We start from the raw sequence: 144,179 nt of genomic DNA, 5'->3' as shown, positions 1-144,179 counted from the left end.
AGATGACCAGTCCTCTCTGAGCCTCCATTTCTACATCAGCAAAAGAGCTTCACCTCAAGAGGTTATTGTGGGAATTGCAAGAGATAATACGTGAAAAGTACCTTGCTCACTATCTAACATCCAACAGACAATTCTAAATAGAACTAGTTTTACCTTCTTTGGTCTATGGCCAGCATTGTCCCCCAGCAATTCTATGAATAACTTTGGAGCTTTTTGCTAGTTTTCAGGCAAGTATTCTCTTTCTAGAAAACTCCATCCACATGATGATGTTACAGACCCTGCTCCCATTTTTCAGGAAGTAATGTTTATCCTGCTCTTTTCCTGGCTCTTCCATGTATGTATGGTGTCTTACATTTTGTTGTTGTTGTGTTCACTTTGGTCATGTATGCCCTTTAACTCAATTCCACCACCACCACTGTCACATGTCTCACCTTCCCAACCATGCTCCTGCTTTTCAGTGTTCCCCAAGTCAGCAATGAGCATCATTGTCTATTCAATTGCTCACCAGAACTTGATCATTTTCTTAATTATCCTTGACTTCTTTCTCTTGCCATCTTGTCCCAGAGTCTATCAGTCACCAGGTCCGTGGATTCTGCTTCCCCAACATGTCTGGATTGACCATTTCTTTTCACATCTACAACCAGCACCCAATCCACCCAACCAGTAGCCACTTCTTTGCTGCACTTCTGTAGAAGCTTTTGAATTAATCTCCTTATGTCTACCCCAATTAGCCTTCCATCTTTTCTTTACATGGCAGCCAGACTTACTCTTCTAAACAGCAAACTGTCCATGTTTTCCCCCTGCTTGGGACTCTCCTGAGTTGAAAACAAAACAAAACAACCACAAAACCTTCTCCTGCATTTTTCCTTTACTCACTCATAATAGTTCTGATGCCAGATGTGTGGGGAATTTCCCCACATCAAGCAAATCTATGTGACACCAGCTGAATGTTCTACAATTCAATTCCATCCCAACGTTAATCATGGTTGGCACAGACTCCACAGGTTAAGCACTCTGTCACACAAGATTATCTCCCACTTTGGACCCCAATCACAAGTAACAGGTCCCTGTTAACCATAACTTTTGTCTAACTTGGCTACAAATTGAAGGTTCCTACAACCACTTCTTGGATTAGATTATTTACTAAAATAGTTCACAGAACTCAGGGAAACATTAACTTGTATTTACCAGTTTGTTATCTAATAAAGTATATGATAATGTATACAGATAAACAATCAGATGAAGAAATTTATTGAATGAGGTCTGGAAGGCTCCCCATCAACAGGAGACTCATCCCCATGGAGTTGGTAAGGGATATATTTACCAAACCTTGTACTTTGATGATTTTTATGGAGGTGTCATCATATAGGCATGATCCATTATTAACTCAATCATCAGCCCTTCTATCCTCCCTGAAGGGAGGGAATGAGGCTGAAAGTTCCAAGCTACTAATCATGGCTTTGTCTTTCTGATGACTAGCCCCCAAACCATAGCCTACCAGGAGTCACTTCATTAGAACAAAATACACTCTATCCCCTAGAAAACTCTGAGGGATTTAGGAGCTCAGGGTCAGATGTGCCTTTCATTCAAAAAACTACAAAGGCCTCAGGAACTTTGTGTTGGAAACTAGGATCAAAGACCAAAGGTTGGAACAAAAGATTGTCCCAGCACCCCTGTTTACAAGAGTTTTAGCAGCACTGTCTGTGTCAGGAAATGAGACAGACATATATTTCTTATTATTTCACACCATCCACTGGCTTTCCTATACACTAAGGATCAAAACCAATGTCCTTAACATGGGCAACCAGGCTGTACATGTTCTGGATCCTCTGTGTACTTTGGTGGCTTCACCTAGTATCTTTTCCTGAAAATCACAAAGTTGCAGCCAGGTTGCTTCTCTTATTGCCTCAAAAGTGCCCCTTTTGAGGGGTTACCCACCCTTCCCAATTCAGAGACTTTATGCTTACCATTGTTTCTGCTTGACTGTTCATTCTCCAGCTAACTATGGCTTACCCTTCAGCTTCCAGCTTAGATGTGTGTTTCTCAAGAAAGCCCTTCCTCATCCTCCTGTCCAAATTAGGTTTCACTGTGAAATACATCCATGGAACTCTACTTCACCTTTGCACTCATTTTGATTCTCAATATAATTTATGTAATTTTTTTGGTCTTGCCTATTGTTTTTCACATCTCCTAGGCAATAGATTTTATATAGCAGGAGCTAGCTCTGTCACAAGTTGGTGCTCAAAAATATTTAGCAAATTAATGACTGTATGAATGAATGATTTCAATGAGGCACATACATGGCAATACACTTGTGAACATGTGTGAATAATGTAAATATAAATATTCTTTGTATTCATCAGAGGCTTATATAAAACTGTGTCACTTTTCCGTTGCACTTTATTTTCTGTTGACCTCAAATAATACTATAGGATTGCTTCACTTTTCTCCTTCCTTTTTTGCTTTTTTTTTTTTAATTGTTCCTTTTTGCTTTAAGATTTGGTATAGGACTACCATCAAAAATATAAAATGGCTTTATTTATAAAACAAGTAAACATTTCGGAAACTCTTCAATGCATATAATTATTTTTATTAATTTTATGAACAGCTATTATTTATTGAGAGCTTACTCTATACCAATCAGCATGTCAAACATTTTGCAGGCATTTATTCCACCCAGCCCCCATCCCACAAGTGAGGAACTATAATCATCACCCCCATTTTACAGAAAAGAGATGTAAGGAATTTCCGAAGTTGTTAAAGATAACATGGCTACTTTTCAGAACTGGCCCTTGAACTCAGCCCTTTTCAAATTTAGCTTAAGCTCTAATCACTCTGCTAAGCTTAAAATGGAACTGAATATATTCAGCTCATTATGAACTTGTTCTCTCCAGTACCTTCCTTCTAAGATAGTTCTGGGCATCGTTAGAGCCTATAAATAGGGGCGATCGTACAGGGTAGATCCAGCCCTAAAAGGCAAGGATAATTAGTATTAATTGTGGTGACTCTTTATGGAAGTCTTTATGTGACCTGTGTACTGTCTTGAATATTTCACATATTTATTTTATTTAATCCTCATAAAACAAATCTTTATCTCATTATCCCATTTTAAGGATGAGAGAGAGAAAGTTTGTCAAGGTCAACTAAATTTTTAGAAGTCCTACTCTATTTAAAGGCATAAACTGAAATTAGGATCCATGTCCTGACTTCCAGCCTTAAGGTCAAACTCCTAACTGGCCTGGAACATCCCTCCTCCTTCTTCCCCATCTGGATGCCAACCCTGCATGGCACCCTGCTGGTCCTGGCCTGTCCTGACTTCTTCTAAGACCTCAAGTCGAGCTCAAGGTCCCATTGGTAATCTCAGGAGCACTAAGTAAATTCTCTTCCTATAGACATATGGGGGCCAGATATTCCACACCAGTGAAACACTTCACAAGATTCCCTTCACAGATTTCTTTAAGCTACACATCTGCCCAAGGTATAGCAACAAACTAAATTATTCAAACATGCCTGAGGTTTTGGTTATTCCTCCGGAAAAGTGATACTTGTTTAAAAACTGCTATTCTCCTTACTTGGTAACATTTTCCACTGAAGTGTGGGAAAAATCCAAATTTCTAAAGTTTTGATGCTCAAGTAGTCAAAGGATATCACTGTATGTTATGATTCTAGAATGTAATTGTAGACCTACAATTTTTTAATAATACATACTTCTTTTCATCTTAAGATAAAAAATATATGGATAGAGATATAGATATACTATTCTTTCAGAGGCATTATCATATATCTACACGTGGTATATGTGTGTATGAGTGTGTATGTATTTTTTTCCCAAAGAGATTCCCTTTATTAGCTATTATGTTTTATCAAAATTTGTTTAGCGGTTCATGTTTAAAATTTTTCTTTACTGCTGTCTATTACTCAGTTCTCATTTGTCTCTGTTATGCATGATGCTAGGTCACTAAAACCAAAGGTAGCTAGTGAGTTCATGGAGGTGGTTTGAGTTGAGGGAGATGAGAGAAAAGGCATTATTGTTACTTAAAAGAAGCCATAATCTATCTGCCCCCCTTTGGAAATCAATGCAAGGTGGAACTCCTCCAACTTCCCACCCCTGTCATTTCAGGACCTTCCAGTGACAGCCCTCTGGTTTGGTTGTAAAAACCATATGAAATGCCCAGTATGCCTCACTTAATATAAGAAACTTCATTCCCTAATGCAGAAATTTCCCGACATTTCCACTGTCTGTGACCCACATTATAATAATCACACTATACTTTATTTACCACTCAGCTTGCTTGTGTGGATGACTATATAACATAAATCCTCTTTCAACTTTTATTGTGTTTCTTTCTGCAGCTTTGAACTGACTTTAAAAGGACCCTAGATTCTAGTATTTATTCTAGTATTTATTCCAGTATTTGGGTTTAAGTAACAGAGAGAGTTTATTTTCCCCTCTCTAAAAATGCCCCTGCTTCATTTCTATCCAGACTGTTCAGAAACCATATTTCCCAGTGGGACCTCAAAAAGAGTTGACTGATATCTATGTTCCTAAGGAAAATTTTGCAAAAATGTTCCCATTCATCCTAGGACTTTGAAGAGAGGTCTCACCTCCCTGTGCTCTAAAGACTGCCTTGTAGAAATCCAAGTGTGTTATAGCTCCGTCTGGTGTCTTGTCCGTGTCTGATACCCCAGTCCCCTTGCATCTTCCTGAGAGATTATGGACTCCTTTTCTCTGCCATAACTGAGGTAGGTTGACTGCCATCAACACTGAGAATCCCTTAGGTTTTCTGGCTACCCTCTGCCCCTGAAGATCAGTTAACCCTTTTTATAGAAACCTCAGGGAAGAGCAGTTGGGGGTAACCGTACTCACAGCAGGCTCCTCTCTCTAGGGATGGGAATATAGACAGTAATACCAACAGACAACATGAGTTGATTGTCTGACTAGCCAGTCCTTGTGTTAAGAACGTCCACCTACCACCTCATTTAATACTCTCAACAACCATGATAGCTAGATACTATTATTACTATTATCCTTCTGCTAAAGTCTTCTTAGTGATAAACTCCTCTGGTTCTCACAAAGCAATGTGAAGTGTGTATTATAATTATTCACATTTTTACATATGGGGAATTTGACCATCAGGGAAACTTAGTACATTTCTGAGGTCACATGGTGTGTGAAGTCTGATTCAGATCCAACTGGTTGGGGCGCCTGGGTGGCTCATTCATTAAGCATCTGCCTCTGGGTCCAGTCATGATCTCAGGGTCCTGGGATTGAGCCCCGCATCGGGCTCCTTGCTTGGCAGGAAGCCCGCTTTTCGCTCTCCCACTCCCCCTGCTTGTGTTCCCTTTTTCGCTATGTCTCTGTCAAATAAATAAATAAAATATTTTTTTAAAAAATCGAACTGGTCTGCTCCAGAGCCCACACTCTGGACTACAACAGTATAGCTCCATAAAGTGACTTGTTTAAATTGAACAGCTTGGTAGAGGTAGGTCAAAATCTTCAATCTGTCAGTGTTGTGTTTTCTGAATTTGCCCTGTGGTTGACATTTTGTAACATGGTTCCCAGTAATACCCAACTCCTGGTGTGCTCATCCTTGTCCAGTGTTGGCTGGACATGGAGCTTTTCTTTTACTGAATAAAATGTTAACAGTGATGAAATGTCACTCCTGAGATTAGCGGAGAGAAAACTGTGAGTCCTGTCTTGCTTGCACCCTTTCTCACTGGCAGTCTTGCTTGCTTGCTTCAATGAAGGAAGCTGTCATGCTGTGAACGCCCTAAGGAGAGGTCCACATGGTGAGGAAAAGAAGGCAGCCTCCAGTCAATAGTCAGTGAGGGACTTAGGCCTCATGGAACCACCCAGAAAGGAATTGAATCCTGCCAACAACTACGTGAGTGAGCCTAGATGTAGATTTTTTCCCCATTTGGGCCTTGAGATGTGTTATGGACAGAATATATGTGTCTTCTCAGAATTTATAGATTAAAATCCTAATCCCTAATGATGGTATTAAAAAGGAGGTAGTTTGGGAGGTAATTAAGTTTTGAGCATGATTCTATCATAAATAGGATTAGTGCCCTTACAAGTAGAGACCACAGAAAGCTCCCTTGCTTTTCCTGTCATATGAGACTACAATGAGAAATCAGTCATCTATAACCCAGAAGAGGACTTCACGCCAGAACTTGACCATGCTGGCCCATGAGCTTGAACTTCCAGTCTCCAGAACTGTGAGGAATAAATCTGTGTTGCTTATAAACCTCTAGTCTGTAACACTTTGTCAGAACAGCCCAAACTAAGACAAGATGACTGCAGCCCACACCAACTTGGTGATTCTAGCCTTGTGTGAGAAACCTGAGCCAGAAAGCCCAGTTGAGCTGAGTTTGGATTCCTGATTTACGAAAACTATGAGATAATAGACATCATTGTTCTAAGCCACTGTTTTGGGGTAATTTGTTATGTTGCAAAAGATAACTAATACACAGCATCTTGGTTTACCCAAATAAAATAACTCCTATTAAATCCATATTTTTTTAAGCAGCCAAAGTGTCTGTCAAGAATCATTGAATTTCTACATTGAAAAAGATAATATTTATCATTAACTGGGTAGTTCCCAAGTGCCGAGCGCTACGCGTACTCCTTCCCTTAGTCAGTAGTAAATACTAATGTTTAATCCTCACAACTTTGTGATGCCACTTTTAGTCACAATTCATCAAATTATATTTAACAGTGGTGTTCTGATGTTAATTTTCACTTGTCTCACCAATCATTTGTTGAAGCTTTTCCTAGAGATCTCTTTAATCAGATCTTGACTGGGTTCTCAATCTCCCTGTATTACCCGAGCTTATGAAAGGCTCCTGGGTGCTCCCACAACTGTTCTTATGATTTGAGATTTCTGTTATTTTGACCTGGACCAATAAATATCACATCAAGCACACGATAAGTCTTTACTTTTCTGAATGTACACTGTGCCTTCGATAGAGCATCTATAAGTGACTTTTGTAGTATCTGCTGTACAAATACCTGTTGCTTCAGATCACGAATTTTGGGAGACCAAGTTCTTCTTATTGTTTTTATGACCCTGCAAGGTCTTGACTACTCCTGTTCTGAATCTTCTGTGCTTTGTCTATGATGAAACAACAGGGTTGGGTGTATACTTCATCTTTTTGATTAGTCAGCAGATTAAAATCCCATCCCAATAATGGACATGTCCTCATTCATTGTATAAACTCCTAACATACACATGCACATACAAACATATACTCCCATTACAATAGATTGGGGTGTTCCTGTTTGAATGCTTGAGGCTCACTCTAAACCCAAGGTGAATTAGTTGAACTGAGCATGTTAGTTCCAATAGGTACTTCCTCAAGTTTTTCATATGTAAAGAGAGGCACCTGTTTTGAAGAAGGTTGTATCAATGTCAAGAACTGCATACGTTCAGCTTCATGAATTCTTCAAGGCTATACACACTGTACCAAGAGTAGATTTGAATAAACCACATGGCAGTTTCATTATTTGGGGAAAATCAATGTATATTCAACACATATGCATTTCATTTGCCTAGTGCAATCCAGAGATAAACTTTCAGTCCCTTTATATTTTATAATAAAAAAGGATCTAAAAATTGATGTTTAGTTTTTTTCTCCTTAGATAAACATTTCTAACATAATTGCTGAGCTCCTTAGATTCCATTCCATTTATTTTTTCTGTATGACTTTTATTGAAGTTCTGTTTAAGTTCAGGCACCAGGCCACTGAAACGTGTGGAACATTTAGGCATTAACAGTTTCTTCAAGAGTTCAATGCCAGATAACTGTTCGTGTGTTTTACCTTTTAAATACCCTTTCTTCCCCTTAACCCTTGCATTGAAAAACTTGAATTTTGAAAGAATCAGTTAGTTGTTGGACACAGAAGATGGAAAATCATTCTTTCTTGGGATTCTCTGGAAATCCCTTTTCTTTTTTTTTTTTTTTTTTTTTTTTTTATTCTTATAAACATATATTTTTATCCCCAGGGGTACAGGTCTGTGAATCACCAGGTTTACACACTTCACAGCACTCACCAAATCACATACCCTCCCCAATGTCCATAATCCCACCCCCTTCTCCCAAACCCCCTCCCCCCGGCAACCCTCAGTTTGTTGTGAGATTAAGAGTCACTTATGGTTTGTCTCCCTCCCAATCCCATCTTGTTTCATTTATTCTTCTACCCACTTAAGCCTCCATGTTGCATCACCACTTCCTCATATCAGGGAGATCATATGATAGTTGTCTTTCTCTGCTTGACTTATTTCGCTAAGCATGATACGCTCTAGTTCCATCCATGTTGTTGCAAATGGCAAGATTTCATTTCTTTTGATGGCTGCATAGTATTCCATTGTGTATATATACCACATCTTCTTGATCCATTCATCTGTTGATGGACATCTAGGTTCTTTCCATAGTTTGGCTATTGTGGACATTGCTGCTATAAACATTCGGGTGCATGTGTCCCTTTGGATCACTACATTTGTATCTTTAGGGTAAATACCCAATAGTGCAATTGCTGGGTCATAGGGCAGTTCTATTTTCAACATTTTGAGGAACCTCCATGCTGTTTTCCAGAGTGGCTGCACCAGCTTGCATTCCCACCAACAGTGTAGGAGGGTTCCCCTTTCTCCGCATCCTCGCCAGCATCTGTCATTTCCTGACTTGTTGATTTTAGCCATTCTGACTGGTGTGAGGTGATATCTCATTGTGGTTTTGATTTGTATTTCCCTGATGCCGAGTGATATGGAGCACTTTTTCATGTGTCTGTTGGCCATCTGGATGTCTTCTTTGCAGAAATGTCTGTTCATGTCTTCTGCCCATTTCTTGATTGGATTATTTGTTCTTTGGGTGTTGAGTTTTTGCTAAGTTCTTTATAGATTCTGGACACTAGTCCTTTATCTGATATGTCGTTTGCAAATATCTTCTCCCATTCTGTCAGTTGTCTTTTGATTTTGTTAACTGTTTCCTTTGCTGTGCAAAAGCTTTTGATCTTGATGAAATCCCAATAGTTCATTTTTTGCCCTTGCTTCCCTTGCCTTTTGCGTTGTTCCTAGGAAGATGTTGCTGCGGCAGAGGTCGAAGAGGTTGCTGCCCGTGTTCTCCTCAAGGATTTTGATGGATTCCTTTCGTACATTGAGGTCCTTCGTCCATTTTGAGTCTATTTTTGTGTGTGGTGTAAGGAAATGGTCCAATTTCATTTTTTCTGCATGTGGCTGTCCAATTTTCCCAGCACCATTTATTGAAAAGGCTGTCTTTTTTTCCATTGGACATTCTTTCCTGCTTTGTCGAAGATTAGTTGACCATAGATTTGAGGGTCTATTTCTGGGCTCTCTATTCTGTTCCATTGATCTATGTGTCTGTTTTTGTGCCAGTACCATGCTGTCTTGATGATGACAGCTTTGTAATAGAGCCTGAAGTCCGGAATTGTGATGCCACCAACGTTGGCTTTCTTTTTCAATATCCCTTTGGCTATTCGAGGTCTTTTCTGGTTCCATATAAATTTTAGAATTATTTGTTCCATTTCTTTGAAAAAGATGGATGGTACTTTGATAGGAATTGCATTAAATGTGTAGATTGCTTTAGGTAGCATAGACATTTTCACAATATTTATTCTTCCAATCCAGGAGCATGGAACATTTTTCCATTTCTTTGTGTCATCCTCAATTTCTTTCATGAGTACTTTATAGTTTTCTGAGTATAGATTCTGTGTCTCTTTGGTTAGGTTTATTCCTAGGTATCTTATGGTTTTGGATGCAATTGTAAATGGGATTGACTCCTTAATATCTCTTTCTTCTGTCTTGCTGTTGGTGTAGAGAAATGCAACTGATTTCTGTGCATTGCTTTTATATCCTGACACTTTACTGAATTCCTGTATAAGTTCTAGCAGTTTTGGAGTGCAGTCTTTTGGGTTTTCCACATATAGTATCATATCATCTGCGAAGAGTGATAATTTGACTTCTTCTTTGCCGATTTGGATGCCTTTAATTTCCTTTTGTTGTCTGATTGCTGAGGCTAGGACCTCTAGTACGATGTTGAATAGCAGTGGTGATAATGGACATCCCTGCCGTGTTCCTGACCTTAGCGGAAAAGCTTTCAGTTTTTCTCCATTGAGAATGATATTTGCGGTGGGTTTTTCATAGATGGCTTTGATGATATTGAGGTATGTGCCCTCTATCCCTACACTTTGAAGAGTTTTGATCAGGAAGGGATGTTGTACTTTGTCAAATGCTTTTTCAGCATCTATTGAGAGTATCATATGGTTCTTGTTCTTACTTTTATTGATGTGTTGTATCACATTGACTGATTTGCGGATGTTGAACCAACCTTGCAGCCCTGGAATAAATCCCACTTGGTCGTGGTGAATAATCTTTTTAATGTACTGTTGAATCCTATTGGCTAGTATTTTGTTGAGTATTTTCGCATCTGTGTTCATCAAGGATATCGGTCTATAGCTCTCTTTTTTGGTGGGATCCTTGTCTGGTTTTGGGATCAAGGTGATGCTGGCCTCATAAAATGAGTTTGGAAGTTTTCCTTCCATTTCTATTTTTGGGAACAGTTTCAGGAGAATAGGAATTAGTTCTTCTTTAAATGTTTGGTAGAATTCCCCCGGGAAGCCGTCTGGCCCTGGGCTTTTGTTTGTTTGGAGATTTTTAATGACTGTTTCAATCTCCTTACTGGTTATGGGTCTGTTCAGGCTTTCTATTTCTTCCTGGTTCAGTTGTGGTAGTTTATATGTTTCTAGGAATGCATCCATTTCTTCCAGATTGTCAAATTTATTGCCGTAGAGTTGCTCATAGTATGTTCTTATAATAGTTTGTATTTCTTTGGTGTTAGTTGTGATCTCTCCTCTTTCATTCATGATTTTATTTATTTGGGTCCTTTCTCTTTTCTTTTTGATAAGTCGGGCCAGGGGTTTATCAATTTTATTAATTCTTTCAAAGAACCAGCTCCTAGTTTCGTTGATTTGTTCTATTGTTTTTTTGGTTTCTATTTCATTGATTTCTGCTCTGATCTTTATGATTTCTCTTCTCCTGCTGGGCTTAGGGTTTCTTTCTTGTTCTTTCTCCAGCTCCTTTAGGTGTAGGGTTAGGTTGTGTACCTGAGACCTTTCTTGTTTCTTGAGAAAGGCTTGTACCGCTATATATTTTCCTCTCAGGACTGCCTTTGTTGTGTCCCACAGATTTTGAACCGTTGTGTTTTCATTATCATTTGTTTCCATGATTTTTTTCAATTCTTCTTTAATTTCCCGGTTGACCCATTCATTCTTTAGAAGGATACTGTTTAGTCTCCATGTATTTGGGTTCTTTCCAAACTTCCTTTTGTGGTTGAGTTCTAGCTTTAGAGCATTGTGGTCTGAAAATATGCAGGGAATGATCCCAATCTTTTGATACCGGTTGAGTCCTGATTTAGGACCGAGGATGTGATCTATTCTGGAGAATGTTCCATGTGCACTAGAGAAGAATGTGTATTCTGTTGCTTTGGGATGAAATATTCTGAATATATCTGTGATGTCCATCTGGTCCAGTGTGTCATTTAAGGCCTTTATATCCTTGCTGACCTTTTGCTTGGATGACCTGTCCATTTCAGTGAGGGGAGTGTTAAAGTCCCCTACTATCATTGTATTATTGTTGATGTGTTTCTTTGATTTTGTTATTAATTGGTTTATATAGTTGGCTGCTCCCACATTGGGGGCATAGATATTTAAAATTGTTAAATCTTCTTGTTGGACAGACCCTTTGAGTATGATATAGTGTCCTTCCTCATCTCTTATTATAGTCTTTGGCTTAAAATCTAATTGATCTGATATAAGGATTGCCACTCCTGCTTTCTTCTGATGTCCATTAGCATGGTAAATTCTTTTCCACCCCCTCACTTTAAATCTGGAGGTGTCTTCGGGCTTAAAATGTGTTTCTTGGAGGCAACATATAGATGGGTTTTGTTTTTTTATCCATTCTGATACCCTGTGTCTTTTGACAGGGGCATTTAGCCCATTCACATTCAGGGTAACTATTGAGAGATATGAATTTAGTGCCATTGTATTGCCTGTAAGGTGACTGTTACTGTATATGGTCTCTGTTCCTTTCTGATCTACCACTTGTAGGCTCTCTCTTTGCTTAGAGGACCCCTTTCAAGATTTCCTGTAGAGCTGGTTTGGTATTTGCAAATTCTTTCAGTTGTTGTTTGTCCTGGAAGCTTTTAATCTCTCCTTCTATTTTCAATGATAGCCTAGCTGGATATAGTATTCTTGGCTGCATGTTTTTTCTCGTTTAGTGCTCTGAAAATATCATGCCAGCTCTTTCTGGCCTGCCAGGTCTCTGTGGATAAGTCAGCTGCCAATCTAATATTTTTACCATTGTATGTTACAGACTTCTTTTCCCGGGCTGCTTTCAGGATTTTCTCTTTGTCATTGAGACTTGTAAATTTTACTATTAGGTGACGGGGTGTGGGCCTATTCTTATTGATTTTGAGGGGCATTCTCTGAACCTCCTGAATTTTGATGCTCGTTCCCTTTGCCATATTGGGGAAATTCTCTCCCCAATAATTCTCTCCAGTATACCTTCTGCTCCCCTCTCACTTTCTTCTTCTTCTGGAATCCCAATTATTCTAATGTTGTTTCGTCTTATGGTGTCACTTATCTCTCGAATTCTCCCCTCGTGGTCCAGTAGCTGTTTGTCCCTCTTTTGATCAGCTTCTTTATTCTCTGTCATTTGGTCTTCTATATCACTAATTCTTTCTTCTGCCTCATTTATCCTAGCAGTGAGAGCCTCCATTTTTGATTGCACCTCATTAATAGCTTTTTTGATTTCAACTTGGTTAGATTTTAGTTCTTTTATTTCTCCAGAAAGGGGCTTTTAGATCTCTCGAGAGGGTTTCTCTAATATCTTCCATGCCTTTTTCGAGCCCGGCTAGAACCTTGAGAATTGTCATTCTGAACTCTAGATCTGACATATTACCGATGTCTGTATTGATTAGGTCCCTAGCCTTCGGTACTGCCTCTTGTTCTTTTTTTTGTGTTGAATTTTTACGTCTTGTCATTTTGTCCAGATAAGAGTAAATGAAGGGGCAAGTAAAATACTAAAAGGGTGGCAACAACCCCAGGAAAATATGCTTTAACCAAATTAGAAGAGATCCAAAATCGTGAGTGGGGAGAAAGGGGATAAAAAGAGGTTCAAAAAGGAAGAGAGAAAAAAAAAAAAAAAAAAAAAAAAAAAAAAAAAAAAAAAGAAAAGAAAGAAAAAGAATTTTAAAAAAGAAAACACCTAAGAAAAATGTAAAAAAAAAAAAAAATATATATATATATATATATATATATTAGATAAAACTAGTAAAAAAATCGTTAAAAAAGAAAAAGGTAACAGTTAAAAAAAAAAAAAAAAAAAAATTTTACCCGAAGGCGAGAAAAAAAAAAAAAAAAAAAAAAAGAAAAAAAAAAAAATGAAAACGAAAAAATTAAATTAACTGCAAGACTAAAAAAAAATCACAGGAAAAAAGCCATGAGTTCCGTGCTTGGCTTTCTCCTCCTCTGGAATTCTGCTGCTCTCCTTGGTATTGAAACCGCACTCCTTGGTAGGTGAACTTGGTCTCGGCTGGATTTCTTGTTGATCTTCTGGGGGAGGGGCCTGTTGTAGTGATTCTCAAGTGTCTTTGCCCCAGGCGGAATTACACCGCCCTTACCCGGGGCCGGGGTGAGTAATCCGCTCGGGTTTGCTTTCAGGAGCTTTTGTTCCCTGAGCGCTTTCCGTAGAGTTCCGGAGGACGGGAATACAAATGGCGGCCTCCTGGTCTCCGGCCCGGAGGAGCCGAGAGCCCAGGGCCCCACTCCTCAGTGCGCCCTCAGAGAACAGCGCCCAGTCACTCCGTCTGCCTGACCTCCGGCCGCGCTCCGAGCTCACCGAGCCTGCGACCGGTTCAAGGTAACACGGAGCTGCGAGCTTACTGTCAGCTCTGTCTCTGTAGCCGGCTTTCCCGTTCCAATACCCGCAAGCTCTGCGACACTCAGACACCCCCGATCCTTCTGTGACCCTGCGGGACCTGAGGCCACGCTGACCCCGCGTGGGCTTCGCCCCGGTTTAGCCTCTGGAGCGATGTCCCTCAGCGGAACAGACTTTTAAAAGTCCTGATTTTGTGCGCGGTTGCTCCGCCGCTTGCCGGGAGCCGGCCCCTCCCCCCGGGGTCTATCTTCCCGTCGCTTTGGATTCACTTCTCCGCCGGTCCTACCTTTCAGAAAGTGGTTGATTTTCTGTTTCCAGAATTGCTGTTCTTCTTCTCTTCGATCTGCCGATGGATTTTCAGGTGTTTGCAATCTTTAGATAAGCTATCTAGCTGATCTCCGGCTAGCTGAAGCAGTCTCAGCTTGCTACTTCTCCGCCATCTTGACTCCTCCCCTCTGGAAATCCCTTTTCAAAATGCTCCATGTATGTAGAAATGCAAAACCAAACAACACGCATATCATGGAGCAGAGTAGAGAGAAACAGAAAGAATCCCACACATATGTGGTCAATTAATTCATAACAAAGGAGCTAAGAATATACAATAAGGAAAGGACAGTCTCTTTAATAAATGATGTTAGAAAAAGTAGACAGTAACCTATAAAAGACAAAATACAAAACAAAAACACTTGACCAGTGCTTTCCACCATACCCAAAATTTGACTCAAAATGGATTAAAAATAGGCATGTAAGACCTAAAACCATAAAACTTTTAGAAGAAAACATAGGTGGTAAGTTCCTCGACCTAAGTTTTGTCAATAACTTTTTAAATCTGACACTGAAAGCAAGAGCAAGAATAGCAAAAGCAAACTTGTGGGATGGTATCATACTAAAAAAGCCTCTGCAAGGCAAAGGAAACCACCAACAAAATGAAAAAGCAATTCATTGGGTGAAAATATTTGTAATCACATATATGATAAGGGGTTAATATTCAAAATATATAAAGGAAACGTTCACCTCAATAGCAAAAGAAAAAAAAAAGAAGAAGAAGAAGAAGAACCAGTCTGATTTTTAAAAAAATGACAGAAGATCTGAATAGACACTTCTGAAGAAGAGATAGTCAACAAATACATAAAAAGAGACCCTATATAACTAATCGTCAGGGAAATACAAACCCAAACCAGTGGGATAACCACAGTGATATATTTCATACCTATTAGAATGGCTATGATTAAAGAGACTGGAAGTAACAAGTGTTCGCAAAGTTATGGAGAAAAGGGAACCCTTGTGGACTGGGGTAGAAATGTAAATTGGTGCAGCCATTATGGAAAATAGTATGGCTATTTTTTGAAATATGAAAAATAGAAGTACCTCATGATCCAGCAACTCCACTTCTGGATATTTATCAAAAACAAAAACTAAAACAACAACAACAACAACAAAAAACTTACCCCAAAAGATACCTGCAATTCCGTATTTGTTGTAGCATTATTTACAATGACTGAGATATGAAAACAATCTAAGTATCCATCAATGGGTGATAGATAAAGAAATACTTGTATATAAGTATATATGTATGTATATATATATATGTATGTACACACATAGTGGAATATTATTTAGCTATAAAGATAATGTAAAATGTAATCTTGCCATTTGTAACAATATGGCCTTATGTTAAGTGAAATAAGTCAGACAAAGACAAATACCATATGATCTCTTTTATATGTGGAATCAATCAATAAATCAATTAGGCAATAAAACCTAGCTTACACATACAGAGAACAGATTGCATGTTGCCAGAAGTGGAGAGTAGGTCAGGAGAAGTGGGTAAACTGTCTTAATGTAAGTATTTAAAAAAAATAATAATTATCAAAGAGTACTATGCTGAATTCTTTTAAGTATAAAACAAGTTTGATGTATTGAGGCTGTATGTTGTATACTTGAATTTGTCTCCAATAAATGTGAATTCTAATGTAGAAAAAAAAAACAGTTTTGGCATTATTGTTCAAATATAAGGCCTCCGTTTTTCTGCTCTGGAGCTGTGTTGTCATCTCCACCCAATTACTGTGAAAAATTAATGGCTTTGATATTTTTGTGATCAATATGGATTACCGAAATACAAATAGCTAGGCTCCTGCAAGCCAAGGAAATTGTGAAGAATAGTTTTGGGGAGTGTGTAGACCTTAGTCCTGATAAGGTTTGGGGGAGGGGAGCTGAGGGAAAAGGAAGCATGAAGAATGACTCTCAAGTTTTGGCTTGGTGATGGGTGAAGCCGGTCAGAGAGACAGGAAATCCAACTGTCAGTTTTCTGTGAAAAATAGTGGCTTTCTCTTTGCATATGTCAAATAAGAGGTGCCTCACAGACCTCCAGTTGGAAATGTCTAGCAAGCAGTTGGATATATTTGTCTGGAGTTGGGGCAAGCCGTCAGGATTTGGAGCTTGTGGGGAAGGGAGGGATTTAAAGTAATGAGAGAATGTGAACATTTATGGATCGATCTGCTGCTATTTTTAGAAAAAAAAAAAAAGACTTATAGCTACAAAAGCCGTGTGAAAGAAAAATGTCTCTGGCATCAGTGTCTGTTCAAGAGTTCCATGTCCATAAGCTTAACTATATGTGACTTAATCCTTTGAAAATATTTATTTAGCTTTTACACAAAGGCTCGTCTTACTACCTTGAGATTATCTGGGCACTGGGGAGCGTCTTGCTCAGGTTCCAGCTGTAGATATTTAAACTTGCACATCCAATGGATGGTCACCTCAGGAGTCACCCTTTCATACTCCTATTGAAGCAATGATATATTAAAATCTGGTATTATACTTATTTTATAAGCTTTTGTAAAAGTAAAATAAAACCACAGCAGACATGTAATAGATTACTTTGGGATATGTGCTGAGGTTACCACACGGCCTTTTCTTCTTCTCCTTCCCCTTCCCCTCCCTTCCTCCTCCTCCTTCCCCCCTTCTCCTCTCTTTCTCCTTCTCCTTCTTTTTCTTCTCCTTCTCCTCCTCCTCCTCCTCCTTCCTCTTAAGATTTATTTATTTATTTTATTTTTTTTTCTTTAATTATATTTATTTATTTATTTTCTTTCAATATGATTTTTTATTTTTTATAAACATATATTTTTATCCCCAGGGGTACAGGTCTGTGAATCACCAGGTTTACACACTTCACAGCACTCACCAAAGCACATACCCTCCCCAATGTCCATAATCCCACCCCCTTCTCCCAAACCCCCTCCCCCCAACAACTCTAAAAACAGACCCATAGATCAATGGAACAGAATAGAGAGCCCAGAAATAGACTCTCAACTCTATGGTCAACTAATCTTCGACAAAGCAGGAAAGAATGTCCAATGGAAAAAAGACAGCCTCTTCAATAAATGGTGCTGGGAAAATTGGACAGTCACATGCAGAAAAATGAAATTGGACCATTCCTTACACCACACACAAAAATAGACTCAAAATGGATGAAGGACCTCAATGTGCGAAAGGAATCCATCAAAATCCTTGAGGAGAACACAGGCAGCAACCTCTTCGACCTCAGCCGCAGCAACATCCTCCTAGGAACAACGCCAAAGGCAAGGGAAGCAAGGGCAAAAATGAACTATTGGGATTTCATCAAGATCAAAAGCTTTTGCACAGCAAAGGAAACAGTTCACAAAATCAAAAGACAACTGACAGAATGGGAGAAGATATTTGCAAACGACATATCAGATAAAGGACTAGTGTCCAGAATCTATAAAGAACTTAGCAAACTCAACACCCAAAGAACAAATAATCCAATCAAGAAATGGGCAGAGGACATGAGCAGACATTTCTGCAAAGAAGACATCCAGATGGCCAACAGACACATGAAAAAGTGCTCCATATCACTCGTCATCAGGGAAATACAAATCAAAACCACAATGCGATATTTATTTATTTTAGAACTGGGGGAGGGGCAGAAGGAGAGCAAAAGAGAGTCTTAAGCAGACTCCGCACTGAACTCAGAACTGGAGGTGAGCCTCGATCCCATGACCCTGAGATCACCAACCCTGTGAAAGCAAGAGTTGGAAGCTTAACCAACCGCACCACACAGGCACCCCCCTTTTAATTCTTTTTAAAGTATTTTTTAAGGACAGCTGTTATAGTTAGCTACTGCCATAACCAGGTTTTATGCATATGCATAAAACGACCACAAAACACGAGTGTTATACAACAATTAATTTGTGTTCAGATGTCTGGGAAAGCTGAAGGTTGGATAGAGCACTGCACTGATCTGGCTGGGCTTTCTCAGATGTCTGGGTGTCAGGTGGCTGTTAGCTGGGGAAGTGAGGTTACTCTGCCCAAAGTGTCTGTCTCCTAGGATGAGGCAAGCTAGCCCTAACATGTTTTCATGACCATGTCCGAAGCATGAAAGAGCAAGCCTGAAGGCAATCTTATTTTAAGCCTCTGCTTTGTCCTGTCTGTTATGTCCCTTTGACCAAAGCAACTCATGTGGCTGACTTTGGCGACAAAGGGTGGCACAGGATCTCCCCCACAGGGAGAAAATACTGCAAATTTCCCTGGCATGTGGTGCACGGTTGGAGGGAAGGGAGGGAAAGTGAAGTACCATTGTAGTCTATCACCACAGCGTACGTCCCTGCCATGAGAATGGGATCCTGGAAGCACTACATTAAACTATGTCTCTTCTACAGTTTACTCATGGTTAGTTGTATTAGAGGTGGTCACTGCCGAAAGCTGAGAATCTAAGACTATAGAGATACAACAAAGTGTCTTCATTTGAAGTCAACATTCATACTATAGTTCCCTTATAAGCTCAAGGTTTTACCATAATTTAAGAATTATTTCTACCATATTGTTCTGAATAAAATGTTACAAAGATAAATCTTCTAATAAATATATAACTAAATACCTTCATACCTTTATTTGTTCAATAGGGTTTATTATCTTTATTATGTTATATAGGAAAAGATACATTGGAACATGACCTATGCCTTCTGCTCTCAACATGTTCAAAAAGAAATGGGAAATAAGTTACATATATTGCAAGATGGTATCTGACTATGATCAAATTCAATCCAATTTCTCCAAGATTTCCTGAAATCAATGAAAAAAAAAGTAAATACACATTTTCAACTTGTTTCCCTTGCTCTATGTTTTCCATCTCTTGGAATCCTGAACAAATATATAAAGTAGATACTTTTATCTCCATTTGGGAAGGAAGGATCTGAAGTTTAGAGCCTTGAAGAAACTTGTTTAAAGTTCACTCACCTATCAGACATCTGATCTAGATTTGAACCTAGCTCTTGCTAACCTCACAACTGAGGTACTTCTTCCATTAAATAAAATTACCTACTTCTGAATGAATCCTTTCTCCATGTTAATATGATAATGATGCATCTTGAAATCTGAATCTAAGATTATCTTTTTAAGAGAGAAAAAGGAAGAAAGCTATTTGGTATTGTATCAATTTAGTGTCATTCAACTTTTGAACTGATATTACATTTCATTCACTATTTGTTATGGAAAATATTTTTGACTCATCATTTTATTGTGTTATAGAAAATTCTGTTTCAAGTGCCGGTCTATATTAAACATTTTTAGCAACATAAACAAGATGTTGGTTACATCTTTAATATTTTGCTGATGAAATGAAAGTCTTCCAAGCAGCTATAATAAATTCTATGGTCTCTATCCTGTGAGACTAATTAATTGATACTATGGAGCATTTAAGGAAATGAAGCACCATTGCCCAGCATCAACTCTTCCACAAAAAGCTTCCAAATACCTTAGAAACAGACTTCAGTAATTTAGCCAGACAAGACATATATTAAAATAATGTGAATATCACTATTACTTGTTCAATGAATTTATAAAGAAGAAACTTGCTTGGATGTACAATTTAGTATATGAATTATTAATCATGGTCATTAACTCATTGTTAACATAGTTATTAAAAATTAATACTGATAGCTATTATAATTTTTGAACATTTAACCTCAAGGCAGGATCCTAAACAATCATATAAAATATTTTTGCCTTAAAATAATAAATATCTGTCTTTAAATTGAGTGTGGAGTACATAAAGTATATTAAAATGACATATTTAAATAAAAATTAAATAAATATTTAAATAAATAAATAAATGATTTTATTTCTTTTAGTTTCTAAATTTGTCAAAATTTTGATTTTTTAATTCTGGAGAGAAAAGTACAATGAAAATTCTTAATCACTTTTATATCTGATGCATAACTAAAGTTTGAATACTAGATTTATCTTTTCATCAAGCTTAGAGATAAATTGATATTTTCTTGAAAGATTTGTAATAACAAGAAACTTTTAAGTCTGCACTACTACAGACAGGGGAAAATATCTTAAGATGCAAAATCTCAGGCAAATATAAGAAGCTTTACATTTTAAGACTTGTGTATTTACATAATATATCCCTTGTGGGAGGTGCAATAAAATTAACATAGGAATTTAAGTCAGAAAATCAAAATTTTGCTCCTTTACTTCCGATCCTGGCTGCACATTCAAAACTTCTGAGACACTTTTAAGGTATATCAATTATTTTGTTCCCCTCCCAAGATGCTAAATTAATTGGTAAGGCCTATACTGCCTTGCCAATGTACCCTTAGGAGATTACTTCTGGGTGCACACTTAGGTTGGGAAACATAACCCTAGGTCAAGTTGAGGAGCCTGAACCCTCATCTGTAAAATGGGAAGATACTGATTTTGGCCTAGTCAATTTCTCAGGGCTTTTAGGAGACTAAAAGGGGATGTATACATGTGTTTTGTCAGCTTTGGACACTAGGCCTGAACTCTGTTAAATTGTTTTAGTGGACCAAGTTGTATTCTATAATGGTATTGTGACAAGTGTGTGTGTGTGTGTGTGTGTGTGTGTGTGTGTGTTTATGAGAGAGAGGCAGAGACAGAAACAGGAAAAACAGGCAGACACAATCTGAGGGTTTTGAAGGGCCGGGGGGGTGAGAGGTTGGGGTAACAGGTGGTGGGTATTATAGAGGGCACGGATTGCATGGAGCACTGGGTGTGGTGCAAAAATAATGAATACTGTTATGCTGAAAATAAATAAAAAATAAATTAAAAAACAAAACAAAACAAAACAAAAAAAAAAAAACAGGCAAGACACAAAGAGACAAAGAGAAACACAGTGATTTATCAATTTGGATGTCATTTCTTTTCTGTAGATTCACCTTATTTTTCAAACAGAAAAAAAAATCATTAAAGGATATTTTAAAAACCATACTTGATAAATTTAATATATGATTCATGTTACTACAGGTGAACTAATTTTATCTCTGTATGAGCACCTTGTCTTATAAATCTTGTTGCTGTGAGTCTCTATTTACAAGCTAATTTATATTTCTACTCTCTTTTAAAAATAATGTTTATTGACGTTTTTAAAAATAGAATATATTGGAGAAGTACTTTTTTCAGAATTTAGAAATAATACATGCTAATAGGTACTAAACTGGAAAATATGGAAATGCAGCAATGGAAAAATAAAGCAGCTATGATCCAGAGAAAAATCATTGTCAACATATTGATTTGCTCATTTCTCCATTTATTTAGTACTTTTAAAATTGTATGTATGAGTTTATTCTATTAGAAGATACATTTTGTGTGTTATATTTTGGGAGTATATATATACATATACACATATATACACACACATATATGTATATATGCACACATAGTTGTGTACGCATATATGTATGTATAAATGTGTACCCCAGAGGGTTTAAGAACTCCTGGGACTTTTGTTTCTTTTGCCTTTGTAGACAAAAGCCCTAGGAGTTCTTGAACCTACTGGGGCATGGGAATCCTTTAGGCAACTTTCATTCCAGGGCCTGGTTCCTTTCGATGAGTTTGATGTTGGTGAGATCCAGAGGAAGGGGAATCCTCTTACACTGTCGATGAAAATGCAAACTGGTGCAGCCACTCTGGAAAACAGTATGGAGGTTCCTTAAAAAGTTAAAAATAGAACTACCCTATGACCCAGTAATTGCATTACTAGGTATTTACCCAAATACAAACATAGTGATTCAAAGGGGCACCTGCCCCCCAGTGTTTATAGCAGCAATGTCCACAATAGCTAAGCTATGGAAAGAGTACAGATATCCATTGACAAATGGATGGATAGGATGTGGTATATTCATGCAATGAAATATTACTCAGCCATCAAAAATAATGAAATCTTGGCATTTGTAACAACATGTATATAACTAGAGGGTATTATGCCAAGTGAAATGAGTCAGTAGGAGAAACACAGATACCATAGCCTTTCACTCACGTGTGGAATTTAAGAAACAAAACAGATGAACATAGGGGAAGGGAAGGAAAAATAAAATAAGGTGAGAATAGAGAGGGAGGCAAACTCTTTAAGAGATGCTGAACTCTAGGAAACAAACTGATTTGTTGGAGGGGAGGTGAATGGGGGACAATGGGGTAACTGGGTGATGGGCATTAAGGAAAGCACCTGATGGAATGGGCAGTGGGTATTGTATGCAACTGATGAATCACTAAATTCTACCTCTGAAACTAATAAAAAACAAAAAAACAAAACCCAAAAAAACTCCTGGGGCTCCCTAGGAAAGTACTGACGGATGTCAGACACTCTGCAAATTCTTGGCAAATTAGCCCATGTTCCCAGCTCCTGCACTTTTTTGTCAGATATAGTCCTGGGGAAATAGAAATAAATCAGCAAATATTTGTTAAGTGAATAAATGAATAAATGAACAAGTACATAACGAAATGAGTTAATACAGAAGATTAACTTTTTATCCTCTAATGAGTTTTTAACCTTGAGATCATTTCAACTAGTATCCAAAAAGAGGGCCTTTAAAACTTCACAGAGTGATTTTGGATTTCATTTGAAAGAATAAGTAGCCAAAATAACCAAGAGAATAATTTAAAAAGCAAAATAATGTGAGAAGTCTCTTACCATTAGGTAGTAAAAAATATTATAAGACAACTATGAGCAGGGAAAAGGTAGATCCAGAATTATCATTGTGATTAATGGGAAAGAATAGATGCCCACAAAAATAAATTCATTTGTGTAGAAAGAAGTACTGCATACATGAAAAAATATGGCATATTTGGGGGAAAATATGGAGAAATAATTTTTTAAGTGAATGATGCTGGCATCACAATCCATAAAAAAATATTTAAAAAGAGAGAAAAATTGTACTTGTATACCAAGATACAGTCTAGACATTATATGTACATCAAAATGAAATCATATGATAAAAGAAAATGAAGATAAATATTTAATAATATCAGAATAGGTAAAACCTTTCTAAATATAAAAACAAACACATTCAGATAAAAGAATGAAAAGAATGTATGCCCCAAAGGCAAACACAACAAATAAATATGTACAGAAGGAGGAAAATGATAGAGATGGAAAAAAATTCCTTATCCCCTTCACTGAATATCATGCCAATAAAAAGAAACCATTTCAACAACCAAATAAGCAAATATTGAAATTTTGAAAATATTGTCAGTGAGATCAGGAATTAGGAAGTGTCAGGCACTGTTTCTCAGAGTGTAAATTTTCATATTACTTATGGGGAAAAAGTGGGCAAATTTTTCCCAAAGTTTTAAAAATGCACAAACTCTTTCACCAGTAACTTCCTTTGTAGGACAGTAGCTTAAGGAAGTTATCTTAACTATATCAAGATTTTGATAACATATTTGAAAGAAATAATAAACAACTAAAATAACCAACAAAAGGAAATTGGCTAAGGGAATTAGAGCACATTTTTGAGATGAAACACTATAAAATATATATGATCATAAATTATGCCAGGAGAATATGTTTTGTCAAAGAAAGCATTCACAATTTATATTTTATAATCTATGTCGGTGAAAACATATTGTACATTTTATAAAAAGGAAAATGATACAATATTCAAAGGACATGCACTAAAGCCTAAGCAGTGGTAGATTTTTATTTTTATAATTATTAACAAATACTACATCATTTTTATATAAATATTGTTAAAAGATAGTAGCTTTTATATTCATTGATGACAATCTTCATTCATCCGTAAGAGATATAGGCTGACAAAACTAAACTGACACTACTGGTCTCCTTTAATTTAGTTCAATAAATGAAAGGATACTAATCTTTTGATTGAGTCTAAAGCTTAAAAGGAAATTTTAGATATGATAAGTAATATCTTCCCTGGAATACAGATAGAGAAGATTTGTCCATCTCTACAGGATACAATTTCAGATTTGATAGTGTGGTGTCTTAGAATCAAAATAACTAGCCTTAAATCCTGGTTTGGTCTTGAACAAATCACATAATCCCATGAAGCTTTAGTTTCCTCATCTACAAAATAGGGGAAAAAACCTTGCCTTGTCTCTAGGAGTGTTGTAAGGATTCAATATTCAATTAGATCATGTGTGTGTGTGTGGGGGGGTGTTTAACCATTTAAAATGCACATTTTTAAGTCAAAAATAAAATGTTAGCTCGAAAGGAATCTCAAAATTACTTTAAACCACCGGCAATCAAGAAGACACTATTAGTCTAATGAAGGCATACATATACCCTGATGTGGGTCTGAGTTTTGGCACCTATACCAAAGTTATCAGCAAACTCAATTCCAAAGGAACTTGACCTGTTATTAAAAAACCTGTATCACTCAACAATTAAAGCATTGTATGAAGATAAATCAAGGAGTCATGTTTCTTCTCTAAGAAGCACACAATGTAAAAGAAATAATAAAACCTAGTGATTTAAATCCCTATAAAATTAATGCATTGTATATGAAGAATTAGCATAAAACACACTGACATTTATGGAATTCTTTCCAAAACACATTGAAGGAATTCCTTGTTAGAGAAAACAGTGGTTTGGAATTGTTTCCTCATGTGAGCCATAAAATGTCTTATACTTCAGTACTTTTATTTAGTTGCTTTAAACCACAATTGAGTTCATGTAAATTGGAGCTTAGCTCTCCAATATTTTTAATCTCTCCATTTCCACAATGGAACCAGCTACTGAATTTTAACCCTTGGAAAAGGACATGTCAGTGATATGACTAATTTTGCTAACAATGAAAATTGATAGAGAGGTACAGATTATGAAGAATAGCTATCTTTTAAAACTAAATCTCTAAGTGGAAAATGTGCATGTGAACTTTTTTAGAGGTTGCACAAATTTGCAAATATTTTAAACTAGGTCAACAGGACTGTTCTTGAGTTTATGTCAGTTTAATTGGCACTTTGTTCAGCGGACCTGCCTATTCCACTTAAAACAAATGATCCCAATTTTCAATTTTTAAGACAAATACTAGATATAATTGTGTCTTACATCTGAGGTGAAGGGACTCTTTTTTTTTTCCCCAAGTTGTGATAAAAGACGCATAACAAAAAAATTACCATTTTAATGATTTCAACATGTACCAAAAGTTGTACAAACATCCCTGGAACTACTACCTAGTTCCATAACTCTTGTATTACCCTGAAAGGAAATTTCATTAAATTCTCTATCCATCACCACCTCCCACAGCCTCCGACAATTACTAGTCTGCTTTCAGAATCTCTATGGATTTGTCTATTGTGAATAGGAACTTCTACTTTTTTCAAGTTGAAATATATTTGACATATAACCTTCATTAGTTTCAAGCCTTCAACATAATGATTTGATATTTGTAAATATTATAAAATGACCACCTTAAAAAGTCTAAGTAACATCCATCACCACACAACATTACAATTTATTTTTTTCCTTGTGATGAGAATGTTTAAGAACTACTTGCTTAGGGGGTACCTGGGTGACTCAGTCGGTTAAGCATCCGACTCGATTTTGGCTCAGTCACAACCTCAGAGTTGTGAGATCCAGCGATGGGCTCCATGAGCTCTTCGCTGGGCATGCAACCTGCTTAAGATTCTCTCTCTCCCTTTCCATCTGCCTCTCAACTGCCTCCCCTCAAAAAAAGAAAAACAAAACAAAATAACAAAAAAACTACTTGCTTAGCAATTTTCAAATGTACAATCCAGTATTATTAACTCTGAGTCCCCATACTGTCCATTACAGCCCCAGGACTTATTTATTTGGTATTATTATTTGTAATCTAACTGTGCTGCATAGTTGTTGCCCTCCAGTTCCATTCTTTACTCTTCCAGTAGGCTCTGGACCTCCGAAAACTAATGTCCATGAACTGCATTAATAGGGCACCCCTGCCTTCTGACTGCTGGTTGACTTTGGCTTTCAGAAAACACTGCAGGCACATCAGAGAGTGGAGGAGGCATTTACCTTCTCAGTTTCTTCCCTTCCTGGCATGGGTCAGCTGGTGATGGCTGTGTTCTTCTGTCTAAGGCCAAGACTTCTATCAGGAGTCCCTCCTCCAGGACATGGAAGCCCTGGCCATACCCTGTTCTGTCTCTCACTTTCTTCTGTAGGTCCCCACCAGGTGTTGGTGGCATCTGGCTGTTGGTTTCATCTTCCTTTCAGTGTCTTTGGACCCAGCCCACACTTAAATCAATAGTTCCTACTTTAAGCTCTCTTCAATTGGCCTACTAGAGTAGGCCATTTCCCTGTGGAGTACTGGCTGATCTACTGAATTGACTGATACATTGACTCAGTTCATCAAAGAATTTTCTTAATTGTTTTTGTTTACCATTGAGAAGTCCTATTACTCAAAAATGAAATCTTAAAAAAAAAAAAAATACAAGAATTCAATGGGGTGCCTGGGTGGTTCTGTCAGCATTTGCCTTTCGTTCAGGTCATGATCCCAGGGTCCTGGTATCAAGTCCCACATCAGGCTCCCTGCTCAGTGTGGTATCTGTTTCTCCCTCTCCTTCTGTCTGCTTCTCCCCCTGCTTGTGCCCTCTGTCTCTCTCTCATGTAAAGATAAATAAGATCTATTAAAAAAATACCAGGATTCGAGAAACGTATCATTTCTTCAGGGAATGCAACTAGTGAAGAAAATTGAAGGTGAAGGGAAAGTAAATATGAAGAGTTTTAGTGTAGATATATTCAGAAATTAAATCTGAATACAGTTGCTTTTAGGTTAAGTCATTTGCTTCCTATTTGTATTTTTCATTTAACCCTTTCTAATTCACAGCAAATCCTAACTGGGCACTTTTTCTTCACACTGAGCCTGAATAGTGTCCAGCATGCACAAATTTAAAATTAATGTGGTACAGATATTATAAATAAATGCATTTATATGGCTATAGATAGATATAGCTCATAAACAATAAATATGCACTGAACAAAAGAAAAAATGAACACCTAATTGTGAAATATAAAAATCACGAGAAAAGGATATTCTGTGACTATTATCTAAGAAGGAAATTGATGTCTTAAAAAAGACATACCCAGAAAAATATTTTTTTAAGTAAATGCAACATGTTGTATATACATGTTATTGTGCTATGTGCCTGGCCCATATCATAGAATATCTTAAATTGCTAGAGAAATTATTAATGCTGGTTATTCAGAACTCTTTCTCCAGTTTGAAGACCATGCTCTTAGAAACTTGGTCTTTGAGATGAGCTCAAGTCTTGATTTTGTAGTTATTGAAATCCCAGAAAGTATTTCACAGTAGATAGTATATAATCCTTTATGTTTTGACTGAATTTTAACTTGGGTGAATTCAAACTGTTTGGTGGATTTGGGATTTCAGTTGAGACAGACTAGGAATCCTGCCCATTTTAAGAGAATTTAGTCGACTTTGGTATTAAGAAAACGCAGCAACTTTTATTTCAAGTATATTATTAGCTTGGAAATGTTCTTGTGTTTCTTTTCTTTTCTCTTATTTTGATCTTCTGAATTTTGAAAAAAAAAAATAAAGATGCCAAATACTTTACGTATTGGCCAATGAATAGAGAAATCCTGTAAGAGAATTTTGTGTAAGGCATAGCACCCTATAATCACCCTATAAAAATGAGAAATATTTACAAATGCCAGGTTTTCAGTGGTGCAATAAATATGGCAGTGACTTAAATAAGTTATTCAGCACAACTTCTAGGAAAATATACAGGCAAGGGTCTTAACAAGCTTTGTTACTCAAGTCTGAATATGAATATGGGCTTTATGAAATGATTGAGAGACAGAACCAACAAAGCTACAGTAGCTCTCAACTGAGGTCAGTTGTAAATCATCCTTGTTTTGGTTTAGACTCAAGAATCACAGGCAAAGCTTTATTGTTTTCCAAAGACTTTTCAATTCGTTTATTTGTAAGACACATTTAATAAACTCTAATGTCACAAATATCTATAAATGACAGCTGTTTATCTTCAGATAGAGATGGAAAAGGTGAAGTAAAAAGAGGCACTTGTTTCTCCCAGTAGAAAGAGAAATTGCCACAAGATTTGTTTGAGAAAGAACATCAGTGGTTTCTGATACTAATAAGTTTCTAAATATAACCTGTACCATATAAAAATGAACATGTTGAAAAGATTAAATGAAAACCAAGTTAATGATGATGTCATTAAGCAGTTCATACTGAGGAACTATCTCAGTAGGTAAAACGAGGCTACATTAATGACCCAGTGAAGAAATAAAATCAATTCTTAGGACATAAACTTGTTTTAACACCTTGAGAATGGAGACCTAGTCCTTTTATAATTTGTTTTACGCCCTTAGAAGGTAAGGGTTTATAGCTCTGAGGTCATACCTTTACCAAGAAGTAAGTTTCCTTATGGATATCTAACTTGTGAATTATTTAAAGGTTTGTTTGTTTTAATTTTTTAGGACATTTGAAGTGCCCATGCCATTCTGCTTCTCTATTTATGTCAAACACCCCAGAGATGTCAAAAGTCTGAGTAAACTTAGAGCTGAGTTTTGTCCTAATTTCAAAAGAAAGACTTAAAATTCTGTTAAGGCCAATGCTCACTTTTAGTAGTGAACTAAAGAAATTACATACATATAACACATTAGTCCTTCATTAAACCATTGACAGAATTAAGGAGAGAAGTAATAAAGCCTGAGATTAAGCAAATATAAACTCTGGTCCCCAGATACATGAACAGCAAAGAGTTTTTAGCCAACATAAATATATCAGGAGCACATTATTTGTACTGTGGGATACTGTCTTTGTGTGTGTGTTTTGGTAAACTACAGTGAATCTACCAGCAAAAAAATATAAATAAATAAAAATAAAAATCTGTATCTATATCCATATCTTTGTCAATATCTATCTATATCTATATCTATCATTGGCCTCATTTCCCAGAAGTGTTCTACAAACACAAACACAAAAAGCACACTGAATTTTTAATGCTCAAGATAATAAGGTTAATTGATAGCATTTGATGCTTCTATCAGTTATCACCTTTATGTCAATGTCTCTTAAATGCTATTACAATTTATTTTTCTACAATGGGACTGCTGGGAAGGTTCCATTGTAAAGTAATCCCAAGCTGACTTCATGTCCCATAGCAGAGTTGTTCCTGACACGAAAGGGATGACGGAAGAGTATCTGTATTTGATAACAAGAGAGAAGGAAGGAGTGTGAGGGGGCAAGGGACTCCAGAGGATAGTCAAAGTTAAGGCGGGAATTGGCTGTTTGTGTTAGCAGAGTCAATGAGAGAAAAGCAGCTAAAGACACACAACATTTATGTTTAAAATACCCTCCTGTGAGTAATATTACTTTTGGATTGAAGGAAACTAACAAACCTTACTCTTCGTTCTCTGTTGAAACCCATAGTCATCCTGCAGCTTTGGCATTTGAGCAGGTTTTTACTTTTAAACAGAACTCACATGGATAACGGTAAGAACCCCGTACTTGAATGACCATTGCAGGATAACAAGGGAAACACACTCGTAGGTTTTTTTTGTTTTTGTTTTTTTTTTTTAACCTTATCTTAATATATAACTACACCTAACATTCTAATAAAGATGATAATGAAATTAAAAAGTAAAGTCACCACACCTTCTAATTATATACATATACAGCAGTTGTTGTCAGTACAGTTTTCTTCAGTTTTGTTGGCCTAGTGTTAAGTACTCAGGGTTCCAAAACAAATTGTTTACATCTTATCTCTGCTGTCCCTCTGGCCTCACCCTGAAAGCCCATTGCCCCCCGCCCCAATAGTTTCTTAATCAATTTGGGTCAACTTTGGCATTGTTTTATCCTGACTTAAAGTTCTCACAAGATTTTTACAAAATAGAGAAGAAATAGCATTTTATATAAAGAATATCATTTTAGATTTTTCTCACTTTATATTACATTCCTTTTAAAATAGCCTTTGGGATGAGCTTCAGTTCACATGTGTGTGGGATCCTTTCCTTATGTCAGATTCCATGCTAGGTTCTCTGAGAGATGCCTGGAGGAAGAGGATGGATTCCTAACCTCAAGCAGTATACAGTCTAGAAAAAAGGTAGAAATGTGTACACAAACTCAACTTAAAAATGCCCTAACAGTGGGAAGGAAAGATTGACCCCATCTAAAATGACCAGGAGCTTTATGAAAAAGATCGTAAAGTCATCTTGGGTCGGGGCACCTTGGTGGCTCAGTGAGTTAAAGCCTCTGCCTTCGGCTCAGGTCATGATCCCAGGGTCCTGGGATCGAGCCCCACATCAGGCTCTCTGCCTGGCGGGGAGCCTGCTTCCTCCTCTCTCTCTGCCTGCCTCTCTGCCTACTTGTGATCTCTGTCTGTCAAATAAATAAATAAAATCTTAAAAAAAGTCATCTTGGGTCTAGATCATTAAGTTGCCATTGGAACATATGAAGAAAGTCTTGGGTCTTATGCCACTTCTTGCTGATGAGTAAGGCCATATTTATCACTAATCCTTAGAAGTGCTGAGGGTGTCTGGCACCCTTCCTATTCTTTGTTACAAAAGTTAAAACACATTTGGCTAATTCAGCAACTTAATCAGTTTTTGAAACTATTTGGTTTTTGAAAATTGTGTTTAGTTGTTCAAAATGAAGGGATTGAGTAAACACATTGGAATACATTTAGAGGGTGACTGGGATAAGTAATCATGATTAAATTGTATTTTTCAAATGTAGAGTTTAACTTTTATATTGCCTGAAGTGAATAAAAATGGATCAAATTTCAAAATATACAAAAAATCATTGGAATGTTGACCTAATTCCCCTCCTGATATTTGGTCTGATCTGGCAAAGGCGAAGTTGACCAAAAAAAAAGAGTTTGGAGGTGCCTTTAGGTTATAATATCTGTATTGGTGTTTAGAAGGGAGTAAAAATTTAAGCAAGTGGCACTCGAAACCTGCTGGAGATGGTGTTTTTTATATCATTCATTTTCAGTTGAGAACTTTTGAAGCCGTGAGCTATGATGATAAATGAAAGGGAAGGATTGAATTCAAAGGTCCTCATTTCATTCAATTACCCTCAATAAGATTCTTTCTACTTGAGAAGAGTGAACTTTGCTACTTTTAGTACCAACTCAAAACAACTATTTGAAAATTCAATCTACTGTTCCAGGATTGGCTCACAAATATGTAGCCCTGACAACTGTAGCAACTCAGTTGTGGTTATAACATCCTGGGGCTTGATGCTCCAATGCAGTGGTCAGCCAGCAGCAGCAGACCACCTGGGAGCTTGTGTGTAATTCAGATCTCCGGCCCTAGTCCTGGCCTCTTGAATCCGAATCTGAGTTTCATCACAATCCCTAGGTGGTTAGTATGCACACTGAACTTTGAGAAACACGGTGCTAGAATTTGGACTCAAAGGGAAAAATAAAGCGAAGTACTACTTCCTGCAGAAGTTTAGAGCTGGCATTGAAAAGAAACAGTACCGCCCATGACTAAGGTTCCATAGCAGTTTCTCCGTCTACGTTGTTTTGCCTTGGTATTTAAACATGGTGATTTGATCAACCATCATTTCCATAAAGAAAAGAAGCAACATTTTTCTTTCCTCTGCGGAGCTCTTCATGGATCCACGTCACAGTTTTTGATAAGCCTGGGGCCTGCAGTTTGTCTCTGAGACAGAGACAAAGAGGAATCGCTTGCCGCTGACACAAACAAGAGAGTACAGCTCAATAATTCAACTGCCACCTGCCAGTTCATCCTCTGAACACTCGGCCTTCAAGATTTCACATATCCTGGCTATCTCCCACCTGGCCCCTTGTGAATATCCGAAGGATTCAGATGAAAGTTGCTGATAGGGGCAGCCGGGACAGTGGTGAGTATCTTGGGCCAGCAATTTCTGGCAGCTTCTCTCTGCTCACTATTAAGGGCTCTTCTAATCCGTCAGTGGTTTTTTGAACTTTGGCTCACAGAGGAATCCCATACAAGTGTAGTTAGTGTCTCTAGATCTCAGTGGTCTCCGATGCTTGGAGCAATGGGGTTGACTTGTTCGCTCATTCGCTATTATTTGAGAGAGATCAATGTTCTACACAGCTGTGAGTTAGGGAAGAAGAAAGAATCTTACCCATGGTCTGTGCTTCTCAAACTGTCATAAGCTCCAGGGAAAGAAAATGAGATGCCGGGTCCACTTGAAGATACCCAGGGGAACTCAGCCAATGAACCAGATGTTAGGATAATATTTATTAAAGGCAGGGTCTAAGCACATGAGTTTCGGTCTTTTATCTTCTATTGCACTCATCTTACCAGTGAATACAGCCATGTGTCTTTGTGTGTGACTGGATAGGATGTTACTGAAAGGTTCGTGTTTTGACAATTGCCATGATCATTCATGTGGCCTGCGGCCCATAAGTTCCCAGATAAACTGCTTCTCATGAGGAAATCTCAGTACATCAAACAAGGATATGAGCAGATCACAAGCCATGAGGTCACCTGTGTACAGGTGGTATACCCATATGCAAATTGAAAGGCTGGATTTCTAGGGCTGCTCTCTATCTATGACATCTCGAAAAGTGGTGTTTTATTTCTCTGAATTGTGTTCCATTATTCTTAAAGTGATGAGTTTCAAATTAGTGTCCCACAGAACACTATTCCTAGGAAACTAAGTGTTAATACAGTGAAGTGTAAGGGTTCATGCTATGGAATGTGAGCATCCAAGGGGAGACCCAGCATGTTAGATCTTCCCTGATCTTTGACCCAGGTTCCTCTCACTGTGCTGGATCTGTCTACATGTCCTGGAACACTCTGGGAAAATGCTATTGCAGATTGTCTCCAAGATTTGAGAGAGGGATGAATTTTGTGGCTCTGTGATCTTGGAGGCAGCTCCATGTTGCTCTTCATTTCTTCCTTGTAGGACTATCAGAAAGACCTTCCATAGTATGGAAGTCATTTATATTTTGGACCATCACACAGCAGGTCTCCCATGCCTCTCTAAATGTATATTTAGGGAAGAGCAATTAGCTTTTAGTTAAAAGCCAACCTTGAATATAGACTAGGTTGAAGTATAAATTGACCAAATGAAAGAAAGCTCCTTTTTTATTATGATTCACTTTAAATAAAATTTGTATAAAATTTACACCCATGGTTTAAAAGAAAAATCATTTACTTGAAAGGGAAAAAATTGCCTCTCCATCTATTATCAGACAGTTTCAAATGTTTCTGAGTCATAGCTTCTAAGAACTCAGTCTTGTATCCCTTTTCTCTAAATAAATAATAGAGTTGTGACAGCCATTAAGGAGGTTGGTTTTATTGGGAAAATATTAAAATCAGAGAATTGTGTGTCTATGGTGTTTGCACTAAAATCTTGTAACTGAGTGTTAACACACAGGAAAAAAATGCGCCTGTTCACAAAAAATGTGTTCTGCTTAGATGAATCTTTATGGTATAGTTTTTTTAGATTTTAAAGAATTCTGGGATCAAAAGAATTCTAGGTTCAAAAAGACAGCAGACTAAGTTCTAATTTTTTATGGCTTCTAAGAACTGGAGTAGAATTAAAGAGAAATAATAAACTTCCACTCTGGTTTTAACAGAAAATGACGCACATCTACTTCGATTGTCATTTGCACAGGCTTTCAAATTGCAAACCTATTGGCATAATTTTTTCTCCTTTTCTAAACCATCAGTAAACTTTTTTTCTTTTTTTCAAATGACACATCTAGCTCATGCCTAGTTTTGGAGAAAACTGTTAAGTTATTTAACTTCAAAATGAGCTGTATCCCAGCCTTCATAAGGGCGGTTCCTGGAATCAGTCTAATTTTGAGTGCTCGTTCCTGGCTAGAGCTTATTATTACTAGAAGAATACGTGCTGACAGGCAGAGACAAAAAGGTCATGGAGAAGGTCACTTTTAAACAGAAATGTGATTTATATACTATAAAGCACTCTATTATTATTAGATAGGAATGAAAGTTCAGGGAAAGAATATGGGAGTTGAAAAGTCTCTTATTTCTGAAAGTTCAGACAGATTTTAGGAGGAAATTGTGCCATGAATTTCTATTTCACCAAGAATGAGGCTTCATGGTGAGCAGTATGGACAAAATTAGAGACAGATACATAAACCCAAGTAATTTTATTACGTTTTAGGTTAAACTAGCTAAAATATTTGATTTTGTCTCTGTGGAGAGAAATTGCATTTATACACACAAGAAGTGAATGTTTGCTTAAATGACTAATCACTGGTTTTGAAATGTAAAATCTGTCAAACACAGGGTTTTGTGCTGCTGGGAGGCACTGTCTTTACAGTGGTTAGTGTTTTGTACATTTTCTGTATTTTTTAATTTTTCTGTTCCTTTGGGAGGGGATAGGAGGAGAGTTGGGGAGGGATAGGGAGACAGAGTGGAAAGTGGTAGGAGAAATGAGCCTTTACTGAAGTCTTGAGTCCGTGCTAGAGTATTAGACATTTTCAAGAGTCGAAACCAGCTTTAGACATATATTCCACACTAAAAAACAAAAGGATGCTAATAAGTTAAGATGACATCACAAACCACAAAATGGACCCTGTTCTTTTACTAAAGTTAAAGATGTCTTATTGGCCCAAGCAAGAGTGTTTTCTTGCCTGGAGCACTATCCCAAATTCTCCCGTTTTTCCATCTGCAACCGGTTGACTATGTTTCACATTGGTGATGAATTATACTCCATTTCCTCAGCCTAATCCTTTTCATTTATTTATATTTTATGGAGGAAACATAAAAGCCTTCTTAGAAAAATCCAACTGTTTTTGATAAACCTTGTCATGTGCGAATAATGGAGCCTTGGCAAGGCCAAGCTTTTCTGGAAATTTATACCTTCTAATAATAATTAAAAGAAAAAAAAAGAGAAAAATCAGAAACAAATAAGAAATATATTGAATTGGGTTCAAAACACGTTTGTGGCTTGGAATCAGTGGCAATAAAGCATTTTCTATCAAAAGATGTTTAAACATGGCGGTGTAACTAACATCCATGTTCAGCTTGAATTTTGGATTTTTCAAATAGTGAAACCATGACTTCAATTTTGAAGCCTAGAAAAGAAAGAAAACATTTAATTCTCAGTGAAGCATTATATTAATAGGCGGGATCAGAGGCAGTGATAAAGAGAATAGACTATAGCTCAACAGACTGTAAAAAATCCCCAACAAGAGGCTTTCAGTTATTTCTGAAGAAGTAAAATTTATATGAACACACTCATATATGTTAACTATTCCTGGAACACAGGCATCTGGGTTTTTATTTTCTAAGCATTTTTTTTCCCAGTGTTAGACCATGTGGTATCTCAATAAACAATGTTTGACAAAAATTGGTGACAAGAATGAGTATTGTCTACAAATTGAATATTCTGAGAAAAAAATGACCAGTCGTAAGTTGATCTCTTTTACTTCCTTGTGTATTTCTATTTAATCAGCAGACTCTGCTCAGCTAATTATAAAAATTCTGTTTAATAGGTTTCATTTGCTTTGAATACTAATGGGATATATTCCCTATTCTTACCCCTCTGTCCCTCCAATTAGTGTAGAGCTTTTGTTTCCGGTAGTAGTGCTCAATACTGGGTATTTGTTAGACTATTTGAGGGAACTTCTAAACATGCTGATGCCTGCTCCCTTTAGCTCAGTTGAAACCCAGTCTCTAGGGGTGTGATCCTTGGTATCTGTATTTGTAGAGGTTCCTCAGGTGATTCCACTGCACAGGAAGTCCAAGCCCCATTGCTCTCGAGGATTTCATTAGAATCTTGTTAGAGTAAAATAGTACCATAAAATCAACAAACCTACGGGGGGGGGGCGCCTGGGTGGCTCAGTGGGTTAAGCCGCTGCCTTCCGCTCGGGTCATGATCTCAGGGTCCTGGAATCGAGTCCCACATCCGGCTCTCTGCTCAGCGGGGAGCCTGCTTCCTCCTCTCTCTCTGCCTGTTTCTCTGCCTACGTGTAATCTCTGTCTGTCAAATAAATAAATAAAAAGAAAAGAAACCTACGTTTATTCAAATGGCCAGAATTCGACCCACTTTTTCAGCCTTCTAGGGGATTGAGGCAGTATAAGGGTTGGGAATTCATAGAGTTCTGACTTCAAATCCAGGCTCAGCTGTTTACTTAAAATATGCTCTTGATCTTACCTATAAAAGAGACCAGATATTAACGTTTTTGAGGCCTGTGGGTAAGATTAAATAAGACAATTTAAGATTGCCAAGAATGCTAGGGACGGCTGAGACTGCCCTGTTACTACACATGGATTTGCCGGGAGGGCGTCCGGTTCATGCAGGCAACGAAGGACATTACCTGCCTTCTTTGTTGAAATGGACTTTGGGACAAAGAAAACAGTAGGTGGAGCAGCCACTCTGTGGCCAAAGGAACACATTATCATTTAATTATTGAAAAAGGAGAGCACCTCTGAGATACTGCCCATATACCATAAGAGACAAATGAGCCTTTTAGACATGCCAGCCACTTGGGATACACCTCTGTAGAGAAATTATGAGGCCTGGGGGCCAAATACAGGTCAGCCCTTCACTCCCCACTCTAGCGAGTCTCTCCTACTCAAGGAAATGAAGGAGATTTGAACAAGGATTCCTGTTCACAGCAATTTGTAGGATTCTCTCACATTCCCTGGTGGGTGTGCTCTACCCCCAAGTTACTCCTGTCAAACTTGCCTTCTGTACCTATTCCACAAACGCCCCTTCCCTTTCATCCCTCACCACACCACCATTTTCTCTTTCATTACCTCATTTTTGTTTATCAGTGTCAGGTATCCCCATCTCTTGAAGTATGCTTTGCTTTCCTTCTATAACTGAGAATAGTATACTTTGTGCATAACTGATTGCCCAGGGCATTGTCACAGATTGCATTAAGTGAATTAAATTTATTTTCTCCCAGTTCTGGGTGTTAGAAGTGTGAGATCAGAGTGTGAGCAGGGTTGGTTCCTTCTGTGGCTGAGTGGCAGAATCTGGTCTGGGTCTCTCTGCTTGGGTTGGAGATGGCCATTTTGCCTCCTGTGTCTCTCCATGTTTGTCTTTCCTCTATGCACATCTCTGACCACATTTCCTCTTATTAGGACACCAGCCATATTGAAATAAGGCCCACCCTGATGACCTTATTTTAACTTAATTACCTCTGTAAAGACTCTGTTTCCACATATGGCCACATTCTGAGGCAATGAAGGAAAGGATTTTGAAATAGACTTTTCATTAGGAGGGAGGGGGGTGAACACAGTTCAGCCCATAACATCAACTGCATCATAGATGAATGAATAAGTGTTTGGCAGATAGATAAAGAAAGAATAAATAAATATATAAAACTACTTAAAAGGTCAGCCAAACTAGAGACCTTTTTGGAATTTTTTAAAATATTTTATTTATTTATTTGACAGAGAGAGAGATCACAAGTAAGCAGAGAGGCAGGCAGAGAGCGAAGGGGAGGCAGGCTCCCTGTCAAGCAGAGAGCCCAGTGTGGGGCTCAATCCCAGGACCCTGAAATCATGACCTGAGCCAAAAGCAGAGGCTTTAACCCACTGAGCCACCCAGGTGCCCCGACTTTTTAAAATTTTTATATGCAAAAATAAATTCTCCTAAATAAACAAAAAAACTTAAATTAACCTTTGGTTTCAGAAGAGACTTGTTTATTTTTGTTTTTTTAGAACTTTTGGAAATATCTTTATGAGACAAGGATATACAGAAACACTGAATTTTATACCTAGATTTTTTAAAAAATACAATTCTATTTTTTTTTCCTGGAATAAGAAAAAACAGTATTAAAGGCTCAAATATAAATACTGTGGATTGCTTTCCTCTTTGCTTAAATATTTTCCAACTAGAGAAGATAATGTTTCTTTGCCATTTTTTTTTTTATCTCAGACATCTCCTTCTTAATCTTCGTTTACAAGTGACTTCACATTATTATTATTTTTTAAATTTTGAGTCTCAATGTGAGCACTATAGGTCCCTGTCTGCAGGGAGCATACACCCAGAAGTGGCTAAAGTGGGAAAAGGCAAAAATGACCTTACATATATGTTCATTTGAGGGAAGCATTATGCAAAGAGCCAGATCAAAATGAGCATACTAGATCACACCTATTTTTTTCCAAAATTCCTAAGGAAAGGAGCAAACCCTCCCAGTGTATGAAAAGGGAGTTTACTCACTGATGCTTTCTGCAGAAGTGGATGTTGAGGACAAATACAAAATAATCACATCATGAAAAACACTTTTTCTAGACTCAGAACTATTAATGAAGACAGTAGCTTCAAACAGGGTACCCAGGTTTGAAACCAATAGAATTTTATATCTAAATCCTTATGATTAATATTGTAAGTAGAAAATGTTTTCAAGGGGTGCCTGGGTGGCTCAGTGGGTCAGAGCCTCTGCCTTCCGCTCAGGTCATGATCCCGAGGTCCTGGGATCAAGCCTCACATCGGGCTCTCTGCTCAGCAGGGAGCCTGCTTCCCTCTGCCTGCCTCTCTGCCTACTTGTGATTTCTGTCTGTCAAATAAATAAATAAAATCTTAAAAATAAGAAAAAGAAAATGTTTTCCAGTTTCCTGGAGAAGATAAAAATAAGCAAAATGATGAAATTTCTAGAAAGCATCTGTACCTGCATTTGGACTATTTACCTGCATTGTGTAAAATTTTCAAATGTATATGGGTAGCAGTTTTGTTTCATAAGCACATCTAGAAAAATCTAAATAGTTACTATGTGCCAGGAAAAATAAAATAATATATTATCCATATATTGTTACCTTGCATTCTTTTTTTTCTTTTTTTCCCTCATTTTCTTTATATAATTATTATTAGACTGTGGGATTTATAGTAATGAGAACTACATTGGAGTTTTTAGTGACAATAAAACGAGACTTTTATCACCATCAAAATTGAATTTTACTAGAGATCCATCAATATGATCTTCTATTTTTAAAAATATTTATTTATTTATTTGAGGGGGGAGGGAGAGAGAGTAGGTAGGAGATAAGGGAGAGAATATTCAAGCAGACTCCCCAGTGAGCATGAACTCCAATGTGGGGCTTGATCGCACCATCCGTGAGATCATGGCCTGAGCCAAAACCAAGAGCCAGATGCTCAACTGACTGAGCCACCTAGGTGCCCCACGATCTCTTAAAATGTTAGCCATCATCATTTCAAACTAATTTTAAATCCTAATTATAGTTTTCATTTTAGCTGTATGCGTAACTCTGGATATAGATAAGCAGTAGCTGATCCGTAGTATTCCAAAAGTTATTACAAGTGAAGAATAGGTTTTAAAATAATGATGACAATGTCTCCAAATTGGATGTAAATCATTCTGAGGTATCCGAGTTTAAGCTGGATTTAGCAAGGCTTGGCAGAGGATAGAGGGGAAGGAAAAATGAAATTAACTACTGTTCCTAAAATTTATTTCAAAAGACAAATTCTTTTAAAATCATATTACATCTTCTGAAATTTTGGAATTCAACTTTTTCCATATGACACACCACTTTACTAGCAAGTGCTCTGCATATTCCTCCAAAATTCAAAAATGTATTCCATTCTCTATTCTTCTTTTAATCATAAAACTGTATTCATTCTCTCGTGCTGCCACACAACTGCTTCTGCCTACTCTATTGTCTCCACACACGGTATAGTCTCTAATTGATTTTGAAATCAGGACATTTTCAAGTTCATTCACATAGCCTAAATTTTAATTCACATAAGTCAATTGGAAAACAATTCCCCAATGAAACTGGGAACTTTTAATGAAAAAGGAGACAGTAACAGGGGCACATGCTATAGATGGGAAGGGTTTGATAAGTGAAGGTTTTTCCTATTCATTGGGGGGAAAATTTAAACAGCATTTGAGATTTGGAGACATGTACTCTCCTTTTAGATACCTTAACACTTCAAAAAAAAAAAAAAAAAGCAACCTTTAGTCTTGAACTTGAGTAGCAAGCAAGTGCCTCCAGATGAGAGAATTTCCAAACAGGTAAAATTCTCACCTGGCAATTTGGAAATTGGAGTTCTGAAACAGCTAAATAATCAAATAGATCTGCCAACCTCTCAGTGAACCCTAGCCAACTCTTAGATGAGTTTTTAGCAAACCTGGGCTGAGTTTGGAGAAATTCAAAGCAATTTTATGGTCACAGATGGAAACCAGGCCCAACTCAGCAGTTTAAATGAACCTGAAACTCAAGGGCCATCTCAAGGGATCTGAACCCAAGCAAACCAAAACACAGTAATGATTCCCAGGGAACCCTGGAAGCCCTCCATGCATTGTCTTGGCAATAGGGGAGCACAGATTTGTTTTATATTATTCAAAAGTGGTAAGTGGGAAAATTAAAAAGATTTCCTAGATGGAGTCTGTGGAAGGTCTGTATTATGCAGAAGCCAAATGAAGGAAATTTTAGGCATTCCTTCCTTAGCACTTTTTTTTTTTTTCAGAAAATTATCATTGATAATTTTAAACTACTAGGACAACTATATAAAGAGATTAACAGATGTAGGCCAACATGACTCTTTCTAAACTCAAAATAGCACAGGTATCGGGCTATAGGACTTGAAGGTAGTATTTGTTCATAAGTCATTGTCCCAGGAATAGAGTATTAACACTGAATCATTTTGCTACTAATGTCTGAACATCTTGATTCGAACTCATTCCAAGTGTTCTGGTTGATCACCAAGTTCCACATAATACTGGTCAATGCCTTGCATGCTTGATATTGCTGAATATCCTTCTTATTCTGAGAACACTTGGAATCCAGGCAACTCAGAAAAAGAGCTCTTTGACTTCTGGAAGGTGCTTTCAGTTTCTTCCTAAGGACAATAACAATGTCAACAGTTTACAAGAGAGGACTTTGTGTGTGTATCTGTCTGTCTGTCTTTCAGTCATGTCTTCTGATCATCAAAAAACTGTAGTCTAGAAAATAATTTTTAAAATTGGACCAACTTTGAATTCCCAAGTCCATTAATTTTTCATCTTGATGACTCCAGGTTTCAAAAATTATTAAAGATCAAAGTATCCCAAATTATTTATAGGAGTGAGTGGAAAGGAGTTCCAATGAACTTGAAACTGGTTACTTACTTGATACATATTTCCTAAAATTTTTTTGGGAATTTAATGAGAATAAAACAGTTCCTACTATATAGTGACGGCTCGATTAACAATTAATTCTCATTATATTCATCATCATTGCCATCCTTTCTCTTCTATCAGGGACCATTGTCATGACTCCTCATGCCCTCAACTGCCTTTGACAAAAAAAAAAAAAAAAAAGGTACAAGCAAAGTAGGTTTTCCATGCTGCTACCTTCCATTTCCTATTCTTGGTCCCATTTCTAGAAGTGCTATTCCCTACCTACCCACGAGCTTTCTGTAGGTATTCTCATGCTCTTTTTACCAATCTGTCGGTTAAAATTCTTCCAGATAATCTCTAATACACATGGTCAATCTTTTTTGTTAAAAAAAAATATTCTGTGAAACATGGCATAAGCAAGGTTATTTTATATATTCATAACAAAGGGAATGAGAATATCTGGGGTTGGGACCCTGGGGTTACTTTTTAAAGCTTTCACCCATCTTCTTGTCCCTGTAATTCTAAAATGTAGACAGGGTTAAAAAATCACTGCCTCACACAAATTAACATGATTCTACTTACATTACAGGCATCTAGAGATTCTTAATTACTGAGTACACACACGTTTATTAAAAGATAGTTTTGTCACAGTACATTTTCCTAGAGTGGACTTTCCACTTTCATGTCAAGTTCCTGTGGGCAGCATCATTTTAATAATCTGGTTTGCTACTGGACCTATCTAGTCCTCACCAAGCAATGAATTGAACATGGATTGCTTGTGGTCCATAAATCATGATTTGTGAGTCATTGACCTAGGAGTTGTAGTTTTATTACTCTAAAAAGTAAATTGAATAGGAAATTTGTCTCCCATTACCCAGATTGCTTAAAGAGATAGTTCAGTTAGTATTTATTTAATGTTTACAATAGTCAAGGCATTATGTCCAGTGCTAGAAATGCAGAGAGGAATAAACATTATTCTTTTTCTTATGTTCTCAGTAGAGAGGAAAACTTCAGACTGGTAGGATCTCAGTCTTGCTCAAACTATAATCCCTAAGCTAGAAATCAGAATGATAAGTTCTCTAGAAGAGAAATATATATTAATAAATACTATCAGAAGATAATATCAATTAATGAAGATTATTATGAGGCTTTCTCTTTCTTACTAACTTCTCAGACTCCCCAAAATATGGTCATATCTATGGAGTTCAAATTATAGCAGAAAGTATATTCATCCTTTTTGATATGGAATCTAAGTTAACTTATATTCCTTAAAAACAAAGCCTGAGGCAAAACTTCTGTGCCACCCTAATGCAGGAGGAGTGAGTGAAAAAGGTGAGTGAGGTGGGGGAACAGTGGAAAGGAAATATAAGATGGTGTGTTTTTGAGATGATCACAGCTTCAAGAGTATACAAGCCAGTTTCTAAAGAGCCTATATGGAATCGCTGTTCCTTGGCTTCATAGTGCTTCATGGTGGAAGGCAGACTGAGGAACTTAGCTGATATCTTCTCATGCCTTGTCTCTCATTGGTCATTATTCACCTTACTGTTTTCAATTGCAATTTTCAGGTTTTATTTCTGGGGATCCTTCTGACAGTCACTAGGGAAGCCAGATCTCATGTCCTGCAGTGTGGCACTTCCTCTAGGTCTAGAAATAGTGGAAAGATTCAGAGCTTTCAATGGCCAAAATAGAGGGTGGAGCTACTGAAACTTTGCCTCACTGAGCATGATGGAACTCATACCAGTGTTGTAGTACTTCACTAAAGAGGCTCAAATGGTGAAGGTGATGCCAGGTCTTTCCTTGAGCAAACAACTGAGGGCTGGATGAAAAGCAAACCTGGGGAGACACATCATTGATTCTGATACAGATTTCAAACCTCCCAGACAGGGATAATTATTGCTATCCAATGAGCCTGATGGATGGATGAGTTGCCTTTATCTACCAAGGGACTCCTCCAACAGGGTCAAGTTATGTATGGTCAGTGGTATAGACTATGGCACTATTGATTTCTGGACACATTTCTGGATTTCTGGACAAACCCATTTGTCTCTTGGGACTTAAAACTTGGTCGCCTGAGGTCACTGGGTTTTGAAACAGAACCAGACAAGGAGTAGAGGTTCACCAGTTCAAACTGTAATTCTTCCATTTCTCCAATCACTTCTCAGTCTCTGACTTTTCCCCCTCTGCCTACCTCCAAGTACTAATATAGTCTAGTGCAGACTTTCTTAAATTTCGTCCTGAAGAATACTCTTTCATGGATATATATTTCTTAACCTCCCACCTCCAATCATTCTAGGTCAAGTCAGTTCACAAAATGCTATTTTCCTTCTTGTTTGTTTGTTTTTAAGCTTCCTTTATTGAGCACTTGCCCAGTGCCAAGCATTGCCCTCAGCCTTTTCATTCACTATCTCATTTAATTCTCCAGACAACTCTAGGAGGCAGGAGTGATTATTACCTGCTTTCTACATACGAGGAAACCGAAGAACAAAGAGGATCAATATCCTTATAAGTAGCACAACTAGCTTCTGAGCCTCTACACTCCTCCACATTCTGTGTTCTTAAGCATTGCACTATGACTTTTGTGCACATTATCCAAGGAGAGACTCTAAGGAGTTAAGCAGTAAAGAAAATTGGTTAACACTGTTCAAGTCCCTATTTTCCAAACATCTTTGACCACTTTATTTTATTGCATTTGCTACTGAGACTAACTTACTGACCCCGTGAATGGTTATGTTTCTTAAAACAGTTTGGAGATTTCTCCTTAATGCATGGTACTTGGTTCTCTGTTCTTTCATATCCTCATCCTCTGTGATCCCTTGTATGGACTTCGGTAGTTTTAAATGGGATTCAAAACTCTGAGAAATTTCATGGTGACACACTTGGGGTTTCTGAGTGTTCAGAAAGCTGCAGTCAAAAACTGGCAGGACCATATAGTGATGGAATGAATTTCACAATGTTTGCTCAGATCTCAAGTGGACAGCAGCCTGCTTGCTCCTGGTGGTGATCCCATCTATGGGTCTCTCTGCCATCCAGCTGCCTCAGTGCCTTCTCTGCATATCCCAGTTGCTTGTGTTCATGCACACGACGGTCCAATAAAGTGGCAGAAGCATGACCAAAAGTGTGACCAAACTGATTCCACATCCCCATTCTACAGAAGTGCTGACTCCATTGGATGCAGGTATCGTAAGCCCAATCAGCAAGCAAAGGAGCCAAGGGGAATTTGTGGGGAGATTCCCAGTAGTGATGGTCCCACACACATTCACCTTACTGATAAGCTACATATACCAAAAAGAGACTGGTTATTCAAAGTGTGCCAAATTTAGAATTTCTGTATTACTTAGTAATTTTCTTTATCCTGGACAAAAGAAACTGTACAGAAGCTCTGTTCCTGAGAAGTAAAAGGAAGAACCTATTTTAGGACCAAAAGACACAGACACGAATGGGGTAAGACAAACTTCACCCCTAGTAGTACACTGTTTATTACAGTTCCAAGTTTAGAAAAGCCCTTTCTTAAAGTAAATTTTATAAGGGCCAAAGAAATAGAACTTTGGTTTTGCAGAATGCCTGAAAAGAAAGGAATCTGATTTTAGAATTTAGGATATGAACGTTCTAGCTTACTGGAATGTCACTTTATTTATGCTCATACATAACTCCACTGAAACTTCTGGGTATTTCTTATGTCACTAAATACCAGTGGTGCTGCCAGGAGAATAGAAAGTGAGATGCTGCTTTGTTTACTTTTGTGCCATTCAGCATTTCATCTGGCAGCCCACAGGGGACCTCTGGCTGTATTCACAATGATGGTGACAGAAGTTTAAATAAATGCAGGAGGATCCCACTGGTTTGTAGTGTAGTAAATTTGAACGCATGAATGAAAAGTCTCTTGGAGGATTCTTTTTCACGGATGTGAAAAGAAATCATTGATATTTTATTTTAGTTTTGTGGTGGGAGCAAAGCTAGGGAAAGAACTACAGCCAAAGATGCAAAGATTCTTTCACTAGAACTTTAGCTAAATTCCTATCACATTCATCCATCTCTTTAGAAGTTGGAAAACACAAAATCTTAAACACAGCAAAAGACTAACTCTTTTTGGATAAAATCCATTGGCAGTTAGAGCTGGAAGGGGCCTTACTGACTGAATCTAATTTGTTCATTTTGTGAATCACCTGACCTAGAGGAGTAAGTATCTTTCTCAAGGTCACAAAGCTAGCTGGTGGCATCTGTGGGTCTAACTCCTTGCCCAAATGACTTTTACACCATGCTCATGCCCTTCCCTCCACCTCCATAGCTGAATTCTGTCCTGGAGTCTGGAAAGATTTACAGCAATGCTGGAAAGCGAGTGTTTGCTAGAAAGTATGCATGCATAACACAAAAAGACATGTACCAATGGATCATGAGTTCAAAGAGAATAATGTTTCCAGGAGAACTCAATTTGGTCTTGCAGATTGGATCTGCAGGAATATATACACTCCCTCTTTTCAGATAAATTGAGAGCTGCAGTGTTGAACTCAGGACCAGAAGCATCAGGAGCCTATATCGAACACTGAGGCAGGGGTCACTGGTATCTGGAATTTAATGACCAGAATTAAAGAAGGTGAGTAGATCTAGAGGTTAAAAGGAATTTATTGAATTAAAGAAGCAAGACCATAAATTGTCAATCTGAAGCCAGGCTCAGCAGGAGCATCCAGATTACAGAAGCAATGAGATGGAAATGCAATGACAGAGAATGTTTAAGTGTTAATTATTCATGGAGTTAAAGACCTACAAAGATGAAAGGACACCACTGCGCCTTTTTAATCTAGCTCCTCCAGGCTTAGGCAAGGGCACAGGGATACCTCCTCCACACTGTCAGACTGAGACAACCATTCAGAGATTCTCTCTGCTTCAGCTCAGAGGGGATACAATTCCTAGTCTCTCCTATACCCCATGCTAAACGTTATGGGCTTCTTTCTTCGTGTTTATTTTTCCTGTTGGCCAAATGCCATGGTAGGAATGAAAGGATTTCCATCGTTATCCATGACTTTACAAGGATCACTGTGAAAGGACAGTTGATTCAGCATTATTAGCTTTGTCAAGTGAGTTCACATGAAGCCAGGTTATTTTTCTCTTCTTTATGATCTGATGTTCTCCTATAAAAGTAAATTGAAGTAGTTTTAAATGTCCTATTTTTTTTTTATTTTTATAGCCCCATTCAATGTCACATTTCTTCCCTCTACCTTCCCAAGAAACATCGTGAATTGATGGTTTAAAATCTTTCATATAACTGAAATCATGTCATTTTAAGGTCATGGTTTCCATAAAACAAATACCAATCTATCTTTTGTGAAACTCATCCTTTAATTTCTTACCTGAGATGTCATATCTCTAAAAGCTTTCCTACATTGTTAACTTATTTAATTATTGATTTATATATTTTCAAATACAGTGGGGAAGCAATTCTGATTAGATGTCAGTTCCAGGCATAATAAGGACAGCTCTGTGTCCTTCTTTTCTCTTGGTGGCCACTTATTCAGCTATGTAACCTTAGGGATGACTAATCTATCTCAGCCTGCATTATATCAGTGCTGAGATACAGCCTGAGTGTTGCTAATTAATCCAATATTTTAGGTCTGATTGACAGAAGGGCTCCTTACTCCATGACTACTTCCCCTTATAGAACCAACTTGGGAACATGCACTGTGAGTCATAAGAAGCATGGTCACACAAATCCCAAAACTTCATTATTTTGAGGAAAGTGATTTAGCCTCTTAGACCCTGTTGATTGGTGACCAGGACCATCATATTTTCAGGAAAGACCTGAACAGTACTCTGGATAGCTATGGTTCAATATTAATTCATTGTTGATGATTTCCATTTCTAGTTTATGTTCATTTTCTTCATTGCTATATTATACTCAATTTCACCCTTTATTTCCCACATTGCTATTGTTAATGGAGTAATTGATGAAGTATGCTCTGCTAAAGTGATGTGCATTTTTTTATAGCTGTCTTCTCTAGGCACAGTACAAACCTTAAACAGCCTTGAAATTAAATGTAATATATTTGCATTGGTATAGGTTTTATTTTAGCATCTGGAAACCATTTAGACAGTTATTTATTTGAAAACTGGTCTTAGCACAGTAAAAGACCATGTACTGAAGCTTGTCTATACTGAGCTACTGAATCAAACACAGCTAGCGACTGTGATTGAATCCAGCCAGGCTGCTGACCCAGCAGAGAAGACCTGTTCCAACACAAACGGGAACCTTCACCAATTCATGAAAGATAAGAACCACAATCTCCATTGCCTGAATTTCAGTTCTAGCTCCAACCAGCGTTCGCATGCAATTCTGCAACCAGTAAATTCCTTGTTGGTTTTCATGATTACATTTGAATCCCAGTCACCATGGGAATCCTGGGAGGGAGTGTTTCCTCCTACTTAGGGAAACAAAAATATGAACAAGTTGAGTTTGCTGTCAAAAGAATATATGATGTGTTTTCTACAAAATCAATCTCAAAGGATTGAGAAGAGTTGGATGACTTGATGTGATAATTGAAATTGTGGAGACAATGCTAGAAACGCAGAGGGTCAGGGCTTTTAAAAGACAAGAAATACATATGGAATATATGAGAACCTTTGAAAAAGTAGTTGCTCACATTTCAAAATAAAATCATAGGGTCAAATATCTCTTAGCATCCTGCTTATACACAATGTTGTTCAGTAAATATCAGTTGCTTCCCCTGCTACCTCTTACCTCTTCTCTCTCACTTCTTTTTTTCTTATACCCCCCCCTTTTTTTTTTTTTACTTTTTTTTGGGTGGGGGTAGGCTTATTTTCATTATGGAAGAATCATTTGGTTTACAAACACGTGGCTTGTACTCTGCTTTTCAGAAATGCCTTGGCTGTATGTGCTGAGGTACATTTTGTAGACTATAGTAATCTTTTATGACCCCATTATACTCAAACAGACCTTTTATAGAAAAGTGAATACAGTATCAGTTTCTACAGTTAAAAAAGAATCTGGACAAATGAGAAAGGCTTCAATGACAGACTTATAGAAACTCCTGAAGGGATGAAGCCAAAGAACTAGATGGGCCATTAATCCAAGGCCCTGTCTTCCCATGGAAGTTCACGGGAACTGAAGTCAAGATAGGGGACAATTTTTCTCCAGCTACAGCATTATCCTTCCTGATTCCATGCCTCTAAACACAGTTTAATTGCTGAACCTCTAAGTAAATGAATAGTATATATTACAACTGCTAGTGCTGTACCTTGTCATAGTAGATAATCAATAAAATGTTAGTGATCTGTAATGAACAGACTTTAAGATGATCCTCAATTATCCCCATTTTCTGGTATTCATGACTCATGCAATCCCCTACCTCTTTCAGTGTAGACTGGACCTGTGATTGCTTCTAAAAAACAGAATTCTGTAAAAAGTGATGCAATTTTTCTCCCCATTTGTCAATTATATATAAATTTAATGTATATCCTGCTAGTAGACACTCTTCTCTTCTGGTTTTGAGGAAGCAAGCCCTCCATGTTCTGAACTATATGGAAAGGCACTCATGACAAGGAATTGAGGGTAATCTCCCTTTCCATAGTCAGCAAGGAACAGAGACCCTTAATCCAACAGCTTTCTAGAAATTGAAACCTGACAACCACAGAGTTCAATAGCAGGTTTTTATCATTTGAGAATTCAGATGAGATCCCAGCTCTGAACAACATTCTGATTGCAGACTTGTGAGAGACTATTAATCAGAGGATCCCTTTGCCTATAGTCTTGACCCACTGACACTATGAAATAATAAATTCATATTCTTGTAAGATGGTAAATTTTGTGATAATCTGTTACTCAGCAATGGATAACAAATAGACACCACCATTACTTCATTCTCCCTCAATCTATGTGACCAGTTTTTCTTCTGGACCTCTGTGAAGGTTTCTTGATTCCCCCCCCCTCAATCTCTACCCTTTGCCACGATTCTGTTTCTGGATGACATCTTCTCTGTTCTCCACACTTCATGGTTCCATGTTGTTTTGCTTGTGTCTTCTTCCTTGAACTCTATCCACCAAGCTGGGGTCCTGGAATTATTTCTTCTGCTCCTGGACCATCCTTAAGAAGATTGGACTTTCACTGAATTTCTGTGCCTTTATTTGCTAGAATATATGCCCAACTTGGCTTGACTAAAAACCTCAGATCTTGGACCCTATATGACAAATGTGACTTAGATCTTCCCTGCCCACATTCTTCCCTGCCCACATTAGCTTGCTCTATTATTTCAGGTCCCTGTCTGTGGCGAGATCCATTTGTGGGTATGTTTCAAAACCTATAACCCCAGACTGCACTTGCATTTATTTTTCAGGTGCATCCAAACTCCTGATCTGATCCACAGTGTTTTTTCATTGAATGAAAGAGTTATCAGCAGGACCTGTGATATCACTCAATCAAAGCCTTGGAGGCAAAGCTAAAACCAGACTTCAGATTTTCTTACCCCCTGCTAAGTAATCTTTCAACAATCTTTTGCTGCTTCCCTCAAAAGGAAAAAGACCACAGACCATCAGTCTCAGACAATGTAGAGATAATCAATGATAATTTTCAAGTATATTCACAGAGGTTGATGCATTTTTATTTCCACTGGGGATGGAAGAAGAGGAAATGTGCTTAAGTTGTATGCCACATACTGAAAATTATTTATTATGGCAGTGTCTTCTTGGGTATGGCTATGGCTATTCTTGGGATGGCTATGAACATTCATTCTAGAGCAAATTCCCTTCACCTACAATATATTTGGTATTGTATGTGAAGGAGGAAATGGCCCAAGTGAACTCAAGCATCCATCACAATGCTTCTTACCTAGTAGGAATTTAACAATAGTTTAAAGCCAAAAAGTAAATTTAAGCTTGCATTCTAAGACAAATGAGCCATTAACAGAAATGGAAACTACATAAATAAAATTCAAGAGACAGAACCATTGTATTTGGGTATATAATAAAATCTATTATCTCTGTAGTTGGAAAATAATATTTGAAATCCTACCTTACATTGTCTTACTTAATGGTTTGTGTTGATGTATCTGCTTAACTCAAACCACAGGGCAACTTCCCAAGATAAGTTAAACATGTGAAAATACAATGTTAAAGAGTGACAAGATCAGGGTAAAGTTACATCTACTTCTTAATGGAAAATGATTAGTTTTGACAAGTTTGCCTTGGACAAGATCACAAACATTTTACAATAATCACACATATGTGTGAAGTTTGATTTTGTCAACCATACTATGGTCACTTTAGATGTTGGACAATATTAATGGCCATTTCTCAAGTGACCAGGAATATTAATGGCTAATAGGTTTTGTGCATTTCATAAATGTTAGGCATTATGGTAATTGTTTTCCATGAAGTAGCTCACTTAATTCTTAAGACACAATTATATCTATGTAACAGCTAAGATACGCAAAAGTAAGCAAGGTTAAGAAACTTGCCCAAAGTTACATAGTTAATTAAGAACAGAGCCAAGCTACAATCAACAGTCTGATTCCAGACTATTTACTCCTCAACACTACAACATCCAATCGCATAACTAATTTGAATGTAGTTTAAGTGAAGTATTTCAGATCATTGATTATAAAACCACTGTTAAATATTTGTTGAGCACTTACAATGAGATCTTTGGAGGGTACAATAGTAAACAAAATATGAATTGTATTGTCAGAAGGTGTACAACTACCATTATAACTTGCTTACAGTTTTATTAGTGAAATTATGAGGAGGTACAAAAATTCCATGATTCTATAAGACTTGAGATTCCCTTTTGAAGTTAACTGTCCTATGGTTCATTTAGTGGACACACTCCGTACCCTGCGCATATATCCTTGCTACAAAAAAATCCAACACATGGCAAAACTGTCCTATTTCAAGTGTCTGTGATTTGTCACCTGAGGTCTTTATCATGGTCCTCACATGTGTGAAAAACAGGCAGGAAATACTAGGGAGTCTGTGCTCCTTGGAGATGCCCTCAGCCAATGAGTATGTAGCTTCCTCACTCTTCAGATAGACTATCTCTGAAGTATAATCCACAGTGTTTTTTAGAGTTCCCCAGGAAGATGGAATCTCATTTCCTAAATTGATTACCTCCTTGATAATATATAGTTTATTGACTTGTGCCCCTCCCAATCGTCTCCTACAACTTCCTGGAATCATCTCTCTAATAAACTACTTCTATTTAAATCTTTGATTCAGACTACTTCTGGAGGAACCCAACGTAGGATAATTTGTGAAGTAATATAATTTCAATAGTATGAAAATTCAGCATCTTATTCTACTTCTTAGTGCTCTCTGTTGAAAAACAGTGTTTTGCTTTAAGACTGGCAGGTTTAAAAACTTCAGGTTTACATAAAGTTTGTTGAATTATTTTATGACAAAGAAAGTGAAATGCAATGGGGAATTCTTGATAGAAGAGAAGATTGAAATATCTTTGGTGTGTTTCTCAAGCCTTATAAACCTATTCTGAGGCAGCCTACAGTAGCTGTCAGAACTGAAGGCTCTGTGTCTTAACAGATCAAGTAGTGACTCCAGCCTACAGAGAAGAAATTCTCCCTCAAATACTTCTAAAAGGAATACTTTTTTAAAGGAATTGTTAACAAAACAAAACAAAACCAAAAAAACCACGATCAGGACAGTAGGTCAAAGAGTAGAGAAAGCCTGGTATAGTGAAAAGGTTCTCAAAATGCAGGTCAAAACAATTGGATTCTAATATCCTTTTGTCCTTAAAAAAGTTTTATCACTCTATGAAGGCCGATTAATTTCTTATGACCTTATTTTCCTGCAAAATGATGTTTGATTAGGATAACTTATTTTTTTTTTAATTATTTTTGTTTTTGAACAGAGTAACCTTACCAAGTTAGTGGTTGCCAGGGGAATGTGGGAAGGAAGGCCTGAATTCTAAAGGATGACAAGGATTTCCCTGATTTGGTCATCAGGACCGTGGTAATAGTGAAAAACTATCAAATTGTGCATTTTAAGTAACATGAAGCTGTAAAAAGAAAAGCACATTCTCACTTGAAATTGTTTAAACAACTATTCAAGGACAAATCCCCTTTGTCTTCATATCCTACTATCCCCAAATCCACTTCCAAGAGATTTACTAATTTTATATATTTCTAAATTTTGAGTTGTTCAAGGTTGGGTTCAGGTTTCCCTTTCCTCTCACCACAATTTTGAGTTCTCTATAGGCAAATGACTCCCAAGTACACAAACCCAGGCTAGAACTAACTACTACTACTACTACTATTACTACTACTACTACTCCTTCTTCTCCTCCTCCTCCTCCTCCTCCTTCTTCTTCTTCTTTTTCTTCTTCTTCTTCTTCTTCTTCTTCTTCTTCTTCTTCTTTCTTAAAGATTTTATTTATTTATCTGACAGACAGAGATCACAAGTAGGCAGAGAGGCAGGCAGAGAGAGAGGAGAAAGCAGGCTCCCTGCCGGGCAGAGCGCCCAATGTGAGGCTTGATCCCACAACCCACTGAGCCACCCAGGTGCCCCCAGAACTGACTTCTAAGCTCCAGACCTACAAGTAAAATTTCCTGCTAAGGTCTTCCATCAGATTTCTCCTAGACAATGCAAACATGTAATATCTCAAACTACTTTTAATATTTCTTTATTCACATCCTCCTACAGTCTTCTCCACCTCTTTGTACATGGCACCATCAAAACACTTTCTCAATGAAGAAACTTCTCTATAATCTTTTAAAAATGCAAATCAAATCATATCTCTCCCTAGCTAAAATCCCATGAAGAGCTGCTCATTGTAACTGAAATAAAACCTTACTCTTTCTTATAGTTTGAGACTCTATGTCAGCAATTCTCAAGTAATGATCTCACATAATGATCTGTGGATCCCCCTGCCCCATAGAGGTCACTTTGGTCTAAACTCTTTTCATAATACTACTAAAATGTCATTTGCCCTTTTCACTCTAACACTTATAATGAATGGTGCAGAACCGATATTGAGTAAAACTGTTGGCACCTATGTGTGTCAGCACTGTGGCATCAACCTATACTGATAGTCATTGTATTTTTTTTTATTGTGCTATGTTAGTCACCATAAGATACATCATTAGTTTTTCCCTGCCATATATTAACAGCTAAAGAAAAAAAAAGTCAATTTCATATAAGAATATAGTTGATGAAGTACTTAAAATTATACTTATTAATTTTGTTAAATCACAACTTGTGACCATGTCTTCATTTTTTTAAGTTTTTATTTAAATCCAGTTAGATTTTAATATACAGCGTAATATTGTTTCAGGTGTAAAATATAGTGATCCAACACTTCCATATAATGCCTGGTGCTCTTTATAAGTGCACCCCCTCATCCCCATCATCTATTTAACCCATCTGCCCACCCACCTCCTTTCTGGTAACCATCAGTTTGATCTCTACAGTTAAGAGTCTGTTTCTTGGTTTGCTTCTCTCTCTTATTTTCCCTTTGCCCATTTGTTTTGTTTCTTAAATTCCACATATGAGGGAAATCACATGATTTTTGTCTTTCATTGATTGGTTTATTTCACTTAGTATAATATTCTCTAGCTCCATCCATGTCATTACAAATGTCAAGATTTTGTTTTTTATGGCTGAGTGATATTCCACTGTGTGTGTGTGTGTGTGTGTGTGTGTGTACATACCACATCTCCTTTCCCCATTCATTGACTATGTTTTCTTAATATCTATTAAGGAGATGGGAGGTACACATAAAACACCTGTACAATTGAGTTGTGAACTGAACTAGCCACATTTTTCATGGAATACGATTTTTATTTTAAAGAATCACTAATAAATAGATTATGCTTATTCTGATTTATAGGAATTTGTTACTTCAAGGAAAACAATTGATAATAGTTGTTGCCAATGTTGAACTCAAACTTTCCAACAAACATCAAAATTTTGGAAAACTCTTCTCCACTACTGTGAGTTTGACAGCTTTCCAATACTTAAAAACTCTTCTGGTGATGTTAAAATGGCTTTAATGAATGTAGTTTTCTGTGATAACATATAATGAAATGTGTCAACATTTGAGAAGTCTGCATTAATTCGGTGAACCAGTATTTTCCAAATGACCAACACATGACATTAAAAAAAAAAAAATCATGCTGAGTAAAGGATCTATTTAAAGTGCAAGGCAGGGGCACCTGTGTGGCTCAGTGGGTTAAGTCTCTGTCGTCAACTCAGGTCATGATCTCAGGGTCATGGGATCAAGCCCCGCATCGGGCTCTCTGCTCAGCAAGGAGCCTGCTTCCCACCACAGTCTCTGCCTTCCTCTCTGCCTACTTGTGATCTCTCTCTCACTCTCTCTCTCTCTTTCTGTCAAATAAATAAAATCTTTCAAAAAAGAAAAATAAAGTGCAAGGCGGACCAATGTGTTTAATGTAAGAGTATGGTAACTGCATTCATATGATAAAACAGTTATTCCACTTTGCAACTAACCCTTAAGAAAGTAGCACTTGTCAAGTTTTGGTATAGTATCAAAGAAGACTCTCCATGATTTAATGAAAATCTATTACAATAGTTCTTTATTTTCCAACTGCAGATGTGTTTGAAGCTGGGTTTTCTTCACATACTTTAACCAAAACAAACCTATTTCAACAACTTGAATGAAGGAACAAATAAAAATATAACCATTTTCTATTAGCAAAACATTTAAAGAGATTTTCAGAAATATAGAACAATACCATCATTTTTCATTTATTTTACCAAATTCATTATTTTTCATAGAATGAATGCTTTTATGTTGAAATGTGTATTATTCTTACTTATAGAATCACCAAGACAATTTGTGAGTCTTTTGAAAACACAAATGAGTTAAAAAATCTAAAATTTCACTGAAGAGAAACAGGTCATTGGTAGTCCTAGAGGGGAGCCCTGGAGGAACAAGAACTAGAATAGACCTCATGTGTTGTTCAGCTTGAGATAGTTGGACATGACCACATTGAGAAAAAGAGACTCTCAGATGTCAGAAAGCCCGAATATAAAAATATTGAGGATAATCATCAATGAGGAAAAGTTATAGCCTATATAGTTGTGTTCCACTCTCTGCCCAGCCATTGACCATCTCATGACTGTAAAAGAGCCAGTAGTCCTCTTTGGGCCTTTCTATTACCACTAGTCTGACAGTTCCCAAAGCCTTTTCTAATCTAGAACTAAATTATACTGTAGTAACTGATCAGGGGCGTCAGTTTCTCTTCATGTGAGCCTTTCCATGGACTGCTTGGCTTTCTTCATTCAATGGTGGGTAAGTCTCAAAAGCAAAAGGTGTAAGAAAACCTATCAGAGGTTTTACCGTCCTAAGTAATCTAAACTCATGAGTCATAACATTCTATTTCTGCCATAATTACAAGGTCACTCTTATGCAAGGAAGGGAATGTGGTCTCCACATCTCTTTAAGAGGAGTGATAGAGTACAGTGTGAGAAAAACATGAGGGATGGGGATAATGTTGTAGCTATCTTTTGAAAATAAAATTTGCTGTGAGAGAACTCTAGAATCTTAATTCAAACTTTTTTTTTTAATAGCAGTAGAAACAGAAACTATAAAACCCACTAGCAATTCAAAGAGGTTTGCCTCATCTACTCTTGAGCCAGCATATTGGAGGACTAGGTGTGTCTTTGGATCCAAAAATGTTTCTTTTGTCATAAAATTGCCCAATGGAAACTTAACAAATTCTCATGCAGTTAATCAGAACTGACATCAAATATCCTCTACTCAAAGAAAATTGTGTTTATATTTCCTTCTGTTTAACTATATTGCATTCTTTTCTCCCTGGTAAATGTCTTACTATATAAATTATAGGATAAATAAGTGCAGAAGCTTTTATGTGCAACTCCAGACTCATAACATCACTGGTTGTGTCAAAACACGTAAGTGGCCAATAAAAAATTCAATCTGTCATCTAGATATTATGTCTATCAACATGCCAGACATCTGGATTTGGGGACATACTTGGTGAGGAAAGGGATTTTTATTTCACAAGATGTTTAACCTTGGTTATGCACAGCTATTGAGTGGATTAGGGAACTGGAATAATTTCCAGGTCTCAGCAAATCCATCTTTTCAGTCTTAAACCTGTTTTACCTGATTACTTTTAGTCAGTAGGTATTCATTTGTAATTCATCAAAATTAGGTTTTCTCCTCTTTTAATTTCCTTCTACATCTGTGAAGGAAAAGCAAATGACTCTCTGCTCTTCTCCCCATCCTATAGAAGATTGGACTGCATTGGGCAGCCCTGCTTTTTCTTTACAGTACCTTAAGATATCCATTCTTCCTAACTTCCTTCTTGATTTCCCTACTTCTTTCCTTCTTTCTTCCCCTCCACATATGTTACTGAGCACTTACCATGTAGAGGTTTGTTTGTCCACACCAAATAGCATGTTGGAAATGGCACCTGTCCTCAAGTTGTTCATATTATAGTGGAGAAATTGTGGAATGGAGATTGAGAGAGACAGTGTTCCAGAGCACTGTAGACAGGAGAGTGGTTGATTTCCTTACAATAGGAGACGAAGGTCAAAGAAGTCTTTGCAGAGAAAGTGATGTCTCAAATGGATCTCAAAGGAATTAATAGGGAGGAGTGGGGGAAAAAGGAGAGTGGATGGCATTTATTACGGACAGTGGCCCACTGTACAAAGAAGCTTGGAGCAGGAGGATGCAAGGAGGGCTCATATCAGCTTAACAGAACAGTGGGATGGGGGATATCAGATTTTGGGGATGAGTCAGATAAAGGCTAAAAAGATAATTTGGAAAAAAGACTTTGTGCTTTACTCTGTCAGCAACTGGTGCTATCTTGTGAGATAGAAGAATGACAAAGTCAGCTTGGTGTTTTATGAAGTTGTCTTTGGGAGAAATGTAAAAGGGTGGCTGGAAAAGAAAAGAGATTAGAAGCAGGAAGAAGGGTACCACAGTTTTGGTAGGATTCGTGAGAAAACATGACTGTTGCAGCATTTTAATTTAATTTTAAGTCCGTTACACATTGTCCTCATTTATATAAACCGTATTGAGTGCATGTCCATAAGTTCACAGCAGAACACTTAATTTGCCCCAGAAATTTATACATTTTTCAGTTAAGCACCATCCTGCCATTCTTTGAGATGCAGCTTTTAAAGGCAGACCTTTCCCATGGGGTTATTTTAACTCACATTATTTTTGAGACATGTATGCACTTATGAAAAGAGAAAGTCTATTTAAATGTGCCCAGACAGGGGCGCCCAGGTGGCTCAGTTGGTTAACCAGCTGCCTTCAGCTCGGGTCATGATTCCAGGGTCCTGGGATCGAGCCCCACATCAGGATCCCTGCTCAGCAGAGAGCCTGCTTCTCTCTCTCCCCCTCTCCGACACTCTGCTTACTTGTGCTCTCTCTCTAACTCTGTCAAATAAATAAAATATTTAAAAAAATAAATAAATGTGCCCAGACAGTTTCATTAGAGAGAATAAGGAGTCTGTTAATTCTAATTCTAATTGGAGAGTATCTGCAGGTTTGCCTGGTGAGGTCTATTTAAATTAGATAGACTTCTAGACTTCCAACCATAAGCAATGACAAGTCTGCATTTTAAATTCTTCTTTTTCTTTTCTTTGTTTGTTTGTTTGTTTCTTTTTTTTTTTTTTTTTTTTTTTTTGAGATTGAGAGAAAAAGAGTGGGGTAGGGAAGGGCAGAAAGAGACAGAGAATCTTAAGCAGGCTCCATGCTTAGCATGGAGCACTAGGAGGGGCTCCATCTCATGACTCTGACCTGAGATCATGAGCTGAGCCAAAATCAAGAATTGGTTGCTTTACTGACTGAGCTACCCAGGTGCCCCTTTAATTCATTTTAAATAGTAATAATCAGCAAATATTTATTGAGTTCCAAATATGTGCCAGGCACCAAGAATGTGATGGTGAGGGATAATAATATATGTAGGACCCTGTGGTAGGAAAGCAGATGTCACAGTACTTCTAGGCTTCTATAACAGAATACCAAAGACTCGGTTGCTTAAAGAACAGAAATTTATTTCTCATAGTTCTGGAGGTGGAAGTTCATGATCAACGGACTGACAAATTCAGGTCCTGGTTAGAAAACCTGTTTCCTGTTTCACAGACAGCCATCTTCTTGCTTTGTTCTCACTTTAGTGACTTGTCATCCCCATCTGAGAGCACCAATCCCATCATGTGAGATCTACTCCCATAAACTCATCCAAACCTACTTTTAAATACCATGACACTGGGATTAGAACTCCAACAAACAAATTTTGATGGCACACAATTCAATCCATTGCTTCTCCTAATCCATTACTACTGGTATATCCATAAAAGGAAATTGAGACACAGATACACATAGAAGGAAGACAATGAAAAGAAGCACAGGGAGAAGATGGCCATCTATAAACCAAGAAAGGTGACCTGGACTGGATCCTTCCCTCTTTGTCTTCAGAAGGTCAGAGGGTCAACCCTGCTGACCTCTTTATTTCAGACTTCCAGCCTCCAGAATGGTGAGACAATAAATTTCTGCTGGCTAAGCCATTCAATTTGTAGTACTTTGTTACACCAACCCTAGCAAGCCAATACACAGTAAACTTAAGGAAATTCCCTCTGGGTCTCAATTTTCCCACCTGCAAGATGGGGATGATATTAATAATACTTGCCTGTTAGGGCTGTTGTGATGATGAAATATATTAATAAAAGTAAGACCCTTGCAATCAAGACCTCTATGTTAGAATGAGCTACATGAAACTGTATCTGCCAGATGCTACCCAATCTGTATAGTCTTATTTAATTCCTTCCATCCCCAGAGAAATTATAAACATTTCCAGTCTGAAACAAAGCAACACAGCTCAATGGAAAGCACATGGGACCTGGGATTGGCAAGACCTGGCTAGGGTAACTTCAATTTTCTTATTTGTAAAATGGAATTAATTTCCCCTAGCATATGGGTTTGTTGTAAAGATAAAATGAAGAGCCTGGCACATAACAGGTGTTCAATTACAGAGATGATATTGAGGGGTTGAAGGTTAGATCACTGGCCCTGACACCCTTTTGCCTCATCTGCACCATCTGTCGGGTGGACAGCCTCCTGCTGCAGAGCCCTGGTGCCCAGTTCTCCAGAGCTCTCCAATGGGGTTTGCATAGTCATGGTCACTAACACCTGATGCTGCCTGCCTCTCTCACCACAGCTGTTCTACCATGTTACTTTCTCCATTTTTCTCCTTCACCTATTGGCATTTGTACATTCCTACATAGCAGTAGACAGGATATAGAGTAATATTCTTCATCTAATTAAGAAGAAAAAAAAAAGACAAAGTCAAAACAAATCCAAGTATGACAATAGACTTGGTCCTTATTTTAATATGTGGCACTTTTAGGCTGGCGGGCTGTCAAGCTTTTAGAGGCTTCTGATCTCTGTACTGCATTAACTCATGCATCATTTTTTTCATCTACCTGTCGAGGTGATGCTAACTTTTGAGCTCAGGCTTTCTAGGCTTGTAAGCATCCTTGGTTGTGTCTGAGTGACACCGGAAACTGTGACTTGAATCTTAAATGCTCATTTTGGACTTGCTGACCAACTATTACAATAACATTCCAGCCTCACACTCAGTAATCATCATTACATTTCTCCATTCTTTCCAAAACAGAACCAGAAAGTCATTCCGTTCTTTTCTTTCTCTTCAGTGTCAAGAGCTACCTTTTATCCCTGCATGCTCAGAGGGACAGTTGTTCTTTACGCCTGGCCTGATCTGTGGGTAAGAAAGAATTACTTCCAAGTTAGGTATTATTTGAAAGACAGGTATACACACACACACACACACACACACACACACACACACAGAGCAAAAGTTTATTTTCCTTATTTTTTTATGCATTTTTTCTTATTTACAAGTTTGTTTATTTAGGTGCTTACTGAGCTGTTTCCTGCCTCATCTATCAGACTTATTTTTCTTCTACCAAAAAAAAAAAAAAAAAAAATACAACTCACATTAGCTTGACAGCAGAAGTTTTTATTTGATATCTTTAAATATTCTGGAATCTTCATAGTCCATTATTTGTGGATTATACTTTCAAGAAGGAGGATGGGAACAGATATTCATACTGTAATATTTGGGTTTTTTTTCCTAGAAAGTCAATGGAAATGTAGTACTCTTGAGAAATAATCTAGGTAATTCTTGCCGCCCTGATGGGTACATTCAGTACAGTACAATGGTGGAGCTTGCAAGCCATGGTTATTCAACAAATCCTGCTTGACAATTTCAGTGAAAGGAGTTCCTTCCAGACAGAAGAAAGAGATATTAAGGAGTCAGTCCCATTTACAATTGCATAGCTTTACAAAATCAGAGCAATATCTATCTGACACCTACAACTTCATGGAAATATTTTCCAAATAAATTGCCTTCTTTTGCCTCTACACAGCACTGATTTTCCGAAAAGAGCTCCCTTTGCACAAATGTTCAGTAAACCTATAGCACAATGGGCAAAGAAAACATATGTATAGGCAAAATGTAGTATTTAAAATGGAAGCCACTAATTTTATGGAAATATACACTGTGTTTAGAGTATCAACTTTTTTGTCTTTCTTAACATTGATTTGATGTTTTCAGATTTTTGAAATGTTGTAACTAATATATCTTAAAAAGGTAAAAATACATTTGGAGAAAAAAAAAAAAGAAGAAAGGAAGATAGGGAAAAAAGAGAGAAGCAAGCAAGAAAGAAAAAAGGAAAAACAAAAACAACCTGAGGGTATTGAAGGGGAGGGGTGGGAGGTTGGGGGAACAAGGTGGTGGGTATTAAGGAGGGCATGTATTGCATGGAGCACTGGGTGTGGTGCAAAAACAAGGAATATTGTTAAGCTGAAAAGAAATTTAAAAAAAAAAAAAAAGGAAAAACAAATTCATCCAGAATGGAGTCAGAGAATTACAGATACAGGATACCCTGTGATATTGGGTTCAAATTGAAGGTATCAGTTTGGACCCCTGCTATGGCTATATAGATATAGTTATAGATATACATAAAAATATAGAGGCAGATATGTACATCTTTCTAACTCTGTCTTCTGAGAATGCCTAGAAGAAATGTCATACCAGAAAATGATCACAAAAAAAAAAAAAAGAATACCAGGGCTCCTTTGAGAAAAGCCTCATTTAAAAACTGGGGGAAATGAGCCTGAAACTTATTTTGACTTAGAACAAGGAAGTCCTCAAAGAATGATGGAAATAAATAAACACATCCACACATACATGCATACACAGGAACCAGCTTGAACACACAGGCAGATTTTGGATAAATGGGTAATAAAAATAATAATACTAAGTGTGTTCTAATCCATTGTCTTTATGAGTCCATAAATTAATTAATTAAATAAATTAATAAATGAACATATAAGTGGAAAAGAGGTGAAAGCCCTTCCTTATGTAGAATGCCAATTAGTCGACGGAGAAGGGTTTATGAAATTAGAAAATCTAATGTAGAATGGTAAATGGTAGTAGAATGGTAAAACTAATGGTTAAAAGTTTAAGGAGAAACCTGAGTACCTTAACCAAAGGATCAAAGTTAAAACCAGCAATAAATCAACATTGTGTTCCTCCTGATGCGATGCACTGAGGACACAACATCACTTCTGTGTTCTTGCATTTCTGATCCATAACTTGAATCTAAGCACGAAGATCAACAGACAAATCCAAACTGAGGAATAATCTGTAAGTTAAATGGCTTTCACTAGTTAAAAATATCGAGGCCAAGAAGGACAAAAAGGGCTGATGAACTATTTGCTCTCCGTAAATATCCACTGAAGTATTCAAGGATGAAATGTTCACACACACAAAATGTGCGCGCGCAAACACACTCACACACACACACACACACACACACACACACACCCCGGGGGTGGGGGGGAAGATGAAGTGAATGAGAACATGACAAAGCAAGGGGGTTAATTTATTTATTGTAAATAATTAGTAAATATGGGTATATAGAAATTCCTGGTTCTATTCATGCAACTTATCTATGAGTTTGAAATTATATCAAAATAAAGCGATATTTTTTAAAAGTTCTAGATGAAAAGAAAAAAAGTCACCCAACATGAAGACATTCCTTCCTTGGAAAAAATCAGCAGCCTGCTTTGGACTAAGAAGTGATATTCCAGATGTGTTAAGCAGTAAGCTCAATGTCTGGCTGCAAAAATGTTTAACTTCTAGTGTCTAATAGCTCCCAACTGAGGTTCAGACAAGTTGCTTTTACCAAGCACACTGACATTTCTAAACTCAAGAATTTGTATATTTGAGACAAACCAGCCTCATATATAATTTCTTTTATTTATGAGACTTGTTCAAGTCCTGGTAGTCCTTAACATCAAGACTTTTCTGCTGGTAAATACTGGCATCGTTTAGATTTAATCATGGTCTTTCTGTCTCAGATCTTTCACAAACTATTCCCTTTGGAAAAGTAATATTGTGCAAAGTTAAACAGCAATGTTCTGATGCCTAACACAGAAGGAGATCAGGAGCATTTGGTTGTTGGAAAAGGCACTCATCATTGTTACAGTGTTGGGACAAGTCATGTGATGTGCCTACTACATTCCTTGAGCTCCACAAATATCAGATTTAAGATATAGCAGTCCAAATTAGAATTTGACACTTTCAAACATAAGTGACAAAAATGAGAGACATATATCAGGACAAAGCAAGGCAAAAATGCACAGCTATGCGTTTGAGCCGTGGAGATAAAGCTGTGGAATGTGGAACACATTGGCAGCTTTGCCTAGTGTAGAGGAGTAAAAAGCAGCTTGTGGTGTTAAGAGTGCCTTGATACTTACTACTAAGTTTATCTCAAAAATGAGATAGTTTTGTTTTCATCTTTCACCATTTTTTATTTCAGTGCATGGATTTTCACTGAGGCTACATAAAATATTAGAAGTCCAGTTTACATGAAATAAGATTTTCAAAGTTCAGTAATACTGTACATAGCTTAAGGGTATTATTGGAACTGATAATTATTTATGCGTGTGGCTTTGCTGTTTGCAATGCTTTTTCAAATTTCAAGTGTTATTGTGTATTTCGTTCTTTGGCTAAACATTGTGAGATTCATCCTCTTGTATGTGGTTGTGGTTTGTTTTCCTTGTGAATGAGTGTGATGCAATTTATACACCCATTCTGCTGTGGATGGACATTTAGGATGATTCCATTTTCAGGCTCTTATGCCTGGGCTTTGGTGTACATATGAATGCATTTCTTAAGTTGGTGTCAATGAAAATTGAATGTCTCTTTTAGAATCTCTTTAATTTTTTTTTAAAGGAAAAGAATTTTATTCCAGCTTAAGTTAGGACAGTGGCTCTGAATACACAATTTTCAAACACAAAAAGAGAGTTTTGGGGTAAGGGAACATTTGCTGTAGGGTTATATGCATTTTCTACATAAAAAGTTACAAATTACTAGACAAAGACCATTTCAATAAGTTGCAAACTTTATCTTCAGTTTCTAGTGTATGTGGGGCTGTATGACCTTAGTTTTAAGGGAGCCAGGGAAGTTTCTTTCTTTTTCTTTTATTCTTGTGTGTGTGTGTGTGTGTGTGTGTTCTGAATATTCTTTTTTGGTTATTTTCTTCAATGAAGCAGATACACAATGTGTACTTGGGGCAGAAATAGAGCCTATGCTTTGAGGATCAGCTGAATAATTTTGAACTTGGTAAATGCTAAAGTAGAACTTCACTGGGAGCCCAGGAACAGGACCCATAAATATTAAAACGAGAATTTTCTTTATCATTAGTATAATCTTTGAAGTAGAATTGTTGTGCCATAAGATATACATGCTAAAGCCCATCTCCCAAAATGGTTGTGCGAATTTACACCTGGTCACAGTCCGCAGAAGTCAAGGTTGCTTGACATTCTTGCCAACACTTGGCATTACCAGTCCTATCGAGCAGGAAGGAGTAGCTAGAGGAGTAGCTAGAGTAGCTGTTCTTTTTGAAATCAGCTCAAAACTAACATAAATTAAAAATATGTATATATTTGTTTAAAAGCATCAAAGAATCACTGAAACAATGGGAACCAGAGAACTAATACTCCAGAGAGCGGAAAAGGCAGAAAATGTGAGCTTATCATGCGAAACTGCTTTTGCTCCTAGAGCAATGGGCTGTGTGGGCAATGGGCTGAGGATCCAGGATCTGATCTGGGAAGAGAATTGGGAAATGACAAACAAGTAGGACTTACTGTAGTTCTACAAAGCTGGAAAGACAAAATGGGGACACAGTCAGTTTTTCCCTCGATGCATTTGCTAAATTATGAAGCTGTGTAATATGGGAGATTAAAAGTTAAAGGGACATATGTGAAATATCTGAAAAGTAAAGCAGAATGTTCCTCAGTCCCATAGTGTTGTGTATACTGAGATCAGAGAGCAAGGACTGGGTCTCAGCCACCTGATCTGGAGGGCTGTGTGCCAAGTACATGGGGGAACCAGAAGTAGACTGAGCCTTGACTTTGCAAAAAAATGGCCCTAACTGGATTCTTGATTGAAGAAAGGTAATAAGCTTTCACTTTTTCTGACCAGTAGAGGGGAAAGATGGACTAATTCTGAAGAGAGTAATCTCATGTGAAATATCAAATACTTTTAGAAGCCATTGCTCTGTTGAAATTTTTATCCATTTTTCCATCCTTTTTGCAATTTCCTTGAAAATATTAATAGTTATTTAATGTCCTGTCTGCTAACTCTAAGATTTGCATCACCTAAGCCTTTTTCTATTGTTCCTTTTCTCCTTAGTTTTGGTCACATTATTCTAACTCTTGATAGGCCCAGATATTTTTTTATTGAATATTGAACTTAGATTTCTAATCTCTTCGACTTTATATTTTGCCATCTATTCTATTGAAATAGTTAATTTAAATCAATTTCAGGTCTAGGTCTGAACACCTAATAGCCAGTTCATTTGTGATTCTGTTGTTGATTTGGGGGTGATGTTTATTGTTAAGCATACTGATTTTGATTGGATGCTGAGCATAGTTTATAGCAAGCATGATAAATATGGGACAATGTTCTTCCTACAGTAAGGAATCACCCCACCCTGCAGCTGAGTAGGGGAGTTTCCCTCAATCCAATCAGAAAATATGGGACCCTAGCTTGGAATCCCTTCAAGTCTTGGTCCACTTTTCACCTTCAATTCCTGGAGTAAAGCTTGCCAAGAGTCCCAGATGAAAGACTGGAGTGCTTTCTAGAACCTCTTTTCCTTGGCAGTCCCGAATTCCAGTTTTTGTTTACCCAGTGCTGTGAGATTGCCAAAAACACTCTTCTCCTTTTCAGCTGCTTTTTACTTAGCTTCTTAACCTCTGACACTGCTCAATAAGGAATTGGCAAATGCTGAATGGAGAGTACGGAGAATGTAGGGCTTACTTCTCTATGCCTCTTTATTTTCCATGATCTTGTTCCCTCAAACCCTTGAGAACTTGTTGGCCTGAACTCCAGTTTTTGTCTCCCAGCCCTATGGTATTTTCGAAAGCTCTGCTGCCCCCTCTGTCTCTTGGTGAATCATCTTCTGCCTGGCATCACAATCTCTTACCCATATCAAAAATTAACGAATGCCCTGAAAGGAAAAGAAGCATGCATGAGTTCAGTTCATCTTAATGATCATCATTTTTTTTCCTGGGACCTTAGTCCTCCGATCCTGGCTGCCTAAGAAATTTTCCAGTGACTTCAACCAGATTTCATGTATATAACCTATCTTTTTATTTTTTTTAACATTTTATTTATTTATATGAGAGAGAGTGAGAGAAAGAGAGATTAAGAGCAGGGGGAAAGGGTAGAAGTTGACTCAGACTCCTCACTGAGCAGAGAGCCCAATGTGGGACTCTATCCCAGGACCCCTGAGATTCTGACCTGAGCCGAAGGCAGACACTTAACTGACTGAGTCTCCTGAGACCCCATGTATATATCCTTTCTGACTTTCCCAGTTATTCTGGGTGCTAAATTGATTTGTTACAAGCATGCCAATCATAGCCAGAAACAGAAGTCCCTTCACATCTGTGTTTTACTACTCCTGAGTTAAGTATCTTATCTTCATTTTACAAGGGGATAAAATTTTAGTGACTATATATGGTTTACCTTCAATTACATGGTTAGCAAATGGTAGCTCTTGAATCCTGAGCTTTGATTCCAAGTTCAGAGCACTATAGTATCCTATAGTGACTACTGTTCTTTTACTAAACTAACATCTGATCAGTTGGTATATTGCCCGAGAGGCCCATAAAGGAACCTCTCTGCTGTCACGTGTCTACTTTTGTTGTATGCTTTTTATTTTTTTTTTTTACTTTATATATTTTTAATTTTTTTAAACTGGACCATGACTATTTGGGTTTGGTACTCAACTGAAGTAAGTAATCATATTACTAATATATTCTCCATATATTTAATAGATTTGATTTTTTGTGTCAATGAAAACTCTTTCAAAAACAATCCAAACACATTCATAACAACTCAAATTTTAGAAATATGTGTTTTTTGTAAATAGATGTTTTCTTATAAATTTTAACATATAATTTTAGGTTATTTTTATTTATTTTAAAAAATATTTTATTTATTTAGTAGACACAGAGATCAGAGTGAGAGAGAACATGATTGAGCGGAGAGCAGAGGGAGAGAGCAGTAGTTGTTTCCTGATGAACAGGGAGCCTGACAAGAGGCTCTGTCCCAGGACCCTGAGATCATGACCTGAGCTGAAGGCAGACATTTAACTGACTAAGCCACTCAGGCTCCCCAAGTAATGTTTAAATAATGTATTAAGAACTAATGTTTACTGATCACTCACTGTTTCCCCTGTACTAAAATACAGTATGTTTTGTATAGGACATACATCATTATTTTCATTTTATAGGAGAAAGCCAAAACTTAGAGATCTTTTAAAAATTTCCCTAAGTATTTGTGTTGTCAATCAAGCTTGAGTCTGAAGCACACAGTCTAATAGAGGTCATGTCATTAAATACTAGGTAACTTCATTCCCACATACAAAGGGTAAAATACTCTCATTTTTGTCTTGGGGATTTTTTTTTCCATTGAATTTTTTTTTGTAAACATATAATATATTTTTATCCCCAGGGGTACAGGTCTGTGAATTGCCAGGTTTACACACTTCACAGCACTTACCATAGCACATGCCCTCCCCAATGTCCATAATCCCACCCCCCTTCTCCTAACCCCCCTCCCCCCAGCAACCCTCAGTTTGTTTTGTGAGATTAAGAAACACTTATGGTTTGTCTCCCTCCCAATCCCATCTTGTTTCATTTATTCTTCTCCTACCCCCTTAACCCCCCATGTGCATCTCCACTTCCTCATATCAGAGAGATCATATGATAGTTGTCTTTCTCCGTTTGACTTATTTTGCTAAGCATGATGCCCTCTAGCTCCATCCACGTTGTCGCAAATGGCAAGATTTCATTTCTTTTGATGTCTGCATAGTATTCCATTGTGTATATATATACACACCACATCTTCTTTATCCATTCATCTGTTGATAGACATCTAGTTTCTTTCCATAGTTTGGCTATTGTAGACATTGCTGCTATAAACATTCGGGTGCTCGTGCCCCTTCGGATCACTACGTTTGTATCTTTAGGGTAAATACCCAGTAGTGCAATTGCTGGGTCATAGGGTAGTTCTATTTTCAACATTTTGAGGAACCTCCATGTTGTTTTCCAGAGTGGTTGCACCAGCTTACATTCCCATCAACAGTGTAGGAGGGTTCCCCTTTCTCTGCATCCTTGCCAGCATCTGTCATTTCCTGACTTGTTGATTTTAGCCATTCTGACTGGTGTGAGGTGATATCACATTGTGGTTTTGATTTGTATTTCCCTGATGCCAAGTGATATGGAGCACTTTTTCATGTGTCTGTTGGTCATCTGGATGTCTTCTTTGCAGAAATGTCTGTTCATGTCTTCTGTCCATTTCTTGATTGGATTATTTGTTCTTTGGGTGTTGAGTTTGCTAAGTTCTTTATAGATTTTGGACACTAGCCCTTTATCTGATATGTCGTTTGCAAATATCTTCTCCCATTCTATCAGTTGTCTTTTGGGTTTTGTTAACTGTTTTTTTTGCTGTGCAAAAGCTTTTGATCTTGATGAAATCCCAATAGTTCATTTTTTCCCTTGCTTCCCTTGTCTTTGGTGATGTTCCTAGGAAGAAGTTGCTGCGGCTGAGGCCTGTGTTCTTCTCAAGGATTTTGATGGATTCCTTTCTCACATTGAGGTCCTTCATCCATTTTGAGTCTATTTTCATGTGTGGTGGAAGGAAATGGTCCAATTTCATTTTTCTGCACGTGACTGTCCAATTTTCCCAACACCGTTTATTGAAGAGGCTGTCTTTTTCCATTGGAAATTATTTCCTGCTTTGTCAAAGATTAGTTGACCATAGAGTTGAGGGTCTATTTCTGGGATCTCTATTGTGTTCCATTGATCTATGTGTCTTTTTTTTTTTTTTTTGTGCCAGTACCATGCTGTCTTGATGATGACAGCTTTGTAATAGAGCTGGAAATATGGAATTATGATGCCACCAACTTTGGCTTTTTTTCCCCAATATTCCTTTGGCTATTTGAGGTCTTTTCTGGTTCCATACAAATTTTAGGATTATTTGTTCCATTTCTTTGAAAAAGATGGATGGCACTTTGATTGCATTAAATGTGTAGATTGCTTTAGATAGCATAGACATTTCCACAATATTTATTCTTCCAATCCAGGAGCATGGAACATTTTTCCATTTCTTTGTGTATTCTTCAATTTCTTTCATGAGTACTTTATACTTTTCTGAGTATAGATTCTTTGTCTCTTTGGCTAGGTTTATTCCTAGGTATCTTATGGTTTTGGGTGCAATTGAAAATGGGATTGACTCCTTAATTTCTCTTTCTTCTGTCTTATTGTTGGTGTAGAGAAATGCAACTGATTTCTGTGCATTGATTTTATATCCTGACACTTTACTGAATTCCTGTACAAGTTCTAGCAGTTTTGGAGTGGAGTCTTTTGGGTTTTCCACATATAGTATTATATCATCTGCAAAGAATGATAGTTTGACTTCTTCTTTGCTGATTTGGATGCCTTTAATTTCCTTTTGTTGTCTGATTGCTGAGACTAGGACTTCTAGTACTATGTTGAATAGCAGTGGTGATAATGGACATCCCTGCCGTGTTCCTGACCTTAGCAGAAAAGCTTTCAGTTTTTCTCCATTGAGAATGATATTTGCAGTGTGTTTTTCATAGATGGCTTTGATGATATTGAGGTATGTGCCCTCTATCCCTACACCTTGAAGAGCTTTGATCAGGAAGGGATGTTGTACTTTGTCAAATGCTTTTTCAGCATCTATTGAGAGTATCATATGGTTCTTGTTCTTTCTTTTATTAATGTGTTATATCATATTGATTGATTTGCGGATGTTGAACCAACCTTGCAGCCCTGGAATAAATCCCACTTGGTTGTGGTGAATGATCCTTTTAATGTACTGTTGAATCCTATTGGCTAGTATTTTGGTGAGAATTTTCGCATCTGTGTTCATCAAGGATATTGGTCTGTAGTTCTCTTTTTTGATGGGATCCTTGTCTGGTTTTGGGATCAAGGTGATGCTGGCCTCATAAAATGAGTTTGGAAGTTTTCCTTCCATTTCTATTTTTTGGAAGAGTTTCAGGAGAATAGGAATTAGTTCTTCTTGTCTTGGAGACTTTAATGTCTATTGATTTCCTGATTTTATTAATGGTGAAAGAAAGTATTTATACAGCCAAATGAGTTGAGTGTGTATATACTATAGTTGCTGTGGTAAATGCACAAAAGTGACAGAAACTTCCAATTTAGTTGGTAAGAGAGAACATGAACATAAATACTCACCACCAAATGTCATTAAGTGTTGAGTGATAAAAGATTTACGAATCTGGACAGTGGAAGAGCTGTGTGCCTATTCTTGACAACAGCCTTGCAGAGAAGGATGACTCTTGGAAGTCATCTTGAAGGTCAGAGTCTAGAGCAAGGAAGACAAGGGCGAAGGATTCCAGGCACAGGGCTAGAGAGGGGTGAATTTCCTTGATGTCCAGGTGTCAATGCAAAGGCATCAAAAATCTTTTTATTGGTCTCCTCTATGAACTTAGCATCTTGAAAAATTTAATCTTTCATTATTTGTATATTTTAAAGAGAAAAACTAAGCAGAGTTGTTCCTGCAATGTAATTTGTAAGATTATCAATGTAATACTTTGCCCCCAAACATTGTTCCCCTCACTGGTGTTTATTATTTCTTTTTTAAAAAATATTTTATTTATTTATTTGACAGAGAGAGAGACAACACAAGCAGAGGAAGTAGTAAGTGAAGGAGAGGGAGAAGCAGGCTCCCCACTGAGCGGGAAGCCCGACCTATCTGGGCCTTGATTCCAGGACTCTGGGATCATGACCTGAGCCAAAGGCAGATATTTAACCAACTGAGCCACCCATGTGGCCCCTGTTTATTGTTTCTTACCCATCCATTTGTTCAAATTCTCAGTAGCTCTAATAAATGTCATTTTTCTTTAAAATTGGGTATGCCTTATTAATAATTTCTTTTAAACTAACTAATATATTCCCTCCATAATTTGTCTGGAAGTGTAGGGTATGTATTGGATATAGAAAGAAAATGGAAGTAATCATGGGAGAGAGGAAATGTACAAAGAGAAAAGGGTCAGACGATGTATGACAATTGAACTGACCTCTTCAGTAATCAGTTCTGAACAATGGGACTTGGTCAGTGACTCTCAACTCCTGTATATTTTGTTCCCACTTCCAACTCAGAGTCAGCCAGAAAAAGCCAAAGATGTTTCCTAAACCACTCATTGAAAGCCCTACTTCTGGGGCACCTGGGTATCTCCGTTTGTTAAGCATCTGCCATTTACTCAGGTCATGATCCTGGAGTCTTGGGACCAGGACCTGCATTTGGCTCCCTGCTCAGTGGAGAGTCTGCTTCTCTCTCTCCCTCTGCTTCTCTCCCTGCTTGTGCTCTTTCCATCAAGTAAATAAAGTCATAAAAAAAAATAAACAAAATAAACAAAAGCCCAGCTTCCCCATGTTAACAGCCTTCTTGAGAGCATCCTAAAGTCTTCCCTTTTTTTTTTTTTTTTGACCTAAAACTTTCTTCCATCCTCCAAAGCCATTGAGTCTTTCTCTGCCAAGCACAAGTGATGGTGGCTGACCCCCCCAGTTGTAGCACTATCTGAATAAATAGCTTTGTTTGTTCTAATGTGGGGAGGGTGCATCTTAGTTTATTTCCACGCATGCACATGGAGGGTCAATAAAATGTTTATCGAGACTTTAAGGTACCAAGTACTCTGTGCTCTATAAGGGTCTAGAGCAAGCTTACAGTCTAGAAGGAGAGGCAAAATACCACCCCCCCCATAAAGGTAAAATAAAACCGACAAATAAAATGATAAAATAACATAAGAGAATCACAAATTGTGGCCACTCAATAAAGAGGGGAGCAGCTTCTCAGGCAGGTCTGGGCAGATGTCCCTGAAGATACAGTATAAGGGACACTGACCTAGACTAGAATTTTCAAGGCAGAGGTACAGAAGAGCTGGGAAGGACTGAGTGTGTGGAGGGCTTCCCCTATGAGGGAACATTGTGAATTAAGTATTATTCCATTTTACAGATGGCAAAAGTGAGTTTAGGAGAGGTAGAGTTGTCCAGCTCTTCACATCCTGTGACTGGAAACATCCCTGCCCTCCAGGACTCCTGGGACAGCTGGCCTGGGTACAGGTTAATGAACGGTATTCTCACCACTGAAGAGGCTTCTACATGGCCAGAAAGTTCGAGAACACTGGACACCCAAGGGAAGGAAAGACTAAGACTCTTAAAAGAGTGGAGGAAATATGAGTAAAGGTGGATAAAGGGGCACTAAAGGCAAATGCCACAGACTTCTTGATTTTGGTTTTGCCTCAGGGCAGCTTTGAATGAATGAATAAGGAGAGAAAAAAAAAGTATAAATGGATGTCAGTGTCTGAACTTGCAGGGTAGAAAGGTTTCAAGTTAGAAAGTCTGAAAATAAGATAAAAGCTTTTTTAAGAAGGTGTTATGAGAGTGGAGAAGAAGTATAAGATTTTTTTTTAAATGGATTGAATGAAATCTGAAGCCCATATTAGATATGCTATATCTTTTGTCATTATTTAATGCAAATAAGACTATTTTAATAAAATTTCATAAACTCATTTTTGATCGCTTTGACTAAGTTTCAGCAACTTGTGGTAAAACAAACAAACAAACAAACACACACACACAAAAACCGAAATTGAATTGCAGTTGTCCCTTCTTTTTGGGCCCAAAGTGATATCCCTGTTGGTTTCCATGGGACTGTGAAGAGCCAGCCAGAAGAACTATACCATTTTGAAAACAGGATTGTCCCACAGACAGCTGCCAACTGGTCTTCAGGGGACACTGCTACCATTAGAGATATTTGAGGATATTAAAGTGCTGACAGGATCCATTAAGGGAGCAAACAAAAGACGTCTTACAGGGTTGGTAGGTTCCCTGGAAGAGGTAGCCTCCAGGGTCCCCCATTGCAGACAGCCCTTCCACTCTATCTAGGGAGCTGGCTATTTTTGGTTTTCCTTAGTTTGTTTCTGAAACTTGAGTCTGTATCATTTATTTAACTTTCCTTTTTTCCCTCTCCTCCACCTAAAGTTAAAAAAAAAGAAAAGAAAGAAAGAAAGAAAGAAAAAAGAAAGAAAGAAAGAAAAAGAAAAGAAAGAAAGAAAAAAATGACACACTCTACAATCTCTCTCTCTCTCTCTTTACCTTGGTGTCATGTCTGTGACAAATCCATGCTCTGAGAATTGCTTTGTTATCCATTAAGGACCTGCTGCTGCCTGCTGCTTCCCCAAGCAGCCCTTATCACCAGCCCAACGCCTTCACTGTCCCTGTGATTCAGAAGCCCAGATTTCTAAAACCATCTTGGTTGAGATTCCACACTAAGATAATAACATTAATCCATGCCGAAGGTGACCACGGAAGTGATAAAAACTGCTTTTATTTGGCGGGATTTTCTGGTGCTGATTTTGTTGTTCTGTTGCTGTTGTTTTAGGCTTTCTTAGTGTTGCCGTAATTCACTGATCTCAGGGCTTTTGTGACTGGAATGTCTCCTTCAAGTTATAAATATATCCAGGGACCTGTTTCAGCATCCCTACAAGTTGGCAGGAGGAAAAGTGGCCCTCTTTCCCTGCGGGGGAACAGAATAAGCATCCGCTGTTACCACAGCTCCCAGAAGTGTCCCCTGATGCAACTGAGGAGTTTTGGAGACAGGTGTGAGGGTCTGATCATGCCACAGATAGAGAAGACACACAAGAGCAACATTTCTCGAATGTGTTGTCATATGGGTCAGAGCATGCTTTCAAAGTCTGGCAGTGTGGGTGTGGGTGGGGAGGTGGTATACTACAGCTTTTCATGTGCTTGTTCTACCCTGTGTTATGTGAAGGGAAGCAGGAGTGGAATTATGGCAGGATTGATGATTGTGTTACCTGCACACAAGTCCATTTATGAGCCGTTCATCTCTAGCCAAGTCACACTGCATTATGTAATAATACCATTGCCTTTCTCCAGGGGATGAAGTTTAAGAAAAGAATTTAAAAGTACTTTGAAATATCAACTCTGCAGAACATTAGCTATGATGTGTATGGAGCAATGCAAATGCTTCTGGGCATTCCTCATAGGGAGCCAGAATAAGTGGAAAGAGCTTGGTCCCTTTAGATTTTAGAAAGTATCAGAGAGGTATACAAGGAATAATTCAGTCCTTGGGAGTATCAAAACCCAAGGTGTAGCTTCAAACCTGGAATTGCTGGCCCCCATAATTTCTTTGTCTTTGATGAAAGTCTGTATAATTGGAGTATTTGTCCCATTTTATAAAATGGGAACTCTAACTCCTAAGGGTTTTGACCAGGTTCAAAAAAATAAAATGGCATCTTTCTATAGATGCAAAAAATTGGACAAAACTGATAGTTTAATTATCCTGAATTTTCCTTAAATTTATCCTGAAAGTTTTCCCCCTGAGAACTGTAGAACATAGTTCTGTTTGCTTCACACTTTCCATTAAAAATCAAATGACTAGTCCCTCACTAGCACTTCATGCCACCATGATTTGACCACATTTCCATAGGCAACAAGTTAGTAGTACATCCTTTTCTCCAGACTTCAAATTGTTTTTTAAGATTTTATTTACTTGACAGAGAGAGATTACAAGTAGGCAGAGCAGCAAGCCTGATGTGGGGCTCCATCCCAGAACCCTGGGATCATGATCTGAACCGAAGGCAGAGGCTCAACCCACTGAACCACCCAGGTACCCCCAGACTTGAAATCTTAAGCTTTCTTTACATTTAACCATAGGGTCCTATTGTGTAAAGTTGAAGAAGGTAACTATTTTACTGCAGAGAAACTCTTCTTTTTTTGGTAACAAAAGCCCTCCCTTTCCCTTTTGCAAGTTCTCTCTCAACGTTCCAGTTGGACTTACGTTCTTGTGAATGACTAATAACGGTGTCTCAGGCCCCAAGACATAGTCATTGGATTAAGGTGGGTGAGTGTGTGACATGACCAAGATAAGGCCAATCAGAGACTTTTGTTTTTTATATGTATGCATTTATTTTGGAGAGAGAGAGCCCAAGCTGGAGAGGCAGAGGGAGAGGGAGAGACTCTCAAGCAGACTCTGCACTGAGCATGGAGCCCAACATGAGGGTCAATCCCAAGACCCAGAGATCACAACCTGAGCCAAAATTAAGAATTGGTTGCTCAACCAACTGTGCCACCCAGGCACCCTCCAATCAAAATCTTTTGACATTATCTTTTTGGAGGCTCAAACAAGAAAGATGTTCTCTTCTCTGACATGTGAGCTTAGAGGTACTTGAGTATATTTTTTTAACTATGTGGAATGATCCTGCTTGACAATAAAACCAACTTATAGGAAATAGGATAATGGAGAGGAAGACAGAGAGTATGGAGAGAGGGATGATGATGAGGAGGAGGAGAAAGAGATATCCTAATGACATATTTTGTATTTTAGAATTCAGTTACTTGAAACCACTTTATATATCTATGTATCTATTATATATTTATTTCATGTTTAGGATAATTTAAGTTGTGTTTGTTAATGTAAATAAACATGGCTGGACTTATATTTATGTTTAATGTAACAGAAAAATATATGTGTCAATTATCAGAATATCATATCTTAAACAACATATATTGAATATATGATTCAATATACATTGAAAAAAATGTTCTATAATATTAAACTCTATTTGGCACCTATCATTTACATAGTAGACACTCAATAAAGATGCGCTGATTGAGTGAATAAAACCTAGTAAATGCAGATGATTTTTCTGTAAAGTCTAGGAATGAGCTGAGAAAGACTATCCATCCTCTAGAATAGAAACTACCAAAACCAACACATTATGTATGAAATACAACACAGTGTTGAATCACTACATTGTATAACTGAAACTGATATTACACTCTTTGTTATATAACTGGAATTTGAATAAAAACTTAAGAAAAAAAATAAACCACATAGGTAGGAAGTTAAAAAAATAAGAGTGCACACCAAGATAGGTTTTGAATGTGTAGCTGATGTGACTAGGTCATCTACCAAAACCAACTAAGAAGACAGAGTATTTTGCAAAATCTCTTGGCAGCTGAATTGGATTGTAACATGATGAAGAAAGCTCATGCCTTATTACTAGAGAAGAGCAATGAGCTACATGAAGTTGAGCCAGCAGTAGGAACTGCTAATGTGTTTCCATTCTCCTTGGCTAAGGTTGAAATAGCAATTCAACCATTGTTCTTGGGAATACAGGTGTGTGTCCAAATCCTTTCACTCCACTTCTGCACTTTCAAGAAACCTTTGGCAGATATATGAGCATGTGACCTATGCAGTTATAAAACGTGTCTGCTCTTAGAAGAAACCTGTCCTCAGTTTAATGCCCACAATTGCTGTTTTGAAATTCTTAGTCATTTTGATCAAGGGGTCCTGCATTTTAATTTTGTACCAATTATGTAGCCAGTCCTGAGTCTAATTTGTAGTTGTGTTTCTCATTCAAAATTAATAAAATGGGATTTTACATTATCAACCAATCTTTGATAGATCTGCTTAATTAAAGTCAGTTTGCCACCAAACATGAAGAGTCATGATGTAGGTTTAAGTAGTCAAGTTTCTGAATCTTCAAAACTCAGAATCAGAACCCAGAACATGGCAATATTATAGACAGTTACTACCTAAAAAACCCTAAATTAAGACACTAAATTTTTAGTATCTATTTTGCCTCAAAGTATAAATAGATGGGGCATCATTTTATGATGAATAAATAAAAGCAATCCCTCCAAAAGGCAGAACCATAACAAATAGATATTTTGTCTTCCATAGGTTTACATCATTTAGTTATTTGGGGTTTTTCATTAGATTGTATTGAGATTATCTCTAATCACTAAAAAAAACCAAAACAAAACAAAGACAAAAACAACACACAAAAAAACAAAACAAACAAAAACTTTCATAAGAAGATGCTTCAGGAAATATAGCATTTATACAGAATATTGTCATGGTTTTCTTCTATGAAATGAACTCACTGATAGAGAATCTGTATCAGAAAAAATATTTTGACTCAACACCAGTTAGGTTTTAATGGTTAGCTTCTCCATAGTTTTGTTCTGTACAAAAAGAAAATCACCACGTTATTAGTTCAAGATGAGAAAACTGACAACCAACTATAATCTCAACTATTGAAATGCATTTTTAAAGATGTTTATGCATTATTCAGTAACCTACCTTGAATCAAACATGTAAAAGGCCAAGAAACAAAAAATATATAATATATAACCAATATTATCACCAGATGGTAGACTTTATTTGTTATCCTAATTCCATTTTACATTTAGAAAATAAATATCAGCATGAATATTTAATACATTTGCTATAACAGAGGCAAAAGGCCAATATTATTATTTCAGGAAAGTGAGGCTCAGAACTATTTAACTTTAATGGTACTGTTGTTTTTATATTGCTGCACCATCTATTTTCATTGGAATAAGCTAAAATGTTAGTAGATTGTTGCCAAAAGAGTCTGAGAAGCGACTCTGTATCTTTTCTAAAATAGAGTTCTTAAGGTCAATATATTTGTGTAAAAACTAGATCCCTACCTTTTGTGGCTTGCTGGTCATCATTTCTACTGTTTTTTTTTAATAAATAAATAAATAAATTAATTAATTTTTTGATTAGTTTTTTATTTATTTTTATTTTTATTATTATTTTTTTTATAAACATATATTTTTATCCCCAGGGGTACAGGTCTGTGAATCACCAGGTTTACACACTTCACAGCACTCACCAAAGCACATACCCTCCCCAATGTCCATAATCCCACCCCCTTCTCCCAAACCCCCTCCCCCCAGCAACCCTCAGTTTGCTTTGTGAGATTAAGAGTCACTTATGGTTTGTCTCCCTCCCAATCCCATCTTCTTTCATTTATTCTTCTCGTACTGATCAGGGCATAATACTCCATTTTATATATGGACCATATCTTCTTTACCCATTTGTCCATTGAAGGGCATCTTGGTTCTTTCCACAGTTTGGTAGCTGTGGCCATTGCTGCTATGAACACTGGGGTACAGGTGGCCCTTCTTTTCACTACATCCATAACTTTGGGATAAACATCCAGTAGTGCAATTGCAAGGTCATAGGGTAGCTCTATTTTTAATTTCTTAAGGAATCTGCACCAACGTGATTGCACCAACTTGCACGAAAGTGACTGCACCAACTTGCATTCCCACCAACAGTGTAAGAGGGTTCCCCTTTCTCCACATCCTCTATAACACACATTGCTTACTGTCTTGTTAATTTTGGCCATTCTAACTGGTATAAGGTGGAATCTCAATGTGTTTTTAATTTGAATCTCCCTTAGGGCTAATGATGATGAATGTTTTTTCATGTGCCTGTTAGTCATTTGTTTGTCTTCTTTCAAGAAGTGTCTGTTCATGTCTTCTGTCCATTTTTTGATATAATTACCTGTTTTGGGGTGTGTTGAGTTCAAGGAGTTCTTTATAGATCTTGGATATAAGCCCTTTGTAGTGTCATTTGCGAATATCTTCTCCATTCTGTGGGTTGCCTCTTTGTTTTGTTGACTGTTTCCTTTGCTGTGCAGGAGTTTTTGATCTTGATGAGGTCCCAAAAGTTCATTTTCACTTTTGTTTCCTTTGCCTTTGGAGACGTGTCTTGAAAGAAGTTGCTGTGGCCGATGTCCAAGATATTACCTCCTATGTTCTCCTCTAGGATTTTGATAGATTCCTACCTCACATTGAGGTCTTTTATCCATTTTGAGTTTATCTTTGTGTGTGGTGTAAGAGAATGGTCAAATTTCATTCTTCTACACATTGCTGTTGACTTTTCCTAGCACCAGTTATTGAAAATACTTTTTTCCACTGTATGTATGTGTGTGTGTGTGTATACACACACACACACACACACACACACACACATATATATATATATATATATATATATATATATATATATATATTGCTTTGTTGAAGATTATTTGACCATAGAGTTGAGGGTCCATATCTGGGCTGTCTACTAAGTTCCACTGGTCTATGCGTCTGTCTTTTTGCCAGTACCATGCTGTCTTGGTGATCACAGCTTCATACTAACACTTGAAATCAGGCAATGTGATGCCCCCAGTTTTGTTTTTCTTTGTTTTTCTTTCCTTAGCAATTCAGGGTCTCTTCTGGTTCAACAGAAATTTTAGGATTGTTTGTTCCAGCTTTTTGAAAAATGCTGGTGGAATTTTGATCAGAATGGCATTGAAAGTATAGATGGTTCTAGGCAGTGTAGACATTTTTCTTTTACATATCTTTTATTTTTTTTTTTAATTTTTAATTTCTTTTCAGTGTTCCAGAATTCATTATTTATGCACCATATCCAGTGCTCCATGCAATATGTGCCCTCTTGTTTATTCTTCTGATTCATGAACATGAAATACTCTTCCATCTTTTTGTGTCTTCTTCAGATTCTTTCATGATTGTTCTGTAGCTCCTTGAGTACAGATCCTTTAACTCTTTGGTTACGTTTATTCCCAGGTATCTTATGGTTCTTGGTGCTATAATAAATGAAATTGATTCTCTAATTTCCCTTTCTATATTTTCATTGTTAGTGTACAAGAAAGCAACTGATTTCTGTACATTGATTTTTTTATGCTGCCACATTACTGAATTGCTGAATGAGTTCTAGTAATTTGAGGGTGGAGTCTTTGGGGTTTTCCATATAAAGTAACATGTCATCTGTGAAGAGAGAAAGTTTGACTTCTTCTTTGCCAACTTGAATACTTTTTATTTCTTTTTGTTGTCTGATTGCTGTTGCTAGGACTTCTAGTACTATGTTGAATAACATTGGTGAGAGTGGACATCCTTGTCGTGTTCCTGATCTCAAAGGGAAGGCTGTCAACTTTCCCTGAATGAGGATGATATTCACTGTGGGCTTTTCATAGATAAATTTTATGAAGTTGAGGAATTTCCCTCTATCCCCATACTTTGAATAGTTTAAATCAGGAACAGGTGCTCTATCTTGTCAAATGCTTTTTCTGCATCAGTTGAGAGGATCATGTGGTTCTTCTCTCTTCACTTATTGATTTGTTCTATCACATTGATTGATTTGCAAATGTTGAACCATACTTGCATCCCATGGGTAAATCGCACCTGGTCATGGTGGATAATCTTTTTAATGTACTGCTGGATCCTATTAGCTAGGATCTTGTTGAGAATCTTGGCATCCATATTCATCAGGGGTATTGGTCTGAAATTCTCCTTTTTGGTGGGGTCTTTGCCTGGTTTGGGGATCAGGGTAATGCTGGCTTCATAAAAAGAGTCTGGAACTTTTCATTCTGTTTCCATCTTTTGAAACAGCTTAGGAGAATAGGTATCATTTCTTCTTTGAATAGTTGGTAGAATTCTCCAGGGAATCCATCAGGTCCTGGGCTCTTGTTTTTTGGGAGGTTTTAGATCACTGCTTCAATTTTGTTACTAGATATTGGTCTACTCAGGTTGTCAGTTTCTTCCTGATTCAGTTTTTGAAGTTTATAGGTTTCCAGGAATGCATCCATTTCATCAAGTTTGCTTAACTTACTGGCATATAACTATGGATAATAATTTCTGATGATTGTTTCTATTTTTTAGATGTTAGTTGTGATAGCTATCTTTCCATTCATAATTTTATTAATTTGGGTCCTCTCTCTTTTCTTTTGGATTAGTTTGGCCAGTATTTTATTGATCTTGTTGATTCTTTCAAAAAACCAACTTCTAGTTTTGTTGATGAGTTGTACTGTATCTATAGTTTCTACCTCATTGATCTCTGCTATAATCTTGATTATTTCCCTTCTTGTGTGGGGTTGGCTTCATTTGTTGTTGATTCTCCAGTTCTTTAAGGTGTAAAGAAAGCTGGTGTATTCTGGATTTTTCTTTTTCTTTCTTTTTTTTTCTTTTTTTGAGGGAAATTTGGATGGCTATGTATTTCCCCATTAGAACCTTCTTTGCCATATCCCACAGGTTTGGGACTGAAGTGTCTTCAATCTCATTGGATTCCATGAATTGCTTACGTTCTTCTTTGGTTTCCTTGTTGATCCAAACATTCTTAAGCAGGATGGTCTTTAGCTTCTAAGTGAAGGTTACCCAGGAAGAAGTTAAAAATACTATCAACAAGATCCATTCTAATCTAAATACTCTAACAGCTACTGTAACAGAGGCAAAAGATAGAGTTAGTGATCTGGAGGACACACTGATAGAGAAAAAGAATCAGGAGAAGGCCAGGAAAAAATAGTTTAGAAGCCATAAAAACAAAATTAGGGAAATAAATAATGCCATGAAACATTCCAATGTCAGAATTATTGGGATCCCTGAGAGGGTGGAGAAAGAAAGAAGACTAGAAGATATAGTTGAACAAATTCTTCATGAAAATTTTCCCAATCTGGGCAATGGAATCAGCATTGCTGTCCTAGAAGTTGAAAGAATACCCCCCCACAAGATCAACGAATCTAGAAAGACCCCAAGACACTTGATTGTAAGGCTGATGTATCATAATTTTAGACAAGAGCTTTGATAGCTGCGAGGGGGAAGAGATTCCTTACATACAGAGGAAGGTCCATCAGAATAACATCAGACCTGTCCACAGAAACCTGGCAAGCCAGAAAAAGCTGGCAAGACATATTTGGGGCACTAAATGAGAAGAACATGCAACCAAGAATACTTTATCCAACAAGGCTGACATTCAAAATGGATGGAGAGATAAAGAGCTTCCAAGACTGACAAGGTTTAAAAGAATATGGGACCGCCAAACTGGCACTACAAAAAATATTAAGGGGAGGGAGGTTCTATAAAAGAAGAAAGAACACAAGAGTGTCATAGAACAGAAATTTACAGAGACAATTTATAGAAATAAGGACTTCACAGGCAACATGAAGTCAATAAAAACTTCTCTCTCAATAATCACTCTCAACATGAATGGTCTAAATGCACCCATAAAACAGCACAGAGTTGCAGATCAGATAAAACAACAGGACCCATTGATATGTTGTCTGTAAGAGACCCATTTGGAACCTAAGGATAATCCAGGCTGAAAGTAAAGGGATAGGGAAGCATCTTTCAAGCCAATGGGCCTCAAAAGAAAGCTGGGGTAGAGAGAAATCTCTGATATAGAGATTTCTCATATCAGATAAATTAGATTTTAAACTTAAGACTGTAGTCAGAGATAAAGAAGGACACTATGCCATTCTTAAAGGGTCTATCCACCAAGAAGATCTAACAATTGTAGATATTTATGCCCCCAATACATAAGCAGTCAAGTACATAATACAACTGTTAATCAAGATAAAGAGTCATATTGATATGAATACATTAATAGTAGGGGATCTTAACACACCACTCTCAGTAATAGATCATCCAAGCAGAAAATCAATAAAGAAACAAGAGCATTGAGCAGCACATTGGACTAGGTGGACCTCATAGACATACACAGAACATTCCACCCTAAAACAAGGGAGTACCCATTCTTCTCGGGCACACATGGAACTTTCTCTAGAATAGACCACATACTGGGTCACATATCAGGGCTCAACTGATACCAAAAGACTGATATTATTCCCTGCATATTCCCAGATCACAATGCTTTGAAACTGGAACTCAACCACAAGATAAAGTTTGGAAGGTTTTTATTAATTTTTTAAAAATTTTTTTTAAAAGATTTTATTTTTTTGACAGAGAGACAGTAAAAATAGGAACATAAGCAGGGGGAGTGAGAGAGGGAAAACAGGCTTCTCATAAAGCAGGGAGCCTGATATGGAGTTGATCCCAGGAGTCTGGGATCATGACCTGAGCCAAAGGCAGACACAATTTCTGAGCCACCCAGGTGCCCCTACCTTGAGATTTTTTAAATAGAATATAAGGTAAAAATAAATATGCAACACAAGATTTACCTTAGTTCACCTTCCAAGAGTCCATGTATTTGACCTTATAATGTCTAAATTATTGAGGAAAATTCATTTCCTCTGAGAGCATTAAAAGGAGGTATCAATGTGTTTCACAGAGCTCTTGAAATGCATGTTTCTGTAAGAAGATACACTGATGCTTCAAGTGTAATTGTTTGCTTGTGTTCTTATTTGCATCTGAAAGGAAAATTTATGTTGTAAGATGCCTGTCTATTTTGGGGTGTCCACAGGAAAAGATGGTTTCTGTGGAGGGTGAAGTAGTTTTAGCTAGAGATTTCTAGCTCATTGGCTCCATGGTGAAGAATTTTGTTACCAGGGGTTACATCTGGGGAATCAAAAGAAACTTCAACCTGGTATAGATTTCCCAGCTTGTTTTATTGGTTCTAATTGTAGGGATTTAAAGGGATATCAATTTTGCTGTTTTGTTTGTGTTTTTTTAATGTGCTTCTATTTAAGGAAACATAATCATCCATTAATTCATGCAATATACAATCATTGAGTTCTTGTCCCAGAGGATGCCAGTGCTAATGGGGAGTAATAACTGCATTACTGACCAGTGTGGTAAAATCCGAAGAAACATTCTGGAGAAATATGGATTCAACAAGCTGTTGGAAATTGGAAGCATGAATATGACATTATGTTCTACAGCATATAAGGGGACAAAATAAATAGTTTTCTCATTTGTTGTGTGAGAATATAGATACTTAGAGTTATTATAAAGATAATATGGTAATCTACAAAAACAGAGCAGGCACATCACCAATAAATGAAGCATAGAATCATTATATATATGTTATATATATATATATATATATATATATATATATATATATATGTGTGTGTGTGTTGATGGTGTCTGTATATGTATGTATATATCTGTATATGTATATGGTGTCTGTATATGTATGTATCACATCTTTCCTATCCATTCATCCATCAACAGACAGCTAGGTTGTTTCCATTTCTTGGTTTTTGTAAATAATGCTGTTACTACTGTGGAAGTACAGTTATCTCTTTGAGGTAATATTATTTCCTTTGCAAGTACACCCCAAAATGGTATTTCTGGGTCATATTGTAGATCTACTTTTAAATTCTTGAGAAACATCTATACCATTTTCCATAATGGCTGTTTGAGTTTAGCTTCCCATAAATAATGAACAAGTTTTCCATTTCCCTACATCCTCTTTGTCTTCTTGATATTAACAATCCTAACAGGTGTGAGGTGGTATGGCATTGTGGTTTTCATTTGCATTTCCCTGATAATTGGTGATGTTGAGCACATTTTTTTACATACTTATTGACCATTTGAGTATCTTCTTTGGAAAAATGTCTATTCATCTCCTCTGTCCATTTTTAAATTGAATTGGTTGGGTTTTTTGGTTGGTTTGTTTTTACTGTTGAGCTATATAAGGTTTTAAAAATATATTTCAGATATTAACCTCTTATCAAATATATGCTTTGCAAATATTTTCTCCCATTCATTGGATTGCCTTTCCTCTTTGTTGATTATCTCCTTTGATGTGCAGGAGCTCTTTAGCTTGACATAACCCTAATTGTTTATTTTTGCTTTTATTACCTTTGCTTTTGGTGTCATATCCAAAAACTCATGGCCAGAACCAATGTCAAGACTTTTTTCTTATGTTTTCTTCTAGGAGTTTTATAATTTCCAGTCTTAGGCTCAAATCTTTAATCCACTTTGATTTATTTTTGTGTATGGAGTAAGGTAGGTGTCCTTTCATTCTTTTGCATGTGTTGTCCAGTTTTCTCAGCATAATCTATTGAAAAGACTGCCCTTTCTCCATTGTACACTCTTTTTAAAAATTTTATTTTAGATAGCATGTGTGTGTGCATGAGTTGGGGGAGAGACAGAGGGACAGAGAGAGAGAGAGAAAGAGAGAGAATCCTCAAGCAAATACCCTGCTGATTGTGGAGCCTGGTGCAGCCCTCAATCCCAGGAGCCTGAGATTACTACCTGATCTATAATCAAGAGTCAGATACTTAACTGACTAATCTTAATGCTCCTCATTGTACATTCTTGATTCTGTTGTCAAAAATGAATTGATGATGTATGTGTAAATTTATTCCTGGGCTCTCAATTCTATTCCACTCTTCATGTATGTCTGGTTCTATGGTAATACCTGTTTTGATTTTTTTATTGTGGTTTTGGTTATTATAGCTTGCTAATATGACTTGAAATCAGAAATGTGATGCTTCCAATTTCATTGTTTTTCAGAATTGCTTTGAGTATTTGGGATCTTTTGTGGCTCCATACAAATTTTAGGATTATTTTTCATTTATATTAAAAAAGCCACTGGAATTTTGATAAAAATTGCATTGAGTTTGTAGATTGCATTGAGTAGTATCAACATTAAAATTAAAATTAATAAGATTAATTCTTCCAATCCCTGAGCACAGAATATCTTTCTGTTTATTTTTCTGCTCTCCAGTTTCTTTCATCAGTGCATTACAGCTTTTAGTATAGAGATCTTTTACTTCCTTGGTTAAACTTATTCCTAAGTAATTTATTCTTTTTGGTGCTATAATAAATGGGAATGTTTTCTTAATATCTCTTGCTGATATTCATTGTTGGTGTAGAGAAGCACAACTGACTTTAGTATAGTCTGTCCTGCAACTTTACTGAAATTGTTCATTAGTTCTAGTAGCTTTTTTGGTGGTGCCTATAAGGTTTTCTATCTATATCATGTAATTTAAAAATAGAGACAATGTTACTTCTTTTTGAAAGTGGATGACTTTTATGTATTTTTTTTGTTGTTGTTGTTCTGGCTAGTACTTCTAGTAATATGCTGAATAAAAGTAGTGAGTGAGCACCTTTATCTTGTTCCTTAACTTAGAGGACAAGCTTTCAACATTGCACCACTGAGTATGATGTTAGCTGTGGGCTTTTCACATACAGCCTTTGTTATGTTTAGGTATGTTTCCTCTATACCCAGTTTGTTGAGAGTTTTTATTATGAAAGGATAATAAATTTTGCCAAATGTTTTATCTGCCTCTATTGAGATAATCATATGATTTGTAACCTTAATTTTGTTAATGTGGTTATCACATTGATTTGCACATGTTGAACTATACTTACTTACATTCCTGGAAAAAGTCCCACTTCGTTGTGGTGTATAACCTTTTAATGTATTGTTGAATTCGGTTCACTAGTGGTTTGTTGAGGATTTTTGCATCTATGTTCATTAGATAAATTTGGAAGTGTTACCATCTCTTCTATTTTGGGAAAGGGTTTTGAGAAAGATTGGTATTAGGTCTTCTTTAGATGTCTGGTAGAATTCACTGGTGAAACCACCTGGTCCTAAACTTTTCTTTGTTGGGAGGTTCTTGACTGATTAATGATTCAATCCTCTTACTAGTAACTCAAATCTTCTGTTTGGATATTTTATTCCTTCTTGATTCAGACTTAATAGGTTTTATGTTTCTAAAAACCTCTTCCTAGGTCATCGAATTTGTTAGTGAAAAATTGCTTATAGTTACTAGTCTCCCATGATCTTTTGTGTTTCTGTGGTATCAGTTGTAATGTCCCCTCTTTCATTTCTAATTTTATTTGAGTCCTCTTTTTTCCTTGGGAATCTAGTGAAAGGTTTGTCAATTTTGTGTATCTTTAAAAAAAACACAGGTCTTAATTTTTTTTAATCTTATCTATTGAATTTTTGGTCTTCATTTCTTTATTTCTATTCAGACCTTTGTTATTTCCTTCCTTCTGCTAAGTTTGATCTTAGTTTGTTCTTTCTCTAGTACCTTGAGATGTTAAGTTAGGTTTCTCATTTGAAGTTTTTTTCTTTTTTTTTTCTTAATGTAAGACTTTATTGCTATAAACTTCCCTTTTAGAATTATTTTTCTGCATCCCACAAATTAGAGTATGTTGTGTTTTCATTTTCATTTCTCTCAAGGTATTTTTTTATTTCTCTTTTGACTCCTTTGACTTACTGTTTGTACATGAGCATGTTGTTTAAATTCTAGGTATTTTTCTAGGGGTTTTCCAGTTTTCTTCTTGTAATTGATTTCTAGTTTTATACAATTGTGGTTGGAAAAGAAACTTGATATAATTTCCATCTTCTTAATTTATTAAGACTTGTGTTTTGGCCTAACATAAGTATGGTTTATTCTAAAGAATGTTCCATGTACACTTGAGAAGAGTGTATATTTCGCTGCTGTTGGACAGAATGTTCTATGTATGTCTGTTAAGTCCATCTGCGGTAATGTGTAGTTTATGTCCAATGTTTCACAATTGATTTCCTGTCTGAATGATCTATCTATTGCTGAAAGTGGGTTATTGAACTCCCCTACCATTATTGTATTGCTGTCTATTTCTTGCTTTGGGTCTGTTAATATTTGCTTTATTTATTTAGATATTCTTTTGTTGAGTGCACAAATATTTATAATTATTATATCCTGTTGATGATTGACCCCCCTATCATTATATAATGACTTTATTTGTCTCCTGTTACAGTCTTTGGCTTAAAATCTATTTTTTTTCCTGATATCTACAGCTATCTCTGCTTTTATTTGTTCTCTCATTTTCATGGAATAAATAACTTTCTCCATCCCTGAAATTTCAGCCTCTTTATGTCCTGAGGTGAGTTTCTTGTAGGCAATATATAGTTAGGTCTTGGTTTTTGACCCAGTCAGCTGCTCTATGTATTCTGACTGGAGAAATTGGTCCATTTGCATTTAAGGTAATTATTGATAGATATGGACTTACTGTTGACATTTTTGTTCATTGTTTTGTAATTCTTTTGTTATTTTATTATTGTCTTCCTCTCTTCTTTTGTAATATGATGATTTATTGTACTTATAATCTTTGATTTCATTTTTCTATTTTATTTTTTTAAATCATTTTTGTATATACTATAGGCTTTTACCATATGGTTACAATCAGGCTTACATAAAGTATTTATATCTGGGGCACCTGGGTGGCTCAGTGGGTTAAAGCCTCTGCTTTCCGCTCAGGTCATGATCCCAGGGTCCTGGGATCAAGCCCCGCAATGGGCTCTTTGCTCAGCAGGGAGCCTGCTTCTTTCTCTCTCTCTGCCTGCCTCTCCGCCTACTTGTGATCTCTGTCTGTCAAATAAATAAATAAAATCTTTAAAAAAAAAGTATTTATATCCGATATTCATAACAGTCTGGGGCACTTGGGTGGCTCAGTAGGTTAGGGATCTGTCTCTTGGTTTCAGCTCAAATTGTGATCTCATGTGATCTCATTGGTCAATTGCTTCAGTGGGCAATCTGCTTGAGATTCTCTCCTTTTGCCCCTATTCATATGCAGCCTCTCTCTCTCTTACAAATAAGTAAATAAGTAAATATTTTAAAAAGGTAACATTCTAAAAAAATAATTATGAGTCTATTGTGAGCTAATAATAACTTCAAATGCCTAGCAAAGCTCCACCAGCCCCACATTTTATGCTCTTGATGTCAAAATTTGCAACTTTTACATGTGTATTTACTAACAAATTATTGTCATTATAGTTATTTTAATACTTTTGTCTTTTAACCTTCATACTAGAGTATAAGTGATTTACTCACCACCATTAGAGCAGTATTCTGAATTTAAATATATATTTACTTTTACCTGTGACTTTTATACTTTAATGTGTTTTCATATTACTAATTAGTGTCTTTTCCTTTTAGCTAGAAGAACTTTCCTTAACATTTAATAAGGCCAGTCTAATGGTGATGAACAACTTCAGCTTTTGTTTGTCTGGAAAACTCTATATGCATCAATTCTTAAGGACACTTTGGCCAGATAGAGTATTCTTGGTTGGCAGTCCTTTGTGTTTTCAATACTTTGAAAATATCTTGTCATCACATTCTGGCCTACAAAGTTTCTGCTGAGAGATCTGCTCATAGTCTTATGGGTCTTATGGGCATATCCCTTGCATATAACACATTATTTATTTCTTGCTGTTTTAAAGATTCTCTTCTTGTCTTTAATTTTTGGTAATTTCATTGTAATGTTTCTCAGTGTGGATCTCTTTAGATTCATCCTTTTTAGAACTTCCTGGGCTACTTGGATCTGGATATCTCTTTCTCCAAGGTAAACAAGTTTTCAGTCATTATTTCTTTGATAAGTTTTCTTTGTATTTTTATATCTCGTTTCTCCTTCTGGGACCTGTATCATGCATATGTATTAGGTCCATTTGCTGGTATCTCTTAATTTCTATATGCTATCTTCACTCTATCACATGTTTTTGTTTTGTTTTGCTTTTAATTTTTACTTCTCTGAATGAATTCCATTGCCCTATCTTTGATTTCACTGACCCTTACTTCTGCTTGATCTAGTCTGCTATTGAGCCCTGTTCAATACTGCTCAAAACTGAACTTTTCAGTTCAATTATTGTAGTATTCAGCTCTGTATTTATGTTTGGTACTTTTTAATATTTCCTATTTGTTGAAATTCTCACTTTGCTTGTACATTGCTCTTCTGACTTAAGTGATTATCTCTATGACCATTATATAGTCCAAATCTCCCTCTGTGTCCTCAGTGACTCCCAGTATTTGTGGGTATGCCAAGATCCATCAGTGCCCCAAAGAGGAGGATTACAGTCAGTAAATACATGCAGGCTCATCAGAAACTGGAATTCCAGGCAGTGGCTAGGAAAGTATGTAGTTAATCCCCTTCCAGAAACAAGCTGGAAAATGGGCATTTTTGCTTGTTTCCTCTGTGTTGAGTCCTGGTTTATAACCACAGTGAGGGGTACTTCTGTGTTGTTAAGAACAGTTTCTTTGTTTGCTACAAGTCCTCTGGTACTCATGAATGAAAGCCCTGTTGCCTATTAGAACCAGATGATGTGGGGACCAATTCCTCTGGTGAGAAATAAGATATTTATTTGTATATAATGATCAGAATGATACTATTTTCCTAGGGATGGAAAATAAATACTGCAACCTTAGCATAATGAAAACAGATTATTTTTTGTTGAACTTAAACTGAAGTTAATGGATTCTCTATATTTAGGGAATATAGGGACTATAAAAGATAAAACACAAACCGATTTTAATAGTTCATCATTATCATCTAAAAGTCATCCTTATATTTAGGAAAGCTGAAATGTTTTTAATCATATCAATAATTGATCAATAACTCTTTTATACTAAGTAAACACAGGACACATAAGGGTAAGATTTAAATGAGAAATTAATCATGTTTTAAATGATTGTTTTTTTTAAATAACCCTATTGGACTCTTTAATAGAGAAAACTAACTCTTTCTTCCTAAAGTAGCACTCACGGGGCAAATAGATATATTATCTCCTAGGTGATACTGACTCATTGGATAACTGGGCCACATGTCATAATAAGAGAGAGTAAGTCCCCCAAGGTAATGATGCACTTAAACAAAATAGGTCAGAGGTATGAATAACAGAAGAGGCAGTTACAAAAATTCAGAGTCAGCTAAGAGACTATTTGAAAACAATTCTTGTCTCAGGAGACAGTTTTGTTTTCATTAATAGCCAAATATTCCTAAACAAATGAAGAAAGAATGAAACTAGATAAATGTATGAAGATTTAAATAAGAGTACCAGAATCTTGTCTACATGCTATGAATTACATCAGCAGAACAGTATAATGCAACCAGAAGATGTGGGATAATGGCTAATTTGTATTCTCTTTTTGGTTTAAGAACACCTAATTTTTCTTCTGTAAACCTAGTTTGCACTTGGAGTTATTCTAGGGCAACTATATCCCTACTGCTAATCACAGCTTTGACATAATGCCTGTTTGTTCCTTAATGATCCACCAAGGCCAGTCTGAGTTTTATTCCCAAACATTTATGCACAACTTGTTGCAGACTACTGAGAAATAGCTCTGTGGTATAGACATGGCCAAAGAGAGTCAAACATAAGGATGCTGTTTCATTTCTGCTCTTTGCCCTACTTTTATTCTCTCTTGCATATACTGTATTGTAGGTTGATCACATTCTAGAAGTCTTATATTTCCTGTCTCTTGTTTGGAGATATCATGATCTGATATAGGGTCATATATAGGCTCTGAATTCATCCAGATGTTCTATAACATAAAACTTCTAAAACAAAGATCATACATGCTCTTCCTGCCAGTTCTCTTACCTCATTTCTCCCATCTCACTTTTTGTCTGGACCGGAGCATTAGACTGATGCCTCTCTTCATATTCCACATGGGAAGACTTTGATGTAAATGAGAAAGTTGATAGAGAAATACCGATTCAGATAATAGGGACATAATTATGCGTCTTTGCAACATTTTAGGAAAAATAAAAGCCACAGTTAGAGAGGAGTCAATTCTGAACATGAAGCTATTGATTAGCATGTTCTATCATTCAGATTAAGTCTTTGGTTGTTTATCATTTCTCTTCCCTTTCCCCTCTACCTGTTTACAGAATAGAGTCATTGTAAAAGTGCTTTTGGAATTGTGACTATATGCCACATTAAATACAATTCTGACCCCACAGTCTAAGGCCAGATTCACTGGTTTGGTTTAAATGTAAGTGAGATAAAATTATATCATCTGTGGACAACTAATATGAACCTCTCAACCTGTGCTCTGGGGAGTGTTAGGTTGGCATGTAGTTAATGATTCCTACTCAGTACCTAGAAATGTGTTGTCTGCCATAGTATTTTGCTTCAAAGAGCTGTAAAAATTGAAAGACTGGAAATAAAAATGTGATCTTGGTTGACCAGAATGCTGAAATGTCAACAGTTTAATAAAAAAAAAAATGAGGTTTAGTTAATATTCCCTATTTTAGGTTAAAAGTTTGACATCAGTAAGAATGAATTTATATTCATTTACACGGAAAAAGTGAACAGAAATGTTAGTTAAGCATGAGTTCAATATAGTCAGAAGCAATATTGCACTGCATTAATAGTTTTGAAAGGGGGGACAGAGCATTTGAGTTTGAACCCAAGCTCTCCTTCAGTGGTCACCTGACCCCAGACAAGTTTGTGGTGCTTAGCTTTCATATCAACACACTGAGGGATTTGAATTAAATACCCTCAAGTTTATACTAAACCCTGATGTAGGGTTATAGAGGTAAGATGAGTCAGAAGAAGAAATAAAAAGTTGATTGATTTAATGGAAAGAGAGATTTGTACTGAGAAGTCAATGTGATAACCTTGGAATATAAGATTATATAGAGCTTTGTTGATGTTAGTGCTAAATCAGATAGGTATTAAAGAATAAAATATAGTAAGTAAAGTAATAAACATGGTGCATGTATTGGTATAAGGAAATATGAAACATGAACTTATAGAGAAATTAGAATAAGAACATTTAGAAGGATTTTTCAGTAAATCCAATGGTGATATTCTGTACTACTGTAACAGCAACAAAAGGAACAAACATGTATTGATTTTTTACTTTGTGGCTAACGCTTAAGTTCCATGTCTTAAGAAGCCAAAAAGTGAGACATTTCCATAGGAAAAAAAAATAGCAGGACATGCTTGATAATACAAATGTAACATAAAAACTAGCCAATCATAATAAAAATTTCAAGTTTGAGTTCTGTCACATGATGATGCCCCATTAAGTCTAGAAAGCCAGTCAGTTTTTGGAGAAAGATTTGGTGATAACCTTTGGCCATGTTGAATTTGAAAGAATTTCCCTAAGGAAATATAAAATACTTATTTCCAAGTTATGATATGTAGAGTTGGCATTTATTTCTTAAAAGCAGATGATATTTCCAAATGACAAAAATATATAGCAGAATGCTATCAAAGGGTTTCAATTTCAGAAGATAATCAGATTGGTCAAGTAGAACCAAAAAAAGGAAAAAAAAAAAAAAGAATGGAGGAGCACGGTCACAAATACTAAAAGAAAGGAGAATTTCAAAAAGATTGAGGGAAATGGGCCCAGCAGGGGAGATCAGCAGTGAAAAATACTATATAGGTCAAGGTGTTCTTCAGGTCTGGAGCAAAACAGGTATATTTGCTAGAAGAATGAAACTGAAACTCTTTCAACATCCACCAAGATAACTGACAGTGGACACTGACCATCATTAATAAGTGAATTAGGGCTTTATCTTTACAGAGTTCAATAAAACACTGATAAAATAGCTCTAGAAGTTGGACATTTTTGTAGCTCAAAATCTTTCAAAGGAGAAATGAAACCCATTTCTGTTAAATATAATTAGAAATATGTAACAGACTCTGGTAACTACCAATCCAACTGATATTCTTCTACCCCACTCCCCTCATTCACCTGGGCAGAGCCCTGAAATTATTCAGGCTTCAATTTTCCTCTGCTCAGACTTTGGTTTCATTAGGACGTTGGCTCCATCAGCAGCCCCAAGGGAACTTTTCTAACGTACTCATGGTCATCCTATTTTCTTTTGGTTATTTTCTTTGGTTAGTCACTGTTCCAGGCATATATATATATGTGCCACCAGGAAAAGAGTAAAGAGAAGTTGGGTAGGGACCCTCTAGGAAAAGTTTTCCTGACTGATAAACACATACACACACACACACAGAGGAAATAGAGCTGACCTTTTCCTTCATAGATCCAGATGGGATGCCTGGAACTGCTTCAGCCATCTTGTAACCAATAAGGAAGTAACTTCTGAGAACAAGTGATAGTACAGAGAGAGGAAGGGAACTGAGTCCTCAAGGTCCTTATTTAGATGAATTCATCATACCATGCTGCATCTCCAGGATTTTCCTTCACTTAAACTATTGGAATTTTCTGTTACTTGTAGCTGAATGCAATCTATAATAAAAATGTGAAGATTACTTCCTGGCATTTCCCTCCCTTGTTCTTAATTTTCTATTATTACCTTATATTCAGCTTTTTGTATTTTCTTCCAGTGAAATTCTTTTATAGAAAATATAATACTCTATAAAAGTCTTAATTCTAATTTCTAATTCTGTAATTATTGTTACAATTGAATTCTTAGTTGATTAGGTTTGGTGGTGTCGTGGTGAGGGGAAGTAAGGAGAGTGTGTGAATAAAAGAATAGTCTATTATTTCCCAATTTCCCTCTCCATAGTTATGGCACAGATTTAAAAGGAACTGTGTATAGCATTATTTCAGGGGGATTACAATAAAAACCAAAATCTTTATATAAATTTCTCAAGCCTTTTGTTTTGGGTTCCCATTTTATGACTCTTTTCAGGCATGGCACTTTCATTAACGTGTGCAAGCAAAGCCTCATTGTTCAATATGGCTCTCTAATGAGAAAGAATAAGACTAAGTATTGGGAATGAAAATTGTACAATTTTATGTGGTGGTTTATAGACTATTACTTCTAATTGAAATTTGAAGTCGCCTTTACAGTTAAGGTGAAAGCAGAAAATCACACATTAGGCCTCTCTCTGACATAACAGGCTCCAGGCTGGAGTGAGAACCAGTCTTGGACAAAGGGTAGCCCTTACGTATCAAAAGAAACAGAGAGCTGGCATTGTCCTCAAAGGTGAAATTTGAATAAAGTCCAATGTCTGTAAAGAAGCCATCTGCTGAAGGTAAGGACTTATGATTATTGGGGATGTTTGAAAAGTGTTAAAAATGGAAGTTGAGGGGGAAACACCATTAGCTTGCCCAGATGATGGAGAGTATGTCTATGCTAGGGATCTAGTTTGTTGATTGATTTTCTCCCCCAACCTAAGAACTTGCTGTGCAATCTGGGAAGATGCTGTAGAATGGACCTGGAGTGTTTATTTCAATCGTTTTAACTACATTGGATAAAACTTATGATCATGGAGCTTTCCAAAGCAATTGTGTATTTGAATACTCTGAAATCTGCTTTTCCCATAATTACTACCCATATAGTCCAAATGGGTCCAATATGGCCCTCCAGGGGATGAAAATAGGTTCTTGAGGGAGGAGTGGAAAAATCTCAGATATTGCATGAAGAGTTATACAGTATGTCTGTGGTATTAAAATTTCACAAGGAAGGGGATAATTAGGAAAAAATAATCTAAAAACACTGGAGGGAGATAATGAATTTAAAACATTTAGTCTACAAAATAGATTTATTTACTCTGTAAAGAAAAAGAGGAAAATGCAATCTATCATTAGGAGGTCCATCAGAAGCGTCCTGAAGTACCTCAGTCATACGAGATCAGTGATGTACAGTCTGCTTTGGCAGAGATTTACAGCCATGCATCAAAAATGTAAATCTCATTATGTTTTTTTGCAAGTGGATATGAATAGAAAAATTTCCCATTGTTTCAGAATTGTAGCTAATGGTTTAATGTAAAATAACGGTCTTATTATTTTCATAAGCCTATCCTGGACCTATGGTGTGGCTAGTCATCTCTACTATGTCCTCCTTGCCTTCCTACAACCACATAATTAAATGACTGAGGGTAGAGAGAGAATTCTGAGTCTATTTTATGTGTGGCTGGCCTGAAGGGGAGTTCAGAGAATTTTCACCAGATTGAAACAAGATGGGCAGCCCTCAGCAGGACCACTTATGATGAGGAGGAATTGCAGATGCAATCGAGAGAAGTTGGCATCTCCTTTCCTGGTTGAACTTCACAGCTCGGTTGGTACACTTGCTGATTTACCTTTTGTCTATTTGGGCAGGTGGGAAAGGAAATGAAAGAAAGAGAGAGAAGGGACAGACAGAAAATTCCAGAGAGCAACATCCTGAACTGCCACCACCTGGCCTATGTGTTGCCTGCATTTTCATCAATCATTGAGATACTGTGAAAGATGGACAAAGAGACCCTAAGAACAGGAGGCTTAAGTGTTTCCACAGTGGGGAGGAAGCTAAGGAAATTCTAGAGGAGATCAAAATAGAATATCTCTCCAAGAGATAACAGTGAAGTAGAGAGATCTTGCCCAAGATACCTCTGACATAATTCACTTATGTTTCTCCAAGACAGATGGAACATAGGCTATGGCCACATACAAGGGCATTGATAGCCACAACCAATGGAAGACCACAATATTCACTTAATGAAAATAGTTGTGTTCCTTTTAATCTTCTCCACTCTTTTACTAATCCCGAGGGGCTAAAAATCAATCAATCAATCAATCAATTAATCAATAAAAGAAAAACAAGGAAAGGGCAAACACGACTTCTTCCCTCTCCAAATACAGAAGCTCAGAGTAGGCATGTTTCAAATTGAACTTGCTGTTGAAGTTTTAGTTTGTCCAGATCTTGACCAACCTCCTTAGTGCCTGGACTTTTCTAGCAAGTTCTGAAATCTGCCACAGAGATTCGTGAAGGGAGATTGGACAGGACACATTTAAAGGCACCAGTGGATGGAAGTCTTAGTACATTCCTTTTCACCCACTCTTTACCCTGGCACCCTGGTTTAGATTGCTTAATTAACAGACTATTTCTATTCAGCAAAATCTCAGTAAGACTGAAGAACAATTTTGACTTTCTACAGGAACTTAAAAAATGAAAACAAAAAGCAAAACACTTGGTTCAGATTTAGTTACTTTCCTCTATATCTTTGTAGTTCCTTTTTCATCCTATGCAAAACCTTAGCTTATTATCAAAATATGTTCCTAACGAATTTCTCCCCCAATTCAAGTAAGAACCACAGGATCCCTGTCTCCATAGAGCCAGAAGGAGTTATTTTCATTCTCAAGTACTGCTTCTTAGACTTTTCTGAGTATAAAAATTACCTGGGAAATTTGGATGTTGTTATAAATATACTGTCTGGGGATGTTGTGAACTGAATTGTGTCTCCTCAAAATTCATCTGCTGAAACTCTAATCCACAGTGTGATTGTATTTGAGGATTGTCTGTAGGGAGGAAATTAAGGTTAAATGAACTAAGTGCAGGTCTTAATTTGATAGAACTTGTGTCCTCTTCAGAAAAGGAAGAGACAACAGAGATCTCTCTTTCCACACAGGTACCAAGGAGAAGCCATGTGAGGACACAGCACGAGGGTGGTCTTCCAGAAGCCAGGAAACAAGCCTTCACAGAAATGAAATATGCAGGCACCTTGATGTGGGGCTTCCAGTGTCCAGAACTGTGAGAAAATTAGTTTCTGTTGTTCAAGACGCACATTTTGTTATGGTAGCCTAAGCAGACTGAGATAGGGGTCCTTCCTCTGAAGTTCCTAAGTTAGTAAATCTCAGATGGGTGTCAAGAATGTGTGTGTGTGTGTGTGTGTGTGTGTGTGTGTGTGTGTTTTAAACAACTGAAATTATTTTTATTATGATCTGGTGAATTTGGGAGCCACTAAATTGAAGGTATTATATTAATGAATATCTCTGCTTATACTTGTTTCTTTTGGGAAAGTGTATACAAGTGTTATATTATACTATGTTCATGTGGTTCCAGAAATTAGATAAAACAAGTTTTTTGAAATTGTACAGATAATAAAGGGGAATATACAGATAAAATTTAGCACATACAGGGGCTTGAGGCTATTTTGTATAATCACTCACTCTCTTGTCTGATATAGAGAAGGTGGTCAGTTTAATAACATAAAACAAAACAAAACAGAAAACAGCAATAACCCTGGAGCCCCTATTCCTGGTCAAGATACTAATTCCACCCCAGCGTCTTGCCTGATCATCCAGCTCTTTTATACATACACAGTCTTATGCTCTGCTTTTCTAATGGGTGTTTGTTATTAGTTAAGCCATGATTCAGGATCCCAGGGTGGGGATCACCATGTACCCAGGTGAAGGAAGCTTCACCAGCCTGGGAGAGGGATGGAAGACAGAGGAGAGGTGGGTGGAGCCCGTTCACATCTTACCAGGAAATGTGCCTTGTGTCTGGAGGCTGTCCTGGGCTGACACCCAGGTTGTGGAGCAAAGGGACCTGTACATATGCTGGTACCACTCACACATGGAGATGTGACCCACCTTTAGCAATCACTGCTTTCCCACAGCAGTGGACACCCCAGTAGTTCTGCCAACAGCTCCTGGTCTGGTTCTGGCTGGGGAGGAGGCTATCAAAAGGAGGATAAGGTAGTTCTCCATGTCTTCTGCCCAAGTGCTGACTCCTAAAGACACGCCCCCCTCCCCGAAGCAGCTCCTAGATCAATATGACCCTCAGCAAAGATGCGCTTACACCTATTTCTTTCAGAGTTCTCCTTCCTCCACTCTTTATAGACCTTTCTCCATTTCAACAAATATTTATTGACCCATTACCATTCTAGGTGATGAGACTATAGCAATGAATTAAAAGAGAGAGAGAGAGAGGAGAGGAAACCTCCTTTCCAGAACTTGACATTATAATGAGAAAGAATAAAGATAGTATTGACATATACATTCATTATTTAATATACCGTAATGATAAATACTATAAAGAAAAGAAGGTATAAAGTGTTAGAGAGTGGGTGGGGTGGTAGGGTGGGTCTTTCCATAAGGTCAAGTAAAGCATATCTGAGAAAATGACAACCAGGCCAAGACTTAGGTATGAAGGAAGCTATGCTTGAAGAAGAGCATTTCAGGCACAAGGGAACAGCAAGTGCAAAATATTGTGGCATCTGTGAGGGACATCTCAAGGGCCAGGATGGCTGAAGCCAGAGATTAGGGAAAATGAGGATGGGAGACAATGTCAGAGCAGGGAGAGAGGGACCAGATCAGATGGTTCAAGGACAAGATAAGGAGGTTGGAGGGCGTGGAGCTGGAGAAAGTTATGATCTGATTTATTTCTATGGGGAAAGACCACAGGAGTGAGAGGAGATATTGCAAAGCCAATTAAAAGGCTATTGATATTAATAACCTGGGTTAACTCCTAAACACAGCATTTCAGTGAATTTTAGTATGAGGTAACCAGTGGGTATAACCAGGTCCAAAAATATCAGGGACCCAGAGGCCTACCATTACCTAGAGATTCTTCTTTCTTCTTCTTCTTCTTCTTTTTTTTTTTTTAAGATTACTTATTTATTTGAGAGAGAGAGAGACAGAGAGAACACAAACAGGGGAGAGAGACAAGCAGACTCCCCACTGAGCAGAGAGCCTGATGCGGGCCTCATTTCCAGGACCCTGAGATTACGACATGAGCCAGAATCAGACGTTTAACTGACTGAGCTACCCAAGCATCTCTTACTTAGTGATTTTTGTATTTTTTTTTCCAGTTAGCTTATAATCAAATGTGTAGCTTTTTAACATTCCTTCTCTTATTAGAGGACCCTAACTTTGTGTCTTTTTTTCAAAGAGGAAGGCAGTTTGGTCTTCCAACCCTGCCTTCTGACTGCCATCAAGGAAACATACAAAGAGCCAATTTGATTTTCACAACATGTTTTATTAATAATAAGAGGAGGTGCATGAAACACATTCCCACCCAATTCGTGTAACCTCCTTCCACATTTTCTAGTCACCTGTTTAGGTGGAGTTAGAAGTAACTTCATTTCCATACAATGGAAAGGCACCTTTCAAAAATGTATCCGGGGTGCCTGGGTGGCTCAGTGGCTTGGGCCTCTGCCTTCAACTCGGGTAGTGATCACGGGGTCCTGGGATCGAGCCCTGCTCTCTGCTCTTTGGGGCGCTTGATTCCCACCCCCACTCTGCTTGCTTCTCTGACTAATTGTGATCTCTCTGTCAAAGAAATAAATAAAATCTTTAAAAAAAATGTACCCATCTACCAGCAGAACTTACCAATGACCTCCAACAAAGAATTTTCAAATATCTGCTCTGAAAGCATTCATATCCTATGCGCAGAACAAAGTTATATGATGAAAATGTTATTGTGTTTTAGACTGAGGTTTTTAAGTGATTTAATTATAGCCATAGAATGTTGGGTTTTATGTATCATATTGACAAATCCAAAACCATACTTCTGAATTTAACGTTCTCAAAGGATGTGTTAGGAGCATACTGGCTGCTCTTTCTTTTGGCAAAAGCTTCATACTAGGTAAAAATGCTTCTTATGTTATTTTTGAACTATTCTATTTTTGACCCTAATCCTTTTCTTTGCTGTGGTTATGGCCCTGAGTCGCTAAATTATAGGCTCTCCTGAAGTTTCAAAAAGCTAATTCACACCACTGTGCACATTAGGAAGGTGGTGTATATAATATTCCACTAAGGGAGACCCGAAGCACATTAAGCCCCCACCAGTCACGGTCACGAGTCAGGCTACAACTGACGCTACTCATTTTTCTTCACTGACAAGTTTTCATTATGTGGCTTTCCCAGAACAATTTAGAAATTGATCTGCAGCTGATGGAAGCTAGGATGAATTGGGCCCATAAGTGAACCCAAAATGTTAAAGTCAGAACCAATGCCAAAACTCCAGCACTGAGTAGAAGGTAAGCAACAACCTCCCTCCCAACTTCATCCTCCTCACCTTGGTGCTTTTTTTCCGTAGGCAGTACACACAGATCTCAGACCCCTCCAAAGACCTTCTCACTCTGGCAATATCCCCCTGGCCTGGAGAGGCCATGTAGACTTTTCTTTTCTTTCATCCTCTGTTTACTTATCTCCTGCCTAATAGGTCAGAGGTTCACACTCTTGAAAAAACAATTCTTTAGTTATGTGTCTACTCGTATGAAAGAAAGGGTCTTTTGTCTTCTGCACAATTGTGTAAATACGGTTGAAAATCTAGGGTGTTGTTCTGAATTTGTTCTGTGTAATTATAGCATGCTTGGGGACAGTGGAATTGCCCGACAGAGTATGCAGTGGGATTGTACAACCCTGGGAAGACTTTGGAAATGAGATGCTCTTAGGACTTTTCCAGAGGACTGAAAAACTCTGGGGATGTGTTCTGGTTCCAAGAAGATTAGGTGGAATAAATGAGACTTAAGGTGATAGAGTTTAGCCAGGTAAGTGTTTGTGGTGGTGGTGTTACTGGTATGTGTGTGTGTGTGTGCGTGTGTGCAAATATATGTTTGTGTGAGAGGGGAGTTAGTGGGTGTGTGTTGGAGGTAGGGATAGTAGGTAAAAAGGCTGTCTGAAGAAGGATTAGGAGTTCAAAAGTAAGCATTTACCTGCCATATAAATAAGAATTTAGTGATTAGTGAAGTCAAAATAGATTACCCTTTTTCCTCATTTTATCCAATTTCTGTGCGTCAGTACCACCCAACACCCTAAAATTCGTGAACATCTCCCACAATCTGTTTTCTTCCCTAACAACAGCAGCAGCAATCAGTTCTTTTTTTTTTTTTTTTTTTTGAAGATTTTATTTATCAGAAAAAGAGGGCACACATGCAGGGGGAGGGGCAGGCAGAGGGAGAAATAGGTTCCCTGCTGAGCAAGGAGCCAGATTAAGGACTCAATCCCAGGACCCTGTGATCATGACTGGAGCCAAAGGCAAATGCTTAACTGATGGAGCCACCCGGTGTCCCAGCAATCAGTGCTTGAACAGCTTTTGTGTGCAAGACCAAGTGCCAGAGGCTTTTTGATGTAGTAGGTAGCAGGCAACTGATGAACTTTGACCCAGCAGTCCCCTTCTACATTGTGAGAGAAATCAAACTAATTAACAGGGAATTTCACTCTATCTGCTCTTGAGAGGGAGAGAGTCATCTTCACATTCACTAGAAGTGTCTTGGAAGAGCCTCAGGATAACCTTACCCCAAAGGAGCACATCCACTGGACCCAGCCTTCAAAAACATCCACCGAGGGTGGCTACACCTCTCAGGCAATTAGTTGCTCAGCTGTGTCTACCAGTGTCTGTTGCAATGAGCCCACCCTTCCAAACTCCACAGTCCTCCAGACTGGACACTGGTCGTGGCTGTGCAGGAAATAACTGAGAACCATCCCAGAGATGAAATACCTTGCTGTGAGGTCACCTATTTGGGAAATACTATTTGAGTCTTATGCTTGTTGCATCACTCTATCCTTTTCAGAAACCTATTCGTGGCTTAATAATGAACACTTTGTTGAGGACTTTCCATTACAGAGCCCCAAGACAAACGTCCATATCTGTATCCAGCACAGTGATGAGTGCACAATAGGTAATCATTCTGGTAGCAATTGTGTTATGGAATTGAGGGCTTAAGGGATAACTTGGTTTCCATGATCAGCAGAAAATATAACAGACCAAGAAATTAATAAAAAAAAAATGAACAAATCTGATAAGGAGTGAATCTTTCTTGATTTTTATTATTTTAAGTATCCAGGTATAATATTTTTAAATAGTAAAATATATTTGAAGCCTCAGGCCAATTACATTTTTTTTCCCTTTCACCTGAAAATCATGTTGATAATTGGCTGTTTGGTAGGACAAAACGGTTGAGAGTACACTGCCTGTGTGAGAATCGGAAGCATCCCCAGAATCCTCTTCTTGGAATGATCAAAAGGAGGTGGAAGGTGATCTGGAAAGAACCTCTGTGACAGTGGTGCGCACCAAAACCCACCAGCTAAGCTTCATCTTCAACAGAACATTCTGTGAATGGTTTCAGCCCTAGTCTGCTTCCTTTTCAAGGTGTAGGTTTGTACGTAGGCAAATAAAATGACTATAGAACAGGGAGACTCTCTACTGACCTAGCTTTAGCCTGTACAATTTACCTGAAGAAAAGTAGTTTTAGCTGAAGGGAATGCTGCTCCATCAAGGTTCTTGAGAGAATGACTAAATGAAATGTACAAATCCAACACTGTTTGCCACAAGGAGCAATTTTTTATAAATGTAGAAGCTTATTTTTTAAAATTTAAATTCCAGTTAGCTAACATACAGAGTAATATTAGTTTCAGATATACAATTTAGTGATTCAACACTGACATATATCACCCAGTAATCAGCACAACAAGGGCATTTTCAGTCTGGAGGAGAAGATATCCATATAATCCAGTTACATTAAAGAGTTGTACCTACTTACAGTTATTGGGATAAGTATACCCATTGGGAGAATTAGAAGCCAAAGATAACCTAAACCTGGTTATCTATCACTCTGGAAGACTGATGTTAGTCATGGTGATGACAGTCCTGTGACCATCAGGACAGGCAACCTCAAGAAAGTTGCAAAGCTCTTTGCAACCTCCATCTAGTTAATCTTCAGTGACACTAGGCATGACCAAAGAAGACCTGAAACAAGCAAACATTTTGATGTCATAAATCAAAATTATCAATTTGGTTTCAATTTAGGTAAATTTTTGGTCCATTTTGTGTAATGGAAATGGAAATGATAACTTATAAAATTATGAAATTTTGGTTTAGTAGGGAAACATTATTATTTCTGATTAAGCCTGTTGGTTTAGTTACTGATATTTGTTTTCTTCACTGAAGAAGGGCATGGCTGACTGTATAATTGAGATAAGCAACACAGCATTGTTGTTAAAACCATCTCGACTCCTACCATATGTCCATGTGTATCACACCATGTAGTTCAAAAAGTTAATAACATCCACAAAGGTAAAAACTACCAAACCATAGAACAAACTAAGGAAACATCACAACACCCTATTTTGGACATTAGCCTCTGATTGAAAAGGAAAACAAGTCAATTTGGTTTATCACATTGTCCAAATTTCTCATCAAATAAGATGATGGGTGTCAGAGCATTTTGAAAATATACAAAGCTTTTTAAAAAATGTAACATGGTATTACAATTATTAGTAAATTTCTGCTTGACTTTGCATCCTTTGAAACTGGTTTAGTATAGTATTTAAGATGAGATATCTTGCTGGATTGTGTTTCTAAATGGTGATTATCCATTTTTATACTCAGAGTTAATCAGATTATGCGTGCAATAGAGTGAAACCATTGGAGGTGTAAGAAATACTTCTAGTTTCTTTGTTGTTCTAGTTTCTTTGTTGTTCTTGTGGTTCTTCATCTTTATTTCTGCCTTTGCATAAGCCAAAAAACACTTCTTAAACTGAAAATAAATATCTGAAAGTGGTGCCTGGAAGCAAATTTTTTTAAATTTTATTTTATTTTTCCATTGTTCCAAGATTCATTGTTTCATGTACCACACTCAGACCTCCATGCAATACATACCCTCCCTAATACCCACCACCAAACTCACTGGAAGCAAAATTTAATTTCTAATTTTTTTCTGTGATCATATGCTCTAAACTTTCACATTTTCCTCAGTGTATAAAATTTAAAGATCTCTAAAACTATTGGTTAACTCGTTCTCACAGTGGTTCTAATCTTGTCTCCAACAGATATACATGAACAGGGATTGGACTAGATAGGCCAATTTGTACACATAGAATTCAATTCCAGAACTTTACATGTAAGCAAAACTTCTTCCACTCCATCCTGGGCTCACTTCTGCTGGACTTGCTGTTGAACTTATGTGAACAGACCCTCCCTGAACATCTGCAGACCCTGGGTGAGGAATACAAATCGAGACTCACACATTAGACACATTTCAAAGTAATACTTTAATGTAATAAACTATTAAATAAAATATGTGCTAGCCACCTACCTTAACCAATATCCTTTCCTAATGACAAATTTAAGTTTTTGTCTAAAAACTAAAATAAAAAATTTTAGTTTTTACATAGCTAAAACATAAAATATCACTTCAACTTATTCTCAATAACTTAAAAGATTAAGTATATAGAGTAACTGTAATGAAAGTATATGTTAATCAAAATATATTAAAGAATATCTTATATTTTATTGATTATATTTTCACAAAAAACATAAATTAACATTAAAAAATAAGTTAAGGCCAGGTCTAAAATTTAAAAAGTAAATAATTTTATTACACGTTCCAAATTTTTTTCTAAATATTGAAAATATCTATCAAAACTAAAGGATAATGAATGAGTTGCAATTCACCTGGGCACAATTTTTAAATGAGTATATTTAAATGCAAGCAACTTTTAATTTTTGAAAACATTCTTTAAGTACTTTCATAAATATAAAGCTGTTCATTATTCTAGCATTCAAAGTCCATCCAGCTGTCTGTGTAAAGAATTTATGCCATGCTTTGTTTCTGTTTTGTCTCAACCTAAATATGGACAAATTTAAAAATAATTGAATTACTTATTATTGCAAAATATTTCTCAGTCACCATGTTCCACTCTTGTAAATACTGTGTTAATTCGTGTGTTCTTCCAGAGCGAAGGATTCGAGTACAGGGAGAAGCGAGAAAATGGGCACTCAGCACCACATCAAAAGGACACCTCATTATGGGAGAAGCTATTACATTCCCGCTCTCTGAGAGGATTTGACAAGTTAATGAATTTTTCTTTTCTCTTCTCTTCTCTAAGTACATCCACTGCTCAGATGGTCCCGGTGCTCCAAAGCAGTGCCCACTTTCTGTGTCAGCAGCCACCTGGCAACCCACATACCTTACAGCCTCTGGAACCAACTGCTAATTGTTTTTGAGATGATAGGGAAAAGCATTTCCCTGGGACCTGAGGAGACTTTTAGTCACAAGAGCAGATGTTTAGTTTATAGGTTGTGCTGGGCAAGAGCTCAGTTCAGACTGGCAAGTGACAGAAGCATCTTGTGTCTTTAGTAAAGTGAGATTCTTCATGTTTGTGATATTTGGGCCCAGGAAAACACACATGGAGGAAAGGAGTCCAGGCTTGGCTGGGACTAAGACATATATGGGATGTGAACTGGAGCTATTGAGAATCTTGATAATAAAGCTCGAAGACAGAGCCAACACAGCGGAATGCAGAGTGAGTTGATGGCAAGAAGTTGATCCATGGAGAAAATGTCTGAAATCTGCATTCTCTTGCCCCTGAGGCCACATATACATCTGAGTTTTCATCTGGTGAGACAACATACTGTCTTTCTTTCCTTAAGTCATTTTTAGGTGGGATTCCGTTCTTTGTGATAGAAATTCACACCAGATAAAGCAGGAAACCATTATCTTTCCAGTACATTAATCCCCAGCGTCTTGCCAGCTTTGACTTCATTTAGTAGAATGTGGGTAGGAACTAGAGAGAAACCACTGGATGCGTCCTTTAGATTCAAATTCTGGATCACGTCTGGGTGGCCAGTCTTTTCACCAAGACCACGCAAGCACCTATCCCTATTTTTTGCCTTCTAGTTTCAACTGGACTTTCTCTAGATGCCAAAGACCTTTTTGAACAGTTAGTAGTAAGTCAGATAAGAGGATCATGAAGAGGTTTGACTATGCAAAGAAGCCTTGAATTGCATCATAACTACACTGCTGACATGTCTGTTTATTACACGTGGAACTTATTAAAATGGATAAATACCTAATTTCGTAGCCCACTGTAGAAGAGAGTATTGCATTTCTTAATTCTAAACAACCACCCATTAATGCTTAATTCCCTTGACTTGAAAATCTTTTCTAATCTCATTTTTTCTATTCGCCTCCAGCCGAGAGATTTTTTTCCATATATTTAATCATTAACATAGCATCGGTGTTGTTTGTAAGGTAATACCACCAAAAAACCCGCCTATGCACTAATGGCTTAGTTGGAGGCTGCACATTCCTAATGATTATGCATTCATTTCAAGCTTTCGTTGCACAGTAGCAAAGTCGACTTGAAGTAAATCATAAACTTCACTTTAGTCAGTGTATCACATATCAAGATTTTTATAAGTACATGTTGACTTTTTGGTAAAGGCCCAAGTCCCCAATCAGTTTTCCAAGGGGGGGAAAAAAAAAGGGAAAGGAAAGAAAAGAAAAGAAAAATTCACAGAAATACAGTGGGTGGAATCGTGCCCTACACTAATAATCTATTTCAAAGAATACCTTCTTTCAGACTACACAAAAATATAGTGCTTACATTTTTACAAACCCACAGTTTATGTAGAAATTATTTTATGTTTAGATATCACTCACTAGTAACTGGTATTGAGCCAGCCTGAGAGCTACATAAACACCAGATTTTACACATTACAGAGCTCACACAACATTTCGCTCTAAGCTGGTTGGTTAGTTATAAATCTACATGCAGTTTATAGTCTAATCCCACCTGGAGAGCTCCCCTGCTCCCACCGTTTTGGGCTTTTTGTTGTTTTCGGTTTTTTGTTTTGTTTTGTTTTGTTTTGTTCGGGGTTTTTTTGGTGGGGCTTTTTTGGCTAAGAAAAGCATCAGGGGGATTTATACATATACACCCAAAGAAATCAAATCATACACGTGCACTTTTGTAAACTAGAAATTCCTGTTTCTTTTACTGTAAATCACTACCAGATGTCAAATAGCAAAATGTTCATCACTCCCCCAAATAATAGAGTTGATTAATGAGGCACATTTACATTGTGGAATCTTGGTCTCTGTCACAACTAGACAGGGTTTAAGAAGTTGGCTTTTTTTTTTTTTTAAATCATGCAGATGGGGAAATAACTTTGACTATTACGCTTCAAAGACAAAGTAAATATTAAGCATCTTGGGGCAGGGTTTGGTCCCCTCAAGGGTAATAACTTCCAAATGAAACGAGGCTTTCTTCTCACAGAAAAGAAATGGTAGCCGTGTCACAAGACAGAAAGATAGATATGTTTCTGGCCCATCTATGGCTTCTAACTGTTCTCTATTGGAAATACACTCTAAGAGATTTTAGTGCTGTGCATAAACTTTTAAAGGCAGTCTGATTGCTCTAGTCCAGTTACCTGAATAATCAAATCTTGGGCTCATAACTCTGTGATAATAGTTTTGTGCAGAAGTACTATTTTAAAAGTAAATTCCCATTTCTATAGAATAGGTGGTCATTCAAAAAGGAGCATCTATTTTAGTGAAGTTAGCAGATTGTAAATAAAATCGGTTACCAATCTGTATGTAACACTCTCGAAGTGACACACATTCTGATCACCATTCCGCCCCAGTCTGTGGATTCACATGCATGACATCTTCAAATGTTACTACTGAATATAATTCTCATCAATGTATGTGTGTTCTATTGCAAGGAGTCAAAATATGTTGAAAATAACACAAATGTGACACTGGTAGTTAATTAGAAGTATTTTTTTGCCGGCAGAGCTGACCTGGAATGACTTATAAGCAGCTGGAGGCCAGACTTTTGTCCATAATAAAATGGACAAAAACAAAACAAAACATCAAGTATCTTGATTCAGATACTTTGGAAACAGTGTTGGTGTGATCACCTATCAGAACAAGGACACCTGCATGCATCTATGCAATCCACTTCTCAATTAAGCATTTATTTATTTGCTTTTATGCAGACAAGTTGTGTGTATGTGCGTTTTCATGTGCATGCCGGTGCATATTTGTACCATTCAATTTCTTAGCAGGCAATCTTAGGTAATCATCAAGAACATCAGCTTTAGAATCAGCTACACACAGGTTTGAATCCTAGATCCATCGCTCCTCAGCAGGGTGGCTTTGGTCAAGTGACCTAAATTCTCGGAGCCTCAGTTTCCTCTTACATAAAATGGGAATATTAATAAGCACATCAGAAAGTAAGGTGAGGAATTAAATGAGAGAGAGTGAATGAAATCTTTACCTTGGTGTTTCACACAGAGTAAGTGCCACACCTCCGGTCATCAATAATAGCAATAAGATTTTCCTAACCAAAAGAACTTTCTAGGTGCCAGCACACACTGCTCAAACTCCCTGCTTTTCCCTCACCTGCTCCAGTTGGCATTGTGCAGAGCAAAGGACCCAGACACATTGGGAAGCATTAATAGTAATTTTAAAATGAAATAGAATCAGCATTTGAAAAATTTTGAAAATCCAGTACCTAGAATTTAAAAGATGCTTCTCTGTCAATTATAAAGAATCATAGAGCTGGAAGAGAGTCCTGGATTATGGGGAGACACCTTCATTTTAATGCTGAAAAAACTCAACCCCACAGAGAAGATTTCAGTCCCCACATACTACCCCCTCCCTACACCCCTCCAGAGATGGTGCTGGGAACAGATATCTGTCCAGTCCCTGCCCGACCCCTGCTGCCCTCTGCCCTTAGTTGAGGCTCTGCTGCTCCTCTTGGGTTTATGACTGGGACCAGACACCAACGTTTCTGAAAACACCAAACTAAAGCAAATGTGACAGGCAGAACCTGGGCCTGCTTTTGTCACTGAAAGCCTGAATCATAGATCATCACCTAATAAGCAAGGTTATAAGGTTTTGTGAAAATAAAAAATGTGATAATATATGTGAAAACAAATCTTAAGAGAAAAAAAATTAGGTAATAATGAGGATTAATATTATGCATTTTTCTAATTATCAATTGCATGCTTGTTAAATTCACTCTGCTGTGAATACCTGGTATTTTAAGGCTTCCATTCTATGCTAGGAGAAAATTCCTTTATGATGAGGAGAGAGAGAGCGCAGAGGAGCCATGTCTCAAGGGCTCACAACACAAAATGAATTACTATCCTTCATCTCTTAAGCAACTTTTGGTGTAAGGTCTCCCAGCATATGAAGAAGACCAGGCTTAACCTTTGTTATTAGTGAAATAAGTAAAACCAGGGTGACAAAGTGATTATCTTAGGACATAAACTAGCTCCAGGTAAAAGTCACTCAAACTTAAGGCTAATAAGGGATTCTGCTCATTTGGGGGAAAAAATATTGGCAGCTGAATGCTGGAAACTGAAGGAAATTTAAAAAAAAGGGGGGGGGTTAGCTTGGCACAGTTATGCATTATTTTTTTAGCTCTCTAGAATACAATTATGACCTTTAATTGAAATCCATCTCTGATTTAAAAAAAAAAAGTCTTTAGTTATATTTCTTTCTATAGAAAGGCACACACTTTGTTACACTTACATCTATCATTCATTCTTTCTACCCTCCATCTAACTTCTAAAAATTTCTGTGTTTGAAGAACCTTGATGGCTTTCTCAAAGGGAGGATAAAATATGTCTAGTTTTAAGGCAGATTTTAAGGATGCCAAGGAGTTCTTCCCTTTTTAATTAAGTAAATAAATGATAGGTAGATAGATAAATCTAAAATCTCTGAGTGCTCTGGCAATGGCTTCAGTTAGCTTCCAAATATAAAGGCTGGCATCTCACATAGATTCTTGAGAGCCAACCTTGAGAAATTTTTTCAGTATAAACAATGGGACCCCTAAAAGAGGGCATTGGTCATGTATGAAGTGTACCTTGATGGAAGCAAAGGGCAAACTGGCATCACTTACTGTCCTGTGGTGTTTGGGATTCCTGGACACCCCCTTGGAACTCACTTTCTTAGTCATCCTCTTAGAAGTCCCCACTTTCCCTTTTTGGGTAGGTTCAAGGACTGGACTGATCCTGTTGGGATGCATCTTTAAGCGTCTAAATGTTGCAGATGTTGGAACATTGGCGTTTTGCCATTCTCTCCATCTATCCAACCACTCATCTCCCCCAAACTATTCTTTGCACTAATTAAGGTACCCAGTTGCTAGAAGGTCTTGTTTTGCTTTGCCTTTAATGCTCACTTGCTACTGTGTCATTCTATAATGGGAAAGTTAGAAGCTAGATGCTGCTGGTTGAATGAATTATTCGGTGCAAGTATGGCCAGGTCAACATATGTGAAATGGAAAGACAAAGGGGCATGCATGCTGTCCATTTTTGACATTCATTACAATGAATATTGATCACCACACATCAGTGCAGCTGGAACAATTACTGGTAATCATGGAAATGGCCAAAATGAATTGATTGACTGTTGTTTCATCCATTTTCCCAGCTGTGTAACCAGCTGCATAGCCACGGTCCAAGATAAATTCTGCTTATGGGTTCTAAGGCTTTTTGATCATAAGACCACTTGTGAAAGGTTATTAAATGGGTACTTGAGGATCCCATGACAGTTAGAACACCTCTGGGGATGTGCAACTCATAGAAAAAGTAACTACTTATCCACTGGGATCCTATCCAATGGCATTGTCTCTACATGATATACATCAAGCCAAAGCAGTTTTAAAACAACTGAAAAAAAGCAGGTAAGCATTTGAACTCTGGCATCGCTGATTTCCCATCCTGTTGTTAGGTGGAGTTTACAAATAAATGATTTAAATAATTAAAAGTAGTACATTTTCATTTATTTACTCATAGCAAATTTATACCTGTTAGTTTGTCAGTGGATTCAGGCAGCGACTCAAACACACATACACACACATGTATTAAGAAAAACAGATGCCACAAATTTTTACATCTACTAATATTGTTTATGACACGTGAGTGGCTGAACGGTATTTAAAGACTTGTGAACTGCTAGATGAGGCTCTTACCATTGACAAGTTCTGTTATTTATTAAAGAAGTTTTGTTAGTTTAACATTGGTTCCGCATGAACAATAGTTTTGTATTTTCTGAGTCATCTTTTTCGCTTGCATGAAAATAGGACACCCTTAGCCCAATGGCAACTGACTCTGACCTCTCTTATGCTTTCCATCTGCACTACATTCATCAAACCATAGAGTTTGGAATATGCAGCCTTTTTATGCAATTTGAGTAAGAGAGAGGAGGGAGCGAAGAACTAATAAGCCTCCCCAAGAGGGACCCAAATGACTTCAAGCACCATCCCAGGGATTTGGGTCAGTGAAAGACCAAAGCTAGACTGACAACTTAGCTTTGGACGAGGGCAAGCTTTGGCCTGAAAATGGCTCTGCGTCTGCTCTTCTTACCCCATGGAATTCTGAGTCTCTGAGGTTGTTATAGTTTAGAATGGACGCCTCATATTTCCCTCACACAGGCTGGAATGTTCAGGTCGTCCCCACCCTTCCAGGGGGAAGCATCTGAGCTTTGGAATAAATTCTGCTTGAGTGGTCTTCCAAGTTGGGAGAATGGGAATGAGGCCCTATTACTAAAACTACTTAACTGGGATCTTGGTTAATATTTTCTTTACTGAAAATTCATGGAACACATGGTCTAATAACAGGACAGGATATTGGCAATCAGAACTGCCCTAGAAGTCAGAACTCTTCTTAAAAATCCAAAACACATGGCCTGGATAGTGGTAATCCAAATTGATTTCCAAATGGTGACACCGTGATTACAAAACACTTGGATTATGACACCTAAAAAGGTTAGAAAAAAAAAAAAACAATTTGAGGCAGAAATCATTTATAGTACTATGTTTTAAAAATCAAAATTTTAAATTGTATTTATGTATGACTTTTTTTAAAGAAACTTAGATGTGCAAGACATGAGTATTTACATTCCTTTTTTGGTTAAACATAGTTCTGGCTTTCCTTAATTCCTGTTTTTCAAGGAGTTAATGTTCAAGTGTGCTATTTGTTACAAAAGATGGAAAGAATTTATTTTGACATATGATGATTTCCCTTCAGCTAATTCCACCATTATTCCTTGATCATTAGTGCTAATGAGGAGAACCAATGTGAGAATAATCCAAAAATAGTCTATAATCCAAAAGGCATGTATACTTCACTTGGAAATGTTTTGTATTTATTTTTGGAAATGGATATGTCTGATATTATGGGCATTCTCATTATTGCAAATAGAATAATTAAGTCGTATTATAAAGAAGTAGGTTAGAATAAACAATATAATATTTCAGAACCTATTTTACTTGGAATTTAATGGATCATCATGACTCTAGGTAATTTTAGTATTATTTTGAGAAGTATCAGTAAACAATTTTTGCAACGAACCCATCTCTTACTTTAAGCTCAGTCTTCCCTTTTGATCACTCTAGACCTTTGCTGTTTACTGAGATTCTGAATCCCTGGTACTCTAATGGTTTATTCAGCTCTGCTCTGACATGATAGATACACGCAACTGATTAATGGATACCCCATGTCAGATTCACAATTTGATCTGAAGGAAGAAAACTGAAAATAAGTCAAAGTTCTAAAATCCAAAATCTTATACTTGAAAGAACCAGGATTTGGTGTTAGAACTCCTAAGTCAAAGTCTTAGTTTTGATGGTCACTCTATCTGTGATGTTAAACAGATCAACTTGCTTCTTTGGATCTCAGATTCCTCATTAATATAGTGAGGGTTGAAACAGGTTAGTGCTTTCCCAAAGGTCCATGTATCCACAGAATTGCCTTGGACTGAAAATCCCATAATAAAAGAGGATGAGGATGTTGAGGGTCAATAGTAGATTTCTTCCAGTTCAGAAAAAAAAGCAATGATATATTTATGTCTTGATACATTGGTTGCATTGATATTCTATGTAACATTGTGTCTTGGGGAGAAAAAAAAAAAGACAGAGGGGAGAAAGAAACATTTGAAAACTAGACAGCTCTCTTCAGTTCTAACATACTCCATCATGATCAGGTTAATTGGATCATCCATGAAACCCTTGGGAGTGTTTTCAAAGCAGGATAAAGTAAGTTAGATACCTCATAGCAATTTTGACTGGAGACCTAAGGTCAAGTATTGTCAGACTTTAAGGACAAATTAGTGTTGGGAGAGCTTGGTTAACCTGGAAACTTTGAAAGTTCCTACAAATAGATAAATGAATGAGTAGATATGAAGGATAATTTTTATAATCCAAATAAAAAAATAAAGAACATTAAAATAGTATCAGTGGCATTTTTCACATTTTAAATGAGTATTTAATGTAACACAACTGATTCTCATGGGTCTTTGCCTTCGGTATTGTTACAGAGGAAAGGAGGCTCCCAATATCCTCCTCTTTCAGAACATAGATTTTCATGCTTTCTGAGACACCCAAGTTTGATCATAAAATTGTCTGACTATTGACCATGTTTGAATGCTATGCTCTCTTTTTTTCTTGTCCTTTTGAAAAGCATATGGAATGTAAACTGAGCAGATATGTTTTGTATATCCATTTCCACCTCCTTACATATTTGCTACAATTCATTCTAGCCCCTTCTAAAGAGATCCATTTCCATTTCTTTACCAGCACATTTCAAAAATAGAGTAGAAATGGCTCAAAGGTTAAGAGACAGCTTCATTTTTTGGTCCCAATCCTTCTGTTTCTCTTCATCATCCCAGAATGATCACAAGGTCTTCTGATAGAGAATGAGAGCAAAAATAAAGCTGTTTGGCAATCACTTGACACAATGTGTTTGAATCTCCCAGTAACCAAATGTTTTACAGATGGGTGGTGTGTGTGTGTGTGTGTGTGTGTGTGTGTACACCCAAGCATCTGTACACACACACACACACACACACATACACATATATGAGTGTGTGTTTGTGTGTGTGTGTGTGTACAAATGTGTGTGTATCCTGAGAGGAAGGATAAGAGAAAATGCAAAACAAGGGAAAGCTGGAAGAGAAAATTTCATTGGGGAATATGCGCAGAATGCTCCCTCCTGTCTTTCTATCTTCTTTTTTTCCTCTACATTCTTTTATTGAAGACTTGAGCTCTTTCAGTTCTTTCTGGCAATGACTTTCTTGGAGTTCTTTCTAGCAAAAAATCAAAAGATGTTCTCCTTTCCACAGAAATCACTGGTTGAGCAGGAGTAGAAATTTAAAAACCAGGGTTGTATTCTTTTCAAAAACAAAAACAGAAACACAGAAACATCTTTCTTTACTGGCATGCATGGCTCTTTTTCTGCCTCCCCCATATGATCCTCTACAAAAGAGAGAGAGATGGAGGAGTTCGTCCATTAAGAAAAAGAAGTGGTAGATATTTAAAGTTAAAGTAGCTTTATGTATCTCCTGCTTAAACCCTTAAAGACTCCTTATTGTTGTCTCAGTTAAGTCCCAACTCTATAACATGCCTTCACAAGTTATTCCATGATCTGGTCTCTCCTTGCCTGTCCAAACTTAGCTCTTTAACAGACGTCCTTCCAGATACTGTTTCCAGCCTTGTTAAATTACATGTTTGGAGATGGCCAATCTCTCTCTTACCTCCTGAATAAGGGGGGCCTCCCTTACCTTGAGCACTTGCCACACATCTCTCCCTTGTCTTGTGTGGTTTAGACAAAGATATACCTTCCCCCAAATAAGTTATTTCTTTTGCCTAAGAATCTTTTTACTCTGTCCCCAGTTAAAGTCATGATACACTCTATTGTGGTTATATGTGGGTATGGGTATAATGTTTTCACAAATCACACACTCAGATAACAACACTCTAACTCTAAAAACAGATTCCTACAACTCATCTTCATTTCTATCTTGGGTCCCTATTTCTACCTAAGAAGAGAAAATGACATTTCTTCACTTCTAGGTAAACTTAGTCATAGTAATGACTCTTCTATTATTCAGTGTTATAACCTCAGTGAGTGATCTACTCAGCTCAGATCTGTGCCCTCCCCAGCTCTTATAGATTGTCCAAATTTGGAGGGGCATTAGCAGTAATAGGCCAATTAGAATAGCTAACTCTTCATGAGCCCTATTAAAAGCTTTTACTTACCTGTTAGTCCTCTCAAAGCCCACTGTGGTGGTACTATTATCTTAACAGCTAGTAGTGCAGACTCATCCTGGATTTCAACTTGACTATGCTGAGCCCAGAGCTCTTACAGGTCCTGATAAAAGATCTCCATGAAATAAATATATGAGTTCCAAATCAAATGAACCAGAGTTTCTCCCTCCTATTTTGCATAAGAGGTGATCGAACAATACTGAATGAATAGAAAGAAAATTAAAGAAAAAGAGGACAGAAGGAAGAGGAGGAAGTCAACAAGGAGCCAGCCCCCTGCTGTGAAAAGGAAACTGGACACGCCCTTCCCCTCCCCAAATGTCCATCATCAGGCTGGTTCTACGGCAGCTCTCCTATGGCTATTGGAGCAATCTGTAGATTCACTGAAGGACTGTCAAACATTACCTACATGTCTTTGCTTGCTGGAAAGATGTGGGGGTATAAATCTACGTATGTTCAACTTCTGCATTTTTTAAAGGAATTACTTTGTCATCAAGTTCATAAATTCTCAGGTTTTGAGAGGTTGGCAGAGATAAAAGCAGAAACAGAGTGGGGTGAGACTGACCCGGAGGACTGCCCGCTGAAGATTTTCTGACTCAAATCCGGGCTGGTCTGAGGGGCTGTTAGAAGAGCTAGGTACAGAGACAGCTGGAGAATTCAGGGTAGCTGCTGACTGCAGTGTGCTGCAGGGGATACTGGAAATTCAGGGGTTTCTACTTTCTGGCTGTTTCAGTAGAAACTTGTGACCTTGAGCAACTTTCTGGGTGTCCATTTTTTTCTTTCTCATCTAAAATGGAGGCCATGATCTGAATAATTGCCTAGGTCTTCACCAGGCTCTCTGCCCCAAGCTTGTAACGTCCTGCCTTGTGTTTCTAAAGGTCCACTTCCTTTGCAGGTTGTAGCTCAGAGCTATTGTGGAATGTTTTCCCCATTCTCTCCCAGAAACCTCTCCTGCCTAGTGGATGAGGATGGGTGGGTAGAGGGTGAGACACCCATGTTCTTGGAATTTGCTCTTCGCTAGTTAGTTCTAGGCTTTCCTAATCCTAGGAGGAATGATTTCCATACATTCCATTAGCCATTTTGTGTTCTTAGGTATTCTCTTTAAAAGCTATTTTCAGGCATGAATGCACAGTAGATAATTCCAAGATATCAAGAAATGTAGCAAGCATAAAAATATTCTAGTTGCTTCTATTGTATTGATATTTCAATTAATAAAAGCAAACTGAACAGGTGAAGTAGGAAGTTCTTTTTTCCTTTTTCATATTGAGCTGCACTCAAATAATTTTTTTTTAAACTGAAGAAAAAAATTGTAGTATACAAAGAGGATAATAGTTCCCTTTTGTTCCTTGATTTTTTTAAAGACACTGCATCAAATGGTTCCTCATACTTAATAACTGAAAATAATTGCAACACTGGAGTTTCTTCTATTCATCTTATTATCAACGAATATCTAGATTTTTACTAAATCATCCAGTAAAAGATTTGGGAAAAAAAAAAAAAAAAGAAGTCACTGGTTAACATGATACTATCAATATAAGGTCTTAGTTGTGGATTTTTGTCCTCAACAATATCATTAATAAATCTGAACAATCACATACTCTGTAGATCAATTGAGGTAGGAAACTGTTTTATCTACAGTATAGCCCTTTCAGATTTGGGCTGCTAAGCCACTTATATTTTATTTATTTTGACTTCTAGATTATCTTCCATCAGTCATTTCTCTTAGGATATTATAATCAAATACTGGTTTCTTCTATTTCCACATCTCTGAGCCTGGTATTGCTGTCTACAAACCCTTGACAATGTCCCAGTTATATGAAATGGCAAGGTGAAGTAAATATTCACTTCCAACTCTCTCTTTCTACTATATGTTCTGAAATCTTATATCCCTTCCTTTGCACATAGGTTTGTGCCAGCTTCCCATTGGAGAGGACAATTGGGTCAATTGTATATGTGGAAAAACTAGGAAGATATATACTACTCAATTGCCAAAAATATCTAAAGTAAAACCTTTAAATTTTATTTCATGTTGTAAGCATTAAACTGTGACAGAGATGGCCAGTGGTCAATGATTTGCAAAGATGGCTCCAATGATTCCTTTAAAATATTTCCCATTTCCTGAAATTTAGATTGAACTTGTGATTTATACTGACAAACAGACTGTGGCAATAATTTGTATTATGTGGTTTTGGAACCGAGACCTCAAGAGAACTTGTGGCTTTCTCTCTTGCCTTCTTGAAACCTGACAAGCATGGTATGAAGAAGCCCAATTAGACTCCTTGAGGGAGAGAGGCCTTGTGGAGACAGTGGCTCAGCCAACAACTAGTGCTAATTGCCAAGCATGCCAGTGAGGCTGTCTTGGACTACCCTCGCTCATGTGCCTTTTGTTCCTCTCTTTTTTGGACAAGAATGTTTATTATAGTTAGCTTATCACTGTCTCACTATGTATGTGTGCCATATGGGTGCCAGACAATTTGTCTTTTTCATTCACAAGTCTTTGGATTAAGAGAAACCACACCTGAAGAGTTATACCGGGAAGCTTTGTCGGAAACCAGACTTGAGGCAGTTAGCGAAGTTGCGGACTTCACGCCTGATGCCTTAACAGTATGAGATTAGGGGGAGTCTTGAGAAAGGATGGATATGTTCTGTATGTGGAAGACTTATGACATATTGTAACTGGAGAAAGGAGTGTGGTAGATAATGTAATGGCCAGAAAGTCTTCCCATCACAGCTGCATATCCCCTTAAATGGAAACAGAGACATTTTCTCCATTCCTGGAAAGGCTGGCCTCGTGACTTGCTGCAGAAATGGCACTGTGAAAGTCCCAAGTCTAGACCTCAAGAGGCCTTGCAGTTTCTATTCTCACCTTGGCAGAACATTGACCTGAAGCTCACGCAAGCCTACGGGCAGAAAAAAAGCCATGAAGAGCAGAGAAGAGGGGTCATAGCTAACACTTCCTAGACAAAACAAGCAGCAGCCAACTCTAATTACCAAACATGTCGGCTCACCTTAGAAACAAAATTTAATATATAACTTTAAAAAAAAAAAAAGAACAGTTTACATATGGATAATCAAATTCGTAATTCCTAAGTGAAATGTATTGAAAAGTGGAGAATGAGAGGGCAATGCTGTATCTCATGTACATTGTGGTAGGCAGCCTCTAAGAAGACCTGCCATGATGCCTTCCTCCTTTCTTCACACCCTGTGTCATCCTCTCTCGCTGAGTGTTCAGTTGGACCTACTGCTTCCTTCTAAGAAACAGAATATAGCAGAAGTAGTGGGAGTCACTTCAAATATTATATTTTAAACAGAAAAAGACTGTGTCTCCTCCCTCTTTCCCCTTGCCTCCCTCCCTGCCTTTCTCCCAACCCCTTGACCTCCTCTCTCTCTCTCTCTTATTTTTTTTTTTAAGATTCTATTTATTGATTTGACAGACAGAGATCACAAGTAGGCAGAGAGGCAGGCAGAGACAGAGAGGAGGAAGTAGGACCCCCACTAAGCAGAGAGCTCCGTCTGGGGCTCCATCTCAGGACCCTGGGATCACGACCTGAGCCAAAGGCAGAGGCTTTAATCCACTGAGCCCACCAGGCACTCTCTTTTTCTTCCTCCTCTCTCTTTTTCTCTCTCTGGGTCACTCATGTTGAGGGAAGTGAACTGTTATGCTCTATGTATCCAAAAAGGCATGATGAGAAATTGAGGTTCCTGAGTCTAGCCAAAGACTGACAATGAACCACAGGAGTGAGCCTGGAAGCAGATTCTTCAGCCTCATTTGAGTCTTGAGTTGAACGCAACCTTAAAAGACATCTTGATTTCGACGTCATCAGGGACCTTGAACCAGAGGCACCTAACTAAGCATCCATTTAGTTTCCTGACCCATAGATACTGCTATTTAATATTTGTTATTTTAAGCTGCTAAAAGCTGGAGTAATTTGTTATACAACAATAAATAACTAATACATAGATATTTTAATTTATATGCCCAGAATTAATTAATATTCAGTCTGCAGATACTAAATGGAGCATTTGCTATGAGCTACTGTAAAGAAAAATATAGATTCTGCTCCTTATCATAACCTGTCCTCATATCTGAGAATGGCCATTTTTGGCATGAAAGATATCTTTGCTAGGATTTATGTTGGAAGGCAAGGAAATGGATTTCTTCCTGAGTGGAGGGGGTCAATGATTACAAGAACTCTTACTAATTTCTGTGTTTGGTACCTCTGAATCATGGTCAGTTTAATAGAGTAGCTTGTGGTATTACCTCTACTTTTGTGCTGAATGAATTTTAATGAAGCTCTCAGAGCTATGCAGGAATGTGTTGGCACAGAAAGCCAGACTAACTGTGGCTGGGAAAACACAGTACTCCATGCACGCTTCAACAATTACAATCTAGTAGAATAAATAAGACAGATGCATATATAATCATGAAATAAAATGCACCAAAGGAAGTTGTAGGAGAGAGATCCTTCTGCCTGAAGATAAAAATACCTTGAAAAGTGCATGGGATTTTGAAAAAAATATGAGGTTTTAATAAAATTTCAGGAAGCAGAAATAATTGACTATAAGATCCATTTTTTTAAAAAAATTTAGTATTAGTGATTTTAGATTGCTTGTTACTCTCAGTGCCAGGCAGGGAGTAAGAGTGAAGCAGTGAACTTTGACTGCACATATGTGATATCAGCTGTGTATAGAGGTGACTTTCCTTCTCTTGTCACCTTAATTAGATTTTTGGCAACGGTGGCTCTGCACGCAATTGAATTTTCACTAAAGATTAAAATTTGATTTTTCAAATAAAATGGCTCTTAAAAATCATTATAGGATGTAGAATCAAAATGAAAGACATTTTGTATACCGAAGGTTACCTGTAATTAAAGACAGTAGGAATTGCCAAAAATCTTGGACAAGATCATAGCATGCCCAAAGCTAGGAGAAGTTAATATCATCTGTTCTTGACTACTGAAAGCTTAAAGAAGCTAACATCTGTCGGTGTCTTCTGGCTTGACTTTTAAGAGACTTTGTGTAACTTCTAAAAACAAGAAATTCAGTTGAGAGCAAAATAACTAAAACTATAGTACAGTTTACCAAATAGAAGCACAGACTTATATATCTCAGTATTTTTTCATCTGTCTTGAAACTATGCTATTAATCTTAAAAATGCAATGGTGATCATGGGTTAGGGGGAAAATGTGTTTGGAAGTATGCATGCATAATGATAAAAACCAAAATGATTTACCAAATATTAATATTTTGAATATAAAGCATGTTTAGACTCAAATTTTATAATACAAAAGAAAAGAGGTTATATGACAAAGCATAAATATTTACATTTATGGTTAGTAAATAAAAAAGTGAATATGTAATATGATTTCTTATTTTTTCCAGAAAAAAATAGTATTAAATTGATTACTTATTTTGCAACTTAAGACAAATAGTCTTGAATATGCATTCTAGCATGAGTGAAGAAATATTATTTAAAAAAAAAACACAGAAAATTTTCTAACCAAATATAGGTGGTAAGAAATATTCCAAGGATATTGATCTTTTGTTGTATGATTTGCTTTGGTATTTCAGAATTGTTTCACATTAATATACTGTTTTATTTTAAGTGAATTATCTTTCGTATCTGCAAGGTCTGAGGTAGAGATACATATTAATAATTAAATCGAAGTACTTCTGATTTCTTTTATGGAAGACTATTATAAAGGCAAATCATTAAAATGAATATAGTTATCTATACCTGATTTATCTTATGTAGGGAAGAGTTTTATTAATCTTTATTTTCTAAGGGTATTAGGCAAATTCTAAAAACCCAAGTTAAAAAAAAAAAATCCTAGCTTCCAGAGAATCTAAGAAAACCCATTGTAAGTCTGGAGAGTATTTATAATGACAACCATTAATGGTCAGCTAATGACCTAGGACTTAAGATTGAATTCAGCATCACTGAATTGAATACAATTATAGTCTATATTTCATTACCCACACAAATGAAGAAGAACCAAAATATGAATAACCCAAAAAATTTACACAGATACAGTATAGGATACTAACGGACATTTCTTTCTCCTTGTTTCTGAGCTTCATTCCATCTTACAGTTGATGAAGTATTATTTGCATTTGTTTGGACCTACCAAATACTAAGTTTTAATATTAAGAATGTTTTTTGCCCACACAAACAGTTAGTACCTCCATTTAGGGGGAAAACAGAAACAAAAATAAAACAAAAAGGATCATAAAATTTGACTTATGGAGTAACATTTGAAATCCACGTTTTGGGGGCCTGGGTGGCCCAGTTGGTTGGGCAACTGCCTTTTGCTCAGGTCACGATTCTGGAGTCCTGGGACTGAGTCCGCATGGAGGGAGTTCCTGCTCAGCAGGAAGTCTGCTTCTCCCTCTGACCCTCTCCCCTTTCATGTTCTCTCTCACTCTCTCTCTCTCAAGTAAATAATGTTTTTTAAAAAAATGTCTGCTTCTCATGGTAAGGTATTTTCCTATTTAGTGACATAAGAATTGTATTCCTAAGAATAAAATCCTATTTTAAATGTATTAAGTCCTATGCATGTGGATTGTTTATAGAATAATACTTTTATTTCGCTTGAGTTTCAGTTTCATTCATTTTTTTTCTTTTTAATTGGCCATCCTTGGGGCACCTGGGTGGCTCAGTTATCAAGTGTCTGCCTTCAGCTCCAGTCATGATCCCAGAGTCCTGGAATCAAGCCCTGCATCGGGCTCCCTGCTCAATGAGGAGCCTGCTTCTCCCCCTCCCACTCTCTCTGCTTGTTGCTGTCACTGTGTCTCTCTCTGTCAAATAAATAAATAAAATCTTTAAAAAATAAAAATAAAAAATAAAAAAAATTGGCCATTCTTAATGAAATGGTGAAATCAATTATGAACTTTGGATTGTGTTTCTTCATATTTGAAATACCTCTCAGGACATAAACAATCCATAGTTTGGGACACTAGGTTGCCATTCCAATTTTTTTTTACAATTTTCCAAAACAGCCTATCACCTATCTCCATTTCTGAAGTAATGAATTCCTCTTTTAGGAGACTGACTTTACCCTATCATGGAATAATTAAATGAAGCATTTTTAAAAAGTCTTAATATTTCTTCATTTCTTGTTTACACATCCCCCATAAGTAAGAGATGTCTACTAAAAAATGTAATTATAAGTATTTTCACAAGTCAGTTTTTCTGGTCACGTCCAGGGGAGCCATGGTCAGAGAGCTGGGGCCCGATGTGAAGGACCCTGCTTCAGCAAGTTACAATGACCATTATATAAGCTCCTCTAAAGTTACTATTTTTACATAAAAGACATGAAAGTGGCAGGCATCTATAATGTTATATTATTCTTAGCACATGGAAGTGGCTTTATGGTCTTGAAAGAATTACATTTCTGTCATTTCTTCAGCACCTCTTTTATCGTCTCTTTAAGATGTTCTCTGCCTGACCTTCCCCACAAAGGAAAAGTCATCCCAGTGTCTCTGGAAAATTAGGGTAAGGTCGTAAAGAACAATCTAAAGCCCCGCTTAGACAAAGCTCTTTTCATAGCTGCCTACAAGACACAGCCCGTTAGAAACAGACTGAGAACAGGACCACGCAAATCCGTATTGCTTGAAGGGAAGTATTTTGGATGACCTTTACCCTTTGCCTTATCAATGAACCCTCTGAAGGTTTGAAGATTACTAGTGCAGACATGTCAGCTATGAATATGCCTTTCCATACTCCATCTTTGTCTCTTAGATTTTCAGAACTTACCTAAATTCTCAAGTCATGTGAAATCATTATTGAAAATTCTGTTGAGGACTTTGGATTCTACAGCACTGTGTCTGTCATGATCAAAGAGCTTCCAATAACAAGTCCTGGCAGCTAGGTTGCAAAAAGTGTCTGGTGATTTTCCCCCTTCCTTCCTAAAATATAAAGATCCTAGGACTTCACACCCTGTTAAATCATCTTCTTAATAAGGAGAGCTTTTTAAATCATAATGTCTAAGCATCAGAGTACCAGTAAAAGCTAATTGTTTATCCTCAAAGATGAAATCATTTGTTTAGTCACATATTTTATCGAACCACATTCTAGAGACTGTAGGTTTCTAGAAAAATATTTCTGCCAAAGCAATTAGTAAATATTTGTCAGCACAGGTAATACATTCTACTTAGGAGCTCATCTACTGTGTTTTCCTTGCAGATCTAGAGGCTTCTCACACCTAGTGACCATATACCTTTGGACATGGTATTGCCTCTCTCTGTGCTTCAATGTTCTCATCTATACAATGGGAATAAGAGTAGCATCAACTTATGTGGTTTAAGAGAGGATTAAGTCAATGTGTATCTGTGCCCTCAATGAATGTCAGATCTTAACCACTTGCTTTCTCCAAGTGTTTCTCTTCAATTCAAATATACATCCAGCCTTCCATCAGATTCCACTTCCTTTGAAGTTCATTCTAGTTCTCTCACTAAAAGCATATTTAGATTTTTCATTACTGCAATTTAAATTATTTATAACTTGCTTAAATTGTTTCTCCTTCCAAAGGTATTTACATTTAAAGGCTTTTACATGAAAGACCCTGAGTTTATATTAAAAACATAAATTCCGAATTTAGACAGATTTTGTTCCTAAGGCTTACTAATTGTGTGGTTTTAGGTGAGTTATTTCACTTAGCTTTTATCTGAGGCTTGTATTTTTAATCTGTTTAGGGAAGATAATATTTGTCTTTTGACAAAATTAACTGGAACCTTCTAAAGGTGTTTTCGTCAGTACACTTCCGGTTGCAAGAGACAAACCTAACCCCAAAGGGCTTAGGCAAAGAAAGGGATCTACCAATCAACTTGCCTGAAAAATCCAAGAAAGAACTGGCTTCTGTTTTCAGAGTGTAGCTCCTCTCTGTTTTTTAAAGTCTGCCTTCTTTTGAGTCAAGTTCATTCTTGCGTGGCCTCTCCTCTGAGGATCTTTCTCATCCTCGATGGGCAAGCATCCTCACAAATTCAAGTTTAATGTGGCAGACTTCTTCTCTTTCCAAAGATTCTAATAAGAGCCTGCACCACCTCTTGTGGCCATGGTTTGGTTCACATGTCCATCCCTGACCAAATCACTGTAAGCAGAGAGCAAATGACTACTTAAACAAGCAGGCTTGCTTTCTGTGGGCATCCTTGCCTGGGTGCCCAGGGAGGGCCTGAGGGCAACTGGCTTAAGCTACAGGTCGTTTTTATTGAAAGAACAGGCAATGTGATTTGTTGGGCAAACACCACAAATGCCCAAAACAAAAGATTAATTTTCTCCCAAAAGGAACATATTGGGAAAAACTACCAAAATAATTTTCAAGGACATGGGACTTTTAAAATACCTTTAGTACTTGACACATAGTAAGTAGAATCAGAAATGAAAGAACTTCATTCCATTTCCTCAGTAATTGAAATTATTGTAATTATTTCACATCTATACTTATACATACATTATATATAGTGAAATATATTTTATATATTATGTATGCTTACATACATGGTATATAATGAATATAGGTGTGGCGCATGTGCTATGTATTACACACTTATTTTTAAACTTTTTTTTTTTTTTTTAAGAAAGATCTACCTTTGTACATTGGTATTTGAGAATAGGAATCATGGATGGCTGAAATGGAGGGAAAGTTTTACAGGCTAATTTTACATCTGGCACCACTGGTTTATTGGGTCAAATACAAAACTCATATGAATGTGGTTAATAGTGGGTATTGCATTTGATAATGCATTTTGTTCATTTTATGCCCCTTTAAAGTGCATATCTGTGCATGTCACTTTCAAACTAGCACCATGGGCTTTATAAACATTATAGCACCACTGTACAAAGCTGCCAAATGAGTATTTTGAAATTTAACTACAATACAGCTGGCCACAGATCTAGAAGTGGTAGAAGGAAAGAAAGAAAGAAAGAAAGAAAGAAAGAAAGAAAGAAAGAAAGAAAGAAAGAAAGAAAGAGAAAGAAAAAAGAAAAGAAAAGAAAAGAAGAGAAGAGAAGGAAGGAAGAAAAAAAAAAAAGTCCAGTATCTTTATCAGGGGAGCCAGGTAGAAACGTTTGTTAGAGGGGTTGGGCTGATTATCAACAGTTGTTTGCTCAGTTTCTCCTTCTGTCTAGTAACACACATCACCTTAAAATCCATAGCCTTTCTCTTGGGCATACTGTGGAAACATGTTTTATGAGTTTTATGTCTAAAGGCGGCCAGAAAGTTCTTATTAGCAATCATTCTTCAACTACCTAAGGAGAAAACAAAAGTCCTTCCTGTTCCTAGGGAGGACTCTCTGTGACCCAGATGGTCAGCACCTCATGAGCTCGGCTAAGATTTCTACAGCCCAGGTGAGGAAGAAGCCAGCAGTTCCTCAGGAGAACGTGGTTTAGACATACACCTTTGCATGGAATAGGTCTATAAGGAGATTTCTCTAAAGTCATTCTTCTTAGTATAAATAATAATATTTCTGTTCTAACTCCTCTTGAAAGAAATATTCTTTGACTCTCTGAAGTTTGACAGTGGTTTTTTGTTAGAATGAAGAGAACTTTTTTTTTTTTCTTTTTTAGGGATATCTCTCTTCTTCTATCTATATTTCCCAGGAAGAAAAAAAATGCTAGCTGTCCCATGACAATCCAGATTTAGAGAAATTGCCCTTGGCTCCACAGACTGTCCCCTGAGGTGGTAGTGAGCAGGCTGATAATTATTTGACTGTCTGCCTTGCATCATCAAGCACCCCAAAAGTCCCATCACACCCTTACTGACTTCTGTGTCTTTTGGTGGCAGTTCGGGCAGGCAGACCCCTTTGATCAGCTGATGAGTTTACTCAAAGGGAAAGGAAAAGCAGAAGGCACAGAGCTCCCAGGGAGAGTGCTGTCTTTGTGGAGGCCAGGAGAATGGCTGAAACCAAATAATTAAAACCAGCCTCCAGGCCTGGCCAGAGATGGCCTGATCACTGGAAGGAAGTTCTCTACACCAAAATTTTCTTAGGAACTGGCTTGGAGGCAAAGTTGAGGCATTAACTTACCCCCAAAACAGATAAGCTTTTCATTATAGGGCTTCCTTGGAAAGCAAGTTTGACAAGTTGGATATTTATATCAGGACCGTGAAGTTTACTGGCAAGTTCAAAGGCATAATCCATTACTTCAAGCAGCTGCAAGTGGAAAGATGTTTAGCTATATTTTTTATATGAGTGATGGAAATGTTCAAGAAGGGATGATTTTTCCAAGGGAAAGGCCGAGGTTAGGTAGGCAATACTTGGGTTGCTATTATATTGTGCAAAATTGCAAAATAGGGAAAGGTGTGCTTTGGTTCCCTGCCATTTTTGTGCTATATTCCTCCCATTCTACTTCACATCTGTTGACAAACTCAGAAATCTAGACCCACCAACATACATATATATATATATATATATATATATTCTACACACACTGACTTAAGAAAGCAATCATGTTCATTTCAGAAGCACCACTATATTCTGCCTCCCCTTTTCTTATAAAAATACTGAAAAAAAGGATAAGACGTGTCAATCATCTATACCCAAGATATCAATGTCATATATCCTTACTGAGATTATTTGCATTTTAAGCCATAAAAGAATCTGAAGGACTGAACTTCAGGTGATTTATGTTGTCATAGGGAAAAAGGAACAAGTGAAATCAAAAGTGGGGGGCATGCATAAGAATCATACCTAGCATGGAGACTGGCTAGTTGGTGACTTTGAACAAATAATTTACCCTCTCTGGTCATCTAAGGAGATTGACATAGTGCTTGCCAACTTTTCTAAACGTATACTCTAAATGACAGAAAAGAATGAACATAATCTCTAAGATGTTTGGGAGGTAGAGTTCCAAGATTCCAATGCATGCAAGAATTTTCTTTAGAATCTTATTTTTGTTGTAGAATCTACTCCAATGTTGTGCACTACTCCATAATATTTGGGTGTTCATGTAAAAATGTATATTTTTTCATCAATTTTCAGATAAATTTAGTGTTGCAGAAAATCACACTGTACTTAAATCCTTTGTACTTACAAACCTCTGTGGCATACCACTAGTCAGTCTTGGAGATGTGTATGATCTAGTTTGAGAAACAGTGAGTTATTCTTGGAGTTAGCATTTTCTGAAGCCCCCCAGAACTGTGAGTATTGGTGAGGGGAAATAAAAGAACACATGAAAAGTTTGCAAATGCCACTGGTCTAATTTGGGTAGGGGGCACATTAGTATGGAGCTGGAGATCCAGAGGTCTTGGCCATCCTAAGACTCCACTTTGGGTTGAAGAAGACTCTGTTATGGTTATTAACAGGGCCTTAGAATCCAGAGATCCTGCATGAAGAGTGAATCCATGGGCTCTTTGAACTTGTGACTTGTCTTGGAGATGCACAGATGCAATGGCAAATCAATGCCCTTGGAGCCGTGACATCCTCCCTTAGGGAGTCCAGATTACTTTATACCCATAGTAAGTAAGGAGCCACTCCAGAACTGGGTGCTACTTTGATCCAAAGCAGAATTATCATGGACCATGGTGCAGGGTTTCTCTGGATATCACAGTGGGCCTGAGTTTTAGATACACAGAGCCAGACCTGGCCTCTGCCACATGGGTCTGGAGTTTGTGCCAGTGTGGGAAGACTGACCTGGAGCCCTGCTTTAACTGAGAGCACGCACTTTCACCAGAATAAGATGAACAACGAGTTGGAAAGCACTCCTTGGGGTGATATCTCATCCATTTATCACATCAACTATTGTTGGGCCCTAAAAATGAATTCACTTTTTTATATATCTCTGTTGCACGTTTAAGAGGCAGAAAGCCTCAACCTAAAAAATCCATTTTTTTCTTTTTATTTTGGAAGAGATATTATTGAACAATAGAAGCTTTGCTAATGTTCTGTTTACAATGATACTCTGTTTTTGAAAAAAGCATACCTGTGTACGCTGTGGGACTTTATCTCACATCCATGTTAACTCAAACTGTTAGGCAGCAACCTGTGTAATATCCTTGCAGCCCCTGATGGGACTGTCCAACTCTATAAAGCACACAGAAATCAACTTCCAGAGACAGCCAGAAATGGTTCACCCAGTAATCAATTCTGTAGGGACATAGAAAAGTAGTAAATAAAAACCTTAACTCAAGAGAAGCACATGATTAAGGAGATTAGGTTTCAAATATATAGGTTCTGGACTTTTGTCTGAGTAGGGAGAAGTAAACTTAAGGTGATGTATTTTCAAGATGTTGTGACTTTTATTTAACTCTGTAAGATAAATCACAAAGCAGTAGGTAGAACTGAAAATGCTTCTGGTCCTTGGACCCCCTATTACATGAGACCATCAAAGTCCAGTTAATATCATAAATTGAGACAGGAAATGGCATAGAAACCAATTGGAGGTGTTTAATATCTCATTAGTTTAATAAAAGATAAATATTTTCAAATATTGTCTGTGAACCTATGCAAAAAAAAAATGCTAGTGTGTGTTAATTAAAATAGAGATTTTTTAACCTTATCTTTGATGAAGTGAATTTCTAGAAAAGCTGGGAATTGATACTTTTATCACAGTTCTAGCTGTTTTTTTAACCCTATATTTTGAAAACCTCCTCATTAAGAAATGAAAGTTTTCAGATTCATGGAGAATGATGATTCTTGGCTGCTTTCTTCAGAAGGATATTAATTAGATATCTTTCCAGTTGGATACTAAATCAAGAATGGGCCAAAAGACAGGCTTGGTAGGATAACAATAGGATGGAGACAGATGATATTAAACTGATTTTTGAGTCTGACTCAACTATGTGGTTTCCAAAGCAGTCTTCAAAAGAAATTTTACCCTATAAATGAATGCTTATGAAAACCGATGTAGAATAACTACTCAGGAGTGTAAAGAAAAAAAAAAGTGTAAGAAACTGGGTTGTGCTTTGGGAATCTGTATCCTGGCTACATGCCAAATTAACCAGGTAATTGCTGTATCCTGAGTTTCTAAATGGAAAATTGTTCTTTGTGCTTCGGATGGTTTAGTGCTATGTTTAATTGACCTTCTTTAATTAGGTTGGCTTGGTGATTCTTCCATTAAAAATCCCAATATTGTGATCAACTTCTTTCTACTCTTTTACGGGGAACTGAATCCGAAGCTGGCTACAGACAGTTTGTTTAGAGTCAGCAAATAAAGAAACGAGAGAACTAGTTTATAGAATAAGTTGGTTTGTCAAACACAGTGAAGCAAAAGATCATTTTGGAAATGGAAAAGAAAATAGGTTTGCATAATTGAAAGTATTAGAGGCCCTAGGGTATTCTCAGCCCTGGGGTTAATTTCTCTGTGACAAGTCACACATCATTTCTGTGTGTCAATTTCTTACATATGTCATGAAAACGACTGTATCTATGACAAGGTTGACCTATCAGTATTCAGCGGCCAAGATCCCTTAGACGACTGCAGGAGACCAGTCAGCTAAGAAGCTGACTGCCAGAAGAAATTATTCTAGGTAGGCATGGTGATTTAGAAGTAGCATACAGATGGCTGATTAAGAATTGGTTTAAGGATACAAGAGCAATGCTGAGATGAAATACTGAGAATTGAAATAAGATTGTAGTCTAGAAACCCAGGACTGAGTTGGTAAGATTTTCCTGCCACAGTCCTAGACCACCTATACGTAAGCACAGAAACTCACATTCTCATCAGTGTAGCCCAGTCCTTGAGCCAATCAGAGTCTAACTTGAGAGGTATGAAAAATCAGTTCCCTACAACTTTATGTCATTGAACTACAACTTTCCCTACTAATGCTTCATCTCTGGGCATGATTTCCATCGACTATGACTGTACGTTTTGCACTCTTCTGAATGCTAAGTAACCTGTGATGGTCGTTAGCTATTACTTGTAATCCCTCTCCTAGGAGCTGTGTATGGGATTATGGATTCCGGATCCTATACAAGGGCCCTATATTAGCCCAAATGGACCTCTGACAATCTCTGCAATTACAAAAGGACTGTCTTTGGGGTCTCAAGATTCTTGCTGCTGGGTCCCTGACTAGGTGGTCAGATTAAGCCTGCCTGGTCAGAATAGGTTGAGGAAGGCCTTGAATTTTGAACAGACTCATTGAGGTCCTTGTTTCTTCCCTCCAGGACCATTTCTACTCTATGGATAGTTCTCTTAGCCCTGGCCCTGCCATACTTACCTGCTACTTGCCATTATGCTGCTGCTCTTCTCATGGGTGAGCTTCTATTAACCACAGTCAGACCTGAGGACTGGGGAAGAGGCAAAATTTCATCAAGTCATGGGTTGTTTGTTCCCACACAGTTGGCATGGCACACCTAGATCATCTAGTGACATTTACCCCTTTAAAGGATGTGCACTGAGCTCGAAAGTCTGACTTTATTCCAGTCAGAAAGGAAGAGAGTTATAGAAGGTCTTCAAATACCTTACAACCAAAATATTGAAAAATGCCTAAAAATAAAATCATTATTTTTTGAGTACCTACCACATAAAGCCCTGACACATAAATATTATACATGCATTTAATTTCTTTTTTGGATTTCTTTTTAGCATAATGTATTCATTGTTTTTGCACCACACCCAGTGCTCCATGCAATAGGTGCCCTCCTTAATACCCATCACCTGGCTCCCCAATCTCCCACCAACCGCCCCTTCAAAACCCTCAGGTTGTTTTTCAGAGTCCATAGTCTCTCATGGTTCACCTCCCCTTCCAATTTCCTTCAACACCCTTCTCTCTCCATCTCCCCAGGTCCTCCATGTTATTTGTTATGCTCCACAAATAAGTGAAACCATATGATAATTGACTCTTTCTGCTTGACCTATTTCACTCAACATAATCTCTTCCAGTCCCATCCATGTTGATACAAAAGTTGGGTATTCGTCCTTTCTGATGGAGGCATAATACTCCATAGTGTATATGGACCACATCTTCCTTATCCATTCATCCGTTGAAGGGCAGCTTGGTTCTTTCCACAGTTTGGTGACTGTGACCACTGCTGCTATAAACATTGGGGTACAGATGGCCCTTCTTTTCACTCCATCTGTATCTTTGGGATAAATACCCAGTAATGCAATTGCAGGGTCATAGGGAAGCTCTATTTTTAATTTCTTGAGGAATCTCCACACTGTTTTCCAAAGTGGCTGCACCAACTTGCATTCCCACCAACAGTGTAAGAGGGCTCCCCTTTCTCAACATCCTCTCCAACACACGTTGTTTTCTATCTTGCTAATTTTGGCCATTCTAACTGGTGTAAGGTGGTATCTCAATGTGGTTTTAATTTGAATCTCCCAAATGGCTAATGATGATGAACATTTTTTCATGTATCTGATAGCCATATGTATGTCTTCTCTCAACTGATGCAGAAAAAGCATTTGACAAAATCCAGCATCCATTCCTGATTAAAACGCTTCAAAGTATAGGGATAGAGGGAACATTCCTGAACTTCATAAAATCTATCTATGAAAGACCCACAGCAAATATCATCCTCATGGGAAAAAGCTTGCAGCCTTCCCGTTGAGATCAGGAACACAACAAGGATGCCCACTCACACCACTCTTGTTCAACATAGTATTAGAAGTCCTAGCAACAGCAGTCAGACAACAAAGAGAAATAAAACTATCCAAATTGGCAGTGAAGAAGCCAAACTCTCTCTCTTCGCAGATGACATGTTTCTTTATCTGGAAAACCCAAAAGACTCCACCCCCAAACTACTAGAACTCATACAGAAATTCAGTAACATGGCAGGATACAAAGTCAATGTACAGAAATAAGTGGCTTTCTTATACACTAACAATGAAAATACAGAAAGGGAAATTAGAGAATCGATTCCATTTACTATATCACGAAGAACCATAAGATACCTGGGAATAAACCTAACCAAAGAGGTAAAGGATCTATACTCGAGGAACTACAAAACACTCATGAAAGAAATTGAAGAAGACACAAAAAGATGGAAGACCATTCCATGCTCTTGGATAGGAAGAATAAACGTTGTTAAAATGTCTATATTGCCAGAGCAATCTATACTTTTAATGCCATTCTGATCAAAATTCCACTGGTATTTTTCAAAGAGCTGTAGCAAATAACCCTAAAATTTGTATGGAATTAAAAGAGACCTCGAATTGCATGCATTTAATTTCTATTGAAGGAAGATAGAATACCTTCCCTAATGAGATCCTTATTCTACCTGGGACACATTTATTTTTTTAAAAGATTTTATGTACTTATTTGAAAGAGAGCTATCATGAATGGAGTCTGTGGGGAGCAGAGGGAGAAGATTAAGGACTCTCCACTGAGCAAGGAGTTCCAGCACCAGACTTTGAGATCATGACCTGAGCCGAAGGCAGACACTTAACTGACTGAACCACCCAGGTGCCCCCACTTTTATTTTAACAATGTTGTGAACAATTAGGATAAAAAATTTCCTTGTTTATGAAAATATTTTGTATTACATTTCATTTCATTTAAAAGCTGATTAACTCAACGAAGTTGATATTTACTAAAACAGGCTATTTTACCTGAAACTCCTCTACCTGACATTATTAGTAATGATGACCCTTCAAGACTCTTGAAATACTAATGGAGCTGGGCATGTCCATGGACAATTTTCAATTCATTTATTTAACTCACACCTCATGAGCATCTATACCAATTTTCCCCTATGGCAGATGTCATGGAAAAAAAAATGATAAAATCCTCAAGAAACTTATAATCCAATTGGGAAGATCAGGTATAAAACTACCCTTAGTATAAGAAAAAAAGGGAAATCAGTACCATAATAAGTTATGTGTTAACAAGGATGGATTAATTGCAATGAGATTCAAAAATGAAGATAATTATGGGATATTATTGAAGAACTTTTGATCTCACCAATACTGTTTTCATTCAGTGTTCAGGGTAACAGCAGTGTCAGGTTCTAGAGATACTGGACATTGCATAGAAGCTCAAAATAGGCCCTCAGTTGGATGGTGAAGAACCACTGTGGGAAGAGCTACTCTATGCTATGCATTTACTCATTCTAGTGCAAACCCTTCAGGATTGTATCCCACGGATGTATGGGAACCTGTAAGTAAAATAATCAGGTTCTTCACCAAAAAGAACACTCATTTCCTTTTTTCTCTCATAGGAAAGTTCAGATGCTTGAATGGATTTTTGCTCTAATGAGCAGCACATCCACGGGGTTGCAATCAATTTAAGAAGGAAAATTTAGGACATAGTTTAGACTTACAGATCCAAAGTACTTAAATTCATTTGTTGGCTTATTTACAGGTATCTCCCTTCAGTCTGCTGAGAAGTGTGGCGAATAGCAACTGCCGAGGATATCGGGCAGTGTTCGACATCCCTTCCCAGAAACTGATCCAAGGTGCATGTGAGATATGCAAAGAACAAATGCAAGACCGTTCCTTCTTCAGTGCTAGGAAATTAGATGGAGGATAGTTCTGATGAACCAGTTCTGCAGGAGTTACCAGCGTGTCATTTACTAAATAATTACCAGAGGACAGGAAATGTCTTTGACTCTAACCTAGTGGGGAAATAATTGGAGGTGAGGTGTCAGGGTCCTACTTCAGTTCATGCCTTTACTCTGGCCTTGCTCTCCGATTTATGACAAACTACCTCATTTTGGTAAAAGAGCATGAGTCCAGTCATCCACAATAGCTCTATTTACTGGAACCAGCTCCTTTGCTAGAATTATTGCATAGCGTAGTTTGCTATCTAGAGGTCCTTATGAGGCAATGAGTTCTGAACCCTAATTGGAGGACATTTTTTCATGTGTCTTCTAAGATCCTTTCAACAAAATAAAATGGAAAATAAAAATGTGATGTTTACCTGGCAATACTGTGCATCTTCAAAAATGATAAAACAATAAAATTATTAACAAGCATGTAAGTATTATTAAAAATACTTTTATATGTTAATATGTTAAGATTTCAGTTGAAGATAGAAGAGAAGCTCAAATATACAAAAGGATTATATTAAATGGATTTTATTTTACGTTTTAAAAGATTTTATTTATTTATTTAAGAAAGAGAGTGAGAGAGAGACTAGGTGCAGGGGGCAAAGGGAGAAGCAGAGCAGGAAGCCCAATGCAGGACTTGATCCCAAGACCCTGGGATCATGACCTGAGCCTAAGGCAGACACTCAACTGACTGAGCCACCCAGGCACCCTACTAAATGGAATTTAAAGTCACATTTAATTAAAAAAAAAAACTTTTTTCTAAAGTTAAATTTATCAAACTATAACCCAATATCCCATTATCTTGGTAATTTATACTAAAATGAGAAAGAATAGATTTATAGAGTATATCTGACACGTATAGCAACTATGCCAGATACATTCATTTCCAAAGAAATCATGACATATATGTGGAGGGAAAATGAAGAATGTATTGTTTCTCAAATTACCAAATGAAAGGAATTTGCTAACTTCTGTTGGTGTTTCTAAAAAAGTGAGTAACATCTTGGGAATACTGCATGTTGTAGAACTTCACCTATTATTTCTTGGGGCCCCTGGGTGATTTGGTCTGTTAAGCATCTGCCTTCAGTTCAAGTCATGATCCCAGAGACCTGGGATCAAGTCCCAAATCAGCACGGCTCCCTGATCAGCAGGAAGCCTGCTTCTCCCTTCCCCTTGCCGTTCTGCCTGCTTGTGCTCTCTCCTGCTCTTGCTCTCTCTTTTAAATAAATAAAATCTTAAAACAGAAACAACAACAACAAAAAAGCTTCACTTATTATTTCTAAAAGAATTCTGAGGGCAAAGAGAAATTTCTGCATGTACACCGGATGGGCAAGTTTTAGTGTCCCTCTGGTCTTTTCCAACTGAATCAGTCACCACCAGCAAATTCATCTTCCCGTCTGAAGTACGACTACAAGTATATTCTTGCCCAGAGCTCCCGGGCTCTGCTGTACCTCAAGCACTGGGAGAAGATGTGGGCACCGCCGAGGAGCAGGCACATGACACAAGCTTCACTGATGCTGCTGGGCTTCAAGGAAGCCGGAAAAATTGTGAAGACTCAGGGATCACAGGAGTCCTATTTTAGGTTAAAAAATGTGTGCGTGAGTGTGTGTGTGTGTGTGTGTGTGTGTGTGTGTGTTCCCGTGCATGTGTGTTTGGAACAGGAGTGACCTTCAACCTCAAGTCTTTTGTACTTACTATTTCTGCTCAGGGCTTCTCAATAAAGATGCCACTGGTGGCTTTTGTTGGACTGATCTTCATTGTCTGTGGCTGTCCTATGCATTGCAGGGCATCCGGCTTCCTTGGTTCTGTCACCTAATGACCCCCAGCAGTATCTCCTCCTCTAGTCCTCCCCCCCTCACTCCCTTCCACCCCCCCATCACTGTGACCCTCAAGCACACCCCCTGACAATTGCAAAGGGCCCCCTGGGTGGAGGCGTGCCACCAGAGGTTGAGACTCCTGTGGCTTATGGTGCTCTTAGTCCAGCTTTTCAAGTCAGTCCACCTCAGGTCTTTCAGGCCTTTGTTCCGTGCCACCCTCCCTGTGGAGTCGCCGTGACCTCCGTGATGGGTGTTCTCAGCTGGGGAAGTCCTCCCTGCTTCTCTGTGTTTCTGCCTCCCCTTCCCTCTACCTCCATTTTTCTCCACAGCCCTTCTCGCCATCTGGTATGCATTTTTGCTTGTTTGTTTTGTCCCTACTTCCCACCCACCCTAATAGGAACTTAATTAATATTTGTCCAATATAAAAAGCTAAGTGGAGCAGGATGAATTGTTCTTTGGTCTCGTGAATGTCAGCACACATCAGACAAGGATAGCAGAAAGAGACATAGACTTTTCCAGAATATTCCATAGGCTTGTAATTCTGTGCTCTGCCACAGGTTCATGGTCATGGACAAGTCCACACCCTGAGGTGGATGATGGTTAAAGCCTTCCTTCCTTCTTCCTCTGCTTCCCCCAAGGGACCCAGCCACCCTCCAGAGGCCCAGGATGAGAGTGTCTGGCAATGGAGGAAACACATGGCATACCAGAAGTAGCATGATGCAAGGATAGTTGCCAGACAAGAGATATTGTTGCATTTGGGTATTGTTGCCAGGCATGGGATGGGAGTGGTTGCTGGGACTCCAAAGGTGAGAGTCATACAAAGAGGCTGGTGTGAGAAAGCCTTGAACTCAGGTTGAGGACAAGCCAGCCAGAGGCGATTCTTTTTTTTTTTTTTTTTAACATTTGTCATCATTTATTCCTAAGAAGTAGGGCTTGAAGGAAGGTTAAGAATGGGGAAAGCAAAAAATTCTTTTATTTTTTTTTATTTTTTATTTTTTATAAACATATATTTTTATCCCCAGGGGTACAGGTCTGTGAATCACCAGGTTTACACACTTCACAGCACTCACCCAAGCACATACCCTCCCCAATGTCCATAATCCCACCCCCCTCTCCCAAACCCCCTCCCCCCAGCAACCCTCAGTTTGTTTTGTGAGAGGCGATTCTTTAAGGAGGGAGCTGCCAAGATAAATATCCTAAGCTCATTATCTTCCTTTCTTCCATCTCCTGCTTGAGCTCTTCACTGACTGTGGCTAGGACAGAGCTGGAGGGCTGGTGTGCTCACTGCTGTGGTGCAGGCAGACAGCAGGATGGAGGAGGGGGTAGAGAAACAAACCCCACCTCTAGTGAAAGAAGCTGGGGAAGGAAAAACAATGACAGGCACAGAGAAGCTTCTACCACACCTCCAACCACCCTCACAAGTTCTGTAAAGGGCTTGACTATCCAAGTGGAACCCAAAATAAAAGACCATGTTGCAGGTTCTTACAGAATGATATGTGCTTGTCAGTCCCTAGTAAGGTCATTTTCAGAATGGATTGAACCATGCCCCTTTTTTTAAGAGAGGGGTATTAAGATGGGATTATCTAAGTGTAGATATAAGAACTGTGAGGTAGTCCTCCATCTAAACTCATTGGTTAAAGAATATGAAGGTCAGTATTAGATAAAATGAATGAGATTCTTCAGCAGATTTTTTTATTCTCCATTAAGAATGGGCTCAAAAAGAATCTGCTTTAGATTTAGTACAAGTCAATATCACATACCCCAAAATCACAGGGAAAAAAATAATGTGACCTCTTAAATAGCAAGGATCATTGTCTACCCTATGGAGTAGTGATCTATGGGTTATTTACAGAGGTAGTAGAAGAGGGGGTCCCATGCAGCTCACATTAATACATTATATAAATATTATATAAGTACTGTATTATGTAAGTATATTATTCAAATATATGCACATATATAATGTGCATAATTATATAATATACAATAACCTATTATTACTTTATTATATAAAAATAGGCACATGTACACACATACACATATACATATCTCAAGGAACATTTCTGTATCCTACAGCTTTGAGTAGATGGGACACTATAGTTGTGTGTGTATGTGGTTGGTAAAAGGGCTGCCAGACTGAAAGAAGACTAAAGTGGATTCCCCTGTTGATTGTCAGAGACACTGGAGTAGAATATGTATGTTTACCGACAAACTAGCTAAAATAAGATTGTCCAACAGTCTAAAACACCAGGATCTCTTGGGCCCTCTGCTGCAGCACATGGCAACATGTCTCCTGCTTGGGCTTCAGCTAAGGACATCCTAGCCCCTCTCCTAAATAACTCCCATAGCCCTGCTGAGCCAGCTGGGTCACCCCAGAAGCCTGGGTAAGGCCAGCATCTTCCAGACCAACAAGTCCCTAAGGACTAAGCAGGAAGACCTCTTCAACGGCTAGTGATCCAGTCCTATAATCATCTATGGTCAGGTGTTACGGTGTCTCTTTGTTTTTTTACAAAAGAATAGAAAGGTAATATATTGGTGATTTTTTGAGGGATTTTAAAGGCAATGGGAGACCGACTGTGAATATTGCTGAAGAGAAAAAGAACAGATGAGAGATTTCTCCCAGGGAGATCTAGGGTGGCTCTTTCCCTTTACCCATTGGTCCACTGTTGTGTCCCAAGGAGTCTCCGGAACAAAGCTGGGACTGAGCGGAGATTTCCTGGCCTCATCTGTGACTAACAAGTAGCAGATCTGTGTGCTGTCAGGGGACTTCTAAAGGCCTGGACAAGGAGGGTGCCAGCAGGCACTGAGATTGCTCACTGGAGGCCAGCATCCATGCCCTGTTTTCTGAGCATTACATGAATATCCCATTTTCTTGTCTGTGCTGGCCAGGAGACAGGTCAAGGAAACAGGCACAGGAGGGGTGATGTCTAAGATTGACCAACCCACTCCCCTCCCCACAATTCTTGTATGCCTTTTCAAAAAATGAATTTGAGGTTCACTCTGGGTAAAGCATGGATCTTTCTAAATTAAGTTGTATTAGTAACAAAACCAACTAAACAGTGTTACCATTTCCTGTTACATTTTCACTTTCCCTTACTTTCACTTTCACTAACTTGACGGCCTGATGATAGCTGATACACAGACACTTTAATAGGTAATACTAAGGATCCATCATTCATCCAATGATAGGAGAGGAGAAACCAATGGGACAGTGAGAAATGAAGTAGAGAAATGGATATACCATACAGATGCTAATAGCATAAAGATATAGGATTCCTTAGAATAGAGATTCTGGGAAACAACCAAACATCAGAGAGGAGAAGTGGAAATTATATAATGTTTCTTTTAGGCTGCTTCCTAATTTTCTTTTGACCACCCTGACATCATGAAGACCTTTACTAGTAAACCTTAGAAATAAGTATACTCTGAATGTACCTTGCTAGAAAATCTCCAGGCCTATTCCATCCCTCTGTGCTGGATGCGTTGACTGCTCTGTATCCTGGCACTTTTTTGTAAGAACAACATCCTCACCAGACTCACCATCTCCTGCAGTCATGAAGGACATGCTTCACCTGGCTCTAGGTGAAGTCACTATGCCCAGATCCTACACGTTTTACCCCCCCCCCCCCCTCCTTGAGCTTGCCTCTCTGATCCTCCCCACCCCTATTGATCTGACAAGTCCCATGTGTGCTTCTATACTTCCAGTGCCTCCTCCTACCTCAGCCATTGATCCCTGACATTTAAAAAGTTTGTGGATCATTCTGGTGAGAAGGCTGACCTTTAGAGGTATGTCCCCGATGAAGTACGTGAAAAATAAAGAAAGGGACAGGAAAAAATGCTACCTGAAACCTAGATTAAATAGTATCTCAAGGGGGTTCCCAATTAAGAAAAACTGAAATATGTTTATTGGTTCCAAAATATGTTCTCTCCTACTTTATATTGCTGAAGACCTTAAACGGATGCATTCATTTTTGTGTTTTGCTTTTCATTTTCTTGGTGTCTTCCTTTTTTCCCAGCAGTACTTTCCTCCACCTCCTTCCCAATATGAGCTCTCCATTTCACTTTGGCTTTATTTAAACACTTGAGGGTAAATAGAGTAAGTTTGGTTTTAAATAATCCAAGTGACTTCCCCTGTTGGTGGCTATGTTTCTGATGCTGTACTTCCTGTATCATTAGCATCTTGAAGCAAGCTCACTAGGAGCCCATTTCATTAGCTGCATAGATTAAGAGGAGTTTCATTCTTTTCTGTCAGAGGCCAAGGCCAATCATTACTTTATCAAGAGAATTAAATATACTTCTGGGGGAACAGCCCAAACATTATTTTTAATGCTGGCAGCAAGAATTGATAAAATGTCTATCATTCATGAGAACAACATCCTTTTTGATTTATGTACTTTATGGGGTAAAATAAAAATGGCAAAAAGTAACACATACTCTGAAATAGTCCACGAGAGAATGCATAACATTAAGAACTCCTCTCAAAAGGTGCAGGAAATGCCATCAGTCAATCATAAGCCTCTAGAGATGGTTCAAAGGGCTTAATAAACGAATCATTTCTAAATGGATTAGCTTGTTTGAAAATGGTCTTTGTTGAAGGCTTAAAAGGTGCAAATATGTGAGATACTTTTCCTTTCACATTTTTATTTTGGATGGGTCAGAAAGGCATTTCACTAGCCAGCACTGTGCCTATCAGAATCTACACTTATCAGTCAATGAATACATCTGATAAACATACTGAGTGCCAGGCACAGTGCCATCTCAGGATACAATAGTGACAAGGAAGATCCAATCACTTCCTCTCATGGAAATAGACCACAGATCACTGACCAAGGTACAAGATATTTTGGAGCTTGATGATAATACCAATAGAGAGTAATTAGGAATGGCCATATCATATAAGGTGGTTGGGGAAGACATTTCTAAGAAAGTGGGACCTGATTTATGAGAGAGAGCCAGCCTTGAAGAATTTTGGAGAAACATTTCAGCAGAGTGAATAGCATGTGTATTGGCCCTAAACTGAGAACAGCTTTGGAAGATCTAAAGAAAAGGAAGCAGGCCAAAAAGGACCGATAAGAGTACAAAAGGAGGAGACCAGACCAGAGACCAGAGCAAAGAAGTGGGCCCAGGTAGTGGCATCTGTTTTATTCCAGTGTACTAGAATCTTAATCTGTTTTATTCCAGTGTACTTGCTCAGTCGACTGGTAGAGCAGGGTTTGCATTTTTAAAATATCCTTCTGGCTGCTGTGTGGAGAATAGACTTCAATGGGACAAGAGAGACAGATGGGAGCCCAGTTAGGAAGTGACTGCAGAGTTCAGGTAAGAGAAGATGCTGGGGTAGACTGAGATTCGGGTAAAGATAGAGAGAAGTGGGTGAGCTTGAGATACAGTATGGTTATTGACTTGATAGAATAGGGTGATGATTGGATCAGGGAGAATGAAGGAAAGAAAGACAAGGAGGCATTAACTCGTGGCCTTTGACTTGAACAACTTAGTAGATCATGCTCCTGGTTCCTTCCAAGGCCACCTAAACAATGACTATGATAATGGAACCAGATGTGTCTTTAGTAGTTGAACAATATGAAAGAGGAATATTTTGACTCAAATAGTACCACAGGTTGATCGGTTATTTGTTTAATCACTAACATTGTAGTCAGTACTAAATTATAACCCTTAAAAGTTTTCTCAATGTAGTGATGAATTATTTTGATTTATAGCAGTATCTGTGTTCAAAATGATGATTAATTCATTGCGTGTAGGTGTTAGGGATTAGACATGATTCTTCCAAGGAAAAAAATTCCTGGGTGAGTAGAATGGAATACTTGACATTTTTGTCAAGGTGTGTTTGGATTTCTCTAGAATCCTTTCCTCTTTTTAGAGGTCAAGAGAAAGCCATTTGGATGACATGAAACTTATGCGAAAAGTTGATTCTTATCCAAGGTTAACATATCTTGAGATCCATTCAGCAAAGTGATTTCTCCATGATATTTCACTTAAAAAGAAAAATTTTATTACATAATGAGGTAAATTAATGCCCTGAAAATGTAATGTGCCTCTGTAATGTACAGAGTATGTTAGTTTTTATACACTTAGCAAAGCATTTATTCTATTATCACGTAATCACTTCCAGCCTAAATAAAGAATCTAGAGCTTAATGCACAATGAATCCAATCTTTTAGCAGTTTTATTACTGTATCAGTTATTAATTTAAATTTGTGTCATTTTTAGTTAACAAGAAAGATAGCTTAAAGATTTGTTTGCATTAGAGTATATTGAATATCCTGTGCGTTAGGGTATTTAACATTGCAAGAATAAGCTGATATTATTGTAATCTAGACATTCTTATAGCGCATTTAATCCCCCAACATCCAAAAGTACTTTAAAAACCATAAATATAAGGGACTCGTTTAACTTTCAAGTGGTAAAACAGTCTAGAGATAGGTTTCTGAGTCATAGAAACGGTGATGCTCCCAGTAGTTAATAATCCAATAGTTTACACTATGCGTTAGTACGGGACACCTCCATACGTGTGGGGAAGATGAATTAGTTCACACCTAGCAAGAACTTAGAGTGCCACGATAAAGACCCAAAGGCCAATTAGGTCTAATCCTTGTTTTTGTAAGTCTATTTCCTGAAATGAATTGCAGAATTCTTTAGCCATGAACTTAATTTTTCCCTGAGCCTACGTCTTCCTGGTAATAGTAATAGCTACTATTCTCAATATCACCTATTGCATGCTAGATGTTTTAGGGACATTGCCTTATGGAATCTTCATGTACGGATTAATCCCCATAGGTACAACTGTTTAATTACATTTTATAGATGAGTGGGATGCTCAGAATTTCAGTAATTTGCCAAGTTTAGAATTTCAAAATAATTTCACATGTATGGAGGAGGGTGGAAGGGAGTGTGTAATTCTCAGAGAATTATGGCTTTAACACTGAGTATGTGGCAAAATATCTTGAGATATTGTTTTCCTCTTGATAATTTATGTCGTTTCTTTTCCACTCTATCCCCTACCAAGAAAGATACTTCCAAGCAGCAAATGGAGGGAGAGATTTGTGCCAGTTAAGGTGTAGACTATGGATCAAGGCCCATGCTTGTGAACAGTCCTCCTACATATGAACAGTACAGATAATGAGAGGAAACATTTAGAAATATTTATAGCAATTTGGCAGTAACTTTATGTCTGCTGACTCTCATATAATAATGTAAATGGGCTTGTCTTTTTTACATTGTACTTCTCTTTATTTCATTTTTGCTTATGAAAGTATCAATCCATGATGAAACTGGGGGTGGGGAGACTGATATGTCACCACAGTTAGTTGAGAGGCCTTGGACTAGTTAGTGGGCATAAGAAGAAAGTATGAGTATTTAGTGAACCCCTGCTAATGGGGCTCTGTGTTCTCCTTTTTTTTGGGGGGGGGTGGGAGGGGCAGAATGCCATGGAGACAAACAGACTCCAGGAAAGAGGTGGCTCCACAGTAAATTGAGATGGTTGGAACCCTAGACCAATTGGCAGACATTTCTATGCCCCAGTAAGTCATGGAAGCTACAGAATGTAAGCCCCCAAGCAAAGGCAGAGTGATAGTTGAATGAGACATTGGTTTTACAAAGGTTAGTTGGAAAAAATGAGAGTCGTTTCAGCAGCCACTTTTATGGAACCCTAGAATATGAGTGATGTCTCAAGAACACTTGAAGCCCAGATTATGAGATTATGACTACCTCTCCCCCAACCCCCAGCTTGGTGTTGTGTTGGGATTTTTTTATTTGTTTATTTGTTGTTTTTTGTCATTCCTTAAACACTCAGACTCTGAAGTTTGGTACAGTCCTAGGGAAAGAATTATGGCTGAAAAACCTGAGTTTACTATTTTGCTACCCTGGCTCAAGTAAGCTAAAAATAAAAACTAAGTTGAACTAGAGTTATGTATTTCTTAGTTTGTCAACCAGTGATATATGTCCAAAACAAAGATGTACTCAAAGCCAGCCACCAGATGATCTAAGATATTAGTAATCATAGGCTAAATTCTTTTATATGCCCCAAGGGAAGATATCATCCTTAAAGCCAAGGGCATTAGCTTTCCCCAGAAGGCAATGAGCTCTCAGGCTGTCAGTATTTTCATAGTGATTCAGACTCCAGGAAATCTGATGGTATCATTGATTCTAATTTTCTACTCCTTAATCAGTTACAGGATTCCGCCAACTTTCTCTTTGACGTGTTTCCCATATATGTTCTTACTTTCATATTTCCATTGCAATCAAACCAATTTATCTTATCATTTCTTCAAACTTTAATTAGTAAAAATACCTGATCTCCCAGACTCTAGTCTGTCCTATCTCCTATCTCCTCCCCTCTCCATTTTTTAATAGACTTAAACCAAAACATTCTTTAGATCATAGCAGAGCCCTGCTTAAAAACCACTGTTTCTTACTGTTAACAGAATAAAATCTACACTCCTGGACCTGACCACAACCAGCCTTTCCAACTTTGTCTCCTACTGCTTCCTCCCCCAAGAGTTGCCTTCCTCATCCGCTGATTCCCCACTCTTGCCCCCACCTCACCCCCAGCTGCCCACTGTCCTCTGGACATAGTAGGCATAATCATGTCTACTTCTTAGTTCTTGCTGAGCTTTCTGCTTGAAACCTTCAGCCTAGGCAAATGTTCCCCATTCCCCCCCCCCCAATTCTCCCTCCTTCAGGAGGTCCTCTCTCATCTGGATGCTTCCTCTTTCTCCTCCACCACTCTTGGCCTTAATTCCTTCTTGCCTGATTTTTATACCCAGTCTTGTTTGCCTGGGGTTCCTTGGGTTTTAGCACTGAAAGACCCTCATCCTGTGGAAACCCTTCTATTCTGGAGTACCATCATTATGTTTTGGGTATCTCAGTGAAATTGGAGTCTTAGTAATGGTAGGAAGTGTACTGGATTCTTGTTTTCTAGTGTTATGTAAACACTCATCCATTAGAAATGTCTACTCTCCAGCTAGTCTGTACGTTGAGGACCCCATCTTAATCTTAGAGTCACCATATACACATTGACCTGATGCACCACCTATAAAGAAATGGTAACTGGGGTGGGGGTCTCTGGGTGGCTCATTCACTTAAGGATCTGCCTTTGGCTCAAGTCATGGTCTCAGGGTCCTGGGATTGAACCCTGGGTCTGGCTCTCTTATCAGTGGGTACCCTGACTCTCCCTTTGCCTCACCCTCTCCCCCCACCCACCCTGCTCTTGCTTTCTCTCTGTCTCTCAAATAAATAAATAAAATCCTCAAAAAAAAATAAATGGT

The sequence above is a fragment of the Mustela putorius genome, unplaced genomic scaffold, assembly GCF_011764305.1.
Source record: "Mustela putorius furo isolate JIRA1106 unplaced genomic scaffold, ASM1176430v1.1 tig00000275_pilon_pilon_pilon, whole genome shotgun sequence".
In the NCBI taxonomy this organism is placed as follows: Eukaryota; Metazoa; Chordata; class Mammalia; order Carnivora; family Mustelidae; genus Mustela; species Mustela putorius.
The sequence above is the reverse complement of the archived record's forward strand: the minus strand, read 5'-3'. Positions refer to the sequence as shown.